At 39.1% G+C, this 129042-nt stretch overlaps 1 protein-coding gene across 1 annotated transcript; it reads right to left on the minus strand.

Moving 5' to 3' along the window:
* Positions 1 to 756: 756 nt before the first annotated feature.
* On the minus strand, positions 757 to 93832 carry CUNH3orf70 (chromosome unknown C3orf70 homolog). Its single transcript, XM_047099713.1, has 2 exons — positions 93418 to 93832; positions 757 to 5729 (listed from the first exon to the last, which is right to left on the minus strand). The coding sequence occupies exons 1-2, from the start codon at positions 93611 to 93613 to the stop codon at positions 5173 to 5175; spliced, it is 753 nt and encodes a 250-aa protein (XP_046955669.1). The 5' UTR covers positions 93614 to 93832; the 3' UTR covers positions 757 to 5172.
* Between the last annotated feature and the right edge of the window lie 35210 nt (positions 93833 to 129042).

Here is a 129042-nt window from a genome sequence, read left to right on the forward strand (position 1 = left end):
TCAATTCTGACTCCTACTACCTACAAGCTGTGCCATTTGGGGCAAAAATATTTCCTCCTTGAGCGCTGTTCCTGATTTGTGAAATGTAGTACTGAAATGTCCCTCAGAGGGCTGCTTTAAGGATTACTTGTGGAAAGCAGTAAGGTTGGGCTATAACTATTAATAATATTAACAATGGCATTATTACTATTACTGATAAATGAATTTACTTAGCGGTCCCTAGTGAAGTTACTTAATGAAATCCAGCCCACAAGCTGCTCTTTTCCAGGTGTGAATTAAAGAACTGAGCTTCTGGATTTGCCACTCTGAGGTCTGGACCCTGAGCCTGGGTGACAAAGTGCACCGCCTGGGACCTGTGGGTAGAAGTGTCTCACACGGCACATATAAACCACATGCAAGCCTGTAGCTGTGTGTGAAATAAAGACCATGGGGGGAATGTAAGTTTTATTTGCATAAACCTCATGTGGCTGATAAAAAAGTTCCTATTACAAAGTGTTCTGGGAGTCGTTGTGAGCAGTTGACCATGAGTGCCTATTATGGATAATAACACTTACCTGCACTTCATAGTTTTTATAAAGTCTAAGTGTGATAATGATGTAAACTGCTTATTTCTTAGCGCAAACTAGGCACTCAGTATACAAGTTTCATGTTTTATAAATGCGGGTTGTTTTCTTTAGTTCACAATGTTATTTGAATCAGACAGAACCTCTCCAAAGGAGAAAGTGAGGGGGAGAGAATATTCCAGACTCCAAAATATCAGATTTGTGCTGGTACAAAAGAAAAAAATTACATTTATTTTACAAGTTAAGTATCTTCCTAAAGTATTATACATAGAGGAAACTTGAGCTGTCTTTAGGAAAACAATATAATTTTAGGAGATTACAGAGGGGTCAACATTGTGCTTAAAACTTTGAAATAGGTGAAAAAATTAGCACAGTAAGTGAATATTGCAAGGTATGAACAGCCTTAAAAAGTGTATGTGGACACAACGATACAGAAGCTCAATATTAAAGCCTCTAGTGATGATCTGCTTTCAGAATTGTTCATACTGTGAAGAGAGCACTGCTTCAATCTTAACAGAAAAAGGAACTCAAAGCACTAACAGAAGCATGGCCCTTTCACGGTAGTCAACTCTCCAGTCCCTAGAGTAATGAAAGGGAGCAGTGACGTAACATTTTTAAAAGGTAATCCCAAAATTAATTTTGAGACGTGCCCTCGTAATTATGTTTGGATGTGAGAAATACCGACATCCCTGGAGTTCACGGCACTGAGACAGTGAGGACTCCCACCTCCTTCCCCTCTCCTCCCCTGTGGGAACAGACACAATCCCAGACTATTCAGACAAACCTAAAATGCAACTGTCCTCCTCAATTCTGGCCCCCACCTCCTGTGGAGAGGGGATAGGAAAGAAAACTGTTAAAATGTTGTTTCCCTCCTGTGAAAGGCCAAAACATGTCAGTACAATTTTGCAAACAAGATGGAATAATCAAGAGCTGACATATAAATATTAGTTTAACTTGTACTTTCCCCCCGACCCCCTGCCCTGGCGGTATTTATACCGCCAAACCTATCTGGGTATTTTGGCAGTTTTCTAAAATAGGTTGTGTCCTATACCCAAATAGAGAAATTTGTATAAAATGAGTTTGTTCTGATTAGTCTCAAAAGAACTGCTTCAAATAGGCCAGGAAGTAGAGGTTAAAAAATAAAAGCACCAGCCCCACAACAGTATCGAATCTGAGATCAAATCCAAAAGGTACTTGAGGACAACAACTTCACTGTTTTGTTTTAGTCTGGGTGGTTTATTTGGTTTTATTTTGTATTGTATTACCTTGAAGTACAAGTCTTCCTTTCCCAGGAAAGCAACCGTTTTTCTTCATGGTTTTCCTCAGATTCTTACTTCAAATCTTAAAAATTACAAGGTAAAAAATACCTAGGTTTGATTGTAAAAGCCTCATTTGTTAATGTACCAAATCGTTATAACCACAAAAGCATTTTAATTGCTTTGTCATTTCTCAGAAGAGTTAGAATATCTGAAACTGGAAAATTCCAAAGTAAGTCTTGGTTAGGTAATAAAGCTGAATTCCATACAGCACTTCTTTTGCATCTTCCACCCTAACAGCTCTTACATCAACTTTCAGGAAGTGGGAATGGTGCCAGGCTTCCATAAAAGCCCCCAAAGCACTTTCTCCATCCACACAGCCCAACCCTTCACTCCAAGTGAACTACCAGGTTCAAATTATTAAGTTTTAGTACCTGTCAACGTACAAGTATTAACCCAAAGACTATTTAACATGACTGTGTTCGATGTCTATAATACACATTGCAGTCTAAACATTTTCTAAAGTGCCTATAAATATGCTTATACAAATGAGCAATATAATATCAGGTTTACAGAGAAATTCTTTTATCTAATATATAACAGATAGGCCTAGAATTTAAGTTGTAAATACCCATTTTCATATCCTTATCAGTTGTTTTTGGAATGCAAGCATTAAGAAACAATTCTGGTTCAATCATGTATGATTTTCAGAGAATTATTAACAGTGCTATGACAAAGAAACCCTTGCTTGTGCTTGTTTAGAAAAGGCTATTTTGAGATCCAGGAGCATCTGATATTTAGAATCCAATGGAACATCTTCAATTCTATAAAAGAGTAGTAAGTGAAGCTTAGTGAATTTTTAATTATAAAGAGATTGTGCAAATATTTAAAGTGATTATCAACCATTATTAAATCCAAAAATTTCATTAAAATCATGGGTAATCTGAATGGCAGTTCAGGAGTTTAAAAAACAGGAACCTAGGCAAAAGTCATAGATATTACAGATGAAGGCCCCAACCCTGACACAGCCAGCTTCAGAAACATGGCCCTGTGACCACGTATTTCCACAGCTTTGGAGACCTGGTGGTTGACTCTGATCAGTTTAATGAACAGGAATGTGAGCCCAGAGTACAGAACTGATAAAACTGTGCGGAGAAAGGAGACCCTCCATATGCCCACCCAGGGGCTTCACTGAGCTCAACCACAGGGTAGGTGCAGACAGGACCCTGGGGTCGCTGCTTCGATCCTGAGTACACAGTGGCTGGCTACACTGCTCGGCTCACGGGATTTGGGCTTCCATGCCTGCCTTCAGCTGGCTAGTAAATCATGGGAGGCAATGAGAACCTCAGACAGGCTCATCAGATGTCTGTCCCTAAGCCATCAGGCCGGGGAAGGCCCTCTCTGCACCCCCTCCTCCACCTGCCCTTTCCTGGAGCCTGCTGTTCCTGGAGCTCCTCTCACCACCTTACTGGTCTGACTTGTTGAGTCTTTACATTTCAGTCAGTGGGAACTTTATGCTGCATTCTCATCTAGCACAGGAAGCTTTAACTGCCACTGCTTTCAAAGGAATACGTGTACTCTGTTTTCTAAACCCTAGCGCTGTTTTGGGCACCTAGACCTAACAAAGTGTTCTAGCCAATCACTTGAACTACATGTACAACCAAGACAGCAGACTCTGCCTAGAGTGATTTGTGAAGGATGCCAAATGGAGGCTTCAGGGTGGAACACAACAGGCCTCGTCTTATTTCTTAAAATACAAACTAAAGTGACACAGAAGAGATGTGCCAAAATGTGGACAGAGCACGAGATAGTGCCACGAGAGCACGCTCACAGAAAGTGAGGGCATAAGAAGTATTTCTCAACCTCCAAACTTTGGCAGGTGTATCAGGCTGTATTTTAAACTTCCTGAACTCTTAACTACGCCTCACAGAGAGGAGACGTGGAGAAATGGCAGATAAGCAACTCACACAATAACACCTTGTATAAATGGAAATTAGGAGAATTCGGAAGAGAGCTAAGTAAGAAAGAATTATTCACTATTTTGTGTGTGTGAGAAAAGAGAACATGTACAACAGACAATGAATATTACTGTAGTAAAGTGAATGAATATTACACAAAATATCTTCTGACTTAGCAGCAAACTATTTCAACTGCTTTTGCATTTGCATAAAAAATCCATGCATCATACTGAATTCTAATCCATTTCTCACCTAAGCCATTCTAATGCTTCATACAACCAAATGAAGCAGAATTAATCAAACCTATTAGATTCATTCCTAATCCCTAAAGGACTGCTGTGTTTAGCATTTCCATGCTAACTAAAACTATTGATTTTTTTCTTAAGACGTCAGATGTGGCCGCCTCCTAAATATAATACCTATATAACTTCCTAAAAGTTTTCCCCAGATTTGAAGAACAATTAAGAAAAATGGGGAAATGTTGAGGAATCCACCCAAGAGGCCAGCTCAAACGTGGCAACACGTTCTCCAGCTGCATGCCTAGTACTCTCCTTCCCCTGGGTTTCCAGAGCATTCTGGGTACCATTACCCGCATGTGTTAGCACAGCCCTCTGCTGGACTGCGGGCCCCTTCCTGTAGGAGTCAGGTGTTACTCAGTCTGCATCCCACTGTGCACCCTGCAGAGCGTAGGCACGCAGCTAAAGGTGGATTGAACATGAAACTGAAGGCGTCATCTCTTCTTAAATGAAGGTCTGGCTCTGCCCCAGATCACGCAGGGTATGCAGACACTGGCCATAACTAAGGGTCGAGCGAACCTCCAGTAACCTCCCAGAAATAAACTGAGGCAACAGGGGCCCAGACCGATGCAGGTGGTGAGAAGAGAAAAGAGACAGAATGGCATCTACAGTGCACACTCTGTTCCCCGCTCCTGAGCTGATTCCCATAGGAGACTAGCAGGGTAGGGGTGCCTGTGGGCACACCAAAAGGAACGCCAAGAGGGGTGTGTGTGTGTGTGTGTGTGTGTGTGTGTGTGTGTCAAGAACTGGCTATGTAGAAAATACTGTCTCCTTCGCTGTGGGTAGCTCCTCAACCTGATCCATGATAATCATCACTTCACTGCTTTCAGAGTTCCCAGTGAAATTAAGGCTGGGTCACAATTCATGACACCAGATGCTACATAGAAAATAAGTCAAGATACAAAAGAAAACCATTTATAAGAAAAAGAAGGTCTTAGTTCTAAGACTAATTTAAGAGTGAAGCTAATCAGCAGACCACTGAACCACTATGGTTGTCAGAGAGGGGTAGAAAATACCAACTGCAGTGGAAAAAGGATCCATCAGACCAAAGTACAAAAGCTCAGCATGGATCAGAGGCCGTGGCTTCCTGCTCGGACTCTCACACGGTGGTTTCTATTGTTTCAATCACTTCCAGATCTGACTGTGAAGGGGAGAGAAGGGTGCACTCATCCGGTTCCCAGCTGCTCTCCGGACTGTAATCTTCCTCTGAACTCAGTTCCGCTCCTTCTTCTGTGTCCTCATCACATGATTCCACATAGTGAGCCCCAATGGCATTGATCCCGGAGTCCTCAGAACTTGAGGGAGAAGAGCAGTGATCTATTTTTGGTGTACTGCTCTCTCTTGAAATTAAGGCATCATGTGCAGAGACCTCCTCAGGGCTCATTTTGTGGGAATGTGGCGCCGGCTGCTTCTGCACGTAACACATCTTCCCATTAATACATTTAACCTGATAGTTGTCGATAAAGAGGTCTGAGATCATACAGTACCTTGGTGAATCAGGGGGGAGGGGTGGTTGGAAGACAGATGCAAATTTCAAAAAGTGTTCAGTGAGTGAGACTGAGATCTGAATGGTGTTCGTGGGTTCCCGAGGCTTTGCAGGAATCTCAGTGCTTGGAAGCTGCTCCACAGGGGTCATAGGCTGATACACATACTTGCCTGTGAGGAACACAAAAAAAAGTGGTTGAAATCTAAGAGTATTACACAAAGTACATTAACACAGCTATAATGGTTTCCTTCTGAGGATTCAGAATGTTTTTAAAAATATTTCACCATCAAAAGAAACCAGTAATAGAATCATTCTACATTGTTATAATCAATGAAAAATACAGCATGATACATAATAACATCATGGTATTTCCATCTAAGAAAACTCACACACTACAAATTTTAATTTATATTGATGTCTTTCTAGTACTTCTGAAGTGGGTATATACTAAAATTCTTATTTTAACAACAGTCTTAAATGATTTATCCCTTACACTAGAATAAAGAAAGCCCACAATATATGTATTGTAAGTATGTAAGTATGGTAAAAACACACTGTAAAATAGCATACTATAAAATTATAATTCCATTTTATTTTTAATAGTTATATGCTAATATTTATGCTAATACATACATTTAAAAACTGGAGAAATATATACCAATTTATTATCAGGATTACAGAAGACTTTCACATTTTAGGTTTCTGTTTTAATCGGAATACATATACACATGCGTATTTAACAGGTAATGGCCTACAGGACTGTCCCAGCCACTGGCAAGGGCTGGGGTAAGGTATAAGGTGGGAAATGATCTCGTTCAAGGCCCAAGTGCATCAATGGCCTAATTAGGAGATGTTCTCCCTGACACCAGCTCCCCTGGTACTAAGCAGCCCAGGCCAAGCAGAAACAAAGGCACAGGTGGTGTAGGGGGTAACCTACCAAGTGTTTCTAGGAAACCAAGAAGCTTATCTCCACACCTTCCCCTCTGCTCTGAGCAGGGCTTCACACAGCACACCTAGAAGTGAAACCTAAACAGATCTTGTCCTAATGTGTGTCTTTCTTTGTTCTTTCACTTCACTCAACATTTGCAAAGCCAGGATCCTGTGTACCAAGTGCTAAGGAAACAGAGATAGAGATGGAAATTATCCAGTCTGTAAATCTAAAATGATTTCAATATAGAAATCTGGAAGTAAAAAAAAAAATCCTGAAAAACTCAGAAACAGTGGCCACAACTGTAGGCACCATCTTGGGTTTCTCCTAATGTAGTTGAGTATCAACCAGTCCATACTGTATCTTCAGCACATAATTATGACAGGGCTTTTTAACCTAATGGCACTATTGCCATTTTGGACCAGATGATTCTTTGTTGTAGGGGGCTGTCCTATGCACCGTACAATGTTTAGCAGCATCCGTGGCCTCTACCCACTAGAAGCCAGGAGCACCTCCTCCACAGGTATGACAAAACTGTTCCCAGACATTATCATAGACCCCTAAGGGTCAGAATCGCCCTGGATGAGAACTACTGATTTATGATCCCGTCATGAGCATCTCTTTGCAAGCAATTCACTCATTGTGCATGCACCTGGCTCCTGTTTATTTCTCGGTCAGACTGGAAATTCTAGGACAGAAATCACATTTGTATGGAAAATTACCTTAGATTTTTTAACAATTTATTTAGGCCATGGAAGAAAAGCAATTTAAGATCAGAAAAGCAAACTAGGCCATAAATAGTACAACATCAGCAATCTATTAAGATCAATCAGCTTGCCTATATTTTTTTATTTCTGGTTCCTGACTCTTGTACAAAAGTGTAGGCTTAGATGCTATAATTTCATTGTAACTAAATTACTCAAAAATATATTCAGTTTCATTCTGGAGTAACACATGGAAAAGGTACATTTAAAACTGTTAGTCCTTTGGGTTCCTAGGTCTGCTTCAAAGCATGGACATGTATCATGTAAACCCTAAATGGTCTGATAAAAACAGAGGTGAGAAGAATCCGTCACACCTGCCTGGGGGAGTAGGTTTCAAATATGCCAGTATCTTTATTTCTCTGTTATCTGTAAGGAAGTACAGTATTATTTCTTTCAAGAAAAGTTCAAATCACTAGAGTTTGGTATAGTAGGACCTCTGCATCCAAGCACCACTGGCATTATCAGCTGAAGGGGCAAAGAAGGCAGAACTTCGAACCTCCCCTCCAATCTTCCAGTCCCTTATATTCACAGTGGTGAATAAATCATCTGGAATGGACATTGGTCTTTTCTATTCTTAGTTAGTGGACTGGTGGTTACTGAGTTCAGGAGGCTATGGATGACAGGCACTCAAGAAATGCCTTTTGCAAAATGCTGATTAAGTTTCTGGCCCAAGTGACCTCTGGTTTAGTTATCCACTTGTCACAACTGTAGAAGTTCCTGAAAATTCTTACTCAGACTCACAGGGATCAGGGCTTTATTTAGTTCAAAGAAGGAGGAACTCCATGAAGACTGACTGTGGAACTTTTGTAACCACCCTGTCCTACTCTCACTTGCCCTCGACCCACCCTCCTTTCTCTTCTCCTCCTTTCTGCTTCTTCATAATGTCTTTGTTCTTTCTCTTCATCTCAGTTCTTCCACCTCTTCCTTTCTCTAACCCTGTCTTCTCGAAAACTCTGTTTTTCTTCCTTGAAGTGTAGTAAAAGAAAGGGAAATGCAGCTGGGAGACAAAGTATGCAGAATACTGTATTCTACACTTCATTTGCTTCTATAAGTTGTACTTGTTAAATATGCTTACTCTGAGTTAGGTGACAGCCCATTTATCTGGTGATATGGGGACACAGATGCAAAGAGGAAGGCAGAGAAGAAAAATAGCAGAGGCAGCCAGATGAGAAACTAAGTTTAGTAAACATCTTTCAAACATCAATTAATTATATAAAACTATATTGTTTAATTTTCTTATAAATACATAATTAACAGGAGAAATCAAGGATTTAGTTTTGTAAAGAGTCCAGAGGGGTTTGTACTTTGCACCATTCCCCGGTAACTTCTGCCCTGTGGCTTACTATACTGTGAATCAATGTTTGCAATGATAGCCCCAAAGCATCACAAGATCCTGAATTATCAGAGAAATCCAATTATGTCTGCTATACTGTACTTACTAAGGGAATAAAATGAACTAACACACTACAATACCATGGACAAAGCGGGGGGGGGGGGGTCCTGGCCAAAATTCCACAACCACTATACTTTATTCTCTGAACAGTCCTTTTAATTAAGAGTTTAGTATGTTATTTATTTATTTATTATTTTTTTTTTTAACGTTTATTTATTTTTGAGACAGAGAAAGACAGAGCATGAACAGGGGAGGGTCAGAGAGAGAGAGGGAGACACAGAATCTGAAACAGGCTCCAGGCTCTGAGCGGTCAGCACAGAGCCCGACACGGGGCTCGAACTCACGGACTGCGAGATCACGACCTGAGCCGAAGTCACACGCTTAACCGACCCAGCCACCCAGGCGCCCCTAGTATGTTATTTAAAGAAATAAGTAGGGGCGCCTGGGTGGCTCAGTCGGTTGAGCCTCCGACTTCGGCTCAGGTGATGATCTCATGGTTCGTGAGTTCGAGCCCTGTGTCGGGCTCTGTGCTGGTAGCTCAGAGCCTGGAGCCTGCTTCCAATTCTGTGTCTCCCTCTCTTTCTCTGATCCTCCCCCGTTAATGCTCTATCTGTCTGTCTCAAAGATAAATAAACATTAAAAAAAATTAAAAAAAAAAAAAAGAAATAAGTAGTGGCACCTTGATGGCTCAGTTGGTTAAATGTCCAACTTTAGCTCAGGTCATGATCTCATGGCTCATAAGTTCGGTCCCCACATCAGGCTCTGTGCTGACAGCTCAGAGCCTGGAACCTGCTTCAGAGTCTGTGTCTCCCTCTCTCTCTCTGCCCCTCCCCTGCTCACACTCTATCTCTCCCTCTCTCTCAAAAATAAATAAACTTTTAAAAACAAAAAAAGAAAGAAGTAGATGAGAACTTTTAAAACTTAAATCTCTAAAAGGAAAAGACACTCAGAGATAGACAGGGCTTGAAGTAGAAAGTAGAAGAATAAAAGAAAAATCTAGATATAATATAATCCAGCAATCCTACTTCTGTGCATATACTCAAATGAAAGCAAGGTCTCAAAGAGACAGCAGTTGCATAACCATGTTCATAGCAGCATTATTCACAGTAGCCAAAAGGAGAAAGCAACCCAACTGTCTATTGACAGATCAATGAACGGAAAAACAAGATGTGGGATATACATACAACGGAATACTATCCAGCCTTAGAGAGTAAGGAAATCCAGGGTACAACATGGATGAACCTTGAAGCTATTACGCTAAGTGAAATAAGCCAGTCACAAAAAGACAAATACTGTATGGTATCACTTATATAAGCCACCTAATTTAATCAAATTCATATAGGCAGAAAATAGAGTAGTGATTGTCACGGGCCAGTAGATAAAAGAAACAGGAAGCTGTTTAATGGGTATAGAGTTTCAGTTTTGCAGGATGAAAAGAGTTCTGGAGATGGATAGTGGTGATGGTTGTACAACAATATGAATGTAGTTGATACCATGGACCTGAGCACTTTAAAACAGTTATGATGGTATATTTTATGTATATTTTAACATAATTTTTAATACTAAAAAAATCAGTATAATTCATTATATGGAGGGGAAACTCTGTATGATCCAGAATATGTAAAGAATTCTTACAACTCAGTAACAAAAAACAAGCAACCCAATTTTAAAAAGCAGTGAAGCTATGCAAGAGCAATACCAGGAATCCTTGTCGTGATGGAAATGCTCTGTAGTTTGACTACATCACTATCGGTATCTTGGTTATGACAATGAACTACTGTTTTGCAACTACAGTTGTCACTAGGGGAAAGTAGGTAAAGGATACATGGAATCTCTGTATTATTTGTAAAACTACATCTGAATCTTAATTTTTTCAAACTAAAAAATGTAATTCAAAACAACAGGGAAAAATCACTATAGAAGTGATGTTGTACCCTTTCTGGTGCATTATTTATCAGGAGGTAACATGCTGTGGCTCCATCTCATATTAACTTTGAACACTTGTTTAATGTGGGATCTGTCCAGGTTTCTCCACTGAAGAGTTAGTATTTTTCCCAACAGTTATTTCCTATTTCCATCATTACTCCTATATTTATTAATAGAATTCCATGTAAGCAATTCCCCTTTGTTTATTTTTTCAATTATTTAAATTAAATATGATTCACAGCTATTTATTTTGTTCTATGGATTGTAATCCATTACTATCATTATTTACTTTGCTTCTCAAATTGTCCCATATTTAACTGCTGGCAGCTCCTTCAAGTTAGCACCTGAGTCCTTTCAACGTGCCCCCATCATCCTTTTTTGAAGACGTCCATGCTTTCTGGCACCATAGATGTTACTAGCTTATCTGGTACTCCCCTGCCCCAGTCCAGGAATCAGTCATTTCTCCAAGGAGCCCTAGTCCTTCACTTACGAACTTAAACACATTCTTAAGTTTGTTCTCAAAATATTCTCAGGAAGCAGAGTCTTTGCTTGCTAATGACTCATTCCATCACTCACTAAACTCATCCAGAGGAAAATGAATACTAAATCTCATTACAGTACTTAATTCCCATTAAAAATAATATAAAAAATTAATGTCACAAACCCATTAATTTATCTGGAATATTTTTCAAGGGAGCTGAAATCACTTTCTTAATAATGAAATAGACTATACAACAGCAAGATTAAAAAAAAAAAAACAGTTGTGATCTGTAAGTGAAAAATAAATTTCATACATCTTGTTTCTTTTTGGGAACCTGGCCCAACACCTTCAGCTATTTCTCAACCAAGGACTGATCAAAACCGCTACATAAGTAACTTCTAGTATTCTTTAGGAGTCTGAGTTCATAACTTTCCTTATCATTCTTCCCCTTTGGTGTTTAGCAATAATATATAGTACATACTTAAAAAATTTTTTTCTAATTTTTACTCATTTTTGAGACAGAGAGAGACAGAGCATGAATGGGGGAAGGTCAGAGAGAGAGGGAGACACAGAATCTGAAACAGGCTCCAGGCTCTAAGCTGTCAGCACAGAGCCCGACGCGGGGCTTGAACTCACAGACAGCGAGATCATGACCTGAGCCAAAGTCGGACGCCCAACCAACTGAGCCACCCAGGCGCCCCAATACATAATTTTTAAACAATGCCTCGATGAGACACTAAAAAAGATTTATGTTCTCATCCTAGTTCTTTGGTTTAAAAAAAAATGTTAGAAGAAACGGAAGACTTACTTTTTCAACATCACGTAACACAACAGAAGTGAGTTCTAAGACCCAAGCCTTGTGACATCTGTGTTCTTTATGAGGGTACTCATTACTTCATTAATAAGGTTTAGATAATGCTCTTATTAGCTTATACTGTTGTTCTCTACCATTAACTACAGCTAATATTCCAATTTGTAACAGCAGATTGGGGCGCCTGGGTGGTTCAGTCGGTTAAGCGTCTGACTTTGGCTCAGGTCATGATCTCAAGTCTGTGAGTTTGAGCCCCGCATCAGGCTCTGTGCTGACAGCTCAGAGCCTGGAGCCTGCTTTGGATTCTGTGTCTCCCTCTCTCTCTGCCACTCCCTTGCTCACGCTCTGTCTCTATCTCAAAAATAAACATTAAAAAAAATTTAAAAAATAAACAGCAGATCTATTTCCTTGAAGGAGTTTCTTTCATTTGGTTCTAGAGCGCAAAGGGAAGAGAAAAATAAAACCCCAGTAAATGTAAAAAATAATTTATATGCCCTGTTAAGCAACTGTATGCACTTTGTTAAACTATTTTTTAAAGAACAGTTGTGCATTTTGATTCTTAAAAAAGATCCTTTGGGAGGGAAATGAGCTTTTTGCTTTTACAGATAGTTTTATGACTATTAAATGTGTGTCCCCTTGACACATGAAGTACACTGCTCTCAGGGAATGCAAAGTAATTTTAAAATTAGCCTAAGCAAAACATAATTAGAAAGGTAAATCTACTGAAAAAAAAATTGAGTGGCCTAAGGGAAATTGCATCCACAGTTCAGTTCTTTGATTTTATATAGTGAATCACAATTATGTTTATTTTATTCCCAAGGGCATTCATTACACTGAAAGTAATGTTAAATATCCTTATTCAGCTATTTCTGCAATATACATTTACGAAGTTGAGCAGCATATCACAAACTAAAAACAAAGGAACATATTTATTATAACCAACATTTTTTGTGGCCTTACCTTGTACCCTGCTCCACTGGCAGTCAATGTATCATATTTTTGTTTTACTTTATTTTTCTTAAGTAGGCATCACGCCCAGCACAGAGCCTACTGCAGGGCTTACACTCATGACCCTGAGATCAAGACCTGAGCTAAGATCGAGAATCAGATGCTTAAGGTGCTGGGTGGCTCAATCTGTTAAGTGTCCGACTCTTGATTTCAGCTCAGGTCATGATCTCACAGTTTGTGAATTTGAGCCCTGTGTCGGACTCTGCACTGACAGTGCAGAGCCTGCTTGGGATTCTCTCTCTTCCTCTCTGACCCTCCCCCACCAAATAAATAAACTTAAAAAAAAAAAAAAAAGGAGTCAAGGGGCACCTGGGTGGCTCCGTCAGTTAAGTGTCTGACTTCAGCTCAGGTCATGATCTTGTGGTTCATGAGTTCAAGCCCCACGTCAGGCTCTGCACTAATAGCTCAGAGCCTGCAGCCTGCTTCCAGTTCTGTGTCTCCCTCTCTCTCTGACCCTGTCCCCTCACGCACTGTCTCTCTCTCAAAAATAAAGAAACATCAAAAAAATTAAAAAAAAAAAGAGTCAGACGTTTAACCAAGTGAGCCACCAGGTGCCCCTACCATGTATTTGTACTTCAATCGAGGAGAACACTGAAGTTCATATACTGCCCAATATGTTAAAGTCCCCAATGAGAACTTTATGCAAGATCGTAGTTTCTTCATTCTTCAAACTACATAACCTTTAGTGCAATGGAACTTATTAATGTGAAACAAAACCCTAGTGAGACAGAATACCAGAGGCATGAATTATTTATTCATTTAACAAACATTTATTGAATATCTACCAAGTTTATACCACTAAATCAGGTGCTACAGGGAAATAAAAAGAAATACAACATGTAGTGATGCTTCAAGAAGTTTCCAAACTAGGGTAGAAGATAAAAAGTAAAATGAAATCAATAACTGAGTAAAACTGTAAGAATATACAAGGGCATTCACCGAGCACCACAATAGGATTGCAGGCTTCACTGAAGGAATTCACACGGCTAGTAAAAGATACGGACCTGTGGAGTAGCACATAGAACTGCTCCAGACCAGTTGCAGAGCTGGAAGGATCAGTTGGCACTGGAGGTTCAGAGAGTCTACCTTTTAAAAGCTTTAACTCAGTGTCTGGCACACTGTAAACATTCTATTACTGGTGTTACTTACAGAAGGCAGGGGCTGCCTACCAGTCTCTAAGCCACTCTACTGGCTTTTCAGATTGCTATGTGGCCAAGCCTTGCAAAGCCCATGACCACCCCTAGTCCTCAGTTTCTACAACTCTCTGAATGCACCCAGTTTCCTGATTCAGTTTAGCCTGTAAACTTCTCTCTGACCACAGCTGTCTGCCACCCTACCTTCATCACCTACCCTACAAACCCTACAATCCACTTTTACATATGCTTTCACTTATCCCTCAAACTAGTATTTATTAAGCCTCACTTGTGTGCCAGGCCTTAAATTAGGGGTCAGGGGGTTAAAATAGCAAGAAGAGGGACCACATCCCTGCCCTTATGGAAGGAATATGTATATTTGAACATACAATTATAAACCATAGAAAGTGATAGACAAAAGCGATAGAAAAAGCAAAATTAGTGATTAGCAATTACATGTGGGATGCATGATTTGGACCAGGGGAGGGAGGAGGGGTGGGTGGTGTCAGGCAAGCCATCCTTGAGATGACCATACATAGCAATGCCCCCTCAGGACTGAGTGGGGGTTACCAGGCAAAGAAGGAGAAGAGCCAGAGTGGCTGAAGCATGATGAATAAGAGGGGGCCAGACCATGTTAGGCCCTAGAGACCATGTTAAAGATTGGGGATTTTATCCTGCACGCTAGAAACACACCGCACAGCTTTAAGGAGAGAGTAATGTGACCAGCTTTGCCTTTCTACTCACTTCCATTTCTATCTGCTCCTCTCACAGTTTGGCACAAAGCTAATCCAAAGCACTCAACAGACTTAACAATTAAGCTACCATCTTCTCTCCCAGTTTCACACTCAGATCTGGACTTCAGTCAAATAAGTGGGAGAAGAACTGGAGGAGGTAGAAGAAATACCACTTAGCAGCTGGTACTGGGCAGGAGCCCTTTACCAACAGACTTCTACAATCCACAGTGCTCTGAGCCACACTTCTGACACCTTGAGGTATGGGCAGGTGTTATAGTGAGACCTTCCCTAAAAATATCATTTCTGAAAGTTCCATAAACCAACAACAGAAAGAGAAGCTGTTTGCCACATTTATCATTTTATAAAGCAGCCAGTCTGAACAGAGGTATAGTGAAGGCTCTATACTTTTTTAAACCATGTTTGGTTCTACCTGAAGCCAATTCTTCTGGTTTAAGGGACAGTTAAGGACAGATAAAAGTAACACACTCTTGTGTATTTTAACAAATACCAAAACAAAAAAAAAAAAAAAAGAAAAATAAATAAAAACTCTACAAATACCTGCCAGTAAACAACAAGGGGGAAAGAGAAGAAGTATAAAATTCATCCCTCTTACAATCTAGTTGGGTCATACAAAACATCCAAAACAGCACAAGAGGAAAGGTAAGTATTAAGCTGTGAAGGCATGTACTATACACAGTGTAGGACCGCAGAGAAAAGTGAGGGCTGGAAGGGCTTACAAAATATGGAATGGGGGCACCTGGGTGGCTCAGCTGGTTAGGCATCCAACTCTGGATTTCAGCTCAGGCCATGATCTCACGGTTCGTGAGATGGAGCCTGGTACTGGGCTCTGTGCTGACAACACAGAGCCTGCTTGGGATCCTTTCTCTCCATCTCTGCCCCTCCCCCACTTGTGTGCGCATGTGCGTGTGCACATGCGTTCTCTCTCTCAAAATAACATTTTAAAAAAAAGAGACAGAAAATATGGAATGTAAACTGAAGAGAAGCTGGGACTCGGACCAAAGAAAGTGGCATTCCAAAAATCCAGGGGTGGAAAAAGTATGGGATATTGGAGGGATGTGGGGTGACCAGCCTAACTGGAACACAAGGCTCTCCTATGACCAAGACCAGTCTCACCACCGAGATAATCCGGAAAGAGAGCAACACCCTTCCCTTGCCTTAAAAGACTATATACAATAGGAGATACTCTGCTAAGTAACCTGGCACAATGAAATTCCCTGGACTTGTAGACACAGATGATTCCAGTTGGGAAAGAGCCTCTTCTAAGGCCAGAGTTCAGAAACATCCTAACAGATAAGTCTGGCTAAAACAATCCACAGTTAAACAAAACAAAACGGGCAGAGAAGGAGAACTCTCGGGCTTCCATTTCCTTTTAGGTGACCAAATAAGGCCACAAACAAGGGACCATTTCCTTTTAGGTGGTCAAACATTATTTCACATGTAGGAGCGTATAAGGTCTACCTCTTTTCATTTAATTTGTAAGTCCTACTTATTCACTAGAGCTGCTCTGTAGAGCTTTTGTAAACATAGTAAATTGTTTAGAAAAAGGGACAGCTGAGGGAGTCTTCTCCCAAGGATGGGTCAGCCACTGACAGTGAGATGATGAAAACAGTATGTTCAAAAAGAAAAAGATGGCAGCTGACAGGGCACACAGAGACTCAACCAGTATGTATTAAGGGTCTGTACATCACAGTGCACGAAAACACTAATGAGCCTGATGGAGGGAAAGAGGAATTAATGAGAAAATGGCTAATTACGGATCATTACAAGGTAAGAAAAGCTTTATGAGTGCTACCCTTTTTTATCTAAAGATGGATGATCATAATAATAGTCATTACCTCTGATTTCTTTATAACAAGCCTTGACCTTATGGGCATTTTATGTGACCATCTCAGCCTCCTACCTTTTTCTGCAAAACCACTAGTATATGGGCTGAGTTACCCAGTCCATAAACTGGGCAACAGATTTCTAAAACTGCAGTTAGAAAAATTTGAGAACAAAGAAATTCCCTAAGGAAGGCAGCAAAACTGGAGAGCTAGAACATGATGACCCTGGTGGGGCTTCTACCATTCTACTAGCATACAGCTATATAGTTCTACAGATCCCAAATAAGTTATTGGCAGCCATTAATTCAACGGACAGATATTCTTGACAGACTAATGCTAAGGGAAATGGAATAAGACATCTGTCACATTTATCTATTGATCTGGGGATGAAAAGTTCAGAAATTCACAAGAAAAGGATGCTAACCAGTTAACCTGATCTAAGAAAAATAAGATCTTGAAACATCTGAAGTATCTGCTTAGCACAGGGGCTCAGCAGGGATTCAGCAGATTTTTACTGAATTTTTGAAAATGTATCTTCGTTGTAGGTTATTTTTGTAGGGAACATGTAGGTACATACTCAAAAACTTAATTTCCAAATTTATACAAACCAATATGGCATTCTAGAACTTTCTTATTAATCACAATGAAATACATTCTAAATTATCAATGAGATGTAATTTCAAATCAAATTATTAATAATTATATACAAGAATTTATATTTCTTGATATATAAAAGAAAGTATGTTTTTTCTTTAATCAGTTGTAATAATTACCTTTCATTTCTCTTGGACCTGTGGTTAGGCCAGCTAATTTTACTATTATTTTCTTTTTAATTTGAGAGAGAGAGAGAGAGAGAGCGAGCATGCACATGAACAGGGAAGAGGGGCAGAGGGAGATAGCAAATCCCAAGTAGGCTCCATGCTCCTGAAGAGTGCTACACGGGATCTGACCCTGGGATCATGACCTGAGCTAAAATTAACAGTCGGACACTCAATCAACTGAGCCACCCAGGTGCCTCTAAGCCAGCCAATTTTAAAATCAGTGCCAATCACGGAATCCAAAGAGTTAAGGAGTAAGAAGTAACAAATTTGGTATTCACAACTAAATAGATCTCTACTTAACTATCCACTTAACTACAGGCATATCGTGGAGATATTGTGAGTTCGGTTCCAGACTACTCCAATAACGTGAATACTGAAATAAAGTGAGACGGGGCACCTGGGTGATTCAGTTGATTAAGCATTTAAGTGTCCGACTCTTGATTTCAGCTCAGGTCATGATCTCACGGTGGTTCACGGGATTGACCCTGTGCTGGGCGCAGACAGCACAGATCCTGCTTGTGATTCTCTCTCTTCTCCTCCCCCGCTTGTGCTATCTCTCTCAAAATAAACTTAAAAAAAAAGAAAGAAAGTGACTCAAAAGAATTTTTTGGTTCCCCAGCATATATAAAAATTATGTTTACACTATTCTGTGGTCTATCAAATGTGTAGTAGCATTAAGTCTATGCACATTATGCTAATGTACACAGCTTAATTAAAAATACTTTATTGTTAAAAAATGCTAACCATCATCTGAACTTTCAGTGAGCTGTAATTACTAATCACAGATCAGCAGAACAAATACAATAATAAAAAAAAGTTTGAAATACTGCTAGAATTACCAAAATGTGACATAGACACACAAAATGAACAAATGCTGTTGGAAAAATGGCACTGATGGACTTGGTGGACACAGGGTTGCCACAAACTTTCAATATGTAAAACAGTACAATAAGGGAAGCAAAATAGGAAGAGATATGCCTGTCCTCCTGAATGGGGACAAGGGGGCTCAGATGATGGCACCAAAACCCAACTTGGAGCTGTGTTGTGGACTACTTCTTCATGACAATGGTTGGGTTGTAAATATATGGAGGGAGTCACTCCCCACTTCACACTAATAGTAAAGAGGGGAAAAAGGGGTCCAGATTACAATGAGATTATAAATATGCTACCATGTCGGGGTATCTGCGTGGCTCAGTTGGTTGAGCGTGTGACTTCAGCTCAGGTCATGATCTCGTGGTTCATGAGTTCAAGCTCCATTTCCAGCTCTGTGCTGATGGCTCAGAGCCTGGAGCCTGCCTCAGATTCTGTGTCTTCCTCTCTCTCTGCCCCTCTCCTGCTCATACTCTGTCTCCCTCTCTCTCAAAAATATTTTAAGAAATGTGCTACATATCAATTAACTGCCTCTCGATTCCAAACATTCCCTTCAATATACACTCTGCTATAATGCACAGAATTGTTTTAAAAGTTTATTCTGAGAGACAGAGAATACCTGCGCACATGAGCAGGAGAAGGGCAGAGACAGAGGAAACCTCAAGAGAGAGAATCCCAAGCAGGCTCTGCACTGTCCACGTAGAACCTGATCTGGGGCTCAATCCCAGGAACCATGACACCATGACTTGAGCCAAGATAAAGAACTGGATGCTTAACCAACTGAGCCACCCAGGCACCCCCACGGCTTTTAATGCATTTTCCACTACAGTCGGCATGATGGTAAATTTCCTCAGGAGAGGGTACTGGAGGGACACTGCAGAAGTAAGGGGCTCTTCTACCATTTGCTGCACATGTGAGGGGTCAGACATGAAGAAATCTGTTGGAGCTCTGCCCCAGCCAGGCACTCAGAACATGCAGTTCCTTAGCAAATTTGCAGTCTTGGCCTGGCCTGGTGATAGGCTTCCCATGGCCCTCTCCACATTGAAACCAGCATTCCAAAGCCCTCCTGCCCACCCAAGCCTCTACTCCCTCTACACACCCACACCCTTAACTGCTGATTGCCTGTGCCTTCCCTGCACTCCAGAGGGTTGCTTCCTGCTTGCCAAGTAACTGCATACCAGTAAAGCCTGGTAAAGCAGCAAGCTTCTCTGCTGTCCTGTTGGAGAATGACACTTTTTCCAACAGAGGGCTGAACCCCAACCTTGGGGAGGGTACTGCCTTCCACCTTTATCCTTCGTGGGTATTTTCCTTCAACCCATGGGAACCACACACACTTTCCTTACATCTTATACTAACTTATTTCTTAGAGTTTAATAATTCTTTATATTAAACTTCCCGAGTAATCTATTGTGTGGTTTCCATTTTCCTGATTGGACTCAAACTGATTCAGTGATCAAGGTTAAGGTGTGGGATTTCTGGTAGGTGGCACTTTCCTGATTTGTCTACTGAGAAAATATAAGCACGATATTAAGAAATTAAGTTGTGTATAGATTTGGAACCTAGACTATTAATAGATACTGTTATGTATTAATATACTAATAATTCTTTAGATGTTGAAAATTAGAAAACTGATAAACAATTAACTTTAATATAACAGAAGGGGATTTTGGAAGAATGCATTCTAAAACCTATTTTTTTAAAGAAGCACTGTTTTTGCTATATTTGCTTAATATTTCTATATCAATAATGTCAAAAAACAATAAAACAAAGAGAGCTTATTGAATATCCTTGAGTATGCTCCTCCATAGGAATGACATATAAAACTTATGAAGTAAAAGTGCTTTCCCTGAAAAAATAACAGGAAAGAATATTCTGAACCAGGCTTCATAACAGACCAACATATGTTAATCTTAATTCCAGACTGAAAAAAATCAATGGGTAGGTTTTCAGTAGTTTTATGAATGAGAACAGATCATCACTGTGGCTGGCAAAGTATAGTAATACATCTCTTTTCCCTACAGCCTGGGATACAACTGCCTAGGAAGAGAACAATGGAGACGGACAAGGAGGAATCACCCATACCTGTAAAGTAAGGCAGAATCAACCACTTAAGAAAAGAAATTCTGATTACAGGTAAAGTAACAGACAAACTGGAGCAGCATATAAAAGAAGCCTAAGACAATCAGCACCATGATGGGCACTGTGGGAGCTGTTTCCCCACATTGTGTGTATGGTAATTTATGACCACAGCACATGTCTGTATGGTTTTAGCCTAGTGATACATCTATGAGATCTGATACTATGATAATGCAGATTTTCAAGGCCAAATAAGATTTCTATGGGTTTGATGAACTTTCTAAATTATCACTTGAAAATATAAGGGAACAAAGATATCACTAATACAAATAGGTCTCCTGCAGAAAAACAAAGCCACAGGCCTTTGACAGACAGGCTGTGGTTAAAAACACTTCCAGGGTCACCGGCCCCACAGCAAGGATGAAGCATGTCCAGATGCAGTGGTTCTGACGTGCCTAGGATAATCTAAGCAGATAAAACCATCCTGGGAATTATCTAACTGTGCATTTGGCTGGCTCAGAGATCCCCAAATGTTCTTGATAGAGGCATACTAATTATGGATTTAAAAAAATATGTTGCTAATGAAGAACCAAATATTATTTCTGTGAATCCTTTGCAGACCATGAACCTAAAATGTTAGGTGGGATCTTCCTGATGGTGTCAAACAGAATAATGAGGCTATTACTGCTTCTGTCTAGAATACAAGCAGGCCACATTCTAACCAAAACAAGTATCCCAAGAGTTCATTAATGATAATTCAGAAGATCTATAGTTTTCCCACAAAATGTCAAATGATTACAAAATGATGTGATAAAAGCAAATAGAATTTTCCTTTACAGTAAACATTTTTATGAACCCGCAAAGAAAAAAAAGATGCATTAATATAATGCCCGAGGAAACTGATTACAAAACTACTCATTTTGCCACTCAGTGGGTGCGATGGATAATTTCATGTGTCAATTTGGAGGGTATTTTTGTATGAGATTAACATTTAAATCAGTGAACTCTGGGTAAAGCTTACTGTCCTTCATAATGTGGGTGTAGGCCTCATCCAATCAGTTGAAGGCCTGATTAAAACAAAAAGACCAGCTTCCCTGAACAAAAGGGATTTCTCTAGTAGACTGTCTTTGGACTTCATCCCCACCATTGGCCCTCCTGAGACTGCAGCCTGCCAACTCACACTACAGATTTTAGACTCACCAGACTCCATAATGGTATGAGCCAATTCCTTATAATAAACCTTTCTATATACACACATATCCTATTTGCTCTGTTCTCTAGAGAAACCTCTAATGTAGTAGGACTCAACTTACCTGCAATGATAATAAGAGATTGTAAGATACTGGCATGGCAATATAATCAAATATGTTCAACGTGAATTTCCACTAATAAGGAAAAATACATACCCAACTCCTTATTCCAGTGCCCTTGTTTCTTGATACCACCCCGAAAGGGGATCTTCTACCTCATCATTGTCTCTCTGCCAGCTGGTGAGAAGTAGCACTGAGAAGTCCCAATTTCCCTCTTTTAAGGGCATACATACATGTGTAACATATTTTTTAATAGATTGAATTATATACCTAGATCTAGTCTCATTCACATATAACAAAATGACAGAATTCATATACGCTGATGGGTTATTTTCAGATTTTTCCATCACGTGTTCTAATATTGCTTGTCAGCATGATTTTTCCCCACTTACTTTGGCTACCAACAGTGTAGATTCTTAAGTATTTTTAAATACCGATTTTTTCCTGACATTATTCTTTATGCATTATCATTCTGGTGTGACAGCAAATAAGGACAAACTGCATTCTGAGTATTATGTTCCAATCCAACGCTGTAAAATCAAATTAAAAGTATGTTAAAAGTACCTAAAATACTTTCAGTTATTTTACTTATTTTCAATTATGTTAAAGAATTTTGAGTTTTGATACTGTTCATAGGATTCTAGTTCAAATTTTGCATACTTTATCCTTTTTCTAGTTACAAAATGCCTATATAACTCAGGATTATTATTAAATGGCTGTCATTTCTATCTTGGATAACAGTCCAGAAATATCAACTGCACTACAATGTGGCAAGTGTTTTAACAGGATGATATATAGAGCACAGAGGAAGAACAAAGAAAGAGGAGAGGAATCAACCACAGGAGGGCAGGTAGTTCAGGAAACACTCGTAAGGGGTGATGTCTGAGCGGAGTATGGTGGTTGGAGGCTTAGTGGGGCTAGGAAAGGTCAGACATTCCAAGCAGACAGTGTGGCGTGTAAAAGCACAAAGATGCACAAAAGCAAACGTTTTCAAAGAATTAAAACACTTTAGTACCACTTTAAAGTCGTAGGTGTTAAGAAGGAAAAGAGTCCACATAGATGAGCAAGGCCCTGATCACAAAAGGCTGTGTTAGAGCATGCTATAGAGACTGGGTATAGAGATTTTATCCAGAAGATCATGTGGAATCACTGAAGGATTCTAAATAAAGAAGAATGGGGCCAGATAATATTTATGTTTTAGACCATTCTGTCAACAGTATGAAGACAGACTAAAGGGTCAGGAAGACAACTTAGGTTGCAGGAGAGAAATAAAGAGATTGAATTAAGGCAATGGCAAAAGAGTAGGTTAGAAAGGGATAAATTCTGTGAGACATGCTAATTTGATGTGTAAAGGAAGGGAAAATGAAGGGACAAAGGTGATTCCCACGTTATTAGTTTTCACAACAAGATAACAAAAAACCCAACAGACAAAATACATGAAACAATGATTTTCAAGACAATGAACATCAGAGAACAAAAGACAATTATGCCAAGAGACCAAAAAAAAAAAAAAAAAAAAAAAAGGTAAGCCTTACAAGTCCCCAAACTTGCTGCCCTGAGATAATTTCCTGGCCACAGCACAGGGAAGGAGAAAATAGTAAAAACCTCAAAAAATTTCTCATTAATGTAAAAAAAACAAAGCTTAAAAGTCTCGGTAAACTAAGAAAGCTAGACTACCATGGAGGAGAGAGCTACATAGAGAGATAAGCCCAGAGACCTGTAGAGGGTCCCCTTGAGTATTCAATAGCATACTGATGAGGAAACTACCACAGCCAAGAAAAGACTGAAAAGGATCAGAGGGAATAGGGTCTACTACTCACTTATAAAGAGCCGGCCCCACCAGGTAGATTAGAAAAATTCATAATTTTCAGGGCATTGAGGACAGTATTAAGGAAGGTCTTGCCTCGTACTAGAGAAAAATTAGCCCTGAGTGAGCACTGCTTATAACCTACTTAACAAATCATAAAAGCAAAACCAGAAAGGATAAAACTATTTTTTTAATTTAAATTTTAGTTAACATACAGTGTAATATTGATTTCAGGAGTAGAATTCAGTGATTCATCACTTACATACAACACCCAATGTTCATCACAGCAAGTGCCCTCCTTAATATCTATCACTCATCTAGTCCATCTCCCATCCACCTCCCTCCATCAACTCTCAGTTTTTTCTTTATAGTTAAGACTCTCTTGTGGTTTGTTTCCCTCTCTTCTCTTCTCCTCCAACATGTTCATCTGTTTTGTTTCTTAAATTCCACATATGAGCAAAATCATTTGGTATTTATCTTTCTCTGATTGACTTATTTCGCTTAGCATAATACATTCTAGCTCCATTCACGTCGTTGCAAATGGCAAAATTTCATTTTTTTTTTAAATTTTTTTTTTCAACGTTTATTTATTTTTGGGACAGAGAGAGACAGAGCATGAACGGGGGAGGGGCAGAGAGAGAGGGAGTCACAGAGTCGGAAACAGGCTCCAGGCTCTGAGCCATCAGCCCAGAGCCCGACGCGGGGCTCGAACTCACGGACCGCGAGATCGTGACCTGGCTGAAGTCGGACGCTTAACCGACTGCGCCACCCAGGCGCCCCAAAATTTCATTCTTTTTGATGGCTAAGTAATATTCCATTGTGTGTGTGTGTGTGTGTGTGTGTCTACACACACACTACATCTTCTTAAGTTTTTTTAAACATTTATTTATTTTTGAGGAAGAGAGAAACAGAGTGTGAGCAGAGGAGGGGCAGAGAGAGAGGGAGGCACAGAATCTGAAGCAGGCTCCAGGCTCCAAGCTGTAAGCAAAGAGGCCGATGTGGGGATCAAACCCACAAACTGTGAGATCATGACCTGAGCCAAAGTTGGATGCTTAACCAACTGAGCCACCCAGGCACCCCAAGTATGTATATATACCACATCTTTATCCATTCATCAGGTGATGGACATTTGGGCTCTCTCCATAGTTTGGCTATTGTTGATAGGATAAAATTATTTCTAACTAACTGACTTAGCTTCCAGAACTAAGCTCAAGAAGATTTACAGAAATGCAAATGGTGCTGGGAAAACTGAACAGCTACATACAAAAGAATGAAACTAGACCACTTTCTTATACCATACACAGAAATAAATTCAAAATGGGCTAAAGACCTAAATGTGAGACCTGAAACCATAAAAATCCTAGAAGAGAACACAGGCAGAAACCTCTCTTACATCGACCATAGCAACTTCTTTCTAGATATGTCTCCTGCGGCAAGGGAAACAAAAGCAAAAATAAACTACTAGGACTATACAAAAATAAAAAAGCTTTGCACAGCAAAGCACAATCAGCAAAGCTAAAAGACAACCTAGTGAATGGGAGAAGATATTTGCAAATGACATATGTGATAAAGGATTAGTATCCAAAATATATAAAGAATGTAGAAAACTCAACATCCCAAAAGATGAATAATCCAATTAAAAAATGGCACAAGACATGAATAGACATTTTTCCAAAGACGACATACAGATGGCCAACACATGAAAAGATGCTCAGTGTTAGTGGAGTCTCGGGATACAAAATCAATATAAAAAAATCAATATAAAAAATCTGTTGCGTTTCTATATAATAGTAATGAAGCAGAATGAGATATTAAGAAAATAATCTCATTTACAATTGCACAAAAAAAATACCTAGGAATAAATTTAGCCATGGAGGTGAAAGACTTGTACTCTGAAAACTATAAAACACTGATGAAAGAAACTAATGATGACACAAATAAATGGAAAGATATTCCGTGCTCATGGATTGGAAGAACTGTTAAAATGTCCATACTATCCAAAATGATCTACAGATTTAATGCAATCCCTATCAAAATACCAATGGCATTTTTCACAGAACTAGAATAAACAACCCTAAAATTTGTATGGAATCTCAGAAGACCCTGCATAGCAAAAGCAATCTTGAAAAAGAGGAACAAAATTGTAAGTATCATAATTCCAGATTTCAAGATATACTTCAAAGCTGTAGTAATCAAAACAGTATGGTACCAGATCAGATAACATACAGATCAATAGAACAGAGTAAGAAACCCAGAAATAAATCTAAGATTATATGGTCAATTAATCCTCAACAAAGGAGGCAAGAATATGCAATGGGAAAAGAGTCTCTTCAACAAATGGTGTTGGCAAAACTGGGCAGCTACATGCAAACGTATGAAACTGGACCACTTTCTTACACCATAGACAAAAATAAACTCAAAATGGATCAGGGACCTAAATGTGAGACCTGAAACCATAAATATCCTAGAAGACAGCACAGGCAGTAATTTCTCTGATATCAGCCACAGCAACATTTTCTTAGATATGTCTCTTGAGGCAAGGGAAGGAAGACCAAAAACAAGCTATTGGGACTACATCAAAATAAAAAGCTTCTGTACAGCAAAAGAAAGAATCAACAGAACTAAAAGGTAGCTTAGTGAGTGGGGGAAGATATCTGCAAATGACATATCCAATTAAGGGTTAATATCTAAAATATATTTTGGATATTTGGATAGAATTTACACAACTCAACACTCAAAAAACAAATAATCTAATTAAAAATGGGCAGAAGACATGGATGGACATTTGTTCAAAGAAGACATACAGATGGCCAATAGTCACATGACAAGATGCTCAACATCACTCATCATCAGGGAAATGCAAACCAAAACCACAATGAGGTGTGTCACCTCACATCTGCTGAAATGGCTAAAATCAGAAACAGAAGAAACAACAAGTGTTGGAGAGGATATGGAGAAAAAGAATCCTTGTGGAATGTTGGTGGGAATGCAAATTCTTATGGCCACTGTGGAAGAGAGTATGTTCCTTAAAAGTTTAAAAATAGAATTACCATATAGTAGAATTACCTCACTCTGCCCTCCCAAATAAATAAACATTTAAATTTTTGTTTTGTTTTCTAGTATGGTGGTTTTAAAACTTTCTTTTGATTTGAAGAGTTTATTTTGTTTTGACAAATACACGAAGAACTGTATTCTTCGCTTACACTGATGAAGAAACAAACATGTAATTTTATTAAAAAACTGCCTCTTCTGGCTAATGCCAGCTTCTCTGGCACTCCCTCTCCCTAATTGGAATTTGTAGCATTTAATTGGTTTGAGACTATTTGTTTCTAAAGCATTCATAGAAATAAAAGGCCTTAGATATAATCTAATTATCTTAATTTACAGATTAAAAAGTCAGGGTCCAGAAAAGTAGATCAATACCCACTTTCCTTGACACCAACAAGAAATCTCATGAAATCTGTATTAGCCTCCTGTAGCTGCCATAACAAATGACCACAAATCTCGTGGCTTAAAACAATGGAAATTTATTCTCTCACAACTCTGGAGGCCAGAAGTCTAAAATCAAGGGGTCAACAGGGCCATCCTCCCTCCAGAGGCTCTAGGGAAGAATCTTTCCTTGCTTCTTACAGTTTCTGATGGCTCCAGGCTTCCCTGCCCATGGCTACATAATTCTAATCTCTGCCTCTGTCTTCACAAGGCCTTCTTTTGATGTCTTCTCCTCTTATGTCTCTTATAAGACATCCGTCATTGGATTTAGGGCCCATCTAGATAATCCAGGACGATCTCACCACCTTAAATGAATTACACCTTCAAAGACTCTTTTTCCAAATAAGGTCATATTCAAGGTTCCACGGGTTAGGATTTGGACAGTATCTTTTGGGAGCTACCATTCAACTTTTTAGAGACTAAAGAATAATCAATCAATTAGCAGTAAGTAATATCAGATTTTTTCTCTGTGACAGAGAAGGAGTGAAAAAAACAAAGTGTAACTGGACAATAAAAGTAGAGACAGCGGTGAACACTGAAAGGAAGAAGGGAAACAAGGAGAGGCTACAGACCGAGAAGACAGCTTAAAAGGGCCTGGGGTACCTGGGTGGCTCAGTTAGATAAGTGTCCAACTTTCCCAGGTCCTCATCTAGTGGTTCATGGGTTCGAGCCCTGCATCGGGCTCTGTGCTGACAGCTTGGAGCCTGGAGCTTGCTTCCGATTCTGTGTCTCCCTCTCTCTCTGCCCCTCCCCTGCTCATGTTCTGTTTCTCTCAAAAATAAACATTAAAAAAGAAGGAAGGAAGGAAGGAAGGAAGGAAGGAAGGAAGGAAGGAAGGAAGGAAGGAAGGAAGAAAAGGCTTCACAACTTTGTCAAAGATCGAACTTGAGATATCTGGAAACCATACAAAAATATTTCATTATGCAATTTGCAAGCATATTTGCTTTCTGTGATTTGTGAAATGGTTAAGTATTTTAAACTCAAATTTCTCAAAAGGGAATTCAGTTCCCAAGAGATGTTTTAATTGGGATATCCCTGGAACCCGGCCAAGAGATAGTCTGGATGACTTCTCAAGAGCCTGGTAGTCTTCATTTGCCAGCACAGACAGCCTGAAATTTACAGCTTGGATTCTGACTCAGTCTTACTCCAAAAAGATGTGGAATTTCACATGTAGTGAAAAGTATTGATTTAAGCCTTTATGGAAAGCAACATGCTCAAGTAGAAGTTAAGCTTTAATATTAACAAAAAATTCAAAGACGTAAGTGAAATTTATGTAGGTCTTCCTTTAGAAAAGTTAGGTCTTTGGTTTCCCTTACTCTCAAATTCCTCCCAGTCCCAAGACTTCAGCAGGTGTCACTGATGACTTTTGTGTCAAGTACACAGTCGTCCCTTATGGCTCATTTTGTGACAATATTCGGACTCACAAAAGAAACTGGTTGAGTCAATGGTCATTTGCCACCTGGCTCTCATTCCCTTACTTCCCAGCAAGCATCCCTTTTCTCTATTCTTGCTTTCTTTCATCCTGCCTGTTAGACTGGAAACACTCTGCTTATACTGCCAACTAATTCCAGTATTTTCAACTTTCACTAGAAAACTTATTTCTGTAAAGTTTTTCAATATATAATTCATATTAGTATCCCCAATAGGCTAAAAAAATTTACACTTATGGTGTCTGCATATTCAACCTATTTTCATCCAGTTTACTTTGAGCATTTTAAAAATAATCATTGGAAAATATTTGTCTTGCACAAAAGTATAAAGAAAAATATAAAGGACTCCCATGTACCCACCATCCAGTTTAAAAGGTAAAACTAGCAATATAGTTGAAATTGTCTCTGTTTATTCATTCTCAATTTCATTCCGCCTTCTCCCAACTCCATCACTGCAAGAGGTACCCCTTGCTTAAATTTTTATCTAATATATTTTTCATTGTATCTCTAGACCCCATATGTCTACAGTAATTAAAATATTTTACCTTTTGTATAGTACATACAACCAACTCTCACTATGTAATAAACCAACTCTCACTATGTAATAAATAATAATAATGATCATGGTACTTTAGAAAAATTCCAGAATCTGCAAATTCAGGAAAAAACTCCTATGACATTGTTTCAAAACCTGAATCACTGAACAGGAGTTAAATTTTTAATATTTTTACTCCAAACTGATAATTGCCATTTGACATGCACACAAGTCCTATAGAGAATTGTAGCAAAAGTAAAGTAGCGTATCTAATATTTGTCTTCCCGTGGAAGCTTTTATCTAGACTAGAAAAAAAGGTACACAATATGTAGAAAGTTAAAATGAAAGACAAATGAGACTCCTAAAGAATGAACTGTGCCATTCTTTTTTTTTGATAGAATTATAGGAATAGGAGTTGAAAGAAATATGATCGCCTAAAGAGAGTATTCCTTTTTCTCAAACATGGCTGAAAATAGTAAGATCTTCATTCCTGCCTCACCTGAGATTTATGTAGAAAGAAGTTAGGAAAACCTTATCAAGTCATAAAATAATGGATAAGCATATAACTGACTATAAATAACACTAGTAGAACCATTTAATGAAATAATTCTATTCATTAGTCATAGTGACCTTCTATTACAATCCATTATCAAATAGTGCCAAAAGGAAATTCCAGTTTGTGATATATATGGAAAAACAAGACACAGTGGACTGTTAATACCAGAGTATAAAACAGTAATTAAGCCAACCACTTCTTAAGTGGCAGGGACAGAGCTATGTAGGGTACAGAAGGGAAAAGTACATAACTTAATCCCTGGAATAGAACAGGCCCTGCCCTTAGAAATACAAGCTGAAACAACTGACAATTTAAATTTCAAACAATACTAAGTTGATTACTATAAAATGATGAAATGAACATAAAAATAACTAAAAGAACATAACTGGATTAAATAATTTTGTTTCAGGTTTTACTTATATATTGAGAAATATTAGGATTACATTAAAGTGACTGAAATAATTATTCAGATATTTGAATACACCCAGAGTTGGAAATAGCCAAGAAAAATTAGAAGCATTTTTCCTGATATTCTTTACCACGTTAACATATCCCTAGAGGCTACTTCTACAGTAAACTAATGAAACAAATTAAAGCAGCTCAGATTTTCAACACATAATTTTAAGTGGTTGTAATATCTAGATTTTAATAATTATTTTGAAGATTCCCCATTAGCCCTATCCTAAAATATTTCAATTACGATGAGTTCATGTATATGAAAGCAGCTAGCATCACACTTGCTAGACACTGGATTCGTTTTTTAAATTTAATCCAAGTTAGCTAAAACAGAGTGTAACAATGGTTTCAGGAGTAGAATTTAGTGATTCATAATTTACATATAACACCCAGGGCTCATCTCAACAAGTGTCCTTCTTAATGCCCCTCACCCATTTAGTCCATTCCCCCACCCACCTTCCTCTAGCAACCCTGTTTGTTCTCTGTATTTAAGAGTCTCTTATGGTTTGTCTTCCTCTCTATTTTATGTTATTTTTCCTTCCCTGAGACAATGGATTCTTAGTAAAAGTTGAAACCACAATAGCAATTAACACCATCTAAGAAGCAATAAGTCTGTGAAACTATAGAAGAAGCACAGAGTTTCACTAACTAAAAAACCTTTGGAAATGATCTTGTCTAACCCCTTAATTTTAAAAGATAAAGAAACTGAGGCCAAATGTTTCAGCCAACTAGTGCCAGAGCCAGGATTAAAGCCCAAGTCTCCCAACATAAGACTAGTGCTTTTGTAAATTCTTTTGCTGAGCTAAAATTTGGGGAGAGGGGAAAAAAAAGGACCCACCAAAAGCTTTGTTTTCAATAACAAGCCATAGACTCTGAGGTAGAAAAAGCCCAGATTCTTACTCCAGCTCTCACTAACCATAGCCTTAGTTAAGTCACCAAAACTCTGGGATTCAGTTTTTATCTATAAAATGAGAAGGTTAGACTGGATTAGTGACACTCAATCTTGCCTATACAGCAGGATCCTCTTGAGTGGCCTTTTAAAAACAGCAACACCCAGGTCCTATCCCACACAGATTCTATTTTAAATGTTCTGGGATTGTCCGCTGGCATCAGTATTTTTTAAAGTTTCCAAGTGATTTTAATGTGCAACCAAGACTAAGGCCCACTGACTAATATTTGAAGGTCCCTTTTATCATATAAAATTTAAATTTCTTTTTCCTTGTTTTGGTTGTAGGTTAACTAATGGGTAGACACCACATATGCACACAAGTCCAGAAAAAGTCCCTTTTAGACTCTGCAGAAATTCATGGTACGTGTAGATTCTATACCACTTGAGTCCTGTTATGAAGAAACCTTCCTCTTCCCTAGTGTACCTTTCTCTATGGAGGGAGCTCAATTAGTATCAAAGTCTTGGCCCTCTCTATCTATGTCTTTCTTCCCTCTATCCAAGGAGACAGAATGGTTTATTAGTTGGCAAATTTGGAGGAATAAACCGTATTTGCTTGGCTCAGCTGCTTCCTTGTGCCTCCTGGGAATGAACCAAGCACAGAGAACAAAAATTCTGACCTCGTTCTCTAAGGACAGTCTCTGTTACTCCTCCCAGTCCAGTGCTGCTATGACTATGTTGATAAGGCTTCTGAGTTTCAGAATTTAGAAGCCCACCTGGCAACAAATATAAGCTGCATCCTCTAATTCACATTTTATTAGAAAGAGGGTAATATTTCGGTTCCCAAATATTTACTCTTGTTCTACTTCGCAACTGTTTTAGAATTCAGTAAATGAAGAGCAATGCTGTTTTATTGGGTCCTCCCAGATATCTCAACAAGGCCTACTCTGTATTTGACAATTCCACAGGAATACAAAGGTAACGTGCTTATCATTTGGCAATGTTCAGAGTGAGTGAATAAATATCGTTTTACAAACTGAATGTGTCCTCCCAAAATTCACATTGAAATCCTAACCCCATTTGTGATGGTAATAGGAGGTGGGGCCTTTGGGAAGTAATTAGGTAATGAGGGTGAAGCCCTAATAAATGGGACTGGTGCCCTTATAAGAAAAGACCCAGAAGAAAAGATCTCTCTACCACCTGAGGTTACATCAGGAAAGTGGCCATCTATAAACCAGGAACACAACTGTGCTGGCATCCTGATCCTGAACTTCTAGCTTCCAGAACTATGAGAAATAAGTATTTATTGTTTAAACCACTATGGTCTATTTGTTACAGCAGCCCAAGGTGACTAAGACAACAGAAGAGATCTATTCAAAGACTATATTTTAACCAAAGGTAGCCTTAACAATCTTGCCTTAATTTAGGGTTTCTCAACCTTGTCATTATGTCATTTTGAGCTGAACAGTTTCTTCTTTTTTTTCCCCCAAAACCACTTTGTTGAAGTATGACTGACATACAAAAAGCTGTTCATGTTTGATGTACACAACTTGATGAGTTCAGAGAGAAGAATATACCCACAGAAACCATCACCATAATGTATTCCATAACTATATCCACCACCTCTGGAAGAATGGGCTAATGCTTGTTGGGGAGGGCTGTTCTCTACATTCTACTACGTTTAGTTGCATCCAGGGCCCTTACTACATCATTAGATATGAGTAGCAATTCCCCTAGTTCTAACAACCAAAAATGTCTCCAGACATGCCAAATGTCCCCTAGGTACCAGAATCACCCACTGTTTGGAATCACTGCCTCAATTTGGTGTGTCAGTACAGGAAAGCAAAAGTGCGACTACCTGTTGAAAAACCAAACACGGAATCATAGATTACAATGGCCAGAAAGGTCTTTACAGCTCAACTAGTCCAGCACTTTATAGAAGAGAAATTACAGTTACGGAAATATTAATAATTATTGTAAGTCATTCATTGAAGCAGAACCTCTTATGTTTAAAATCAGCAACCATGTCAATAAAAATGCAAACAGAAGCATAAGCTAGGTATTCCCTACTTGTTTTTCCTCCTAAAAATATTAGTATTATTTCTAGAGCTGTGCCATATCACTTTTAAATATATGAAATGCATTTTCTCCAAATCTTGCTCTTATAAGACCTGTGAGAAATCTTTAAAAGCCATGCCTACTACTAAAGGTAAAAACCATGGTTCTCACCATATGTGTGTATATCACAAATAAAGACAGAAGAATAGCCACTAATGTGACAGAAATAAAGGAACTAAAATATTAATAAAAAGTATGATGCATTACTTGACAAAGAATGAAGTGGGTATTAATGTAGTTTTGCCTTCTCTAACCTATCCTCCACAGTAAACTTTCTCAAAAAGATCCTTCTAAAACACAAATCTGATTATGTTTCTTTCAGCCTTGCTTTAAGTCCTTCAATGGTTCCTTCAATCCATCATCTTGAAAGATAAAAACTGAACTTCCCAGACTGGTATGCAAGGCTTTCCATGATCTTGCTCCTGTGCACCTCCCCAGCCTCATCTCCTTTCCTTCTCCCATATGTACCCTAAATTCCAACCATTCTGTACTCCTTGAAGATCTTTACAGATACCCAAGAACCTATGTTTAATAACCACAGGAAAAATGAGATCAATACAACCGCGTGTAATGCTCGTTTACAAACCTATCCTTTAGTTGTCTGGTCTAGTGTTACTTTTTCAAGGAACACTGCCCCAACTCCAACTCTATTACATGTTTTCACAACACCTTGGACTTCTCCTTCATTGAATTTATCACAACTATAGTTTCTATAAATTATTTGTGTGATTACTTATCTCTTTTTCCTACAGACTGTACACTCCAACAGGGCAGGAAGTATTTTCTACTCTCCAATATGTCCCCAGTGCAGGTTTCACATAAGCTGGGCATACAGTAGATGCTCAATGAAGATTTGTCAAGTAAGTAAATGAGTGTTCTTTTATATCTACAAGTCTTTTCAGGGTGCTATTTTCTATCTGTAACAACTTTCTCTTCTTTATCTGGCCAGTTCTTGTTTTCCTTTAAAACGCAGCTCGGCATCATTTACTCTGGAAAACTAACCTGATCTCTAAGGCCAAGTTAGATACTCCACATCTGTGTTCTCACAGCATCCCGAATATATTTTTATACAGCATACACACTTAACTGTAGTTTTCTTTGTACTTATCTCTCCCTGTCTCTCCCACTGTGTCAGTCATCTGTATATACTCTTCAGGTAGCACAGTGCCTAACACAGAGGGGGCATTCAGTTAATGTTTGAATGAGTACAGAGGTACATATGCTGCATTTTATTACACAGGTCCACACCTGTCTGCAGAAACCCCTACTAAGTGAAAACACTACAAAGATAAAAATAAGGCCTGAAATAAAACCCCAACATTTAAATTACATTAAAGCTTATCCAGAAAGGGCTGTGACCTTACAAAATTGCTTTTAAAACATTTTTACCGATGTTCTCTCCCTGGTGTGCTTTAAGAATAACAAAACTTAGGGGCGCCTGGGTGGCTCAGCAGGTTGAGTTTCCAACTTCGGCTGAGGTCATGATCTCACAGTTCGTGGATTCAAGCCCTGCATTGGGCTCTGTGCTGACAGCTCAGAGCCTGGAGCCTGCTTCAGATTCTGTGTCTCCTTCTCTCTCTACCCCTTCCCTCCCCCCTCTCTCTCAAAATTAAATATTAAAAAAACTAAAAAATGAAAAAAAAATAAAACTTAAAAGCAGAAACAGAACACTAAATAAAAATTTAAAAATAATTTAAATAATAAATCAGTTCTAGGAAAATAAGAAAGTTGAAGGTTGCACTCAGTACAAGCTGACTCATTTTAAAATACTGATATCTCAAGAAGCACTCTACCATGTTATTCCATTATTGAAAGGATACTTTAAGGATTCCACTCTAAATGATGTTAACCCTTTATGGGCAACATAATGATGTCTGTAAATTTCTCCTACATCCTTACGTTGAGAGAAGAGTTGGTTGCTAATGCAACTTCATTTTTCTGAACACATTGTCTATCCCTCCAGACTTTTGAAACATTAAATGTTTTGCCAGTGATTCTTTTTTTTTTATGTTTATTTATTTTTAAAAGAGAGAGAAACCGAGCACGAGCAGGGGAGAGGCAGAGAGAGATGGAGACACAGAATTGGTAGCAGGTTCCAGGCTCCGAGCTGTCAGCACAGAGCCTAACATGGGGCTCGAACCCATGAGCCATGAGATCATGCCTGAGCCTGAGTCGAAGCTGAACGCTTAACCAACTGAGCCACTCAGGCGTCCCACCAATGATTCTTTAATAGACAATCTTTAAAACAATACAAGGATAGAAGTTTATATTATTTGGCTGCTTCTGTCACAGCTCATAAATGACTACACATTTGCCATGCTTATGAGCTAGTTTCTCCTTAACCAAGAACATGTGACGCTTTCAAGAAATAAATAAAAGGCTAATGGCCAAAACACTACCCTTTTCTGTACCTTACAACTTTAATCAAAATACAATAAAACGAGGGGTGCCTGGGTGGCTCAGTCGGTTAAGCGTCCGACTTCAGCTCAGGTCATGATCTCACGGTCCGTGAGTTCGAGCCCCGCATCGGGCTCTGGGCTGATGATGGCCCAGAGCCTGGAGCCTGCTTCCGATTCTGTGTCTCCCTCTCTCTCTGACCCTCCCCCGTTCATGCTCTGCCTCTCTCTGTCTCAAAAATAAATAAATGTTAAAAAAAATTAAAAAAAAATACAATAAAACGAAAACTCAATGAAGGCAGAGATAAGACCTAAAAGAAGAATAATGGCAAAAAACTGAGTTTCATTCAAATTTGAATAGATAATCCATTGCCCAATCACTCTATTTTACTGAACAAGAGCAACAATTGGATTACACTAATTTAGAATTTTTTGAGTTTCTTTCTTGTATCTGATTTGATTCATGAGGTAAAAATACTCTTTAGGGGCCCCTGGATGGCTCAGTCAGTTGAGAGTCTGACTCTTGATTTCAGCTCAGGTCATGATCCCAGGGTCAGGGGATGGAGCCCTGCATTTGGCTCTATGCTGAGCGTGGAGACTGCTTAAGATTCTCTCTATCTCTGTCTCTGTCTCTCCCCCCCGCCTCTCTCTCACTCTCACTCTCATTCTCTTTCCCTCTGCCCCTCTCCCCAACTCATACATGCACTCTAACATTAAAAAAAATCTTTAATAAGCTGTCTTTTTCTAGTTTCTACTTATATATGCAGCCCATGACCTCCACTCTTATCCCCAGCCTGGGTTAAAACCCCAGAGGCCAATCTCCAGTCCAATTATTGTCTCATAGGCCTCTAGACTTTAACTTCCAATCTCTGAGTTCCCTCTGGCTCAAGGATATTTGCCTCCCCAGCCTTCAAACGTGGCTATACGTGAAAAGATTTTTTTGTTGTTGCTATATTTAATCCAAAATGTATCTGGGTTTGCAGCAGGAAAAGGACATTCCTTTATCTTTAAATTCCATTATCTCACCAGAAAATTCCTTACTACCATCAGTTACTCTTTAATATGTCACCCATAACATTAAAGTCTTCATTAATGTCCCTTAAAAATAGAAGTACTAATTACTTTCTAAGCAGACTTTGTCCCTCTTCCCACCACCAATGTTTGTTGATCCTAATGGACTAACGATAAATTAGCTCTAACATCTTACTACTAGTTTACTACCACTTTATGTTAGTTATCAAATGTCAAATTTAAACACTGCACCACATCTCATTGCATATTCAAATGGGAAAATGAACTGAAAAGCATGTCTGATTATGAAGTTTTGAGTTAGGTTTTCAATTAATCTAATTCTGAATTTGTCATAAAAGTATATCACTTCTCTATTTTTAGTTTTGTGTCTCTTGGTTATGTCTGCAGTTTTTAGAATTTCAGGTACTTTTAGAAAAATGAAGCTAAGTTTTATAAAGTGTCTTACAAAGATCCTATACTTGGTCATATAATAGCACCACTACAGATTACTTGAGATGTGGGACAGCTAATATGCAAAGAGTAATTTAGCAAGTATAAACACAGTTCTGCCTAATGGAGGATATATACAATGAACCACACACACATACATACACACATATATATGAATGTATACACATATAAACATACACCATATATATGCACATGTATCATACACATACAAATATACATATATTATATAACTGCTAGAAAGAGCCAAATTTTAGAAATTTGTTCATTAAGTATATACTATATGCCAGACATTTTATTAGTGAATGGCAACCATTCAATGGAGAACAGATTAAGATCCCTTTACCTTCATAATATTGGCATTCCAATTGGAGATGGTAGACAATACAGGCATACCTTATTTTATTGCACTTGGATTTATTGAAATTCACTGATATTGCATTTTGTGCAAATTGAAGGTCTGTGGCAACAGACCTTTTTCATTTATTATATTTATTATACTGATCTATGATCAGTGATCTTTGATATTATTATTATAATTGTTTTGGGATGCCACAAACCACATACATGTAAGGTAGCAAACTTAATTAATATTGTGTGTGTTCTGACTGCTCCACTGACCAGCCGTTTCCCTGCTCTCTCCCTCTCTTTAGGACTCCTTATTCCCTGAGACACAAAACTATTGAAATTAGGCCAATTAATAACCCTACAATGGCCTCTAAGTGTTCAAGTGAAAGGAAGAGTTGTAGGTCTTTCACTTTAAATAAAAAACTAGAGATGACTGGGGCACCTGGGTGGCTGAGTTGGTTGAACACCTGACTCTTGATTTCAGCTCAAGTCATGATCCCAAGGTCATGGCATCAAGCCCCACATTGGGCTCTGTGCTGAGCGTGGAGCCTGCTTGAGATTCTCTCTCTCCCTCTGCTCCTCTCTCCTAATCAGCTCTCTCTCTAAACAAAACACTAGAGATGATTAAGCTTAGTGAGGAATGCACGTCAAAAGCTGAGACCGGTCAAAAGCTGGGCCTCTTGCACCAAACAGCGATCAAAATGGTGAATGCAAAGAAAAAGTTCCTAAAAGAAATGAAAAGTGCTACTCCAGTGAACACATGAATGATAAGAAAGCAAAAACAGCTTTATTGCTGATATGGAGAAAGTCTGAATGTTCTCGATAGAAGATCAAGCCAGCCACAATATTCCCTTAAGCCAAAGCTTAATCCAGAGCAAGGCTCTAACTCCATTCAATTCTATGAAGACTGAGAGCAGTGAGAAAGCTGCAGAAGGAAAGTCTGAAGCTAGCTCAGGTTGGTTCATGAGGTTTAGGGGAGAATAAGCCATCTCTGTCACATAAAAGTATGAGGTGAAGCAGCAAGTGCTAATATAGAAGCTGCAAGCAAGTTATCCAGAAGATCTAGCTAAGATAATTAATGAAGGTAGCTACACCAAACAACAGATTTTCAGTGCAGATGAAACAGCCTTCTATTGGAAGAAGATTCCATCTAGGACTTTCATAGCTAGAGAGGAAAAATCAATACCTGGCTTCAAAGCTTCAAAGGACAGGCTGACTCTCTTGTAAGGGGCTAATGTAGTTGTGACTTGAAGTTGAAGCCACTGTCCATTTACCATCCCCAAAATCCTAGGACCCAAAACTTATGCTAAACCTATTCTGCCTGTGCTCTAGAAGTGAAACAACAAAGCCTGGATGAGAGCACAACTGTCTACACATGGTTTACTGAGTATTTTAAGCCTGCTATTGAGACCTACTGTTCAGAAAAAAAAGATGATTTTCAAACTGGTGTTGTTCATTGACAATGCACCTGGTTACTCAAGAACTCTGATAGAGGCAAACAATGAAATGAATGTTGTTTTCATTCTTGATAATACAACATTCATTCTGCAGCCCATAGATCAAGGAATAATTTTTTAGTTTTAAGTCTTATCATTTAAGAAATACATTTCATAATACTATGGCTGCCATAGACAGTGATTCCTCTTATGGGTCTGTGCAAAGTAAATTGAAAACCTTCTGGAAAGGATTCACCATTCACCATTCTAGATGCCATTAAGAAAATTTGTAATTTATGGAAAGAAGTCAAAATATCAACATTAACAGGAGTTTGGAAGAAGTGGATTCCAACCCTCACGAATGATTCTGAGGGGCTCAAGACTTCCATGGAGGAAGTAACTGCAGATGTGGTGGAAACAGCAAGAGAAGTAGAAGTTGAGCCCAAATCGCTGTAGTCTCATGATAAAACTTTAATGGATGAGGAGTTGCTTCTCATGGATGAGAAAAGAAAGTGGTGTATTGAAATGAAATCTATTTCTGATTAACAGGCTGTGAAGACTGTTGAAATGACAACAAAGAATTTAGAATATTACATCAACTTGGTTGACAAAACAGCAGCAGAGTTTTAGAAGATGGACTCCAATTTTGAAAAAAGTTCTGTTGGTAAAATGCTTTCAAACAGCCTCACCTGCTACAGAGAAATTGTTTATGAAAGGGAGAGTAAATCAATGCAGCAAACCTCATTATTGTCTTATTTTGCAAAATTGCCACAGCCACCCCAGCCTTCGACCACCACCACTATGAGCAGTCAACAGCCATCAACATCCAGGCAAGACCCTCCACCAGCATAAAGATTATAATTTACTGAAAGCTCAGCTGATGGCTACCATTTGTTTAGCTACAAGTATTTTTAATTAAGGTATGTACTTTTTTTAGACATAATGCTATTACACATTTAACAGAGTGCAGTACAGTGTAAACATAACTTTTTATGTACTAGAAAACCAAAAAAAATCATTTGGCTTGCTTTACTGCAATATTCACTATATTGCGGTGGTCTGGAACTAAACTTACAATATCTCCCATGTATCTCCCGTATGGTAAACAAACCGACATGCACTATTAGGAGTATAGCTAGAAGGAAATAAGCATGACTCTGTTACAGATATAAAGGGCTTGCTCTAGATAGGAAAATCAGGAAAGGTGTCTATGAAGAAGAGACTTGAAGGACAAGAAGGGTATTTACTAGAAGTTTACAGCATGGCATGGGGCGGGGGCTGCAGGGCAAAAGAGTGGTAGGATAAGAATATTCAGGGCAGAGACAACAGCAAGAACAATGGTTTATAGCAAGAAAGCATGGTAGGAGTTCCAGAAACTAAATTAATGATAGTCTGATAGACAGCAGTGAGGAGAGAGAGTGTAATGAGATAGGTGAGACTGGAGAAACGACAAAGCCAGATCATGCAGGACAACCAAAGAAAGTCATGATGCCGAACTGCATAAAAAATGCAAGGCCCAACAATATGCTATTTACAAGAGACCCATTTTAAACATTAAGATATAAACTGGTTAAGGGGCACCTGGGTGGCTCAGCTGGTTAAGCATCTGACTTCAGCTCAGGCCATGATCTAGCAGTTGACAGGTTCAACCCCCATAACAGGCTCTGTGCTGACAGCTCTTTGGAGTCTGCTTTGGATTCTGTGTCTCCCTCTCACTCTGCCCCTCCCCTGCTCACACTCTGTCTCTGTCTCTGTCTCTCTCAAAAATAAATAAACATTAAAAATTTTTTTAAAGATATAAACTTATTAAAAGTAAAAGGATAAAAAAAATGCCATACAAACATTAATCAAAAGAAAGCTGCAATGACTATATTAATATCAAAGCAGACTTCAGAACAAGGGTTAAATTACCAAGGATAAAGAGGGATGCTACATAAAGTCCCTTACATAAAAGGACCAATTGACCAAAAAGACATAACAATCCTAAATATGTACAGACCTGACAACAGAGCTTCAAAATACATGAAGGGAAATCAAATCTCTCCAAATTGATCTGCAAATTCAATGCAAATCCAATTCAAATCCCAGGAGATTTGTTTTAAAATCGCTGATTCCAAAACATATATGGAAAGAAAAAGGAACTACAATAGCCCAAACAATTTTGAAAAAGAACAATAAAGCTGGAGGACTCACACTGCCTGCTTTCAGGCCTATAACAAAACCACAGTAATTAAGACACTTTGATATTGGTGGAACAGAATAGATGGCTCCGGCACATTTATGGCCAATAGATTTTCAGCAAAGAGACTAAGGCAATTCAATGGAGAAAGGAATCTTCAACAAGGGTGCTGAAACAATTGAATATCCATGTGTTTAAAAAAAAACCTCAACCAATATCTAGCACCATACACAAGGTATAAACTAACTTGAAATGGAAGAATCACATTAACTAAATATGAAATTTCTACTATAAAACTTCTAGAAGAACACATGGGAAGAAGTCTTTGTGACTTTAGAGTAGGCAAAGAACTATAAAAGAGAACACAAAAAGCATAAACTATAAAAGAGGGGCACCTGGGTGGCTCAGTCAATTAAGCATCCAACTTTGGCTCAGGTCATGATCTCAGGGTTTGTGATTTTGAACCCTGCATCAGGCTCTCAGCTGTCAGTGCAGAGCCTGCTTCGGATCCTCTGTCTCCCTCTCTCTGCACCTCCCCCGCTCATACTCTCTCACACAAAAATAAACATAAAAAAAAAGCCTATCATAAAAGAAAATATTGTTAAAATGGGTGTCATGAAATTTTAAAACCCCTTTCTAGAGACTGCAAGAAAATGAAAAGACAATCCACAGACTGGGAGAAAATATTTGCAAACACATATCTGACAAAGGACTGATAACTGAAATACATAAAGAACTCTCATAACTCAACAGTAAAAAATAAATTATTCAAACAAATCATTAAGCAAATAATTTAACCATTTCACCAAAGATTATAACAGATGGCAAATAAATGCATGAAAAGATGCTCAATATCATTATTCATTAGAGAAATCATATTAAAACCACCATGAGATAATAGTACTCCCATATTTAAATGGATAATTTTTTTAAATTGACAACACCAAGTGCTGACAAGGATGCAGAGCGAAAGGCACACCCATTCATTACTGGTGGGAAGGCAAAACAGTGCAGCCACTTTGGAAGACACTTAGCAGTTCTGGAGAAAATTAAACATATACAATCCAGCAATCCCATTCCTAGATATGTACTCGACAAAAATGAAGATTTATGTCCCCATAAAAACATGCATGCAAATGTCTATATCTGCTTTGTTATTAATCAGCAAAAACAATAAACAACCTAAATGCCCAACAACTAATTAATGAATGGATAAAGAAACTGTAGTATATTAGTACAATGGAATACTAAACTGCAATATATGGGAACAAACTACTGCATCGGTAAACAGCATGGGAATATCAAGAGCATTATGTCAAGTGGAAGAAGCTACATATTATATAATGCCATTTATATAACAGTCTGGAATATTATAAAAAGTACACTAAAAAGGTTGCATATTGTATGATTCCATTTGTAAAACATTTTGGAAAAGACAAAACTACAGGGAACAAAAACAGATTAAAGGGTTGGGACCAGGAATGGGGGACTGCCCACAAAGGGGCCTGAGGGAATCTTTTGGGGTGACAGAAATAGTCTACACCTTGATGTGGGGGTGGTTTTACAACAGCATATGTCTGTAGAAAATGCACAGAACTGTACACCTTAAAATGTATGAATTTTACTGTATGTGAGATAGGTGTCAACAAGCCTGACTTTCTAAAAAAAAGAAAACAAAGGTCATGAAAGTACAAAAAGGGCACCAATGAAAAAATAAAGGTAAAAATGAGAAGTATCTTACAATTCTATAATGCTCAACTTCACTAAGCAGTTTCTTATATATTTTTATCATTGTAAAACCATCTTTAACTTAATTATTTCTTGATTTTAAAAATACCAAATTACATAATATAGTAGTCTGAGTTCAGGCTGCCAGTGTCTTAACATAGCTAACAAAATCTGGCAGCTGAAAGCTCTGGGTTGTTTTTGTAGGTAAGACAGCTTAGAGAATTTGTTGCAAGATGATAGAAAGGATACGTGAGTCCCAGATTAAAGGAACTGTATTTTCAGATAAGTGAAATTCAGGGATAAGTGACAAAATAGCTATAGAAAAGAGTCATTACTATTAGAGCAAGGAGTCCCAAATAACTTCTCTGGGTGCCTCAAGGTACATGCAGCTGACAAGAGAGACCCAGAAAATAACATAGGAAAGAGAACTCACAGCGCACTGGGGGAGGCTCAGAATGGACTTTCACATGTTTAACTCATCTTCAAACAGTGCTGGGAAACAGGCTACATCATCTACAGTTCCTAATGCAAAATGAAAATCCAGGAGACTTCCTCAAACTTTCAGAATTTCAAGATGACAACAGCAAATAATTAAACTGAGCACAAAGCCCTTCTAAGAGTAGGGCCTGTCCAACTGCCCTGTCACATGGCCACAAAACCAGCTGCAGGGAGAAGGTACAGTGCACAAATTCACAAACATGCAAGAGATCTCTTGTCCATTCCCTTACTGCATTGATAACTATACCATTAAAATATTATTTTAAATCTTCACATTCAAATCTCCAGAGGAGATTCCACAGCTTTTTAAAAATCCATTTTACTGTGTCAGAAAAGTTCTCCAGGTATCTTTTATCTTTTCTATTGAAATTCCCCATCTCTTTTATCTCATACCCAGGAAAAACAGAAAATATCTTTCCATCACTGCCTATATGATGCCCCTTTTCTATGCCTGAGAAGCATTAGGGGCTGTCTATCCAGAACCACAGGATGTGATAATAAAAGTAAAACACCAATGCATTCTGTCCTTAAGCCTAAAACAAGCTAACTCTTCTGGAAAGAAATTAATCAGTTTAAACAGTGGATCTAAAAATGATATAATAAACATGAAAGTACTACTGAAAAGCTAAAAGTATGGTAGAACTATAAGGTTTTTATCATTTTTATCTCAATTTTTAAGAAAAACTCTAATTAACCTCCAACTCCTTGAAAAGATATGTAAGATCAACTTACAGAAAGGATCTAAGAAGATCTACAAATTATTCCTTATAAAAACACTTGTTTTAATGTACAAGTAAACTGAACCCCCTCAGAAAATCCATATAACCGACACGTGGCAAACACGGAGAGCAGATCAACACAAGCAAAAAACGTGAGAGACTGAGATTTTAATGAGTTAAGTCACATGATAATTTGCCCAGAAGATTTTCTGCTCAAGCTTCAATTATTTTATTAGTATGCTAACACCAAAACACAAAATTAAATATAAACCTCTTATGCTTATAGCTCTTATACAACTTCAAAGCAGAAACTAATTTCCAAATGAAATATATAAGCAACAAAACCAATAATCGTATAATTAATTAAATTAATTTAATGTGACAAATAATACTGAGTTTTAGACAGTTAATTACTGCTTAAAACCTGACCATGGTACTCCTGCCACAGGACATGTTCTTTGAGTGTGTCAGCTCTAAAAAGTGAAATTTTTCATCAAACCAGATGTTATACCTTTATGATCAACAAATCTATGAAATACAGTTAAGAATGGAAAATTCATTTTTTGTTTTAATTTATATTTATTTTAGCATTTTATTTTTTTAATATGTAATTTATTGTCAAATTGGTTTCTTTTTTTTTTTTTAATTTTTTTTTTCAACGTTTATTTATTTTTGGGACAGAGAGAGACACAGCATGAACGGGGGAGGGGCAGAGAAAGAGGGAGACACAGCATTGGAAACAGGCTCCAGGCTCTGAGCCATCAGCCCAGAGCCCGACGCGGGGCTCGAACCCACGGACCGCGAGATCGTGACCTGGCTGAAGTCGGACGCTTAACCGACTGCGCCACCCAGGCGCCCCAAATTGGTTTCTTTTTTTATATGAAATTTATTGTCACATTGTTTTCCATACAACACCCAGTGCTCATCCCAACAGGTGCCCTCCTCAATGCCCATCACCCACTTTCTCCTCCCTCCCACCCTCCATCAACCCTCAGTTTGTTCTCAGTATTTAAGAGTCTCTTATGGTTTGCCTCTTTCCCTTTCTGTAACTTTTTTTCCCCCTTCCCCTCCCCCCTGGTCTTCTACTGAGTTTCTCAAGATCCACATATGAGTGAAAATATATGGTGTCTTTCTCTGACTTATTTCACTTAGCATAACACACTCCAGTTCCACCCACGTTGCTACAAATGGCCAGATTTCATTCTTTCTCATTGCCAAGAAGTATTCCATTGTATATATAAACTACATCTTCTTTACCCATTCATCAGTTGATGGACATTTAGACTCTTTCCATAATTTGGCTATTGTTGAAAGTGCTGCTATAAACATTGGGGTACAAGTGCCCCTATACATCAGCACTCCTGTATCCCTTGGGTAAATTCCTAGCAGTGCTATTGCTGGGTCATAGGGTAGATCTATTTTTAATTTTTTGAGGAACCTCCACACTGTTTTCCAGAGTTTGCATTCCCACCAACAGTGCAAGAGGGTTTCTGTTTCTCCACATCCCCTCCAGCATCTATAGTCTCCTGATTTGTTCATTTTAGCCACTCTGACTGGTGTGAGGTGATATCTCAGTGTGGTTTTGATTTGTATTACCCTGATGAGGAGTGATGTTGAGCATCTTTTCATGTGCCTGTTGGCCATCTGGATATCTTCTTTAGAAAAGTGTCTATTCATGTCTTCTGCCCATTTCTTCACTGGATTATTTGTTTTCTGGGTGTGGAGTTTGGTGAGTTCTTTATAGATTTTGGATACTAGCCCTTATCTGATATGTCATTTGCAAATATCTTTTCCCATTCCATAGGTTGCCTTTTAATTTTGTTGATTGTTTCCTTTGCAGTGAAGAAGACTTTTATCTTGATGAGGTCCCAGTAGTTCATTTTTGCTTTTAATTCCCTTGCCTTTGGAGATGTGTCAAGCAAGAAATAGCTGCGGCTGAGGTCAGAAAGGTTTTTGACCTGCTTTCTCCTCTAGGGTTTTGATGGTTTCCTGTCGCACATTCAGGTCCTTCATCCACTTTGATTTTATTTTTGTGCATGGTGTAAGAAAGTGGTCTAGTTTCATCATTCTGCATGTTGCTGTCCAGTTCTCCCAGCACCATTTGTTAAAGAGACTGTCTTTTTTCCATTGGATGTTCTTTCCTGCTTTGTCAAAGATTAGTTGGCCATACGTTTGTGGGTCCAATTCTGGAGTCTCTATTCTATTTCATTGGTCTATGTGTCTGTTTTTGTGCCAATACCATGGTGTCTTAATGATTACAGCTTTGTAGTAGAGGCTAAAGTCTGGGATTGTGATGTCTCCTGCTGTGGTCGTCTTCTTCAATTTTACTTTGGCTATTCGGGGTCTTTTGTGGTTCCATACAAATTTTAGGGTTTCTTGTTCTAGCTTCAAGAAGAATGCTGGTGCAATTTTGATTAGGATTGCACTGAATGTATAGATTGCTTTGGGTAGTATTGACCTTTTAACGATATTTATTCTTCCAATCCATGAGCACGGAATATTTTTCCATTTCTTTGTATCTTCTTCAATTTCCTTCATAAGCTTTCTATAGTTTTCAGCATACAGATCTTTTACATCTTTGGTTAGGTTTATTCCTAGTTATTTTAGGATTCTTGGTGCAATTGTGAATGGGAACAGTTTGTCTTTCTGTTGCTTCATTATTAGTGTATAAAAATGCAACTGATTTCTGTATATTAATTTTGTACCCTGCAACTTTGCTGAATTCATGTATCAGTTCTAGCAGACTTTTGGTGGAGTCTATCGGGTTTTCCATGTATAGTGCCATGTCATCTGCAAAAAGTGAAACCTTGACTTCATATTTGCCAATTTTGATGCTTTTGATTTCATTTTGCTGTCTGACTGCTGATGCTAGAACTTCCAACACTATGCTAAACAACAACAGTGAGAGTGGACATCCCTGTCGTGTTCCTGATCTCAGGGGGGAAGCTCAGTTTTTCCCCATTGAGGATGATATTAGCTGTGGGCTTTTCATAAATGGCTTTTATGATGTTTAAGTTATGTTCCTTCTATCCCAACTTTCTTGAGGGTTTTTATTAAGAAAGGATGCTGAATTTTGTCAAATGCTTTTCCTGCATCGATTGACAGGATCATATGGTTATCTTTTATTAATGTGACATATCACATTGATTGATTTGCGAATATTGAACCAGCCCTGCATCCCAGGAATGAATCCCACTTGGTCATGGTGAATAATTCTTTTTATATGCTGTTGAATTCAACTTGCTAGTATCTTGTTGGGAATTTCTGCATCCATATTCATCAGGGATATTGGACTGTAGTTCTTTTTTTTTTTTTTTTTTTTTTTTTGCTGGGTTTCTGTCTGGTTTGGGAATCAAAGTAATGCTGGCTTCATAGAATGAGTCTGGAAGTTTTCCTTCCCTTTCTATGTTTTGGAACAGCTTGAGAAGGACAGGTATTATCTTTGCTTTAAATGTCTGGTAGAATTCCCCAAGGAAGCCATCTCGTCCTGGACTCTTATTTGTTGGGAGATTTTTGGTAACTGATTCAATTTCTTCACTGGTTATGGGTCTGTTCAAATTTTCTATTTCTTCCTGTTTGAGTTTTGGAAGTGTGTAGGTGCTTAGGGATTTGTCCATTTCTTCCAGGTTGTCCAGTTTGTTGGCATATAATTTTTCATAGTATTCCCTGATAATTGCTTGTATTTCTGAGGGACTAGTTGTAATAATCCCATTTTCATTCACGATTTTATCTGAGTCCTCTCACTTTTCTTTTTGAGAAGCCTCGCTAGAGGTTTTTTTTCAAAAAACCAACTCCTGGTTTCACTGATCAGCTCTACTGTTTTTTTAGATTCTATATTGTTTATTTCTGCTCTGATCTTCATTATTTCTCTTCTTCTGCTGGGTTTGGGGTGTCTTTGCTGCTCTTCTATTTCCTTTAGGTATGCTGTTAGATTTTGTATTTGGGATTCTTCTGGTTTCTTGAGATAGGCCTGGATTGCAATGTATTTTCCTCTCAGGACCGCCTTTGCTGCATCCCAAAGCATTTGGATTGGTGTATTTTCATTTTCATCTGTTTCCATATGTTTTTTAATTTCTTCTCTAATTGCCTGGTTGACCCATTCATTCTTTAGTAGGGTGTTCTTTAACCTCTATGCTTTTGGAGGTTTTTCAGACTTTTTCCTGTGGTTGATTTCAAGCTTCATAGCATTGTGGTCTGAAAGTGTGCATGGTATGATCTCAATTCTTTCATACTTATGAAGGGCTGTTTTGTGACCCAGTATGTGATCTATCTTGGAGAATGTTCCATGTGCACTCGAGAAGAAAGTATATTCTGTTGCTTTGGGATGCAGAGTTCTAAATAGATGTCAAGTCCATCTGATCCAATGTATCATTCAGGGCCCTTGTTTCTTTATTGATTCTGTGTCTAGATGATCTATCCATTGTTGTAAGTGGAGTATTAAAGTCCTCTGAAATTACCACATTCTTATCAATAAGGTTGCTTATGTTTGTGATTGTTTTATATATTTGGGGGCTTCTGTATTTGGTGCATAGACATTTATAATTGTTAGCTCTTCCTGATGGATAGACCCTGTAATTATTATATAATGCCCTTCTTCGTCTCTTGTTACAACCTTTAAAGTCTAGTTTGTCTGATATAAGTATGGCTACTCCAGCTTTCTTATGACTTCCAGTAGCATGATAGATAGTTCTCCATCCCCTCACTTTCAATCCGAAGGTGTCCTCAGGTCTAAAATGAGTCTCTTGCAGACAGCAAATAGATGGGTCTTGTGGTTTTTTTTTTTTTTTAATTCATTCTGATACTCTATGTCTTTTGGTTGGAGCCATTTAGTCCATTTACATTCAGTCTTATTGAAAGATATGTGTTTAGAATCATTGTAATATCTGTAGGTTTCATGCTTGTAGTGTGATCTCTGGTACTTTGTGGTCCCTGCAACATTTCACTCACAGAGTCCCCCTTAGGATCTCTTATAAGGCTGGTTTAGTGGTAATGAATTCCTTCAGTTTTTGTTTGTTTGGGAAAACCTTTATCTCTCCTTCTATTCTGAATGACAGATTTGCTGGGTAAAGGATTCTTGGCTGCATATTTTTTCTGTTCATAACATTGAAGATTTCCTGCCATTCCTTTCTGGCCTGCCAAGTTTCGGTAGATAGGTCTGCTACTACCCTTATGTGTCTACCTTTGTAAGTCAGGGCCTGTTTATCCCTAGCTGCTTTCAGAATTCTCTGTTTATCCTTGTATTTTGCCAGTTTCACCTATGATATGTTGTGCAGAAGATCGATTCAAGTTACATCTAAAGGGAGTTCTCTGTGCCTCTTGGATTTCAATGCCAGTTTCTTTCCCCAGATCAGGGAAGTTCTCAGCTATGATTTGTTCAAGTACACCTTCAGCCCCTTTCTCACTCTCTTCTTCTGGAATTCCTATGATATGGATATTGTTCCATTTGATTACATCACTTAGTTCTCTAATTCTCCCCTCGTACTCCTGGATTTTTCTTTTTCTCAGCTTCCTCTTTTTCCATAATTTTATCTTCTAATTCACCTATTCTCCCCTCCGCCTCTTCAATCCGCACTGTGGCCACCTCCATTTTATTTTGCACCTCACTTATAGCATTTTTTAATTCATCATGACTATTTTTTAGTCCCTTGATCTCTGTAGCAATAGATTCTCTGCTGTCCTCTATGCTTTTTTCAAGCCCAGCAATTAATTTTATGACTATTATTCTAAATTCTTGTTCCATTATATTGCTTAAATCGGTTTTTTTTTTTTTTAATTTTTTTTTTTCAACGTTTATTTATTTTTGGGACAGAGAGAGACAGAGCATGAATGGGGGAGGGGCAGAGAGAGAGGGAGACACAGAACTGGAAACAGGCTCCAGGCTCTGAGCCATCAGCCCAGAGCCCGACGCGGGGCTCGAACTCACGGACCGCGAGATCGTGACCTGGCTGAAGTCGGACGCTTAACCAACTGCGCCACCCAGGCGCCCCTGCTTAAATCGGTTTTGATCAATTCATTAGCTGTCGCTACTTCCTGGTATTTCTTCCTGGAGAAATTCTTCCATTTTGTCATTTTGGCTAGTTTTCTGTCCTTTATGGATTTTAAAAGCTTGTTGTGTGCTCTGCACCTGCGAGCACCACTGTATTAAAGGAGGGTCATACACTGTCCAGGGCCTGGCCCTTCAGGAGGTGTCTTTTCCGAGACTGTTACTTGCTCTCTGTTGTCGTGACTTTGGTTATTTTATTACCCTACTCGTAGTGATATTTCAGACCCTCCACTAGGTGTACTTTGATTTGTTCCTTGGAGTAGCCCTGTAGAGGAAAACAAACAGGAGACAAAAACATGCAAACACACAAACAAATAACACAAACAAAAACGAAAAACTAAAGACTAAAAACAAAAACCCAAAGACACTGACTACAAGTAAAGAAGAGGGTGGAGGCGGTGCTGATGGAAAAGCACATACAAAGAGAGAAATGATAGGAATGGGGGCAGGGGGAATAAACACTGATTAGGCAGAGAGACTAGAAGGCTTAATAGAGAGAGAAAGATAATAAAGGAGGCAGGGAAAATGAAACGAAGATAAAGTTACCCAAACTATGTGGCTTGATTATTTCAGAGAGAGACAAAGGAGTATAAAGAAGGAGGTATAGAACATGTATCAAGACAATGGATTAAATATGCCTGTTTAGACAGACCAATAACCAGAGTAACCAGCCTAGGGGAGGGAAGATATAAGGAGGAGAAATGGCGGGGTAAGGTAGAATATATCTATATATCCAGAATTGACCTAGAGTTAATCCAGGAAATGCTGCATCGCTTGTAGGTAGTAGCTGTCCGCAGGGTCTGTGCCGCTCCAATGGAAACGCAGTTACCCAGTGCAAAGGGGCGTGGCTTGGCGTAATCTGAACCCACCTCTACTATGGGCCCTGGGAGTGATCCTTGAGGCCCCACCTTGGTAGTGGTGATGGGGGCAGGGGGTTAGAAACGGTGGTTCCCCAGGCTCTTCTCCATGGATCCGGACCCAGTGGACTGTTTGAGTCGTCCTCACTGTGCTGTGGGCGCAGACGGGGTGGTCTTTCTCTCTCCACCAGCTCCCCTAACCCTGCGCTTGGCTAGGATTCAAAGTCCCGCTTCATGTGCTCTGGCACCAGGGAAGCGCCTCTTAGTGCGGCAATATGTGGTCCCGGCTGGCTTTGTCTGTGTCGCTGCACTTCAGGGAGGACAGCCTTCTCCTACTGTAGACTGAGCCGCTTCCCTCGCCACGAGCCCCTGGGATGGCGGACGCAGGCAGGCTTTGTCTTTTCCCACAGCACTACAGGGAGATGGCCTCCTTTTCCTCCTACAGACTGCATCCTCAATCCAGCCACTGTGCCGGGGAGTGGTGGATGCAGGCAGGTTCTGTACTATCACGCAGCCTTCCAGGGAGGGAACCACTTTTTCCAGCTGTGGACTGAGCCCCTGACCTACCACTGTACCCAGGCCCTCCTCCCCAGGTGCACAAACAGGTAGCAGCTCCAGTCCGAAGAAGGCCCCCCAGTTAGAGATCGGATCCCTCTCAGTCTCAGTCCCAGGTCTTTCTCCTGTCCAGATACGGTCCTACACTTCCCTAGCCACTCTTTCTCTTCCTTTTGTCTCTCCACAGAAGGGGGTCCCTCCCCTCCATGCCCACGTGGCCTTTTTTATCTCCCGCTTTCTCATTTTCTTCCTAGTAGATTCAGTCTCTTTTCCTCCCAGGCTCTGGTGTTCAAAGTCCTTTGGCTTCTACACTTCTTTGCTTGAGAGACGTGGGAAATATGGATTCCCTCTACTTCTCCACCATGTTGGCCCCTCCCCCTCAAATTCTTATTTTTAAAACCTAATCAGAAGTTAGTTTTAAATTATATTCTGTTGTGAATAAGTTATTCACAACACTTACACCTTTCATTTCTCAGATACTAAGCAACAACTGTAGTTGTAGAAACAATACTTCTAAAAACATTACATTTTACATTTTTAAAATAAGGTCATGAAACAATAGTGTACATCCATGTGGAAAGAAAGGTCTTTAATCTCAGAAATGATTTAATAATTTATCCCTACCCTATCCTAAAAATGCTTTAAAACAAATAAACAACTTGCAAATAAATCCCCATGTTCAATAACTTTAAAACAAGCAAGCAGAAATAACATGTAACCTGTCACATCTTTGAAATTAGGATATAAAATGTCAGAATAGAAAAAATCCTATGCCATGACATCAAAACAATAAAAATGGCTCAAAATATATCTAGACACTAGGTAACTTCCTCCACCCTGCTAGTCTCTCTAAATTAATTTATTCCACTTCCCATTTTCAGGAGTAACAAATTATATCATTTCAGACCCAGATACAAAGTATCCAGCCAGGGAAATCTGCTGATTCACTTCATTGGTGGGCCAGAGTAGTAAATAATGTTTACACATTTTCAAAGAAAGGGAAGCAACTGTTTTTTATCAGATCTTCTCTTCAAGTCTCTGTCAAACCAGAATAACAAAGTACTGTGAAATTTTTCCTACACTGATTTTTACTTACATTGATATAGGATATGGATAATTGAGGTCATTCCTGATTGTGATAAATGAAAACAAAAAGTAAAACTCCAGGACAGAGAAGGAGGTAACCAAGGATCTAGCACCCTCACAGCTTGACCCATTCAGCTATTCTCCTTCAATACATTCTCCATTCTCCACTTATTAAGTTCAATTCAGTTTGATAACTAGCTATTGAGTGCCTACTATCTTCCTACTTGGGGTATGAGAGCTACAAGATTATAAAAACACAGTATCTGCTTTATAGGAATTTGCCTTCTAGAATATCCCTTTCCCAAATGGAATTTCCTTCATCCATCTAGACCCAGATTAAGGACTCCTTCTAATCCCCAGTACAGAACTAAGTACTCTCTCCTCTGAATCGCTATTAACTTTTTTTTATTTCTTCTAACAAAAGAAGTAAATTGTCCCATTGTCTTATATCAATGTCCACTAAAAGGTAAAGGGAAAGAGATAGTTGAATTCCAGTTCCATCAATTGATGAATAGCTATTTAACTTTTAAATAAATAATTACTTAGTGCTTATTACATACCACACAATTTTCTAACCTCTTTGTTCATATTAATTTATTCAATCCTCCCAATAGCTTTATGAGGTTAGTTGTATTATTACATCTTACTAAAGATGAGGAAATTGAAGTCCAGAGAAGATAGTTGGCTGGAAAAAGTAGTGTTGGGAGTCTGAATTTGAACCCAAGGAGTCTGACTGTGGATTCCATATTCTGAACCCCTATACTATCTACCCATTTACAGAGACTCACATAAGACAATGCATATGACAATGCATGTAAACAGCTTTCACTGTAGGTGAAATAGCTTTTCACTGTAGGTGCTCATTAAATGTTAGTTTTCTTCCATCTCTAAGAGACTCTAAATTCCTAAGAGAAGCAGCTGTTTCTTACTCATATTTTTATTTTCTAACAAATCTAGTACTGAGCTTGGTAGATAAAAGGTGCTCAAAAAATAAATCTAGTGTGCATGCACTTGACACATAGGGACAAACCGTCCATATAAATGGATAGCAGAATGGTCTATCTCTTCCAGAGACATAGGAGCCCATGTCCATAGGGCTCATAGAGCCCATCTTCCACATGGGCATGCTCTTTTATTTCTAATTTAAGGTACTACTGGCCTAACAAGGTTCTTTTCCTATGAAGATACAGTAAAAACAGAAGTATAAACCAGAACTGTTGTGGCTGAAGAAATAGCTTTTTAAAATTTTTAGTTAGTTAATATAAGGTGCAATATTGGTTTCAGGAGTAGAATTCAGTGATTCATCACTTATATACAACATCCAGTGCTCATCACAAGTGCCCTCCTTAACACCCATTACCTATATAGACCATCTCCTACCCACCTCCCTCCATAATCCTATTTGTCTCTATCATTAAGAGTTTCTTATGGTTTATTTCCCTCTCTTCTCTTCCCACCTCTCTGCTTCCCACATGTGAAATCATATGGTATTTGTCTTTCTCTGACTTATTTCACTTAACATAGAATGAAATCTTGCCATTTGCAATGACATGGATGGAGCTAGAATGTGTTATACTAAGTAGATAGCTTTTTTTTAAGTTTATTTATTTATTTTGAGAGAGAGAGAGAGAGAGAGAGCGTGCACAAGGTGGGGAAGGGCAGAGAGAGAGGGAGGGAGGGAGGGGAAGAGAGAGAAAGAGAATCCCAAGCAGGCTCTATGTTGTCAGCGCAGAGCTCAAATTCATGAGATCATGAGATCATGACGTGAGTAAAACCCAGAGTCAGAGGCCTAACTAAGCTACCCAGGCACCCCAGCTTTTTAAATGGAAAGTGCTGAGGTCACCTATTTCTGTTACAGTAAAACCTTGGATTGCGAGTAACTTGCTTTGCGAGTGTTCTGCAAGACAAGCAAACATTTCTAATAAATTTTAACTTGATAAACCAGCGATGTCTTGCAATAAGAATAGTAGGGGCGCCTGGGTGGCGCAGTCGGTTAAGCGTCCGACTTCAGCCAGGTCACGATCTCGCGGTCCGTGAGTTCGAGCCCCGCGTCGGGCTCTGGGCTGATGGCTCAGAGCCTGGAGCCTGTTTCCGATTCTGTGTCTCCCTCTCTCTCTGCCCCTCCCCCGTTCATGCTCTGTCTCTCTCTGTCCCAAAAATAAATAAACGTTGAAAAAAAAAATTTTTTAAATAAAAAAAAAAAGAATAGTACGTGACGCCGAATGTCACATGATCACAACTGAGCCAATGGTTCCTCTCTCTCTGTCTCTGTCTCTCTCTCTCTGTGGGATTGTGGGTGATTGTCTCCCATGCTCAGATGCTCAGTGTCAGGCCAGTATCTGGCAGAAACCAGTGATTTTTCAGAACATCGGCAGGTGCCCACAACTGGCACTAGTGTATTTTTTGTCACTTCAAAGCGCCTACAGACAGTCCTTTGCTTTCCATACAAGAGTAAGCTTAGGAATGCTTTGCTTCATTCTGGGTCAGGCTGCCTGCAGATATAGACCCTTTCTTCTGCTGCCTTATTGCCAGTTACATTAAATACAGGATATGACAAGAGTTTATCAATACTACAGTCAACAATCTTGCAAATGTATACAATGACCCTGTGCAGAAAAAGATTCCATTGAGCCAATATACAGCAGTGATTCTGTTAGTGATAGTGAAAGCTGTCTTACACAATAACCATCTCCTCTCTTGTCTCCCTCACACCAGCCATGAAGGTTTTCAAAGGTAAAGTGCAGATTAACTTATTTTTCTTTATATTTTGTATTTTCTTTATTGTTTTGTACTATATTACAGTACTGTAATCATTTTTATATAAATATTTTTGGGTTGTGGAACAAATAATTTGAATTTCCATTATTTCTTATGGAGAAATTTGCTTTGATATACAAGTGCTTTGGATTACAAGCATGTTTCTGGAACGAATTATGCTCACGAACCAAGGTTTTACTGTATTTTCCAACTTGCAGGTGAGAATAAAATGTTATATTCCATTTAGTAATCTACAATAAACTCTACTTATGAACATAAAGATATACAACTTTTTAGTTCTCTTCACTCCCCATAAATAAATGTTGAACAAAATAAACAGTATCAGTTTAGAAAATTGCTGAAGTAAAAGCCTTGTCAAGGCACCCATGTCCTTGGTTCAGGCTTATATAAAGAGATTCTTTCAGGAGCAAATACATAGCTATTGCTCTACAGTGCCTGGTTATCTGTTCTTCTTGCCCAAAGAACCCCAAGTTTAGGTATCCAGTATTAGCACAATAAAATCAACATTTGAAAAATTTTTAAGTGTTCAGTAAAATGTAATAGCTTCTTAGGACCCTAATTGCAAGTTAGAACAATGTTTCTAAGACAATGCTGTTGACATTAACCTGATCAATCTTTCTGAATCTAAAAGGCCTTACTAGCTTCCCCAAATGTCCCTTTATTGTCAGTACCTAGTCCCAATCCCAATGAATTGAATACTTAGATGGATATCCAGAAGCCTTTGAATCTTGGGGCCTAGGCCCTTGCCTTCCTATTGTTGCTGTCATTGTTGGCTATGAACCTGGATTATAAAGAATATAATGACAAGATAATGGTAGCTGCTGATGCTACAAAATATTACATTATTTCTAATTCTCACAATAACTCTACAATATAACTATTATCTCCAGTTGACAAATTAGTAAACTAAAGCTCATATAAGTTATTGATCCAAAACTGCCCAGCCAAATGAATATAAGTGGTAAAGCTAGAATTCAAACTCAGGTGTATCTGACAATAAAGACTATGATTTTCCCAAACTCTGTGCTTTGTATAGTATCTCTGTGATCATGTTATCCAAACATTAATTAAAAAAAGGAAATGTACACACACAAAAATTATCTTCCTAGTACCTAAGATAATACCCAAAGACGAGTATTTTCTAAATGACTATGATCTCATAATCTCATAATCAAAATTATACCTCATTGTTAATGACCACTAACTAGAAAGTCTAGAATAATAGGCATTTTTGTGTTTTGTTCACTGCTAAAGCCTCAGCTTCTAGAACAGTACTTGGCACCATTAGGTATTCAAGAGCAATTTGTTGAATAACAAAAATGTCTTTTTTTTTAATAATAAAAAGCACCATGCCTTCTACAACACACATTCTGTAAGTCTTTTCCAAGTCAGAATGCTACTAAAAGTGGAATATACACAAGAATCAACAAATCAAAGAATAGTTCTTGAAGTAATTAAAGAAAGAACAATTTCACAAAGGTAAGTAATATAAACTTTACAATATCTCCATAGTTCATATTTTAGGAAAACTGAAATAGAAAAAAAATATTTAGCTTTGTATTAAAATTAATAAAATACTGCAAATACATATTGTCTGCCTTGCTGAGAGAAATATGACATTAAAGTTCAAGGAAGATCATAAGGGACACAGCCCATGTGTTCACTGTCATAGAGCAGAGACTCTCCAAAAGAACTCTGAGAAAATCCAGGGTATCAATATTCATATAAGACAAGATTGACTTTGTAAAACAAAGATGGTAACAAGAGACAAAAAAATACTATATAATAATAAAGGGAACAATCCAATAAGAAGATATAAAAATTGTAAATACTTATGCACCCAAGTATAGAAGCACCCAAGTATATAAAACAGTCAATAAAAAATATGAAGGTACTGATAGACAGTAATACAATAATAATAGGGGACTTTAACACCCAGCTTACATCAATGGACAGACCATCTAAACAGAAAATCAACAAGGAAACAGTGGCATTGAATGACACACTGGAACAAATGGATTTAACACATATTCAGAACATTCCATCCTAAAAGAGCAGAATACATATTCTTTTCCAGAACACACGGAACATTCTCTAGAACTGATCACATATTAGGCAAGTCAACAAATTCAAAAAGGTTGAAGCCATGCCACGCATTTTTTCCTGACACTACGAAGCTAGAAATCACAAGAAAAAATCTGGAAAGACCACAAATACATAGAGGTTAAATAACATGCTACTGAGCAATAGATGAGTCAATTAAGAAATGAAAGAAGAAATCAAAAATTACATGAAAACAAATGAAAATAAAATACAATGGTCCAAAACCTTTGGGATGCAGCAAAAGTGGTACTAAGAGGGAAGTTTATAGCAATACATGCCCACCTCAAGAAGGAAGAAAAATCTCGGGGTACCTGGGTGGCTCAGTCAGTTAAGGGTCCAACTCCTGGTTTTGGCTCAGGTCATGATCTCATGGTTTTGTGGGTTTGAGCCCCACATCAGGCTCTGCATGGACAGTGAAGAACCTGCTTGGGATTCTCTCTCTCCCTCTCTCTCTCTCCCCACCCTCTCTGTCCCTCCCCCACTTATGCGAGCTCTCTTTCTCTCTCTCTCAAAAATAAATAAACTTAAAAAAAAAAGCACGAAAAATCTCAAATAAACAACCAAGCTTACACCTACAGGAGCTAGAAAATGAACAACAAACAAAACCCAAAATCAGCAGAAGAAAGGAAATAATAAAAATTAGACCAGAAATGAATGATATAGAAACTTAAAGAATAGAACAGATCAGTGGAACTAGGAGATGGTTCTCTGAAAAAAAAAAAATAAATAAATCAACAAAATTGATAAACCTCTAGCTAGACTAATCAAGAAAAAACGAGAAAGGGGGCACCTGGGCGGTTCAGTCAGATAAGCATCTGACTTTGGCTCAAGTCATGATCTCACGGTTCATGAGTTCAAGCCCTGCATCAGGCTCTACACTTACAGTGAGGAGCCTGCTTGGGATTTTCTCTCTCTCTCTGCCTCTCCCTCCCTCCCTCCCTCCCTCCTTCCCTCCCTCCCTCTCTCTCTCTCTCTCTCAAAAAATAAATTAATTTTAAAAAAGCAAAAGGAGGAGGAGAAAGGGTTCAAATAAAATCACAAATGAGAGAGGGGAAATAACCAATACCACAGAAATACAAACAATTAAAAGAGAATACTATAAAAAATATGCCTATATTATGAAAAATTATATGCTAACAAATTGGACAACTTAGAAGAAATGGAAAAATTCCTAGAAACATATAATCTACCAAAACTGAAGCAGGAAAAAATAGAAAATTTGAACAGATTACTAGCAAAGAAACTGAATCAGTTATCATAAGACTCCCAACAGACAAAGTCCAGGACCAGATGGATTCTCAGGCAAATCCTATCAAATGTTCAAAGAAGAGTTAGTACCTATTCTTCCCAAACTTTTCCCAAAAAATAGAAGAGGACAGAAAACTTCTAAACTCATTTTATGAGGCCAGCATTACCCTGATACCCAAACCAGATAGACACCACCAAAAAAAGAGAACTACAGGCCATTATCTCTGATGAACACAGATACAAAAACCCTCAACAGAATAGTAGCAAACCAAATCCAATAATACATTAAAAGAATCATTCACCATGATCAAGTGGGATTTATTCCTGGGATGCAAGTGTGGCTTAATATTAGCAAATCAAATGTGACACATCAATAAGAGAAAGGCTAAAAAACATATGATTGGGATGCCTGGGTGGCTCAATCAGTTGAGCATCTGACTTTTGATTTCAGCTCAGATGATCCCAGGGTTGTGGGATTGAGCCCTGCTTCTGGCTATGCACTGGACATGGGGCCTGCTTGGGATTCTTTCTCTTCCTCTGCTTCCTACCCCTCTCCCCTGCTTGCACTCTTTGTCTAAAATAATAATAATAAAAAAACCCCAACCATATGATCATTTGAATATATGCAGAAAAAGCATTTGACAAAGTACAACATCCATTCATGATAAAAACCCTCAACAAAGTAAGTTTAGAGGGAAAATACCTCAACATATTAAAGGCCTTATATGAAAAACCCACAGCAAACATACTCAAAGAGGAAAAATTGAGAGCCTTTCCCCTAAGGTCAGGAACAAGACAAGGATGTCCGCTCTCGCCACTTTTATTCAACATAGTACCGGAAGTCCCAGCCACAGCAATCAGACAACAAAAAGAAATAAAAGGCATCCAAATTGGTAAGGAAGAAATAAAACTTTCAGTATTTGCAGATGACATGATGCTACATATAGAAAATCCAAAAGACTCCACCAAAAGCTATTAGGACTGATAAATGAATTCAGTAAAGTCTCAGGATACAAAATAAATGTACAGAAATCTGATTCCATTTCTATATACTAATAAAGCAGCAGAAAAGGAAATAAGTAAAACAATCCCATTTCAATTACATCAAAAATAATAAAGTACCTAGGAAAAAACTTAACCCAAAAGGTGAGAGACCTATACTCTAAAATGAAAACACTGATGAAAGAAATTGAAGATGACACAAATAAATGGAAAGGTATTCCATGCTCATGGATTGGAAGAACAAATATTGTTAAAATGTCCATACTATCCAAAGCAATCTACAGATTTAATACAATCCCTATTAAAATACTAACAACATTTTTCACAGAACTAGAACAAACTATCCTAAAATTTGTATGGGACTACAAAAGACCCCAAACAGCCAAAGCAATTTTGAAAAAGAAAAGCAAAGCTGGAGGCATCACAATTCCAGACTTCAAGTTATATTACAAAGCTGTAATAATCAAAACAGTACAGTACTGATACCAAAATAGACACACATATCAATAAAACAGAATAGAAAGCCCAGAAATAAACCCACATTTAGATGATCAATTAATCTTCAACAAAGTAGGAAAGAATATCCAGTGGGAAAAAAGTCTTTTCAATAAATGCTCTTGAAAAAACTGGACAGCTATAGGCAAAAGAATGAAACTGGACCACTTTCTTACACCATACACAAAAATAAATTCAAAAGGGATTAAAGACCTAAATTTAAGAACCTGAAACTGTAAAAATCCTAGAAGAGAGCACAGGCAGTAATTTCTCTGATATAGGCCATAGCAACAATTTTCTAAATATGTCTCCTGAGGCAAGGGAAATAAAAGCAAGCATAAACTATTAGGACTACACCAAAATAAAAAGCTTCTGCACAGCAAAGGAAACAATCAACAAAACTAAAAGACAACCTACTGAGTGGGAGGAGATATTTGCAAATTATATACCTGATAAAGGGTTAGTACCCACAATATATAAAGAACTTGTAAAACTCAACACTGCAAAAACAAATAATTCAATTTTAAAATGTGCAAAAGACATGAACAGACACTTCTCCTAAGAAGACATTCAGATGGCCAACAGACACATGAAAAGACGTTCAACATCACTCATCATCAGAGAAATGCAAAGCAAAACTTAAATGAGGTATCACCTCACACCTATCACAATGGCTAAACTCAACAATACAAAAAACAACAGGTGTTGGTGAGGACATGGAAAAAGAGGAACACTCTTGCATGTTAGTGGGAATGCAAACTGGTGCAGCCACTGTGGAAAACAGGATGGAGATTCCTCAAAAAGTTAAGAATAGAACCACCCTACAATCAAGTAATCATACTACTGGGTACCCCCAAAATACAAAAACACCAATTCAGAAGAGTACGTGTACCCCTATGTTTATAGCAGCATTATTTACAATACTCAAATTATAGAAGCAGTCCAAGTGTCCACTGATAGATGAATGGATAAAAAAGATGTGGTATATATGTGTATAATATACACATAGGGACACCTGGGTGGCTCAGTCAGTTAAGCATCCGACTTCAGCTCAGGTCATGATCTTGCAGTTTGTGAGTTCGAGCCCCGCATCGGGCTCTGTGCTGACAGCTCAGAGCCTGGAGCCTGCTTTGGATTCTGTGTCTCCTCCTCTCTCTGCCCCTCCCCCACTTGTGTTCTTTCTCTATCAAAAATAAACAAATGTAAAAAAATTAAAAATATATATATACATATATGTGTATAATATATACATATATATTTATAATGGAATATTATTCAGCTATAAAAAAGAATAAAATCTTGCCATTTGCAATGATGTGGATGGAGCTACAGAGTACAATGCTAAGTGAAATAAATCAGAGAAAGACAACCATATGATTTCATTTATATGTGAAATTTAAGAAACAAATGAGGAACACCTGGGTGGCTTAGTCAGTGAAGTGTCTGCCTTGATTTCAGCTCAGGGCATGATCTCATGGATCTGTTCATGGGATTGAAGCCCTCATCACTATGAGTGCAGAGCCTGCTTGGGATTCTCTCTCTCCCTTTCTCTCTCTGCCCCTCCGCATTCACGCTCACTCTCAAAATAAGTAAATAAAAGAAAAAAGAAACAAAACAAATGAGAAAAGGAAAAAAGAAAGAAAGAGAAACCAAGAAACAGACTCTTAACCACAGAGAACAAACTGATGGTTATCAGAGGGGAGAGAGGTGGAGGAATGGGTGAGATTGGTGATGGGGAATGAGGAGGGCATCTGTCATGATAAACACTGGGTGATGTATGGAAGTGTTGAATCACTATATGGTACACCTGAAACTAATAAAACAATGTATGTTGACTACACTGGAATTAAAATAAAAACTTAATAAAAAAAAAGAGCTCTTAGAGCCAAAAGGCATTAAACATGTAAGTTAAAACGTCTTTGAAGAGTTAACTAACAAATGAAGAGACTTTGTAAGAAACAATAATGGTTGTACGTTTTAGAATACTGAGTATTGGGGCGCCTGGGTGGCGCAGTCGGTTAAGCGTCCGACTTCAGCCAGGTCACGATCTCGCGGTCCGTGAGTTCGAGCCCCGCGTCAGGCTCTGGGCTGATGGCTCAGAGCCTGGAGCCTGCTTCCGATTCTGTGTCTCCCTCTCTCTCTGCCCCTCCCCCATTCATGCTGTGTCTCTCTCTGTCCCCAAAATAAATAAACATTAAAAAAAAAAAAAAAAAAAAAGAATACTGAGTATGGTAAGGGAAACAAAAATCCAAGAGGCAGTAAAGTCAATTACTTCAGCAATCACTGTACTCAAATCTGGTAGCAAACTTTTGGTAGAAATTCCTTTCAAAAGAGCCCAGTAGTAAAAAAAAAAAAAAAAAAAAAAAAAAGCCCAAAATAACCAGCTATTTTTAAAAATCAAACAGTATTCCTGGTTACAAGTTAAAAAGAAGAAGAGAGGGGCGCCTGGGTGGCGCAGTCGGTTAAGCGTCCGACTTCAGCCAGGTCACGATCTCGCGGTCCGTGAGTTCGAGCCCCGCGTCAGGCTCTGGGCTGATGGCTCGGAGCCTGGAGCCTGTTTCCGATTCTGCGTCTCCCTCTCTCTCTGCCCCTCCCCCGTTCATGCTCTGTCTCTCTCTGTCCCAAAAATAAATAAAAACGTTGAAAAAAAAAAATTTTTTAAAAAATAAAAAAAAAAAAAAAGAAGAAGAGAGAGGAACAGAAAAAAAAAAGGATGTAAAAGAAATGTTAGTGGTGATACTATTATTATTGTACTTTGTTTATAAAATAAGAAGCCAGTATGCTTAGAACTTGATATAAAAAGTTTACTTTCAGGGCACCTGGGCGGCTCAGTCAGTTAAACATCCAACTTTGGTGCAGGTCATGATCTCGTGGTTCGTGAGTTCGAGCTCCACATCAGGCTCTGCACTAACAGCTCAGAGCCTGAAATGTGCTTCAGATTCTGTGTCTTCTTTCTCTGCTCCACCCCACTTTTGTGCACAAGCACACAAGCTCTCTCAAAAATAAATAAATAAATATTTAAAAAATAAATAAATTGGGGTGCCTGGGTGGCTCAGTCAGTTAAGCGTCCAACTTTGGCTTAGGTCATGACCTCACTGTTCATGGGTTCGAGCCCCACACGGGGCTCTGTGCTGACAGCTCAGAGCCTGGAGCCTGCTTTGGATTCTGTGTCTCCTGTCTCTCTGCCCCTCCCTCACTTGTGCTCCTTCTCTCTTTCTCTCTCAAAAATAAATATTTTTAAAATAAATAAATAGGTTACGTTCACATGTTGGAAGGGTGACCCTACTTTGTAGCATAATTTGAAAAACTCTGAAACATATGATCTCTGGTATTTTCTTTTCTACATTCTACAGAATTTAAGAGATAAGTTCTATCACACTATGAATGCATGGTATTTAATCAAGTAATTTAAAATAATGTTATCTGTGTTAAATCATTCCACAAATATTCACTGAGGGTCTTCCACATTGATTACATTTTTAAATTCAATTACCTGTTTTTCCTAAACAGAAAGTTTCTAAGTATATAAGCTTGATTTTTAAATTATTACATTTTTGAGAAATGCAATGATTGAGATTAGTGATTAAGTTACCATTTTTACACACTTCTCAAAATAAAGGTCTATCAAAATGATAGTGGTACATAAAATAGATAGTTGTACATAAAATAGTTGTACTTTTCATGGAGGTTCCTATGAATCCATAATTCTGTTTAAAGTAAATCCAAATTTAAATACAGAAATTAACAACACTGATCACAGCCTGAATATAAAATATACAGATTAGTATCACCACTTTAGCAAATTTGCACAACTGAAATTCACATGCATGATATGAAATGCATATCAATTCTAAAACAGCTTCTCAAGCTGCTAGAAACTGTTAATAAGTCTTTGTTATTTAAATGAGGCTTGATATTGCTAAATGATAAAATAATAAAAGCACTTTACAGGTAGCATCAGTCAATATCAAATTAAACCAAATTATAATAAAAACCTTATTAGCTCTTTAATCTAAACATAATAATATTATCTCAAAAAGCAACCAACAAAACTAAAACAAAACTTCATTTTTGGTAACAGTGCTAACGTACTCAGTAGTTCTTGAACAAAAAGCCATTATAAATAACATCAGAGACTATCTCCTGTTATTGTGAAAATAAAAGACTAGCACCATTCAGAATCTATAGAAAAATAATCATTCTAACACTGGGACAGAAGAGGAGTCATCTATGGTTTGGTTTGTACAATCATACCTTAGAGATATCACAGATTACATTCCAGAACACTGCAATAAAGTAACTATCACAATAAAGCAAATCAAATTAATTCTGGGGTATCCTGGTGCATATAAAAGAGTTATGTTTATATGATACTATATTAAGTGTGAAATAGCATTATGTCTAAAAAAAAGCAATGTACATATCTTAACTTAAAAATATTTTATTGGAGGGGTGACTGGGTGGCTCAGTCAGTTAAGCATCTGACTTCGGCTCAGGTCATGATCTCACAGCTCGTGAGTTCGAGCCCCTTGTCTGTGCTCACAGCTCAGAGCCTGGAGCCTGCTTCAGATTCTGTGTCTCCCTCTCTCTCTCTGCCCCTCCCCCATTCACGCTCTGTCTCTCTCAAAAGTAAACAAAAAAAATTTTTTTTAATATTTTATTAGGGCACCTGGGTGGCTCAGTTGGTTAAACGTCAGACTTCAGCTCAGATCATGATCTTGTGATTCACGAGTTCGAGCCCCACATCAGGCTCTGTGCTGACAGCTCAGAGCCAGAGGCCTTCTTCGATTTTGTCTCTCCCTCTCTATGCTTCTCCCCCGCTTGCACTCTCTGTCTCTCAAAAATAAACATTAAACAAATTTTTTTAATATGTTATTGCTAAAAATACTACCCATCATCTGAGCTTTCAGCAAGTCATTATCTTTTTGCTGATGGAGGGTCCTGCCTTGATGTTGATGGCTGCTGACCAAGGTGGTGGCTGTGACAATTTCTTTAAAAAATTTTTTTTTGTTAATGTTTATTTATTTTTGAGACAGAGAAAGACAGAGCATGAACGGGGGAGGGTCAGAGACACAGGGAGACACAGAATCCGAAGCAGGCTCCAGGCTCTGAGCTGTTAGCACAGAGCCCGACGTGGGGCTCAAATGCACAGACCGTGATATCATGACCTGAGCCAAAGTCAGATGCCCAACCAACTGAGCCACCCAGGAGTCCCAACAATTTCTTAAAATAAGAAAACAATGAAGTTTGCCACATCAATTGACTATTCCTTTAATTTGACACTTACAGACTACTGGAGGGTTATTAGTTGGCTTAACTTCAATATTGTTGTGTATCAGGGAATAGGGAGGCCTAAGGAGAGGGAAAGAGATAGGGGGAAAGGCCAATGGGTAGAGCAGCCAGAACACACAACATTTATTAAGTCTGCCATCTTATATGGGCAGTCTGTGGCACCCCAAAACAATTACAATAGTAACATCAAAGATCACTGAGCACAGACCACCATTAGAAAGATAAAGTTTGAAACATGTAATGAAATACCAAAATGTGACACAGAAACACGAAGTGAGCAATATTGTTGGAAAATGGCACCAATAAACTTGCTCCACAGTAGCCACCAACCTTCAATTTGTAAAAAATGCAGTATCTGCAAAGTACTACTGTAAAGTGAAGCACAACAGAATGATAAAATGAGGTATGCCTGTATTGCTCTCATATTGAAAACCTAGAGATATAATTCTGTAACAATGTGATTGAAATCTATATAAAATGTTCATTTTTTTAAAAAGCTAGTTTACCAAATTGTATATTCCCTGAAATTAATCATGAGGAAATACAAGACAAACCCAAGTTGAGGGATATCCAATAAAATAACTGTATCAAGGTCATGAAAGTATCAAGGTCATGAAAGACTGAGGAGTTGTTCCATAGTAAAAGAGACATACCAACTAAAGGCAACATGGCATCGTGGATTTGATCCTGGAGCAGAAAAAGGATGTTGGTAGGACAACTGGTGAAATTTGAAGAGTCTATGGATTAGATCAGGCATCAGGAAACCTTTGTGTAAAGGGCCAGATAATAAATATCTTAGGATGTGTAGGCCACATAAGGTCTCCATCACACAGTCCTTTTCTTTTTTAATAACTCTTTAAAAATGTACAATCAATCTTAACTTATAGGTCTTACAAAACATGCGGTAGGCCTGATTTTGATAGTTATACCATAGATATATAAGATTAATATTAATATTTGGGGAAATCTGGGTAAAGAATGTATACTGATTTTATAGTATTTTCCTCAGTCTAAAATTATTCAAAATGAAGAGTTAAATAAAAGTTAAGTAAATAAACTACAAATCTTGATTAGATCACTTCCATGTCCAACAAGCAAATAAATGACAACAATGAAGACTGATATTGGCCTTTTTTTGACTCCTTGAAACCAATCTCTTTCCTCCCAAGGGATCTCCATGCATTTCCCTCCCTACCACCCGTTTATGATGGCTCTATCTTTTCCTTCCACTCCCCCAGAGTCCTTTATATAGTTCCTACCTGTACTTCAGCTCTCAACTCAAGCATCACTTTCTCAAAAAAGCCTTTCCCCTTATCACCCCACCCATTGGTATCACACTCTAAACTCTCTTTCCTTCATAATAAAAATGGCACTTGTAATTAAACACTTAATTGTGTAATAAGTCATTTAATGCCTGCCTCTCCTGCTAGAATGTAAGCACCATGACGTAGTAATCATGGTTATCTTATTCAAGGCAATATTCCCAGCACTTAGCTCAGGGCTTTACACACAGGTGGTGCTAAGTAAATAGTGGATGGATAGTAGGGACAGGTAGGACAAAGAGCAGAAATCAGAGGTAGACTAAGAAGTAGGACTTCTCAATTTAAGAAACAACTTGCTAATAATTATACTGCCAAAGATAGAATCCATAGCATCCTAAGCCTCTTGTAGAGGCTGATGACCATTTTGAAAAAGGATTATAGAAAATATTCAAAGTAACAAGTTAAACTCAGATAGTTTAAGTTTCTCCAATTTTACATTCTTGTCAATATTATTCACAAATAATTAGGGCTCTCATATGTTATATACTAAATGATGAATTAACAGAATTATGACTATAAATCTAAAATTATTTTATAAAAACAGCCAGTATAGGGGAACTTGAGTGGCTCAGTCGGTTAAGCATCCAACTTCAGCTCAGGTCATGATCTTACTTTTTTTGAGTTCAAGCCCTGCACTGGGCTCTGCACTGGAGCCTGCTTGGGATTCTCTTTCTCTTCCTCTCTCTCTGCCCCTCCCCCACTCATATTCCCTCCTGCCCTCCCTCCCTCTCTCTCTCTCTCAAAATAAATAAATAAACTTAAAAAAAATAGCCACTATATAACATAGGCAGAGCAACATGGCTAACAAGACAAACACTGTGCCATCCAACAAAATTAATAACAATAGCAAGGTTAACAATTTACCAGGGCAAAAAGGTGAGGTGGAAATATAATGAATGTATAAACTTATTAAAGGTAAATATAAAAAATGCAGTTATTTTAACAAATATGATAATATTAATCTTCTTATTATTAAGAAGGCAATTTTAGACCTTTCCTATTACCAAAATATATAAATATTCAAACAAAAAATTATAACACACTTGTTCATATTCTGAGTTAAGAGAAGCCTAAAGAGTAATAAAAGATATGACACCCAAAAAGTAAAGTCTATATTAAGAATAAAGAGATTAAAACAAAAGTAATATTTCTACCTTAGTTATACAATGAAAGCTAAATATCCACTGATAATTTGGTTTAGAGACATTCTCAAAGTGAGCAACTAAAATAAGAGCTGGCTTATCCTTCCGTGCACCTCTTAAAATATAACCTTTCAAGTGGGGCAACTGGGTGGCTCAGTCGGTTAAGCGTCTGACTCTTGACTTTGACTCAGGCCATGATCTCATGGTTTGAGTTGGAGCCCCACAGCAGGCTCCATACTGACAGCACGGAGCCTGCTTGGGATTTTCTCTCTCCCTCTCTCTGCTCCTTCCCCATGTGCACTCACTCTCTCTCTCTCTCTCAAAAAAAAAAAAAAATGTATATATATGTACACACACACACACACACACACACACATAATCTTTTAACTAAGGTAAATTGACACTACTTAAAAAAACAACCACAAGAAACAAAACACACCCACATACACAAAACACATTCTTCCTGCTGATTTCTTCTTATGAAGTCATTTCATGTTATATAAATTATACAACAAAATAACCCTGTAAAAATATTTTCCTGAGGCTTGGGCTAAAAATAAATATAATGAAGGAAATCTGTTTCTCAATATAAGACATAAAATTAAAATTTTTTCATACAATTTTTATTCATATAATTCACACACTATAAAATTCATTCTTTTAAAGTGTATCAGCCAGCAGTTTTTAGTATATTCACAAAGTTGTGCAAACATCACCATTATCTAATTCCATAACATGTTCATCAGCCTGAAAAGAAACCCCATACCCCTTAGCAGTCACTCTCTGTGATGAATTTTATGTCAACCTGACTGATCACATTGTGCCTAGGTTAAACAGTATTTCAGGGTGTGTCTGTAGAAGTGTTTCCAGATAAGGTTAGCATTTGACTAGATGGAATTAGTAAAGAAGATCCACCCCCTGCACCCATGTGGGTAATAAGTATCATCCAATTCTTTAGGGCCTAAAAAGAACAAAAGAAAAGGAAAAAAGAACTCTTTCCTTTTTACTTCCTGCCTGCCTGCATGCTTAAGTTGGGACACCTCATCTTCTCCAAACTTCAGACTGGGATTCAAACCATCAGCTACCCTGGTTCTCAAACCTTCAGACTCGAAATGAATTACACTACTAGCTTTCCTGAGTCTCTAGCTTGCAGATGGCAGACTGTAGGACTTAGCCTCCACAATCACATGAGCCAATTCATCATCATAAATCTTTTGTGTGTGTGTGTGTGTTGTGTGTTGTGTGTGTTGTGTGTGTGTGTGTGTGTGTGTGTGTGTGTGTGCATGCACATCTTTTACAGATTGCTTCTCTGGAGAACCCTAAAACATTCTCAACTCTTCCCTCCTCCAGCTAGTGTCAATCACTAATCTATTCTCTGTCTCTATGGATTTCCCTATTCTGGGTATTTCATATAAAAAGACTCATACCATATGTGGATTTTGTGGCTTGCTTATTGTACTTAGCATAATGTTTTCAAGGTTCATCCATATTGTAGTCATGTACCAGTAGTAATGCATTCATTTTTGCTGCCAAATAACAGTCCATGTGTGGATATACCACATATTGTTTATTCATTCATCAACTAACGGACATTTAGGTTGTTGCTACTTTTTGGACGTGATGGATAATGCTTCTATAACATTTTTGGACACGTTTTTGTGTGGACATGTTTCACTTCTCTTGGGTATGTATCTAGGAGTGAAACTGTTAAGTCATATGATAACTCCATATTTAGCATTTTTGGTAATGGCCAAGCTGTTTTCCAAAATGGATACCACTTTACATTCCCAATGTAAAGTGCACGAAGGTTCTAACCTCTCTACATCCTTGCCAACATTTGTTATTATCTTCCCTTTTGTTATTGCCTCATAGTGGGTGTGAAGTGGTATCGCACTGTGGCTTTAAAAAGTAATTCTTAAATGACCTGCTGGCCTAAAATTATAAGAAATCAAATGACTATTGCCTTACCCAAATCAAAATAATTTTACAGAAGTGATAATTTGACCCAAAAATTAACCACAGTTAAGTCTATGATCAGGTGATAATTTCTTCAATGTTTGAATGGAAGCACTTACTACTCCACAAAAGGAACCAAGTGATGATATTTTGTTAAAGTTAGAGCTTGCCTACAGTCTAATGTCTGTTAACCAGATCATTATTATACTTACTGCCTTTTACTATAATGAATTCATATGGGAATGTATTTATATTCTATGCTGTTCCAAAAAAGCTTTGAAGCAACTTTTAAAAAGACATACCATATGTTAGGAATTTTAAAAATAGATTTGTTTCTGACTGTATGGTTTACTAGGCAACCAAACTAATCCTGACAAAAACAATTTTTAAATGCCAAAAAAAATTTTAATATTCCCACTACGCTGATGAACTGAAAAAAGTATGGAATTATCAAGCCAAAATCTAATTAAAAGTAGAAATTCAGAAAAATGAGTGTATGAATGAACATGATTTTTACTTTGCAGACATTTGCAGAAACAGGTGAACTTGAGCTTTGGTTATGACCTTTTGGGAGCTCAGGGTCCAAGAGACAAAGCTTAATTCTTGCCATAAATAGTCTAAGAAGAAACTCCCCATAAAGTTGGTATCAGTGTAGTAACAGTAAATTAGAAATAAAAATATTCCTGCAGGGGTTTTACAAATCTGAAACTTAAGACATATGAGGAGAGAAGGAAGCAAAATAATATCTCATAAGCAAAAGCTGTCCTTCAACAGGTTTAACCAAACTTCATCCTCCTAAGTGGTCCAAATACATCAAGCTATTTGTTTAGTTTAAAGCAATCCTGTACTAATAGTACCCATATGACATCAGGCAAAAATAAACACAAATCCTGTCTGGAGGAATTCCTATGGGTAACATCCCAAGAAGGAGGCACTCACAGTTAAAAAAAAAAAAAATCACAAAATATACAAATGAACAAGACTCTTAGGAAATCCAGTAGAATCAGATCTATAAAGTTTCAACTACTGGACCAATCAGAAACAATATAAAGTAAGTATACTTGTTATATTTATAGAAATAAAAGGAACTGAAAAGATGAGTAAAAACAAGTTAACTATTAAATGAGCAAGTCTTTTCAAAATGATTATTCCATAAACTATCAAATAGAATGTCTATAACATAACACAATAAAGTAAAAAACTCAATGGATTAAACTAATAACAGCTTAAACCCACTTGAAGAGCTAGTCAGAGGCATATCTAAAGAAATCATTGAGAATGCAAGAGAGAGTGACAAATGGATTCACAACATGAAGCCAAAGTTAAAAGACATGGATAAAGTGAAAATATAAAATTCAATTAATTAGAGTTTCAAAAGAAAATAGTGAGAATAGGGAAATCATAAAATTTGAAGAGTGGTCAAGCATTTTCTGAAACTGATGAAAGACATCAATCTACAGACTGAAGACTCTAAACAAATCCCAAACAGAATAAAGAAAAAGAATTCCACATATAGACACACAAAGAAATATAGAACACCAAAGACAAAGAGACTATCTTAAGAGTGAAGAAATAACTTTCAAATGAACAAACTGACAGCTGACTTCTCCACAATACCAATGAGATGAGAAGAAAGTGGAATGATATATTCAATATACTGAAAGTCTCTACTCAATGGAAATATCTTCGAAAAATGGGGGTGAAAACAAATATTCTTAACCTCACTCATAACATAAGAAATGAAAGCTAAAGCTATTAAAATGAAATACCATTTCTAACCAATCACACCAGCCAAAACTCAAAAGCTTGACAATACACTCTACTGGAAAGGCTGTGAGAGAACAGGCAAGCAGGATCTCAAGCAGGATCCATATTCAGCTCAGAGCCCAAGGCAGGGCTCAATCCCACTACCCTGGGATCATGACCTGAGCTGAAATCAAGAGTGGATGCTCAAAAAAACTGAACCACTCAGGTGCCCCCAAAATAAGTATGCTTATATGCTGCTAGCAAGAAGGCAAATGGTACAACCCACATGGAGCAAAATCTGGCAATACCAAAATAAATAAATAAATATATGCATGCGTTTATAATTGGTCCAGCAACATCACTTCTAAAACTTTAAAGAAACACCACCACAAAAATATAACAGTATATGTGCGAGTTATGCACTGCAACATTATTTGTAACAAAATATGACAAAAAAAAAAATCCAGCAATAACAAAGAAGTTAAAAACCTATTGCACATATAGACACAACAGAGCACTATACAGGCATAAAGAAATGAGAAGGATCTGGCTATGAAATGGTTTTTAGGAATAAATAGCAAAATTAAAAAGCACAATGCAGTAAATAATAAGAGTATATATAGGCTTTTAAGAAGGAGAAAAAAATATATATGTGTATATAAATACACAAGTAATACAGTATGATAAGCCTTTGTTTAAGAAGGAGAAATAAGAATATGTATGCATACATAAATACACAAATGTATGTGCGCACTCATATAATATACATACTTCTGCAAAAAGAAACACAGAATACAACAGAAAATTAATAAAAAATGAATAGGAGGAGGTGAATTGGAATAGGGTTGAAGGCACAGAAATACAAATGAGATTTTTCTCAGTATTCTTTTATATAGTTTTGATTTTTGAATATGTATCCAAAAATTAAAATCAAATCAAGAAAATAGAAACAAATACTTCCAGCAAAATTAAGTAAACATACTTTTTCCTATTCTTCCTTACTAATAAGTACAACTAAAAACCCTAGACATTAAATATAAAAGAATGTGACTCCTAACAAGGGAGAAAAGAAGGCTGACCAGTTAGTGACCTCAGGGCCCAAGCGTCCTCAGGGACTAACATGACAGTTAGTTCCCAGTTTCTTTGTGTGGGTTTATATGCCAGGGTTGGAGAAAATGTCAACCACAAAAAGCCAATGGAACCAGACAAAAGATACCCCAACAAATGTCTGCTCTCTCTGGCCAAAGGACAAGGAGCAGAAAACTTGAAGACAATTATCACTCTATTCCAACCAAACATCAGGGGAAAAAACTGTGTACTCCACCCAATCCATGACAGCAAAGACCAAGAGGAGAGAAAGAATCTGGACTTCTAATCTGGAGAGAAAGGTTTCTCAACACTCCAGCCTGGTGGTGTCAGAGACCCAGTGGAAAGTCTGGTAATGAGGTCATCTCTACTGTGGTGCCAGTGGAGACCACATGGAGAGCCAGAACCCACTCCCATCCACCAGAAACAAGGAGACAAGGAACACTCCTCTCCACTAGGTGTCAGTAAAGGCTGAAGATGGTGCCTGGACTTCTACCTCTTCCTATCAGTAATGAGGCAGTGTCCCTTTCCCTTCATAGTGCACTGTCAAAAAAAAAAATATATATATATATATATCCAGTAAAAACTGAGGGTTTAAGATCAAGAGTCTTACAGGGCACTTGGGTGGCTCAGTCAGTTAAGTGACTGACTCTTGACTGGTTCAGGTCATGATCTCATGTTTCATGAGTTCAATTTCCACACTGGGCTCCAATGCTGACAGTGTGGAGCCGCTTGGGTTCCCCTCTCCCTCCCTCCCTCTCTCCCCTCCCTCTCTCTCTTCCCTCCCTCTCTCTCTCTCTGCCCCTCCTGTGAATGTGCTCTCTCTCTCTCTCTCTCTCAAAATAAAAAAACTTTAAAAAAAGAATCAAGAGTCTTATAAAAGTCCAGGTTTCAACTAAAAATCACTTGTTGCACCAAAAACCCAGGGAGAATGCAAACTGAATGAAAAATGACAATAGATGCCAACACTGAGATGGCAGAGATGTCAGAATTATCTGACAAGGAATTTATAGCAGCCATAATTTCAAAAAAACACTTCAGTGAGCAATTATAAATATGCTTGAAGCAGTGGCAAATAAAGCAAGCCCCAGAAAAGAAACAGTCTCAGCAAAGAAATAGAAAAATAAGAACCAAACCAGTATGAAAACTGAAAAACACAACTAAAACAAAAAGCTCAGTGGATGGGCTCAACAGAAGAATGGAAAAGGAAAGTTTCAATGGACTAGAAGATACAATAGAAATTACCCAATTTGAACAACAGTGAGAATATAGACTTAAAAAAGGGATAAAGCCTCAGAAGCCATGAGATTATAACAAGATTATAACAACAACATCTAATGTTTTGCATTAATGAAGCTGCCAGAAGAAAAAAAAAGCAGAGCTGAGAAACTATTTGAAGAAATAATGGCTGAAAACCTTCCAGATTTGGCTAGAGACATATTATACCAACTCAAGAAGCTGAGCAAACCACAAACAGGGTAAGCCCCCACAAATCCAGGCCAGGACACATCATATTCAAACTTCTGAAAACTAAAGAAAAAGAAAACAAATCTTAAAAGCAGCCAGGGGAAAAAAAATTCCTTACCTATAAGGTGAAAAAATACAAATGTCTGTGGATTTCTCATCAGAAATCATAAAGGCCATGGGGTGCCTGGATGGCCAACTTCAGTTCAGGTCACGATCCCATGGTTTGTGAGTTTGAGTCCCATGTTGGGCTCTGTGCTGACAGCTCAGAGCCTAGAGCCTGCTTCAGATTCTGTGTGTGCGTCTCTCTCTGACCCTTCCCTGCTTACACCGTGTCTCTGTCTCTCAAAAATAAACATTAAAAAAAAAAACGAAGAAGAAATCATGGAGGCCAGAAGGAAGTAGCACAATTTTTTCAAGTGCCAAAAAGGAAAGAGCATCAATCCTGAATCCTATACCCAATAATAATAATAATATCCTTCAAAAATGAAGGAGAAATCAAGACATTCTCATGTGAAAAAAAACTAACAGAATTTGTCACCAACAGGCTTATTGTAAAAGAATGGCTAAAGAAAGTTCTATAAACAAAAAGGGAATAATAAAAGAAGAAACTTTTGAAAGGAAAAAATAAAAAACAATAAGCAAAATGTAGAAAAGTACTTACCTGCTCTACCCCGAATTTTCTAAATTATATTTGACAATTAATACAGAAATTATAACCCTGTGTGACATGGTTCTAAGTATATAGAGATATAGTTATATTAAAATAGTTATATTATAAATGAGTGTAGGAAACAATGACAAAAAGGGAAGGTTTTTATACTTCACTCAAAATGGACACTGATACACTACGATAATCTACAGATATATAATGTAGTCACTACAGCAAACCTTAAAAAGCTACGTAAAGAGAATATTCAGAAATATTACAGATAAATCAAGATGAAATTCTAAATAAATGGCCAAGTAACTCACAGCAAAACAGGGAAAATAACGAGAAACAAAAAACAGGAAGACCAAATAAAGCAAAAAATTAAGTGGCAGACCTAATCCCTAACTTACCAATAATTACATTAAATATAAATGGTCTAAACACAGCAATTAAAATAGAAAGACTGGCAGAGTGGCTTAGAAAACATGACTAATATGGGGCATATGGGTGGCTCAGTGGATTGAGCATCCAACTTTGGCTCAGGTCATGATCTCACAGTTCATGGCTTTGAGCTCCAAGTTAGGCTCTGTGCTGACAGCTCAGGGTCTGGACCATGCTTTGGATTCTGTATCTCCCTTTCTCTCTGCCTCTCTCCCTCTTATGTCCTGTCTCTGTCTCTATCTCTCAAAAATAAATAAACATTAAGAAAAAAATTTAATTATTAAAAAAGACATAACTAATATATGCTATATATAAGACAGCCACTTTAAATTTAAATGAGCAGCACCTGGGTGGCTCAGTCAATTAAGTGTCTGACTTCAGCTCAGGTCATGACCTCACAGGTCGTGGGTTTGAGCCCTGCATTGGGCTCTGTGCTGACAGCTCATAGCCTGAAGCCTCTTCAGATTCTGTGTCTATCTCTCTCTCTTCTCTTCCCCCTTTCATGTTCTGTTTCTCTCTCTCTCAAAAATAAATAAATGTTAAAAAAATTTAATTTAAATGAAAACACTATGATCTAAATTCTTTAGGATATGGCAAAAGCAGTTCTAAGAAGGAAATACAGAGTGACACAGGCCTAACTTGAGAACTAATAAAAGCTCAGATAAACAATCTAACCTTACACCTAAACAAACTAGAAAAAGAATAATGCATAAGGTGAGAAGTGAAACAATAAAGACCAAAGCAGAAATAAATGACATAGAAACTAAACAAACAAAAAAAGATTAATTAAACCAAGAGCTGGTTCTTTGAGAAGAAAAAAAAACTGATAAACTTTTAGCCAGATTCATGAAGAAAAAAAGAGAAAGAACCCAAATAAAGAAAATTGAAAACAAAAGAGAACAAGAGACACCACAGAAATACAGTGAATTATAAGAGACTACCACAAAAAAAAAATTTATGCCAGGAAATTAGACAACCTAGAAGAAATAAGTAAATTCCCAGAAACATACAGTCTTCCAAAAGTGAATCAGGAAGAAACAGAAAATCTAAACAGATCAACCACTGGTAATAAAATTGAACTGGTAATCAAAAAACTACCAAAAAAATAAAAGTACAGGACCAGATGGATTCACAGGTGAATTCTACCATTTAAAGAAGAGCTAATACCTATTCTCCTCAAAATATTCCAAGAAGTAGAAAAGGAACAAAGGCTTCCAAACACATTTTACAAGACCAGCATTACATTGATACCAAAACCAGACAAAGACACCCCCCCACACACACACACACACACTCTACAGGCCGATATCACTGATGAACATAGATGCAAAAATCCTCAACAAAATATTAGCAAGTTGCATTCAACAATACACTAAAAGGATAATTCGCCACAATCAAGTGGGATTAAATCCAAGGACACAAAGATGATTTAACATTCACAAATGTGATACACTACATTGACAAAGAATAAAAATCGTATGATCATCTCAATAGATACAAAAAAGCCTTTGACAAAATTAAATATCCACTGATGACAAAAACTCTCAGCAAAATGGGTTTAGAGGAAACGTGCCTCAACATAAAGGCCATATAAGAAAAAACAGCAGTTCACATCATATTTGATGGTGGAAAACTGACAGCTTTTCCTCTAAGACGAGGAACAAGATAAGGATGTCCGCTTCACCACTTTTACTCAGCACAGTACAGAAGTCCTACCCATGGCAGTCAGACAAGAAAAAAAAAAAAGGCATTCATATTAGAAAGAAAGAAGTTAAACCATCACTATCTGCAGATGGCATGATACTATACATAAAACCCTAAAAACTCCACCAAAAAACTACTGGAAGTAATAAATCAATTCAGTAACGCTGCAGGATACAAAATTAATACCAACAAATTGGTTGCATTTCCATACATTAATAATGAAGTAGCAGACGGAGAAATTAAGAAAACAAATCCATTTATAGTTGCACCAAAAAGAATAAAATGCCAAAAAAACTTAACCAAGGGAGGTTAAAGACCTATACTCTGAAAACTATGAAACACTGATGAAAGAAACTGAAGATGACACAAATAAATAAAAAGATATCCCATGCTCATAGACTGGAAAACTATTGTTAAAATGTTCATACTGCCCAAAGCAATCTACAGATTCAGTGCAATCTCTATCAAAATATCAACAGCATTTTTCACAGAACCAGAACAAACAATCCTATTATTTGTATGGAACCACAAAAGACCCACAAAGAGACAAAGCAACCTTGAAAAATAAGAATAAAACTGGAAGTACCACAATCTCAGATTTCAAGATATACTACAATACAAAGCTGTAGTAATCAAAACAGTATGGTACTGGCACAAAAACAGACACAAAGATCAACAGAACAGAATATAAAAAGCCCAGAAATAAACTCACACTCAAATGTGTGAGTGTGACACAAATGATCAACTAATCTATGACTAGGTAGGTAAGAATACACAATGGAGAAAAGACAGTCTCTCCAACAAATGGTGCTGGATTCTATACACAAAAGAATTAAAATGGACCACTTTCTTATAAACGAAAATAAACTGAAAATGGATTAAAGGCCTAAATGTGAGACCTGAAACTATAAAACTCCTAGAGGAAAACACAGGCAGTAATTTCTTTGACATTGGCGGTAGCAATATTTTTCTAAACATGTCTCCTAAGGCAAGGGAAACAAAATCAAAAATAAATTATTGGGACTACATTAAAATAAAAAGATTCTGCAGAGCAAAGGAAACCATCAACAAAATGGCAAGGCAACCTACTGAATGGAAGAAGATATTTGCAAATGACATACCCTATAAGGAGTTAATATCCAGAATATATAAAGAACTTATACAACTCAACACCAAACCATCAGCATCAGCATCTGATTAAAAATGGTCAGAGGACCTAAATAGACATTTTTCCAGAGAAGACATACAGATATCAAACAGTCACATGGAAAGATGCTCTAATCATCAGAGAAATGCAAATCAAAAACACATTGAGATATTACCTCACACCTGGTAGAATGTCTAGAATCAAAAAGACAATAATAAGTGCTGACAAGGATGTGGAAGAAAAGGAACCCTTGTGCACTGCTGGGAATGTAAATTGGTACAGCCACTGTGGAAAACAGTATGGAGGTCTCAAAATATTAAAAACAGAAATACCGTATGACCCAATAATTCTAGCACTCAGTATTTAACCAAAGAAAATAAAACAGTAATTCAAAAAGACATACACATCCCTATGTTTACTGAAGTATTATTTACAGCAGCAAAATTATGGAAGCAGCCCAAATGTCCATCAATAGATGAATGGATAAAGAAAAAGTGGTATATATGTACAATAGCATATTACTCAGCCATAAAAAAGGATGAGATCTTGCCATGTGGGGTGGAACATGAGAGTATTATGCTAAGGTAATAAGTCAGTCACAGAAAGACAAATACTTTATGATTTAACTTACATGTGGAATCTAAAACACAAACCATGTAAATATACAAAAAGCAGAATCACACCTAGAAATTAAAAATTAGACTTAGAAACCTAGAGAATTGATGGCTGCCAGTGGGAGAATAGGCTAGACGGGTGAAGGGGAGTGGCAAGTACAGGCTTCCAGTTACAGAATGAATAAGTCATGAGAATAAGAGGTACAGTGTAAGAAATCTAGTCAGTGGTATTGCAACAGGTAGGGGAAAGATATATTATGGAGGCATACGTCAAAGGAAAGCAGTTATGTTATACCTATATCAGGTAAAGTAGGATTAAGAGCAAAGAACATTACCAGAGCAGAGAGGAACATTTGATAATGACAATTCTAAATGTATATGCACCAAACAACAGAGCTGAAGCAAACACTGACAGAGTTGAAAGAAGAATACACAAATTCATAATTTAGTTGAAGTCATCAACACTCTTCTTTTGACAACTGACATAATACATAGACATAAAATAAGCAACAACATAATAACCAACAGGATCTAATAGACATTTATAGAGAGAGTTTCACCCAACAAAAAAGCAGAATTCCCATTCTTTTCAATTGCCCATGACACCTGGGCCATATACTGGGCCATAAAACAAAATTCAACAAGTTTAAAAGAATTAAAATTGTTCAAAGTATATTCTCTGACCACATAGAATCAAGCTATAAATCAATTGACATAAAAATAACAGAAAAGTCTCCCAACACTTCTAAGGAATCCATGAGTCAGAAAGATGTCTCAAAAGAAATCAAAATATACACTGAACCGAATGAAAATGGAAATAAAACATCTCAAAATCTGTGATACACAGCTAATGCAGTGCTGTGGGAGGGATTTTACAGCAACAAATACATATATTAGGGGCGCCTCGGTGGCTCAAATTGTTGGCTACCAACTTCCGCTCAGGTCATCATCTCGCGGTTTGTGAATTGGAGCCCCATGTCAGGCTCTGTGCTGACAGCTCAGAGCCTGAAGCCTGCTTTGGATTCTATGTCTCCCTCTCTCTCTGCCCCTCCCCTGCTCACACTTTGTCTCTCTCTCTCAATAATAAATAAACATTAAAAAAAATTTAATGCATATATTAGAAAAGAGGAAAAATCTCAAACCAACAATCTTAAATTCTCATCCTCAAGAAGCTAAAACAAGCAGCATAAAACAAACCCAAAGCAAGCAGAAGGACATAATAAACACAACAGCAGAAATCAGACATTGAAAACAAAAACAACAGAGAAAATTAAGGAAACAAAGAACTGTTTCTTTGAAAAGATCAATACAATTGACAGACCTTTAGCAGACTGACAAAGAATAAAAAAGATACAAATTAGCAATGTTAGGAATGAAGTAAGGGGTATCACTACAGACCATGCAAACATCAAAAGTATAATTAGGAAATACTACAAAAACTCTACACATATATATTTGACAACTTAGAATGAAATGAACCAATTCCTTTAAAAAATGAACTACCCCAATTTACTCATTAGTAATAATTTGAAGAACCTCTTAACTATTAAGGAAATTGAATTAGTAATTTAAAACTCCCAAGAAGAAAATCTCTAGACCTAGATGGTTGCACTAGAGAATTCACCAAATGTTAAAAGAAAAATTCACATCATTTCTAAACACTTTATTTCAGAAAAAAGAGAGGAAAACTTTTCAATTCATTGTATGAACCTTTATTACCCTGATACCAAAACCAAAGAGAATACAAAAAAGAAAACTACAGACCAACACCCATCATAAATATAGACATAAAAATCCTTACAAAGCTATTAGCAAATAAAATTCAGTAATACATAATAAAAAGAATTACACATATCTGATAAAGGATTATTATCCAAAATGTACAAAGAACTTTTTTAAATTTTTAAAAAATTTATGTTTATTAATTTTTGAGAGTGAGAGACACAGAGAGCAAGCAGGAGAGGCGCAGAGAAAGAGGGAGACACAGAATCCGAAGCAGGCTCCAGGCTCTGAGCTGTCCGCACAGAGCCCGACGCGGGGCTTGAACTCACAGACTGTGAGATCATGACCTAAGCCGAAGTCAGATGCCCAACTGACTAAGCCACCCAGGTGCCCCCAAAATACACAAAGAACTCTTAAAACTCTGATTTAAAAGTGGGCCAAAGATCTTAACAGACAACTCACCAAAGATGATATGCAGATGGCAAATAAGCATGTCAAAGATACTCCACATAGAGTATCCCACATCATATGTCCACCCACATCATATGTCATCATAGAAACACAAATTAAAACAATGTGAGATGCCACTACACATTCATTAGAATGACCAAAATATGGAACCCTGACAACGTAAAATGCTGGCAAAGATGCAGAGCAATAAGAAATCTCATACACTGCTGGTGGGAAGACAGCTTGTCAGTTTCTTAGGAAACTAAACATACTCTTACCATAGAATCTGGCAATAGTGCTCCCTCCTTGGTATTTACCCAAAGGAGGTCAAAAAACATCCACACAAAAACCCACATATGGGTATTTTCAACAGATTTATTTGTAACTGCCAAAACTTAGAAGGAACCAAGATATCCTTCAGTAGGTGAATAAATAAAATGGAATACATCCATACAATGGAATATTATTCAGCACTAAAAAAAAAAAAACGAGCTATCAAGACATGAAAAGACATGAAGGAACCTTAAAATGCATATGACTAAGTGAAAAAGACCAATCTAAAAAGGCTACTGTAGGATTCCAATTATATGACATTATGGTAAAGGCAAAACTATGGAGATAAAAAGATCAGTGATTGCCAGGGACATGTGGGAAGAAATAAAGAGGCAGAGCAGAAGGGATTTTTAGGGCAGTGATATTATGATGGATATAGGTCTTTATACATTTGTCCAAATAGGATGTACAATACCAAGATTGAGCCATAAGGTAAACTATAGTCAAGGTGATTATGATGTGTCAATGGAGGTTCACTTTTGGTAAAAAATGTACTGCTCTGATGAGTGATATTGATAGTAGAGTAGGGGAGGCTGCACATGTGTGGCAGCAAAATATGTGAGAAATCTCTGTACCTCCAACTCAATTTTTCTGTAAACCTAAAACTGCTCTAAGAAAGTAAAGTCCTGGGGCGCCTGGGTGGCGCAGTCGGTTAAGCGTCCGACTTCAGCCAGGTCACGATCTCGCGGTCCGTGAGTTCGAGCCCCGCGTCGGGCTCTGGGCTGATGGCTCAGAGCCTGGAGCCTGCTTCCGATTCTGTGTCTCCCTCTCTCTCTGTGCCTCCCCCGTTCATGCTCTGTCTCTCTCTGTCCCAAAAATAAATAAACGTTGAAAAAAAAAAAATTAAAAAAAAAAAAAAAAAAAAGAAAGTAAAGTCCTAAAAAAAAAAAAGATAAAATGTATTTCACCAAAGAGGATACACAAAAGGCAAATAAGCACATGAATGTTAATAGGTAAATACAGATTAAAATCAAAATGAACTATCAGTACACACCTATCAGAATGACTGAAATAAAAGTGAAATAAAAAGAGCAACACCACCAAATGCTGACAAGAATGTGGCGAAGAAACTGGATCACTCATACATTGTGGGTGGGAATATAAAATGGGGCAACCTCTATGGAAAATGGTTTAGCAGCTTCTTAAAAAACTAAACATGCAACTACCATACAACCCAGCAGTTGCACTCCTGGGCATTTATCCCAGAGAAATGAAGACTTCTGCTCAAACAGAAAACTGTACACGTTTGTTTATGTCAGCTTTATTTATAACTACAAACTAGCAACACAAAATGCCTTTCAATGTGTGAATGATTAAACTATGGTACATGTATGCCATGGAATACTACTCAGCAGTACAAAGGAACAAATTATTGATACACTCAACAGCGTGGATGAATCTTCAGAGATAATGCTGAGTGAAGAAAAGCCAATCCCAAAAGGTTACATACTGTATGATTTCATTTATAAAACCTTCTGGAAATGACAAAATTATAGAAACGGAGAACAGATTAGTGATTGCCAGAGATTAATGAGGGGCTGGGGCAAGAGGGAAAGTATGTCTATAAAAGGGCAACACCAGGGGCGCCTGGGTGGCTCAGTCAATTAAGCATCCGACTTTGGCGCAGGCCATGATCTCATAGTTTGTGAGTTTGAGCCCTGCATCATCGGGCTCTGTGCTGACAGCTCGAAGCCTGGAGCCTGCTTCAGATTTTGTGTCTCCCCCTCTCTCTAACCCTCCCCTGATCACCCTCTGTCTCTCTCTCTCTCTTGAAAATAAACATTAATTAAAGGGCAGCACGAGGTGTCTTGCAATGATGGAAATATTATTTTGGCTGTATCAATGTCAATTTCCTGGTTGTGACACCATAGTACAGTTTTGCAAGATGCTACCACTGGGAAACTGGATAAGGATATACCAGATCTCTGTATTATTTCTCACAACTGCATGTAAAGCTATAAGTTATTTCTAAATAAAAAGTTCAATTTAAAAAAAATTAAAATGTGAACATGAAATTGATTAGAATCAGAAACCAATGAACTTGATAACACAGAAAAAAAAAATTAACTCAAGAAACTTTTGAACAGAGTGCTCTGACTATACATTGTTCCTAGGATATAGTCTAAAGACCAAAACATGCAAAGATTCTTGAACTTTATTCATCAGTTTGTTGTTGGTAGTGGTACTAACGTACTAATCCCTACACTATCCTGTGTGTAGCTGAGAATAAAGGAAATGAGTAAATATTATGATGTATTGGAAACCAGGATTTTTACTCAGAGAGAAGCAAGGTACAAATATGTATTGGGGAAAGGTGATGGGAATGGGCATGGGCGGACACACACGGACGGATGGACGGACGGACAGACACACACACACACACACACACACACACACACACACACACACACACACACACCCTATCCACTGAACGGGCCTAAATGCAGTAACATCTCAGGAGAAATAAGCACACCAAAAGCCCAGATAATGGTTTCCATGCCATTCATCACTAAAAGGAATCTGGGATCCTTAGAAAAACAATGCATTTCTGGTCTGAGGCACAGAAATTACTAGGTAAGCCTGGAACAATTTGTTCCAGAAAATAGGGAAGTACTCAAAAAACTGACAGGAACATGTCAAAAGGACACAGAAGCCAGCTTGAAGGGGCTCTCACTGACCAAATTTAAGACAGTTTGAGCATCAAGAGTTATGATGTTTACTTATAACAAATAAAAGAGAAGCAAGTAATCTATAGTAATACTTAAAAAAAGATGGTATGCAGGTAGAAAAGAAAACCCTCTTCTTTTTTTTTTTTAAAAAAAGGTGTATTTATGTATTTTGAGAGACAGAACAGCGCATGCGCACAAAGAGGGGAGAGGGGGAGGGAGAGGGAATGAATGAATGAATGAGAATCTCAAGCAGGCTCAGTGCTGTCAGGGCAGAGTACCACATGAGGGCTTGATATCACAAACTGTGAGATCATGACCTGAGCGAAAAATTAAGAGTCGGACACTTAACCAACTGAGACACCCAGGTGCCCCCCCAACCTCTTTTTTATAAAACAATTCCATCAATGGTAGAAAGAATGGCAGAATTAGAAAATCACTGTTATGCAACCACCAATGTAATAAGTGATCCACTTAAGACTCCTCAGTCAATACTAAAATCACTAGGATAAAGTCTGTTAGAGAACAGAATATTCATTGTCAAAGTATCCCACAGATAGTATGCTAAAAACAAAAGGAATAAAAAAGGTTTTTAAAAAGAAAAACAATAAAGGGGAAATGTATCTTTATAAAAGACTTGTCAGTTACCACCTTAGCATTAGCAGTAGTGGAACACCTCAACATTCTATGTCTTCTCACGTGATAGGATACAATATCACCTCTGTAATAACTCAATGAAAATGTTAACCTAAATCTAATCATGATTAAACAATTAGGCAAACTTAAAATATGGGAAATGCTATAGGCAGTTAACTTGGATTGTTCAAAAATTTCAATGTCATCCCCCCAAAAGTGTGATTATTCTAGAATGATTAAAAGAAACTAAAACGATATAATAATGAAATCCGATGTATGAATCTTGATTGGACCCTGAATTTTTTAAAAAGTCAGCTATAAAAGTCATTTTTTGACAATTAAGGAAACTGTATATCAGATAGCACTGCTGAGTTCGTGTTAATTATCTTAGATGTGACTAGTATTGTAATTATATAGGAAAATGTCCTCATTCTTAAGAAAGGCATGCTGAAAATACCAAATCATTACACTCTCAGTGTTTTTATTTCACTAAAGTCTGTTGTAATGAGATACAGAGGAAGAAATACACATCTGTATCACACCAAAATAATCTAGTTTTATAAGCACTAGGCAAGTTTAAAGAATTTGTCCTGAAAGGACTGTTTTAGGGCATTGTGCAGACACAGCTGGAGGGATTTATTATATATTGTTGGCACTCCGGTACTTAACGTTTTTGGCAGTGTGCTTACAGAATATTGTTAACTATCAGAAAATTGAAGAACCAACAATTATAACAGGAGAAACACAGAATGAAAATTCTGTCAACCTAAGTAAAGTAATTTGCAAAGACTACAATTAAGTGTCCTTTGTCCAACATTCTAGCAGCCAGGACTACTGTATCAACTAGTACTTTGGCCATTTTTCCATATAAAATCAGCATTCCAAATGATGGCCAAGTATGACCACAGGATCCTAACAAAGCTTCTAAATCATTAAAATTAAACATGTTCATTTCACTTTAATACAATGTAACTTTTATAATATTCTGATCCTTTGAAACCTTCTGACCCTTATTTGCTATATATGAAAGCTATTAACTGGTATATCTAATAAACCAGAACTATCCATTGCTTAAACAATGGTGGAAAACAGGATGCAGGAGGGGCATGGGAGTTGGAGTACATTGTCAGATTTCATGACAAGAAGTAGATAATCATCACATAGTAACTATTACAAAACAGACCTTCCAATGGAGGGTAACAAAAAACTGATTAATTTCTAAATATATTTTTCACAATGTATATACTACCTTTGCTGTTTTGAGTGTTTGAACAAATGAGTATGGTCACAAAGTGAACTTCAGATTAAACATTAAACATTTGTGGAAGGGAGAAGGAGCTGGAGACTGGCAGTCATTACACCATGAAACTGGTGCTATTATTATCTCTATATTAAAAGTGAGGAAACTGAAAGAGGTTAACTTCCCTCAAACCATATAACTGGTCAAGTGGGCAGATCCAGCATTCAAACACCAAGTCCAAGCCAGAGCCTGCCCTCAGGATGATTATACTAGCTGGTATTTCTATATATTGTTTGTTTGGTTTTCTTGAGGAGGGGCTCAAGCCACTTTTACTAAATACTTGCACTAAGTACTTTGCGTGTGTCACTTAATCCTCACAACCACCCTGTGAAATAGGAACCTCTATTCCTGTTTTCCAGAGGGAACATTAAGACTGACTGAGAGAGGTTGACTAACCTGTCCAAGGTCACACTGCCAATAAATGGAGGAACCATGATTCCAATTAAGGTGTATCAGACTCCATGGCCCTTGTCCCTTCTAGGATTACACTGTGCGTTCCTCATTTTATGTATAAACCATTCTTTATTTTTCAAGAAAGCAAATCTTCTACTAGACAACTTTTGATTGTTAAACATATGTTACTACTATTGTTTGGAATTAATAACATTTCTCTATAATATTCTTTTAATAAATGAAATTCTACAGTATGAGAGAATAAACCTAAACAAAATGGGGGTCTTGGAATGTAGGAAATTACCACAGAAACATCCTCAAAAGCTATCCAGTTCAAATCCCTAAATGCAACAGGCTTGGAAGCCAGCAATAATTAATGGTATGCATGCAAATCTAACAACAACCAAAAGGGTTTGCACCAGTTAGGGATCAGCTGAGGATATGAGGTGACTGAAGATTCATGTTATACAATACACTGTTAAGTAGTTTTTAAAAGCACAGTTTTTATAGTGTTTGCAACCACTCTGAAAATGCTCATATTGCATACAATTGCCCTTCTTTTAAAATCAGAAACCGTTCTTATTTTACTTTATTTACTGAATTCCTGCTTATTCCAGAAAGAATTTAAAACAGCTGAAAGTCATCCTCACTGTACCCTGGGTGGAACCAAATGCCCCAGAGCCCTGGTTGGCACTTGGTTTGTAAGATTCTGATGTACATTTGCCATATACAGCCAAAGTGACTACAGGTAACCTTCAGCAAGTTTCCTAATCTAAAAAATGACGGTAGTAGCAATACCTACCTCACAGGGTTGTTCTAAGGTTTAAGTGAGGTGACACATGCAGAAAGATGATGCCTGCAAATATAAAGATTGCATGCAAAAAGAGATGCCTGCAATAAGCACCGTTATTGTTGTTGTTGAAGTTGATGTGTGTTATGATTGAAGCACCATGTGGATGGAAAAACACCCATCAGTTTTCTCTTTCTTTGAAAGGCTTTGAGGAATCTCACTCAGAACTTCATGTCACATTTGTCTTCTTAACTCCATATCCTCTTCCTTCAGCCACTAGACATGATAAGAAGCCTCATTCTTAGGGGGAAAAAAAAGCTTCCGCTGACTCCTTCATCCAATAAAACTACCACTCCATTTTTTTTTGATAGTTTTCACCATCAAACTTCTTAAATATATTTTTCTGTAGCAACTGCTATTGATATGATTGAGATGCCCCTTAGGAAAACCAGCAGGCATTACCCTGGCTAAGTCAGAACTTGATTTTGTGGGTTTACCCTAAGTTGTGTAGAAGCAGGAAACCAAAACAAATACAATGACACAAAAACCACAATGCTAATACACTACCTAGTGGAGACAAGTATATTTGCTAAAAGGTCCTAAGAGTTAAATTCTCTAATCAGCTCCTCTCTCTACAGAAAATCGATAAATAGGAAACCAACTTATAGCCAAATGTTTGTAGGACAGTCCAATCATACAGACCAGATATTTAAGTTCTAGGCAGTGTTATCACCTTCTCTGAACAGTTCTGAAAAAAACACTTCCAAATTCTGCCTCTCCAATACCCATTTTTCTATATTTCCATGCTGCCCATCCACCTTCTGCTGCGACAGTCTTTCTTTAGATATGTTAATACCATCTATTAGACTACATCAAGTCCCACTCTTCCTGCTTTCAATCTGAAAAAGACAGACATCTTTTAAGATGTCTTCTGCAAAAAACTGAACTAATCTATTATGTGATTTTATTAAGCCAACTCTGAGTTCTGCTGGTGGCACCAACATCATACCACGTACACTACCCACCCACCCCTGTCACCTTCTAATCACTTTTTCTTCCTTAACTCTTAACTTAGATGTCATTCCCCATCACATCTCATGACCTCTTTACAGTTCTCATTCTTCTGTATTTCATTTTTGCAAGTGTTACAATTTTCCACTCATTTCTTAACAATTTTTCCCATCACTGGCTTTGGTGGAGCCAAAAACTGTTGATTTTGTGCATTAATTTTAAATTACTCTGTAGAACCTATGGTGGTTAAGAGTCTCGGTCCTAGAATCAGACAGGCCTGGATCCAAATCCAGGCTCTACTTTTACTAGCTTAACTTCCCTAAGCCTCCTTCCTCAATTGTAGAATGGACATAATAACATAATTGTCTATTTAGTGCTTAGCATAATAAGCTTACTCTGGTACAAAGTAATCACTCAATAAATATTAACTGTAATTTCTGTGTCCTAATTCTCAGCTCCTGTCATTCTATTCTTTTCTTTCTAGTTTGAAGAATTTACTGTCTCAAATAGCTTTGACTAATACTGCAATTAAATATATTCTTTTTTTTTAATGTTTATTTATTTTTGAAGGAGAGAGAGACAGAGTGTGAGCAGGGAAGGGGCAGAGAGAGAGGGAGACACAGAATCCAAAGCAGGCTCCAGGCTCTGAGCTGTCATGTCAGCACAGAAGCCTGACACAGGGCTCGAACCCAGGAGCTGTGAGATCATGACCTGAGCTGAAGTCAGATGCCTAATGAGCCACCCAGGTGCCCCTGCAATTAAATATATTTTTGAAGTTACTGTTGTGAGACTAAACCTTTTACCCTCTTCTTCAGCAATAAAGAAAATCACTATTTGTATATTTTGCCAATTTCTAAGAAATAAGCTGCCGAAAACTGATTTAATCTTCATACTTTCTTTTTTTAAAGATTTTATTTTTAAGTAATCTCTATACCCAACATGGGGCTCAAACTCACCACCCCGAGATCAAGAGCCACACACTCCAACTAAGCCAGCCAGGCACCCCTAATTTTCATACTGTTTCTTAAAACACTCATTTCCCTCTGCTTCTGCAATAAAATATGCAAAAAAATAACTTTCCATATTTTTCTTCCCTCCCGGACTCTGCTGCAAGCTGATCCTCCTGTACCCAGATATTAGTGTTCTAAATATTAGCATTCTAAAGGGAAAGCCTAAAGATTTTCATTTCTCATACCACAGTCCCTCCCTTGGTGATCTTCTGGCTTCACCATGGCCACAACTGTAATCTAAAAATAAGTAAATGACTTCTATTTTATCTCTAGTGAAGACCTCTCCTCTAAGTTCTAGATCCCTGCATCCAATTGCCTACTCACATTATTACTATGTGATGACAAGGCAGCTTAAACTCAACAGATCCAAAACTGAATTCCTGGTCTCCCAGGATTCATGATTCAAAACTGGATTCACAATCCATGCTCAGCCAAACCCTAGCTCTTCTTTAATATTTTCTTTTTGTTAGTGAATGAATGGCACTACCATCCATCCTATATGCATGAGGCGGAAGTCTAGAAGTTATCCTTTATAACTTTTCTCTTCCTCTATCTCCAAATTAATAATCTATTCCAATCCATTTATTGATATTATTGAATGAATTTCTATTTTATAATAATAACAAAATAATCTCCCTTGCTAGTTTCATTCCTCTACTGCCCATATCACTGCTATCATGTTAAGGTCTCTATCAACTGAAACCTCAGACTACCCACCTTCCCTGTTCATTTCAACAATCTAATTTGTTATGCCTTCTACATGTTCTACCTATTCTTGCCACAAAATCTACTTTTTATCTGCATGTGATTTATTCTTTCCCATTCCTCTTCCCTAGCCAAGCTATGTCTTTTTTTTCCTCTCAAAACTCCTCTTGGAATCCTTCACTCAGTAATTCCATCCAATATCGCTCTTTACCGGGGGAAGAAAAAAAGTTACACATTCAGGGCCATAGTTTCTTCAACTAAATAACCTATTTTTAATAGTGACACCTACAGTACGTATCATAGTTTTCCTCCCAGACATGATTCTCAAACTCTGCCATTATCCAAACGCTATTTCCTTTAATAATACATCAAGTACCACATCTATGAATATATACATGTTTTGTATGTCTTTTATGAACATGTATATATTTTTAGTCTTTTCTATTTCCTAAGGTTATGAATTTCACAAGTTTAACACGAACCATATATAACTGAACTTTCTTCATTTGTTCTGAAATTCCTCTCTCAAATATCAAAGTGGTCCTCTCATTTTACCATTTTCTGATTTGGTGAACAAGTTGATAGTTTTCTCACCCTTACCATTTATGATTTTATTTAAAAAATTTTTTTATGTTTATTTATTTTTGAGAGACAGAGTGCAAGCAGGGAAGGGGCAGAGAGAGAGGGAGACACAGAATCCTGAGCTGTCAGCTCAGAGCCTGACGCAGGCCCGAACCCATGAACCATGAGATCATAACCTGAGCTGAAGTCGGACACTTAACCGACTGAGCCACCCAGATGTCCCTCATTTGTGATTTTAAAGGAATACAAAAATAAATATAGTATTAATCACATCCTTATACTCTGCTTAAATGGCACGGTCCAGCTGTATTCATATTTATATCCCTAACTTCCATAATAATGTCTCACAAAGAAAAAAGTGCTCAATATACATTAAACAGAATTTAAAAATTCAGCTTAGGACTGATGCTGTAATGTTTGTGAGTGCCAAAAAGAAAGTAGAACTTCTCAAATGTGTGAGCTCTGCATCTTTTCAAGAAAAATGATATTTGGACTAAAAAAGGGATAGAAAGAATTGATTCCCAGTATAGGACAGAAGACTGTAACAAAGCACCTTGGTGCTGCTCTCAATGAAATGAAGCTTCTTGTGAATGTGATCACTGAATTGCTGCCAGTGGAGGAAGCATGGATACCCGGAGGGTTGCCAAAGACTGGAAACAAGCAAATAAATGTAGATCTGATTTTTAAAGAAAAGAACTGACGACAGTCCAGTAGACTCGACATCAATCCTTTCCTAATTCAGATATTTTATTTAAAAAATAGCTTCTAATCCCTAAGAAAAGAAAATGGTAAGCATTTGTGGAGCCAAACTAAATAACCAGACTAATCAAATTTCCTTTCTTCTTTAGAGAGTGTGTTTATAGATAGATCACGTATTAAAAAGAAGCAATATAAATAGTGTCAGATATCAAAAAGGTAGGATTTCAACAAGGTATATGACCAGGCTCTCATTATACCACATGGATAAGATAAATACAATACTAAGTGGCTAGCTAATTATTTGAATGACCATAACAATGAGTGCTTCTTAATGAACTGCCATCAACTTAAAGGTCAGTCCTACCTGTGAGCTTCAGGATTCTTGTATGTGGCCTTCTCCTATTCAACAATTTTATCGATAATTTGAATGAAGATGCAAAAGGTTACTATACTACTGTTGGCATCCCATATATGACTCACATGAAACTAGGGGGCTCAAATATGGACTAAGAAAGAGCTGGGATCTGAAAAAACGATAAGCCAGATAAATGGATAATTCTAATGAAGATGAAATTTAATGGGGAAAAACATCTAAGGTATCAGAGTCCAAAGAAATCCATATATAACTGTGCAATGGGCAAGCATCATGACTTAACTGCCATGTACGTAAAACAAACAAAAAAGGGGCTTAATGTCTTTAGTCGACAGCAATCTTAGTTCAATCTGACAGCAGCAAGCTCAATATGATGAGGATATGAGAAAAGCTAATGTGCTGCTAGATGCAGCAGTAGCAGTATCTCACACATGGGAGACAGCAGTCCTGCTCGACTCAAACCACAATTGGGATATTACGTACCCTTCTAAGGGTCACAGTCTTCAAAGGATCACAACCATACTGGCACAAATTCAGAAAAGAACAACCAGGATGCTCTGGAGCCTGGATACTATTCCACACAAGGAGAGGCAGAAGGGACTAGAGATTTATAAACAGGACAAAACAATGCCCGAGAGGAAAACGATGGCTACTTTCATTCAGTCACTCAACGAACATGAATTTCAAATCTATTTCAGGCCAGACATTGTGACAATGGCTGGGAATACAGAGAGAAGACAGTCTATGTCCGTGGAATATTCATATGTATATCTGAAGGGCTGGGAAAAAAAAAAAAACATGATCTAAAAAAGGATTAGACTGTTCTACATGATTTCATAAGGTAGAAATAAGACCAGTGGAAAGAAGTTAGAAAGTAACTGATTTTAGCTCCATATGAGACTATTTTTAAGAATCAAGGTTCCTATCAGGAATGTTGGTACTTAGTGGAGAGACTGCTGAAATAAGACAGGCACTGACCTGACCGTCTTTAATGTTCCTCATATTCTGTACTATGATTCTATACCTCCCTAGAAAATGGACTCTCACCAGATTCATCGTACTTGTGCACTTCAGCATCACAGGTTTCTTACAGTTGCTACTTCCAACTTTGTATCCTGTCCCCCACTGAAATGATGCTTTATAATGAGGAATGATCTGAGAGCAATAGGAATAATGAAATATAGGAAGAACCTGACCCTTCAGCAGACAACACCAAAAAATCAATACTGTTCAATGTAAAGAAAAGGCAAGAATTCTCCTATTCTTCAAATCATAAATTCAATTTAAAATATCCCCCTGTGTTCAATTAACGTAAACAAGGACTTGTCAATGTACTGCATCTCTTGTTGGGAGCCATTTTTTCCTAACCAACAAGGAAAAAACAATTTTAACTTAAGATCACTTCCAGAATTTGTGTCCTGAATAAACACTCCAAAAACCTCTATTATAAGGGTATGTTGAAACTTAAGTTTATAACATATTTCTTTAAATGATGATTTATTGGATACAGCAGGCCTAATATCGTGAACTAATCAAATTGTGGAATTCTGATTAAATGGCTACTTAAGTTTAATACGTTTTAAAAATCACAGGCAGGATAAACATAGAGAAAAGGTCTAGACCAGTTAGCTCTGGCTTTTGTAAATTGGTTTGAGATTATTAAAGCTTACTTTCATTTATTTTATTTCGTAATTTTAAAACAGTCTCATATATTGGCTCTATACGCTACAACTAGGTATTGAAGGAGTTCACCCTTCCAAACTGTTAATATTAACTTCTCGGAAGCTTTCTCTTACACTTCAGTGTTTTCTCAATTTGGATACAATAAATGGGCCACAATTCGATTTCCAAGGGCTCTTTTAACGAGCAGCCTGAAAAAACAAAAGTGAGAAAGGGGAGCATTTCCACTAGCCCTGAAAAAAGGCTCCCCTCTGGCTGTCAACTCTGACGGCGCTCTACCATTTCTCAACACAGTGCCTGGTCATTTCAGATAAAAAAGCAAGGGAAAAAAAAAAAAAACCTCCAGTTTTCCTGGGACGGGGAGATCCCCTTTTGCAGAAGTGGCTAAAGCTAAGCTCCCCACGGGATTTCATCTCGTTGCCAAGGCAGCGCCAACCGAGGCGTCCGGCGCCTCGGGCAGCTCCCGCCTGCCCGCCGGGAGCCCAGGGTGGCTCCAGCTAGCAGCTGGATAGTCCCCGCCGAGCCGAGTCCCGCGACCGCAGAGTGGCAACCGCGACCCGGGACACCGAGCGCCCTGGGACGGCGGCGGAAGGAGGGGAGACGCGGCTCGACTTACAGTGACACCATCCTAGGTGACAGCACCAGTGCAGCTTGAAGCACTTGCCATGGCTGTGCGTGGCACAGATGGAGAGCCCGTCGCACGGCTGGAAGTCTGGTCTTCGGGCAGCGCAACTCCGCGCCAGGGCCTGAGCCTCGTCCACTTTCTCGCTCTTCCAACCCCGCTCGGACGCCGACGCCGACGCCGCACTCATTTCCGCTCCCTCCGCGGAGCCGAGGCCGGGAGCCGGGAGAAGCGGCGTCTGGGCGGGCAAAAAGCCGAGCAGTCTGCAGACGTGGGAGGGCGCGGGCCGGGAGTCACGCCAGCGCGTGGCGGTGGCGGCGGCGGTGGTGGTGGTGGCGGGAGCACGGCGGTCCCAGGCTCGCAGAGGAGCCGCCCCGGGCGCTGCGACCGGGGGCTGGGCCTGCCGCCGCCCGCCTCCCTCCGCCGCGGCGCGCGCCGCGTCCCCACGCGCACACGCACGCGCACACACACGCGCGCGCCGACCGGCGCCGGCCGATGCTAGCCTGGCCTCTTCCCACACACTAGCGGCGTCCCCTCCTGTCACAGCGAGTCTCTGACACACACTCATTCATTCCTCCGAGACCAACCCCAACCGACGGACGGCCATTATGAACACACACACGCCTTGGCGGCTTGGTGTTCACACGCACAGCGGCTTGCGCGCGCGCTTCCCACACACACTTCCAGCCGAGCTGGGTCGTCTGGAGAACTCCACCGAGGGCCGGGCGCACCGAGGACACGCCCACCCTAACCGCTCGGGGGGCCGGTCCCTGCGCATCCGCCAGCGAGGTTTTCTCGCACACACAGCGTCTCCCCTCGAGCGGGTCACGTTTCCCCCAGTACACACCTCCCGGAGGGGGCACAGAGGCCCCTCGGAGGCGCGCGCACGTTCACGCTCGCGCGCACTACCCCAGGGCAAGCCACCCGCTCCAGGTGCGGCCGCTCAGCCACGCCTCCGGAGCTCTAGCCGCCGGCCCCCGAGACGCCAGCCACGCCGCTTCGCCGCCCGCGGTAACCAAGGCCCGCCGGCCCTGAGCGCGCCCGCCCGCCCCAGTCCTGCAGGGGACTGCAGCCCCGCCTTGCTGAGCGGGAAAGTAACCGGGGTGGGTGTGTGGGTGTCTCAGACACAGAGATGCATTTGTGGTGCACAGGACTGGGGTGTGGAATGTGTTGCGTGTGTGTGTGTGTGTGTGTGTGTGTGGTATGTAGGTGTGTATGGTTGCTATGCGGAGTATGTGTGGTGGGTATCTGTGTGTAGTTGGATGTGTTCAAGTGTGTACATGGTATGTACGGAATGTATGTGGTGTGCGTGATGCATGTGACATTACATGGTGTGTGATGAGGTGTGTGTATACAGGAGTATGTGGTATGGATGTATATCCATGGGTGGATTGTGGGTGGTGTGTGTGTGTAGTGGAGTATATGTGGTCTGTGTAGTATGTGCAGCTGTGTATGTGTGTGTATTTGTACACGATGTGCGGGTGGATGTGGTTATATACGTGTTGTGTATATGTGTATGGTGTCTGTGTGTCATTGTGGTACATGTGACTGGTATGTCAAGTGTGGGTGCACAGTGCATATATGGGTAGAGCTGGGTATGCGTGATACATGCGGGTGTGGGCACACAAACAGGACTCCTGTTTGCTGTGGACTCTCGTGTGTGCCTCTGTGTGTTGATGCCTGCACTGGCCAGCGAGTGTGGCTGACCCGGATGGTGGCTGCGACTCCTCCGCACAATCAGCTTGCCTTCTTCCCTCCTGGGGACAAGTTGCTCCAAATAGATTTTCCATGCCAGGCTCAGCTGCTGAGAACCCACCCCAGGCTGGATTCAGTGAAGAGAAAACAAACCATTTGCTCCCAGGGAGCATAGCATGGTTAGGAATTAGTGTTTCCCTGCAACAAGGCCAGAACCTAGCCTTGAACACAGAATAGGAGGGAACCTACTCTCGGTATTTGCCAGACGTTTTTCCGAGCAAAGGAAAATGCCTGTAATTGCCAAGGTTCAGGGAACACCAACAAAGCCTTTCAGCACAAATGTTGTGTGGGAACATGTTTATGCCCAGGTCCGCTTTCTCCGTTACTTTATTCCTTTCCTGCTTTGCACTGACTGAGGAGACTCATCATGGTTTTGAAATAACGAAATTCATCTTCAAGCACTGAAAATCCTTGCTGCCATAAGCAATCTTTGATAATTTTCCCTTTTATTTAACCTAAGCTTGAGAAGGGAAATGTAATTTGCATATATCTCATTCTAGTGAAGTCTTCATTTATTAAGGGTTAGGGAGAGACTCAATTTGGTGGCAAAGGAATTTTCAAGAAAGATGTAAATCAAAATCACAAAATACGGTTCCCCCAATAACATTGAAACAGTTATAAATATGAAGCATCATCTCTTCAGCTTCAGCCCCAGGTGCCCCTGTCCTGAAAAACATCCTAATGAAATACATCCCTGACTCATAAAATCTATCTATGCTGGCTATTAATTTCAGTCTGACCCACCTCAGAATAACATGAGTAAAAGGAAAACTTAATCAAATAAATCCTGAATCCAGTATTGCTGTAGCAAGCCAACCCAGAATTTTTTTAACAAAGGGGGATTTCCATCTCTTCTACCCTATTTTTCTCCTTCCCCACCCATAAGCTCTTTAATACTTCCCAGATTATATAAGGCCTTATAACAGAATCTTTTCAGCATTTTACTAATATTTAAACAGCATCCTCCCACTGCCTTTTACTCTAGGGTAAAAACCACGTTATAAGATTCTATTACATATGAAACCATACCATCTTAGCTAGTGACAAATGAGGATGAGAAATAATGCAATGTAGCACCTTATAACCAGGAGGCAAGGTAAATTACCCAAATATCCTTCTTTATGTTAGCCACAAGATTTGAAGCTGAGAAGCCTTTACATTTTCTGTAACACAAAACTCATTCCATCCCCTTGCCCTAAAGATGCTATTAACCTCTACTCTGCAGTGGAGCGGGAGGAAATAAGTGTCCTGTGACCTCTCAAACATATATACATACAGCATTCAGGATGTGTTGTCACGATACAAGTTTTTTTTTTTTAATATTTATTTTGAAAGGGGGAGAGGGACAGGGAGAGACAGAGAGAGAATCCCAAGCAGGCTCCACACTGTCAGCACAGAACCCAAAACGGAGCTCGGTCCCACGAAACATGAGATCATGACCTAGCCAAAATCAAGAGTTGGATGCTCAACCGACTGAGCCACGCAGGCACCCCCAGATACAAGTTTTTAAAGTATTATTATGGAAAACGAAAAATACACAAAAATGTATTAACTCATTCTTGTTTCATTTATAGCTCCACCCACTCCTGACCCCTATCCTGCCACTGGATTGTTTTGAAGCAAATCCCAGACATCAAATAATTTCACCCATAAATATTTTTGCATTTATCTCTAAAACCATAACCCATAACATCATTATTACATAATAAGATACAATTTGATCATAAATAGGAACTTGTCCCATATCTGCTGACCACCTCTCTGCCTCCTCTTTAAGAATGTCACCGTTCTACCTGGAATTTTCCTCTTTCCCTCTCTTTCTCTTCTGCCTGCCTCTTCAGCTTATGTGCCACTTTCTCAAAGAAGCTTTACTCTGACCAACCTAGTCTGTTATACACATTCTCCCTTAATATCACTTTAAACAAATAATTAAAGAAGGAATTATTGAACTAATGTCTTTCCCCATTCTTCCCCTCCCCTGCCACAAACTGTAAGCTCCTTAAGGGCAGGAAATCTGTCTTGTTCACCATCTTGTTCCCAGTTCTTTGCACAGAGAATAAATGTTGAAGTAGTGAAAATCATTCCACCTCAGACTCCCAAAGGCTGGAAAACTGTAGTAAATTGTTTGCAAATATGTGTGAATAGTTTATATAATTATTCTTCCTATAACCACACTGTTGGATACTCACCCTCCCTACTGACTCTGAACTTAGCTGTGTGTATTAGTTATCTATTGCTATATAACCAATCACTACAAGGTTAAAACAACTCAGTTTCTGTGAGTCAGGCATAACTTAGCTAGGTCTTCTGTTTGAAAGTTTCTCACAAGACTGCAATGAAGCTATGGGGCAGGGCTGCGGTGTCATCCAGAGTTCAATGGGGTTAGGTCTGCTTCCAAGTTCACTCACTCACCGGTTGTTGACAGGATTCAGTTCTTCAAGGAACTGTTGGACTGAGGGTCTCAGTTCGTCACTGGTTATTGGCTAGAGGGCTCTCTCTGTTCCTTGCCACGTGGACCACTCTATAAGGCAGTACACACATGGCAGCTTGCTTTACCAGAGCAAGCACATAGAAAGAGTCAAAGAGAGTGTCACTAACCTAATCTTAGAAGGTATACCCCATCACTTTCACGGAAGCCAATCTTGAGGTCCAGTCTATTGACTTGAGGTCTAATGAATCTACTCATTAGAAGCCAATCTTGAGGTCCAGTCCTCACACAGGGAGAGATTACACAAGGACATGAATATCAGGAGGTAGGAATTATTGGGAACCACTCCACAAGCTGCCTGCCACATCATGTGACTGACTTTAGCCAATGAGAGAATACCAAATTTGGCATCACAAAGATTTCCAAAGAGCATGCTCCGTGGGGTTTCTCTCTTTTTGTGCATAGAACCCTGAGAGCACCAGGTATACAAACTTGATCAAGTCTGCTGGAGGATGAAATGCTTTGTGGAGGAAAATGAAGGTGCCCCACTTGATGAACAGCTGATCTCTAGCTAATGGTCTACCAACCCCTATCAGTGAGGCTATACTAGATCATCCAAGACCCACTAGTTAACCACAGAAGCATGAGCAAGTCCAGTAGAAATCGGCTGAGCCAGTCCTGACCTGAACAGCCACCAGGACACATTATAGAATCAGGAGCTACATAAAACAAGTGTTGTAAAACCTGTTGTTTTGGGCTGTTTCTTACCCAGTAAAAGCTAACTGATACACCCACCAACCAACTCTCTCTTGTTGTGGGAAAATTGAGGATTCAAGAGGCTAAGTGACTGGTTCATGTCACAGTGCAGCAGGCATAGTGGGAAAAGTTCTCCAGGACCTGGCATCAGAAAAATACACATGGTCCAAGTCTGTATTTTCAGCTCTGTTGTTTTCTGGCTGGGAGACCTTGGCAAATCCCTTATGCTTTCTGGGCTTCCGTTTCTTTATCAGCAAAATAAAACAGAAGGTTTCCCAGAACATCTTTTTGCACTCAAAGCTATGACTTGTCCAGTTGGTTACAGATCAAGCTAGGGTTAAAATCCTTTTGGTTCAGATGTCATTTGTGAATAATCAGATATTGCCTTCCTATTCCATTGCACATATTTGTCTAATGCTAATGTAAGTTACATCTATTTACACCAACCGTTCTGAACACTTTGATAAATCAAGTCATTACAAATCAGTTACTTTTTGGTTGCTTGATTGAACCAAGCAACTAATTTCACTATGGTTATAAATAACCTGCTAGTAATTGGTCAATTTGTCATATTAAAGCAATTCGAATGATGAAGTAGTTGGAGAAGCTTCCAAATGAGGTACAATTAAATGAGGAGTCTTCTGTGGGGAGGGAGGACACCTCTCTAGCATTGCCGCTGGCATAATTCAGACCCTCACCATCCCCTTCAGCATAAAGGAAAGAAGGGCGGCTTTGGAACCAGGCAGGTGGAATCAATCAAAGCTCAGCTCCACCACCACCTCTAGCTGGGTGATCTTGGGCAAGTTACGTAGCCTCATTTCTTAAATGAGAATTAGAATTCATACCTCATACACTTGCAGTGAACACTAAATATGATAACATATGTGAAGAGCCTAGCACTGGATCTGGCAGATTGCAGATCCTCAATAAGTATTAGTTTCCCACTTCCAAGCATTCCAAATACCTTCCCCGTCAACAGACGCTCCATGCTCCAATCCTTCCTTCAGAATGCTGAGAAGAGAACTCTCTGAAATCTGATATCATATCTGGCCTTAAACACCCTTAACACTTCTCACTGCCTAGTGAAAAAGAATTCATACTTCTTTGTAGGCTATACAAAGCCCTCCTGATGTCTTCTCCAGCTACTCTTCCCCATGCCGCCAAATCTGTACCCTCACGGGATTGTTGTTTTGTTTCTGCACATGTAATATCCCCTCCTGCTCGCCTGTGTCGTCCCTCATTCTTCCCTCATCCTTTCCTTTGTCTTGAAGTGCCTAATCTTTTTTATGCATGCAATTCCTACCCTTCCTTCAAGTTCTAGCTCAAATGCTGCTTGAATCCCTTTCTTAGTTCACTCCTTTTTCCATACTCAACGACATGCTGTGCCTACCACTTGGTACCTCAAATAGTAAAGCAGGTACTGTGTATTTCCAGTGCCTGTCATTGTTTTGGGTACTAGGAGATTCTCAACAAATATTTTTGAATGGATACATTAAAAGATTTATGACTAAAAATTCATAGTGTAGAAAAAAGCAAAACATGTTTTCAAAGCTTAAGCCCCCAGAACTAAGAGATTCCTTTGAAACCTTTGAAATTAAAAAGAAGCCTAACTTAAATAAACTTGCTTACAATCTTATTGAATGGCTCACCTCTATAGGTGACCCAGGCTGTAACAACTGTAGACCCAAAGAGGTATTTTAGACATCGCAATAATGACAGACACATAATTGAGAAATATTCATGGTCCCTCTGTAACATTCTGATATGGAACCATGAAGGGCAGGTTTCCGCCAAAGTATCCCATTGTGCCACCATCAGAGGCAAAATAGAAAAACAGATGGACCCCAAACTGGTCCAAAGTAGCATTTCTCTTGTTTTTATAGTGGTGGGAGTGGTTATTATATGTGGATTGTCTTAATATGATTTTCAAAATTCACCATTTTATTCTTCAACTTTCATTTGAAAGGGACACGCCACTTTTGTGCCACTTTTTTTTTTATCAACTAGAGAAATCTTTTTATAGATAAAAAACATCTTAGTGAAAAAATAAACCTCCAGAGTAGGTTTTGAATATAAAGAGGGAGGGCAAAAGGCCAGTCCTTAACGTGCCAAGCAATCAGCCTCCTGTGGGCATCAGTAAACATCCTCCGTGTTCAAGCCCAATAACCACTGGACTTTTCCTGAGTGATGTGATGTGACACTAATAGAAGTAGGAACTGGGTCAATTTTGTGCTCCACACAACACAACCCATTCCTTACGCTCTGACAGTTCACACTTACTTCTGGATGCAATGGACCTATCATAATTTTGAAACAAGAACACTCCGGCTTGTTTTAATGGTAGGATAACACACACATTCTGCCATTTCCATTAAAAAAAAATCTGATTTCTTGATGATTAGCAATTAAAATAGTTCAGCTTTAATTAGCTCACTTCAGTCAGTAGCTAAAGGCTAAAATGACAGTGAAGAGCAATCTGGAATACAATGACTGACTCATGGTTTATAAATGAGGCAGCTGAGATACCGCATGCATCCCGTGAAGATGCCAGGCTATGGTCAGCACTCCATCCACACCCAGGGCCCCAAGCACTTGGGCAATGCTGGGCTCATTGATCTCCACAGATAGCAATTGAGTGTCTCCTATGTGCCAGGCTCTGGGTTGGATGCTGGAGATAACTTAAAGGGGAGACATAAACTGATCATAAAAGAGTATAAAAGGTAATTGCTTTGATTAAGGGGTTTAAACAAAGCAAACTAGAAGAATAAGAAAGAAACAGCTAAGTCTGCCTGGAACCATCAAAAAGTACTTCATGGAAAGGGTGACTTAGTAACACCGGCAATGCAGACAAGCTGGGAGTGATGTATTATGGGAGAGGGAACAGCATGCATGCTAGCAAGAAAGGCAAAGGGCTGTTCTGGAAGTCTGTCTTGCTTGGAAGTAATGTGCGCTAAAGGAGCGGTCAGATAAGAGGCAGAATTGGTAGACAGGGGTCAAATCATGTGAAGCCCAACAAAGTTTCGATTTAGTCCTCTAAACCAGTAGTTTTTGAACAGCTCTAAGCTAGAGGCACTTTGTTCATTGGAAACACTTATCAGAAAGCATAAAAGAAACCGATTTGGGAAGCCCAGCTGCTCCTGTTGAGGCATGATATATGCTGGTGAGGAAACCTATGTGTTTGTAACCTCCACAACACCAAAGCCAAACCATTGCTTCAGGAAGGGGAGGTTGTGGTAGGCAGCCTCTACCATGGCTCCCAATGGTCACCACCTCCTGGTATTCACACCCTGCATCATTCCTTCCCTCCAGTATGGGCTGGATCTAGCAACTCCAGAAGTAGTCACGAAGTCACTTCTGAGATAAGGTTGCAAAGACTGTGACTTACGCTGCTTTCATCTCTCTCCCCGTCTCTCTCAGAGATCTCATTCTGAGGGAGCCAACTGTCATATTGTGAGTGGTCCTATGGAAAAGCCCACATGGGAAGGAACTGACATCTCTGGCCAATAGCCAATAAGGACACGAAGACTGCCAACTATCACAGGAGTGATCTTGGAAGGAAATCCTCCCAGTTGAATCCTGAGATGAAACCACAGTTCTAGCCAACACCTTGATTGGAGCCTTGTAAGAGACCTCAAGCCAGCTAAGCTACATTCAGATTCCTGACCCAAAGAAATTATGAGATAATAAATGCTTTGCTTGTTTAAGTTTCTAAATTATGGGGCCACTTGTTATGCAGCAAGAGATAACTAATACGGGCACCACTGCAGAATTCTGAGCACAGAGTGATAAGATCAAACGTGAATTTTAAATGTGAACTCAGGAATGAGCCTGCAGGAGAAATTTATTGGCTAGCAAGATGAAGCATTTGCTAGCCCAGGAAGAAGATGAAGAGGGCCTGAGTAATGGCGGTGGAAGGGAGAAGTGGTATAAATACTGAAGAGGTAAAATTAATAAAACTTGACATTATTTGGTTCTGGGGAGTAAAGGAGTTTCAGGGACAATGCCAGTCATTAGCTAAGGAATGAAGGAGGAGGAACATGTTTATAGAGAAAGAAAAAAAGTTTAATTTTGGCACGTGTGGAGATCAAAGTGGCTGAGAGTCATCCTTATGGGGAACACTAATAGTTACTTGGAGGCATGGTACAAAGAAGTCTGAAATCGGGTACTCTATGTAAGAAATTGTACTTACTCACAGAGGCTGCAAACTCCAGTGCCCTTGGGGGTTAAGAAAATAACATAAAGGAGGGAAGAGTTCTGGGTATAAAGTAATAGGGAACAGTGGAGACTGTGTTGAACTGCAAGGTGCCTGCCTTACTTAAAGGTATCAAAGCCAAACACGCTTGAACCACTGCTCTCTGGGAGGCTGAATTCAGCTTCAAGAGAAGCTGGTTTTAACAGAATTCCTGAGGAAGATATCACAACAGAGTGAAAAGGGCACGAGCTTTGGCATGAGTCAGGCAGCACTAAGTTCAAATCTTGCCTCTACCACTCACTAATTGGTGTCACTGGGCAGGTCGCTTATACTCCCCGAGCCAGCGTTTCCTTAGCTATATACAGGGTGAGGAATACCAATTTTAATGGAATTGTTGTGATTAAGTGAGATAATGATTTTTAATGCTAAGGACGGTTCCTGGCACAAAATAGGTACTTCAGAAGTTGTAGCTGCCATTATGATTGTGATATATTAGTAGCCATTCTCTCTCACTGAAGGACACTCCAACATATTGAATGTGCCCACCATTCTGTTCAGAGAGCACAAGAATCACCACAGAGCACCCATGCTAGAACTCTTAGTACTCAGTGTGTCCAGAATGGTGAGTGAGAGAGAGAGAGAGAAAGAAAGAGAGGGAGACGAAGACGGAGATGGAAAGGGAGTGTGAGTGAGTGTGTGTGTGTGTGTGTGTGTGTGTGTGTGTGTTGCAAGTACTTTAAGTAATTGAAAGTTCAAGGTCAGGAGGTACATGGTACAATAATAGAAACCGAAAACAGAAGCCATGGTACATCCAGGCCCCCAGAAACTGGGGTTGCAACCAAAGCAGCCCTGGGACTGACAACAACAGGGGTTGACAGAGCTTCATACTTGTGCTCTGGAAATAGGACTTTGCTATTCTCCATGTGCTGGTGCTCACATTGCCGGCACATTTATTTTTTCTACTTTTTGTTTGTTCCACCCTATAGTTTCTCTTCCCTCATAGTATCTGTTTCCTCCTAACTTTGACCTACATAGTCCCAGCCCCACCTATTCATTTCCATTGTTAATCCTTTCTAATTCAGTTCTTGATAGACCTACCTTTTCCTCTTCCCTTGCAGTTTGAGAACTAGAATCTGTTTCAACCACAGTCATCTACAGCTGAAGAAAGAGAAGGGGAAGTCATGTGATATAAAAGCCACCTAGGGGCGCCTGGGTGGCTCAGTCGGTTAAGCAGCCAACTTGGGCTCAGGTCATGATCTCACAGCTTGTGGTTCAAGCCCCGCTTTGGGCTCTGTGCTGACAGCTCAGAGCCCGGAGTGCTTCAGATCATGTGTCTCCCTCTCTCTCTGTCCCTGCCCTGCTTGTACTCTGTCTCTGTCTCTCAAAAATGAATAAATGGTAAAAAAAAAAAAAAAAAAAAAATTTAAGCCACCTAAGCTTTAGCAAGAGCTGTGAGTGGACAGTTTCCTGTAGAAGGGACTGTGGGCATGGAGGCACCATGACTGACATCCCTACTATAATGCATATGTGAGCATGTGTCTAGCACAGGCCAGGAGGCTGGATGACAGGGCAGATAAAAAATAGGATACTCTAATTTTATTTTATTTATTTATTTTTCAATATATGAAGTTTATTGTCAAATTGGTTTCCATACAACACCCAGTGCTCATCCCAAAAGGTGCCCTCCTCAATATCCATCACCAACCTTCCCCTCCCTCCCACCCCCCATCAACCCTCAGTTTGTTCTCAGTTTTTAAGAGTCTCTTATGCTTTGGCTCTCTTCCACTCTAACCTCTTTTTTTTTTTTTTCCTTCCCCTCCCCCATGGATTTCTGTTAAGTATCTCAGGATCCACATAAGAGTGAAACCATATGGAGGATACTCTAATTTTAGAAGTCAGTATGAAAATATTATTCAGCCATAAAAATAAGGGAAATCCTGCCATTTGCAACAACATGGACGGACCTTGACAGCATTATGCTAAGTGAAATAAACCAAACAGAGAAAGACAAATACTATATGATCTTACTTATACATGGCATCTAAAACAAACAAACAAAAACCCCTGAACTCACAGAGAGAACATAGTGGTGGTTGCCAAAGGCAGGAAGGGGTGGGGGGTAGGGGAAATGGGTGAAGGTGGTCGAAGGTACAAACTTCCAGGTATGGGATAAGTCCCGGAGATGTAAGGTACAACATGGTGACTACAGTAAATAATACGGTATTGTATATTTGAAAGCTGCTAAGATAGAAAATCTTAAAAATTCTCATCGTAAAAAAAAAAAAATGGTAACTACGTGTAGTGGTAGGTCTAAACTAGACTTACTGTGATCATTTCACAATATATACAAATAACAAATCATTCAGTTATACATCTGGAACTAATATAATGTTACATGTCAATTATATCTCAAAAATAGTCAGTAGGAAATTAGTTACAAGAAGGTGACATGCAATATGACAGCACTGTTAGCTTCTTCCAGGAGCCCTGCTTTTTTGCCCTTGGCCAATGCATCAGGTGCAAAGAATTACCAATGCAGTTGGCTCCAAGTGTAATGTCTGTGGTGGCTGCATTTAGGTTCTTTATATAGACATTTGGAAAATGAACCTCTGCTCTGCTCCAACGTCAAGGGCAAGGATAAGACTTGTTTTCTTTCTCTGCTCCTCATTCCTACTTGGCTGGGTGTGGAATCTGGGACATTACTGTTACTCCAGTCCTCAGCAGAGCTCATCTAGGGTGAAATAAGGGTAGGAGCAAGTCTGTGTCCTCACTGGCAGCCGGCTTTCCCCAGGCAGCTGTTGTCCCCCAGGATTTTCATCCTCTACTTCCCACAGAGAGGGCCAAGCCCCGGTGGCAGGTGTTGTGATTTCCAGAAAGCACAGAACTGGGGCTTCCCTGCCCTCCCTGCATCTCCCATGGGTGTCCATCCGAACGCACACGTTCCTGTTTGGAAGCTGAAGGTGTGAGTAGCTTTGAAAGTGACTGAAAGGAGAAACGTGTAGATTCATAGATTGACAGAATTAGTTCAGTAAAACACCCCTTTTATTACTCAGGAAGTGGAGGCACAGAAAAGTGATGAGGTGACTTGTCCAAGGTCATAAAACTCCTCATTCTGCAATTTATTCCTGGTGGAGAAGAAATAAAAACCATATTTCATGTTTCCAAGGCTACTGCTCTTCCTTCTACCTTAGAGGTTTGAAGAGGAACTGGCTTCTGCTTTCACACATTTTAAATTTTGATTACTCCTGGGGTGCCTGGGTGGTTCAGTCGGTTAAGTGTCCGACTTCAGCTCAGTTCATGATCTTGCGGTTTGTGGGTTCGAGCCCCGTGTCGGGCTGTGTGCTGACAGCTCAGAGTCTGAAGCCTTCTTCAGATTCTGTGTCTCCCTCTCTATCTGCCTCTCCCCTACTCTCACTCTGTCTGTTCTGTCTCTCTCAAAAAGAAAATAAAAACACAAAAAAATTTAAATTTTGATGACTCCTGTTTGTTCTCCACCCACTATTCGTTATTAGAGTGATGTTTTGATTCTGTGTTATTATAGGCAAGGACCCAGCAATGCCCCAACCCTGCCTTGCCTCCTACTTCCCTCTCCTCTTCCCACCAGGCTCCAAGGAAGCTAAGCACAATAAATAATCATAGATTGTGAAGCAAAATACCTCTTTATTAACATGGCCCAGGCACACATACTCCAATGTATAGGTCTCTGGTAAAATATTAAGTGCGGCTTTCTTCTTTTTGGGATATCGCTGCCCTCTGACCATACGCAAAGAGGAGGAAGCCTAAGAAATAGGGGAATTGTATGGCCAGGTTTGCACAACAGGCTTTGGCTTATTTGCTCACCCAAATGCACATTAGGAGAAAAGTAGGAGATGAGAAGAAACTGGCTAAGCCTGATCCACCTAGAAGTGATACAGGAAACACAAGAGAGGAACACAGGAGTTCACACCGTTGAGTGAATACAGCCCATATTAGTAACCTGACGCTGTGTAACAAATCAAAACTTGGTGACTTACAGTAATGATCATTATTATCTCCGACAACTTCTGTGGGCTGGGAATTCAGACAAGGCATTGCAAGGATGGCTTTTCTCTGCTGCACAATTTCTGGAGTCTCCACTGGAAGACTCAAAGACTGAGGACTGGACCTATCTGAGAAACATTTGCCTACTCACGTGTCTGGTAGTTAGCTGTCTATCAGGACACTCACATGTGGCCTCTCTACGTGTCTTCCCCCAAACATGCTAAGTGTCCTGAGAGAGAGCTCCCAGGAAGTCATATTAACTGTTACGATCCAGCTTCAAAAGTCGTGCAACATCATTTCTGTGACATTGGTGTAGTTGTGGCAGTTACAGAGGTCTGCCTACATCCAGAGGGCTCCCCCTGTTCTCCACAGACCCTGCCTCATGATGAAGCATGTCAATGTTACATTGTATGAAGACCATGAGAGACGAGACATTTTAGGAAAATACAATCTGCCACACGGTCCAATCAATGTCTTGGACTCTGACCATTCAGATTAGAAACTTCCTTACTGGAGCACCTGGCTGGCTCAGTCAGTGGAGCATGCAGCTCGATCTTGGGGTTGTAAGTTTGAGCCCCACGTTGGATGTAGAGATTACTTAAAAATAAAACCTTAAAAACAAAAACAAAACTTCCTCCTTACTGAGTGGGGAGTTGGAAGAAGGGTGATCTGAGATAAGCCCAGATGGGAAGAGGGCCTAAAATTTTATTTCTCACAGAAACACCACCGTATTCCTACAGATATTAATTTAGAGACTCCTATTTCAATCTCTTCATAACTCCCTTACCTTGGCCAGAAAACAAATTCAAACAAACTGTCCAGTTTTGACTTATGCATAGCACTGGGTTGATAGGTAAGAGGATATGTGGATATTCAAGAAGGACCCTTGCCCAGTCAACCCTCCTCCAAACAAAACAAAATAAAACCTAACACTATATCATACTGTCTGAGAAATCCATGGGAAAGTTAATTTGTCTTGATATTGTACCAAGTGTTAAATTCAAATACAATAGAAGTTCTATCTTATTAATCATGTATACCTTAATGGAAGTTCATTTGGGTTTGAACTGTGGGAAAAGGGAAAAAGCAATGGATTGAGAAGCTGGTAAGGATAAGGCAGAGGAGAAAGGAAAAGCAGAAGGAGTGGAAGCTATAGTTACCTGGAAATTGCTGTGTTACATTTCACCACGGCCCAGTTCTGGAAAACATTTTACATGGTTTTCCAGCTGTAAACCCATAGTATTGGCTTGGGGACCATAGATCCTCCTCTACCTCTCACCCAGAGACCAACCCTGGAGGCCAGTCTTCCCCTTCATCCTACCCCTCACAAGAAATGCCTCTTTCCTCTGAGTACTCCTACAGAAGGGACTAGGTAACTCATATTTTTAAATTAAAAACAATAACTATCATACTAACATTGATCAAGAGCTTACTATGTGCCACATACTATGTTAAATGACCACAGTATCTTCAAATAATCTTTACAAAAATAATCTCTGAGCTAGGTGCTGGGAACCACCCCACCTTTACAGATGAGAATGCTGGAAGCACAGAGATGTTCAGTAACTTGCCCAAAGCAGCCCAGCTGATAAGGCCTAAAGCTGAGGTTTGAACACAGGCAGCCTAACTCCGGAGTCCACGCTCTTAACTATTGCATTATGATATAGGGAAACTTCATACAACCCAGTTATCAGGAGGAAAGATCATTAATAAAGAAGACCTTTATTAATAGTAAAGATGAACACAATAAACTAAAACCCTACATAAAGTATTTAGTGAGGGGAAAAAGTAGCAAGTCAGGAGTAGGAAAAAAATGAAACAAGGGGTCCCTGGGTGGCTCAGTCGGTTAAGCATCTGACTTCGGCTCAGGCCATGATCTCATAGTTCACAAGTTCTAGCCCCACGTAGGACTCTGTGCTGACAGCTCAGGGCCTGGAGCCTGCTTCTGATTCTGTGTCTCCCTCTCTCTCTGCCCCTCCCCTGCATGTGCTCAGTCTCTCTCTCTCTCAAAAACAAAGTAAAACATTCAAAAAAATTTTTTTAATTAAACAAGAATATATATAAATAAAATAAAAAAACAAAAACAAATTAGTATATTACCACCTCACACCAGTCAGAATGGCTAAAATTAACAACTTAGGCAACAACAGATGTTGGCAAGAATGCAGAGAAAGAGGATCTCTTTTGCACTATTGGTGGGAATGCAAACTGGTACAGCCACTCTGCAAAACAGTATGGAGGTTCCTCAAAAAGTGAAAAATAGAACTACCCTACGACCCAGCAATTGCACTACTAGGTATTTATCCAAGGGATACAGGTGTGCTGTTTCAATGGGGCATGTGCTCCCAAATGTTTATAGCAGCACTATCGACAATAGCCAAAGTATGGAAAGAGCCCAAATGTCCATTGACGGATGAATGGATAAAGAAGATGTAGTATACATACACAATGGAGTATTACTCGGCAATCAAAAAGAATGAAATCTTTCCATTTGCAACAACATGGATAGAACTAGAGAGTGTTATGCTAAGCAAAATAAGTCAGTCAGAAAAAGACAAGTATCATATGACTTCACTCATATGTGGAATTTAAGATACAAAACAGATGAACATAAGGGAAGGGAAGCAAAAATAATATAAAAACAGGGAGGAGGACAAAACATAAGAGACTCTTAAATACAGAGAACAAACTGAGGGTTGCTGGAGGGGCTGTGGGTACAGGGATGGGCTAAGTGGGTAGCGGCATTAAGGAAGACACTTGTTGGGATGAGCCCTGGGTGTTATATGTAGAGGATGAATCACTAGAATCTACTCCTGAAATCATTATTGCACTATCTGCTAACTAACTTGGATATAAATTTAAAATAAATAAATAAATAAATAAATAAATAAATAAATAAATAAATAAAATTTAAATAGCAAACAAAAAAATAATAAAAAGTGGTTTGTGTGTGTGTGTGTGTGTAAATGATTATTATTATCTCAATCAAAACAAGGGGATAAATATGAATTAATAAGATTAGAAATAAGAACAAACTATATTTCTGATTGTGTGCTTGCTTACAAAAATATAAAGCACCAAAAAGAAACATAAGCAGTTAGCCCACAAAGATGCCTGATCCTGGTGGACATGAAAATTTTCCAAACTTTCAAAGAACAAAAAAATTCCTATGTCACATAAACTTTAAATGTGTGAGTGTTTGCATGTGTATGTTGTAGGTTAACCAACTTATTTTATAAAGTGAAAATGATTGATTTCAAAATTTGAATAGGAAACTGAAATCAAATTATAGGTAAATCTCATTAATAAACAAAAACATTAAGATCGTATGTTAACAAAAGGAGAGAAAAATATTTTACATGTGCTAGTCACTATGCTTAATTCCAGAAATGCAAAACTTGTACAAAGAAGTAAAAACAATATAGCACATCATGTTGGATATATGTTTTATCCAAAGAGATTTTAATAAGTTGTTGGCTATAATTCTCATCTCTTCCTAATGAAAAATTTTAAAATCAAGTGTTAATAATTTAGAGATTGCTTTTTTGTCATATGGAATTTAGTAATTCATCAGAAAGGTGGATTTCTGGTCAGCATTGTTTAAAACCATTTCTCTTATATGAGAATATATCCTTTACTTGGAGAAAGCATGTGCAGGAAGGAGGACTGGTAACAAGAAAAATATTAGCACCTCAGGGCAGGGACTCTCATATTTACAGATTGTGGCACTAGGGATCCAGGATCCAAGGAGAGATGAATTCAAGAGGCTCACATGTAGGAAATAACTTAGCAATGCCCAGGAAAAGGGAATAGGAACAATTGCTTCCAAATGCCCTAATGATATACTTTTTTTCCTTTTTGCTTATTTTTCTTTCAGCTGCCTCCAAACTATTTTTATCTTCAGCCATTCCAAACAGGAAATGAAGGCAATGTTAGCAATGTTGGATTGCCAGTCTAAACATGATGGAGTATGCACGGAAAAGAAAGAGTCTATTTTATTCTTAAAGAAACACACATTGGTTTTCTCAATCAGGATTTGTTGTTCTACAAATGTTGTCAGTAACTATCAAGAAGAAAATATTATGTATAAATGTTGGAAAGGAAGAAACAAGAGTGTCTATTTTACAGATGGCATGATTGCAGACCTAGAAATCTAAGGAAATCAACCAAAAATTACTGAAAGTAATGAGTTTAGCTACAGAACTGACACTAAAAATTTTGTATATATGTATATATAATATTTATGTATAGATTGCACTGAATTATATGTTCACGTCAATATATATGCTGATATAAAACCAGGGAATACAATAAAAATGGATTTCTATTGTTGCTATTACAACAAAAACAGATTAAATGCATGGGGATTGACTTAATTTGTGGCAAGCGTTATTCAGAGAAATTATAGACAGCGTAACATATTGAGTGCTATGCCTGCTCCTAATTAGGAAAGTAAATATAATAGTATTTTCAAGGTTAGTCTGTAGATTTATCAAAGCCTCAGCAGGTTAACGTACCTAACAAAGAGTACAATTCCTCTGGTATAATAACAAGAAAAAATCCAAAGAAGGGTTATTTTAAGAAATATAATGATTACAGACTTATCCTACTTTATATTTTGTGTTAGTACATTTTAAAACATAAAGTGATAATCATGAAGGCAATAGGGCACGACATTGAAAACATAATTAAATCAGAAAAAACAGATGTAATAGATTCATTCAAAGAGTTTGAGTATGACAAATCAAAACTAATACAGTGAGGAAAGGAATCAGTAATAAATGCTACTGAGACAACCAGAAATTGGTATAAAAATCATTGACTTATGCAGTACTTAAGAACCAAATTGGAATCAGTTCATTTGCCAGACTATGGCAAGTCTTTAAAATTCCTAAGACTCCTTTTACTCTTGGTATGGTAGGACTTATAACACCTATGTTTGAAGATAGTTTTGAGGAGTAACTTAATAATGTATGTAAAGCATTTAGCACAGTGCCAGGAACATAGTGAGTAATATTATCCTGAATCAGAGCGTTAAATACAAACTAGAACAAACTGGCTAAATGATCCAGAAATGTAAACAGGAAAACATTTATCCCAGTGGTGGAGAAGAAACAAATTTCTGATCATAGAAGCATGAAGAACTTTATCAGAGACAAGACGGACAAACAAAAACTTAAAAAAAAAAAACTTTACAAACAGAATGTATTATTGAGAATAAATACATATTATTGAGCTCCTAAGTGAGGTGGCTTTGGAAAGAGTGTTGCCAGCCACGGTAATGGGGGGAGGGTAGTGGGGGTAGGTGGGAGTGTGGGGGTTGGTGCTGGACTAAATTTGAGGATGGTCTGAAGTCTCTGTTTGTCAAAAAGCCCTATCCTAGGGGAGGGGTGTGCCCAGGGCTTTCTTTACATGAACCCAAAGGAACTCAAACCCAGCAAAGGTGGCCCCCTCCCTGTTCTAACACCTCCTTCGGCTAGGTTTATCCAGAGCCCTGTGGTCCCTTCTCCTCCAGCTTGCGGTCCAGAGGGGCTTCGTGTGGGCAGGACAGGTTCCTGGTTCTCCCAGTTCACACTGCCAGCTGAGCCCCTCTCTCTCTCCACAGAGGCTGCTCATCCGGCCCAGCTCCAGACAGTCCAGCTGCTTCTGCCAGCCTCCTCCAGCCTGCTCAATGGTCCCATCCGTGTCCTGTTTACCCCTCCACCCACCTAATTAATGTCATTGCCTCACCTTTTTTTTTTTTTTTTTTTGCTCTAGTAATCCCAAATTGTATGTCATTCCCACTTCCCCACCCCGACCAATACACCTTCTGTATTACTCAGGGTTCTTCAATACATGAAGAGATTTTTCTTAAAATGTTTATTTATTTTGAGAGAGGGAGTGAGCGAGCGGCAGAGGGCAGAGAGAGAGGGAGACAGAGAATCCCAAGCAGGCCCCAGGCTATCAGCCCAGAGCCCAACACGAACCCATGAACCATGAGGTCATGGCCTGAGCCAAAAGCAAGAGTCAGACATTCAAATGACTGAGCCACACAGGTGCCCTGAGATTTTTTGTAAGGAATTGGCTCACACAATTATGCAGGCTGAGAAGCCCAGACCCAAGAGAACCGATGGTGCAGTTCCAATGCAAGGAAAGCCTGAATGCAGAAGACTGATAGCCCAGTTCTGAGACATAAGGCAGAGAGAGAATTCTCTGTGCACTTGCTTTTTTCTTCTATTTGGGCCTTCATGGCGGAAGACCACCCACAGTGGGAAGGGCATTCTGCTTTACTAAGTGTATCAATTCAAATGCTAATCTTATCCAAAAAACACCCTCCCAGGCATACCCAGAAATAATACTCAACCAAATCTCTGGGCACCCCAGGTGGTCCAGTCAAGTTCACACAAAAAATTAGCCGTCACAGACTCGCTGCGCAGTTCATACCTCAAAGCCTTTGCCCAGGACTATTGCCTTTCTCTTCTTCATCTGGATACTTTATCCTTTATGACTCAGGTAACTCCTCCAGGCAGGCTTCCTTGACACATCCTAGCTGAACCAAAAGCCCTCTTCCAAGCATCATAGCAACCCACCTGTGCATTTCTCCCCGACTAGGTTGCAAATTTCTTGTGGGCCAGAGACAGTCATAGCTCTTGGCCGTCCTTGTTCCTAGCACGGTGCAGGCCCACGCTCGTCCTGGGGAAGGTTTTGTGCCATCTGCTGCTGTCTATTTCACTGCTGGCCACTAGTCTGACATCACTGTTTGTCCTACTGAAGCTGCTCATACGATTTAGACAGTGGTTCTTAGCCCTGATGCACATGGGAATCTCCTGGAGAGCTTATAAAAATACCAGGGCCAGGTCCCCACCCAAAGCCAATTAAATCAGAATCTCTGGGGGTGGGCCAAAGTATCCATACTTTTTCAAAGTTCCCCAGATGGATTTGCCCATGCTGCCAGGATTGAGAATCATCAATTTAGGACATAATTCAGAGCTTCAGGGCCAAACTAAGAGATGATCGCAATTCTGAGTCTGACTGGGCAGATGGGGAAGGGCACCCTGCTGATAGGGTTGCTATGCAGGGATTAGGGAAGTCAGGAAGCATCTCAGCTCCCTGTCAGGGCCTCCCCCTCTTAACTCCGCCCCCCCCCATGAGGCTGAATGCTTATAGTTATCACTTTCACATGTTCTTGAAGGCTAGCTGTTTAAGCCCTGTCTCCTGGAGCTGGCTTTGAATGCTGCCTCACTCATTCACAGGCTTGCCTTTACTCCTAATGAGGGGGATGGGGCCCTTCATTTGGCATTACGGTACTTCATCCCTTGGGGCTTTCCCTCTAGAGCAGAAGGGTTGTATGGTGGTAATGAGGAGGGTCCAATGTGAGCCTGAAATATATATAATTTTAGGGACCTTTTTAAGAAAAAGAATACAAATTTACAAGTCACAAAATTGCTAGGGCCTTCCCAAAGTTTGGGGAAGGGCCAGCGCAAGTGCCGCAACCTGAATTTTAAGCTTCAGCAGGTTCAGAGCAGACCTGCTTCTGAGACTAGTAGCTATGATTTACTGTGTCAGTTTGCACCAGAGACTTTTCATCTATGGCTCTCTTTACAACAAACAAGCAAGGATGGGTTATCCCAATCTTACAAAGGAGGAACCCCTGGTTCAAAAGTGTTTGTTACTTATGCGGAAGTCACGTATGTGGAAGTCACATATGTGGAACTAGAATTTGATCTAGTTCTGACTGGTTTCTGGACCCAGACTCTTTCCATCACACCAGCAGATCTCAATATCTACAGAGGTTGTGTATGCCCTGGGGCCTGGGATCATCATAAGAGGTAGGCAAATCTATAAGTATACCAAGTATTGTATGCAGGTTGAAAAATTAAGGTGGCTTGCATATATATATGGAATGTTTTCTACATTATATAGATGCTGTTGTAGTTAGAAATCATTTAAAAGCACAAGTGTTACTTAATAGCCTAAATCGCAGTCTCCTTTCTCAATCAAGAGATATGGGAAGTACAACTCTTATGTGAGCACTTGCAGAACTTTTTGATTTTAAAAGGGATCCTGGTGCTGGAAAGGTTTGGAGGGACTCTTCTCAAATAGTGGTCTCTAAAATGAGAGATCACAAAACAGTCTGTTAGGGTAAAGGAAGACTATATCAGAAATTCTATCTACGTTTATTCTTACCCTTACCTTTGAAAATATCCATGTATGTTTATGTTTCATAAGGTATATACACATTTGTAATTATAAATAAGTACATATTGCATGACATAAAAGTTAAGAGCACAGACTCTGGGGTCAAACTGTCTGGGTTAAAATGTTGGGTTTGTGTTTGTATGTCCTTGGAAAAGAATATTTTCTGTGCTTCAGTTTCCTCACCTATAAAATGGAGATAATAATACCTACTGCATAGAGTTGTGAAAATTGAGTTAACGCATGCAGAATATTAAGAATAGTGTCCTGCAATATAGTAAGTGCTGTGGAAGTGTTTTTTTCTGTAATTAAAACAATGATTATTATGCATATATTAAGGGTACATTCTCTCTCTCTCTCAACCAAAAAAGGTGTGATCCTAAAAGTTTGGCAATTACAGCTCTAACAATTCAACTAACTATTGTAGAAGCAGAGAAACAAATGAATCTGGGGCAGCAGATCAAGACCCCCCCCCCAAGCTGCCTCCTCCTGCTTAAGCCAGATTCTAGCTTTGGGATCTGGGCTAGCACTGCCAAACTGCCTAACTACACAAGAGTTAAAAGAGGCACTGATACGCTGGAATTATTTCTCTTTGTGTTGTTCTCCTGCCCAGGAATGGGAAACAGACTGCTACAGAGAGCTTCCCTCTGAAAACTGGGGGTGGAGAGACCAAATAACAAGGCTCCACTTACAGCAGCTTCCCACTCCCTCCTGGAAGAAGAAAGGGGTCTGTGTGCCGGGGGCCCCTCCCCTGCCAGCAGCCTGGCAGAACAGCTGCTGATCCCCTGCCCTGAGGTCCCTCTTGCCTCATCTCCAGGCTGAGGCACCGGGAAGTGGCAACATCAGCTTTAGAGAAAAAGAGAAAGAAGTACATTGAGTTTTGCTTATGCTGTTGACTTTTCTTTCCTCTTTTGCTCTTTCCAGGGACAATTTCACAGTCTGTATCCTCCTGAAGCCTCAACGCCCTCAAGCCAAGAGGTCAGCTGGTCTGGCTTTCCTGACTTCCCAGATGCTATCATCCAGATTCCCTTCCTCCTGAAGGAAAATCCCTGAAGACCCTTGCTAAATCCCAACCCCCACTCCAGGCTCCTCTCTCTCATTGGGTCTGCCTCTCATTTACTCCAGATAGATTTATAACTTATGCAAATACATGTAGATGATTAGGCAAATGATTATGCAAATGACGCCTTTCCTTTTCTCCATCCCAATTCTGGTAACACTGGGAGAAAGGAACAATAGCGATTAAGTCCTGACATTCGAGACAAACATGGATAAACCCTGAGGGCATTATGCTAAATGAAATAAGTCAGACACAGAAAGACAAATACTGCATGATTTCACTTATACATGTGGAATTTTTTTAAAAAACCAAACGCACAGAAACAGAGAGTAGATTGATTGGTGGTTGTCAGGGGCTGGAGGGCAAAGGTGATCAAGGTTACAAACTTCCAGTTATAAGCTGAATAGCTTCTGGGGATCTAATGTACAGCAAGGTGACTATAGTTAACAATACTGTACTGTATATTTGTTTTTTTTTAAATTTTTTTTTTCAACGTTTATTTATTTTTGGGACAGAGAGAGACAGAGCATGAACGGGGGAGGGGCAGAGAGAGGGAGACACAGAATCAGAAACAGGCTCCAGGCTCCGAGCCATCAGCCCAGAGCCCGACGCGGGGCTCGAACTCACGGACCGTGAGATCGTGACCTGGCTGAAGTCGGACGCTTAACCGACTGCGCCACCCAGGCGCCCCTGTACTGTATATTTGAAAGTTGCTAAGAGAGTGGATCTTAGATGTTCTCACCACACATGAACCAAAGGTAATTAGGTGAAGCGATGGATGTTAACTAACATTATTGTGGCAATAATTTGTAATATATGCATATATCAGATTATCATGTTGTAAGCTTATATGATGTTATATGTCAGTTATTATCTCAATAAAGCTGGGAAAAAAAGGATTGAAAGATGGGAACTAGAATCAATGTGTAAACAGCAAAGAAGCTCTAATTTTAATCTAGAAAATAAAACATAATGGCTATTTCACAGCAAAAATTTATTTCCACAGAGGATAAAATAAAGGAGGTCTTTGATCCTTAAGTTTCCATGAAAGCCTCACATCTGTAGCAAATTATAGAATCTGGCTCCCTATACCCATTGCATTTTCCCACTGAAATTAGTGATCCTTAGGAAATGGTCAAGGGGACTAATTTCTGTATTTTATCAGGACCTCATACTATTACATTGGTGTACTATACACTGAAAAAAATCCTGAATCTTCTGCCTAATAGACAAAATATCTTCATATAAAAAAACATAGGTCCAACTGTTCAATTTCTATTTTAAAAACTCTTGCCCTATTTTAAAAAGTTAATAAAGCTGGCTTTTCATGAACCATATAAGAATAAGTAACCGTGTTTTTAAATTGACATGATATTATAATGCTCACTCTTATAGACTTAACAAAATCTATGATTCAGGAGTCCTGCTAAAACTTCTGGGAAAGGTTATTGGAAGCCAAGCACATGCTGACCGCTGAGAATTTAATAATTTCAAATGCTGTTGCAGCTGAAATTCTATCTCCAATTTCCACCTACTCAGATTGTCTATTATTTATGAAACTGACCCTCATCACGTCCACACACAAGCCCTAGGAGCCCACAGAATACTTTGTCTAAAGTTATAAAAACAAATGTTATTAGAGAACCATCCTCAAACATATGAATTATATTCTATTGCTTAGTTAAAAGAGAACCCCTAAATTGGAATTTCTTAGAAAACTTCTTAGCAGCGCCATCTAGTGGGGAGTGCAGAAAAAAACCCAGTCTGAATACACCTACTTCTTGGAATGATTTAAATTTTACTTAATGAAGCTTGTTCCATTTTCTGACATAGAGCCTAAATTATGAGATAGTCTTAAGGACTACTTGGGTAATAGAAAAAATAGTAGTATAGCAAAACTTAGATTTTCTCCAACACTTCAGATTTCAAATTTCCATATCTTCTAATAAATATTCTTGAATTTTGTATTTCTTTTTATGTAATGTTATGGTCTTAAATAAAGAGAATTTGTTAGTTACACCACAAAATGTAATTTGGTTTTTAGTTCTTTGTAAGCATTCTTAAAATTTTTTTAACATTTATTCATTTTTGAGAGACACAGGGTGTGAATAGGGGAAGGGCAGAGAGAGAGGGACACACAGAATCTGTGGCAGGATCCAGGCTCTGAGCTGTCAGCACAAAGCCCAACGTGGGGCTTGAACTCACCAACCGTGAGATCATGACCTGAGTCGATGTCGGACGCTTAACCGACTGAGCCACCCAGGTGCCCCTCTTTGTGAGCATTCTTAAATTTAAGTCACAAATTAGGAAACATTTTATTGGATCATGTGCTCTAAAGTCAGGGGTGGGTAAACAAGGCAAAAGTTAGGTTACCGATGTAAATTTAGTTTTTACACGACATTATGTTAAGCTGTGCTAGACACTTTTTAAACAGACAATTGATCATCAATGTTTCCATCCAAAATGCCTGCCTTCTAGGAGCTTACATTTGGGGAGGGAGCAGAGAAAATAAGCAAAGAAATATATAATATTTCAGATGGTAATTGTGCTATGGAAAAAAATGCAATATTGAAGAAATAGGAAGAATAGGGGAAGGGAATTGTTGTTATTGTATGCGGTATAGGCAGAGAAAGATCTCACAAGGTGACACTGAAACAGCAAAAGAAGAGAGAGAGAGCAACCTATGCAGATAGCTGAGGGGAGTGAGTTTCCGGTAGACAGAATAGGAAGTGCAAAGGCCCTGGGGTGGGAGTTTGCTTGACATATTCTGAGAACACCAAGGAGACCAGGAAGTTATGGGGCCTTGAGGCATTGCAGATAATCTCATTTTTATTCTAAATGAGATGGGAAACCACGGGAGGATTTTGAATAGAAGAGTTGCTCTGACTGTTGTGTCAGTAAGGGCATAGTAAAACAAAGGCTGAAGAAAGGAGTCCAGTTAGGATGTGCTTACCCTAGGTGAGGAATTATAGCTTGGATCCAGGTGACTACAGAAGAACCAGTAGTAAGTACTTATATTCTGAATATATTTGCAGGTACAGCCACTAAGATTTGCTGGTGGATTTGATATGGAGAGTGAGATAGAGAGAAGAGTCAAAGATGACACTAAGGTTTACAATCTGAGTAAACGGCCGGATGGGACTGCTACTTACTGAGAATGAGACAAGCTTTAGGTAAAGCCTGTATGGGGGAGTGGGGGCTGACAGATATCAAAGAGCTCAGTTTTGAACATTCTAAGTTTTAGATATCTGTTAAACATCCAAATGTATATTTCAAGTAGACAAGACAAATGGGAGTTGTCCAGGCTAAAGGTGTGAAATTAGGAGTTTTCAGTGTGTTGATGATATTTAAAGTCATGCAGCTGAATCATCAAGAGAGTAGATGTACATAAACAAAAGAAGAGCTTTAAAGATTGGGCCCCAAGGCCTTCCAACATTTGGAGGTGAGAGAAATAAAGAAACAGCAGTGGAAACCAAGAAGGAGGCTAGTGAGGTGGCGGAAATTAAGAGAGGGGTAGGATCCTGGAACGGGGGTGAAGCAAGCTTTGTAAGGAAGAGAGAATGATTGATGAGTCAAGTAGGATAAAAACTATGACTGACCATTGGACTCAGCAATAGAAGAGCATTGGTGACCTTGACCAGGCAGTATTGGTAGAGTGGTGGGGATATAAGGCTGATTAGAATAGGTTCAAGAGAGAATAAGAGGAAGGCAATGGGAAGCAAGGAGAATAATCAATATGGAAGTTTTACTATGAATGAAAGAAAAGTGTTGGGAGCTAGAAGGGGAGACAGGATCAAGATTTTTTAAGACAGGAAGAAGGTTTTTTAAAATATTTTTTAATGGAAAATATTACAGCTTGTTTGTAGACTGATTGGTAAGAAGCCACAGAGAAAGGGAAGTTGGGGCAGAAGAAAGAGGGAAGGGTTGCTGGGAGAACGGATCTGAGTAGGTGAAAGGGGATGGGATCCAGAGCCGAGTGGAGGAGTTGGGTTTTGACAAATAGTTCGTTCACACAGAAATAGGAGGGAAGACAGGATACATGAGCACAAATGCAGGGAGGTGGGTATATGTGTTGATGGCTGCCTGTGGAAGTTCTCTTCTGATTGCTTCTATTTTCTCTGGGAAGGAAACAAAGACATCAACTGAGAAGGAGGATGGAGAAGGCAGTGATGGAATTCAGAATAGGAGGTAGGAACAGTCAGCCAGAGGACTGGGGAAATGAATGGATGAGAAAATGTAATAGGATAGCTTCCTTGAGGTTAGTGGCATTAATTTTTTAGTGACCACCTCCTTCTCTGAATTCCAATACTAATGTTCTACATTATTCATTTCCCCATGACACATTTCATTCTATTACTGTTTATCTGATTTTGAGAGTCCTATCTCTTTTTTTTTCCCCAATTATTCCTCACCTGTTTGCAAAAGGGTCTGAGACAACTCACATGCCATAGAGAATTATTTAAAACTATGTAACTGAGGGCTTCAGAAAAAAAAAAAAAAAAAAAAAAAAAAAAAGCTATACGTGTGGTCCAGTACTGCAGCCACTGTTTGGGGAGATCTAATTCTCAAGTACAGTGCTATCCAATCTGCAGAGTTAACATACCGAAACCCACATCCTTCCACCTGAACTGTACCACTAATAAAGGTGATATTAGGCCCCCATAGTTACTTTCTGATTTATTCCTTAATTTATTCAGAAGCTTGCTGGTGAAGCCATTCATTGGAGACCCCCTTGAAGACCCTAAGAATTTAGGCCAAGGAGATGTCGGGATAGTCAGAGAATATTTTGAGACTAGAGAAGATTCTGCTGATTGGGAATTGAGTTCCTTGAGGATTCAAGGGAAGGATTTGGAAAGTTGAGGAAGACAAGGCATCAGATAGAGAGATACACAGAGCTGCGTAGGGCTGAGAGTTCAGGGATGAAGTGAGAGGTGGCTGGGGGTTTGGGCTTTCTGCAGTAAATGACCAAAACAGGGATAAGGTACAATGAGAGTAATATGCATACACGGCAAAGCTGTGTATTGAATGCTGTGGTACACTGCCCACATACCTCCTTTTAGTACCAAGGTACTTACTCCCTTAGCCCCCGGGGGTGTTGGCTGCTGGGAGAGGCCGAGGACCTGAAGGTAGATAGATACCTTGTTCAAGGCCATGCCTCACTGGGGACAACCCACATTGGAAAGCAAGTAAAGGCATGCAAATTCAGGAGGCCCACTGAAGCTTTGCTGTACCTGCCTTGCAGTTCAACTCCTCCTTCAGCTGAGTCTTGCTTTCTTCATTCCTTTACAGATGTTGTTACCCAGAGCACTCAGCAGCACACCTTCTGCATGGAAATCTCATCACCAGAGTCTCTTTCCTGGGGATCATGGCCTATGACAGATGCTAACAGAACTGGTCCCAGGAAGCAAACTCTAAAATGGGATTTTGGAGCTGCGTTACAAACCAGGCAACTGACAATGAAAACGTCATCACTGGTGGTAAGTGGAATATCAAAAGCTTCTAGCATGCTGTAGCCATGCAAAAGTTAAAATTTTCATCAGTGGAGAAGTTGAGGTGGGATATCCACAGAAGGTAATGAGAGCAATATCTCAGGCATTTGAGAGGTTTATAGGAAGTTGTAATTACATGGAGTCAGATGGCTGTTGCTGGGGGCTACTGCTGCTCTAGAGAAATACAATAAAAGGTGTGAAGGTCATTAATTACCAATGTAAGATGAACAGTGAGTGTCAGAGGCCTCCCCTGGCAGCATGTAAGAGACTCACCTCCTGTAGTCACAGTGCAGGAAAAACAGGATCTAGCCGAGGAGTACATTACAATGGAAATGGAGTTCCAGAGAGGGCTGGATTCTCATGGCAATTCTGCTTTGCCAAAGTTAGGGCCTTCATTGGGAAGAAAAGGGACCCTGTGACTTGGAATGGGGACATCTGGATCAATGAATTTGAAAACATAAAATTCTGTGGAAGAGAGCTGCCATCCTTTCTAAAGACTTGTGATTCCGCAACCCCCACCCTTTGCTCCAAGACAATTCAGAGGCTTCTGTTCTGCCAGACACATGCCCAACTCAGGAAATATCTTCCTTCCTGGCCACCAGAAAAATAATTAGAGTTAAGTCACAAAATAACCCATTCAGGGCAGTGCTGAGACTAAGGGAAGGTTTTATAACTCCAAGGATCTATAGGACTAGCCAACATGTATCAGCAGAAACCAGGAGAGTATGTTTGGGAGTGGGCCCTGAGTGTGCTGGATCAAGGTGAAGGCAGACATAAGCATTGGTAAAGAGAGCTTATCAATATGGAAGCATTCTCCGTGATAGAGAATTTAATGCCTAGGCAAAGACTCTGGGACACATTACTAATAGACTGCTAAGTAGGCTCTTAGAGGCTTGGAGAACGTGATGGCACATACTCAGTGAAGTAGAAATCCCAGAACCATCATGGCAGATGGTGAAAGAAGAAGGAATCAAAAGACTCAAGAGAAGTGGCTTCAGGTAAGAATATATATGGGCAATGGCAAATTGCCAAATGGTCAGATGGTTGGTCAGGGCCTAGAAGGAAAAATATTGGAATATAAGAGACAGCAAAAACTGGGGAACTGAGGGATGGACCTCTGGGAATGGGTACAAAGCGTGAAGAGCTGTGTGTTAATATCATTCAGAAAACTTCTACCACAAAAGAGTAATCAAACAAACAAGTAGGTAGAGTGGCCAGGCCTGCTGTCATTAATGATCCAGTCCTTGCCCACCTTATTTCGGGCAGAACTAGCCTGTAAACAGAGTGGGCTTGGCGGTCAGGATGGAAGGTATTCATGAGCCCATCAGAATGGGCTCCCACTCACCAACGCTAATCTAGCTGCTGAACGTACAACTAGCACCAGACATTGTACTGTCCTTTGAGACCAACCAACCACTTGGTGCTAACCCGATTACATTGGAACTCTTCAGTCAGCAGATCAGTGATTTATCTTGACTGAAACTGACACACCCACGTGTGTGTTTTCCTTTCCTGATTACAGGGCTTCATTTTCCGAGGACTTAGAGAGGGTCTGAACCAGTGACACAAGAGCCCACATAATATTGCATCAAAGGACACACTTTAAAACAAAGGTGATATGGAAGTGGCCATTTGACCATGGGTTCCCTACTTTGGTTACATACCACAACACCCAGAAGCTATTAGCCTTCCTAATAGAATAACATCTCTTTGAAGTTACTGTTGAGGTAGCAGCTCGGAGATGATAATCTGTGAGGATGGGGTATGGTCCTCCGGATGCAGTTCACACCCTAAATCAATAACCATTAATGTGGTGCTATGTTCCTAATAGGTAGAATACAAGGTTATAGGAAACAAAGAGTGGAAACCGATATGGCCCCATCTACCGTCACCGCCAGTGACCCACTTGGAGAATTTTGCTTACTGTATCAGCAACTAACACTGAGATCTAGAAGTCCTGGTTCCTAGAGAGGAAATGCTTCCACCAGGGACACAGTAAGAGCCTTTTTACACTGTATGTGCACTCAGTCACTGTTGGTTCTTTGTGCCAAGGAAAGGAGTCACCACTGTGGCATGGGTAATTGACCCTGATCACAGGAGGGGGCACACTGCAGATAAAACATCATCAAGGTTAAATAGAAAATCTGACAAACATAATGTAATTAACAACCTTGAGCTTACAATAGAATCCCGTATTTATCAAAGAATGCACATTCTTTTCTAGCACACCCAGAATATTTATAAAAAATGATGACATGTGAGATCAAAAGAAACCTATTAAATGAATACCAAGTAGCATGTGGATCAATGGTTTCCAAACATTTTGGATCACACCCCTTCATTGTCGTAGTTTAGATTCCCTGGGAAGCTGACTCTGTCATGGAGATTAGTGTGCAGAATGTTTAGGGAGTGTTCTTGGGATTCATACCGGTAAAGGAGAGAGGAGGAAGCAGGAATGAGGAGAGGGAGAACTTGAGCTTCAATGCCATATGGATGATGGCCTCAGACCAATGCCACTGGGAGCTCTAGAGCTGTCAGACCTTCAGAATTAGGACAAGAGGACCCGGCACTTATACTCCTGCACTGAGCACTCATTGGATGCAAGACCCCTTTGGAAGAAGATGTGACTTTGAGCAAGGCAATCCCCAAAGAAGGCCATTTTCTGGCTGCACTGCTGGCAGCTAGGAAAATAAATCTCTCATTCTTTTTTTTAATTTTTTTTTTAATTTAACGTTTATTTATTTTTGAGACAGAGAGAGACAAAGCATGAACGGGGGAGGGGCAGAGAGAGAGGGAGACACAGAATCGGAAACAGGCTCCAGGCTCTGAGCTGTCAGCATAGAGCCCGACGCGGGGCTCGAACTCACAGACCGCGAGATCATGACCTGAGCCGAAGTCGGCCGCTTAACTGACTGAGCCACCCAGGCACCCCAATAAATCTCTCATTCTAAAGGAGGATCTGAGTAAAGGATCACTTACATCTTAGCATACATCTCTAACATGTAGGATGTTTGTAAATTGGATATTTTTGTTACTATATTGATGTGTACACACATTATAAAACATGGTAAGATAGAAATTTATAAGTGATGAGATAATGATGAGATAATGTTAAAACCTGTTTTAATAGGTGACAGTTTCATACTATTATTAACTAATACCATAGGACACAACACACACTTAGGCCAAGCTTCATCATGAATAGTAGGTTATAAATCAACATTCCTAATAATTTTTTTGATCGTTTCAAAGCTCTTTGATCAACATCTTGCCAGATCTGACTAAATAATTCTACCTTGTAATGTAACTGACAAAAAGCTGGTATCAGACCTAACAGCTCTGGAGTTTTCTTGTTTACCTTTGTTTGCATTATTTGCATTATCTTTAATTGTGCTTTCTTTCAAGGAATCTTTTGTGAGGCTTCGTGTAGTTAGATTAAATAATTAAGTCTAAATATCCACTTACCCCAGCATACATATTCTGCAGTATTTCTTAATATGCTGGCAGCAAATGAAAGAGGAGGAAGCCACTGTGAACCTTTTATATGTGTTAGAACTCGCCCTCTCCCTGCAGGATACTTCACTCCTGACATTGGGCTGTCTGAGATGCAACCTGGGCAGGCTGACGGTGTCTACATGTGCATGAAATATTAATAACGATTAATTTGTTTTTAGACAATCCTATTTCTAGTACTTTCTGCCTGTACCTCTACGAGTCATCTGTTACACTTCCTTGGGTAGGGGCACTCCATTTGGAGGTCTCTGACCTACTGAGCAGAAGGTTTGTGTACTCCAGTTTTAGCACCTCCCTTGTGGTCAGTGCACAGAGATACTGCTTCTTAACTTACTCTTCTTTTCCTTTGTGCCATTGTCGATTCCCTTTCCTTCTGATAATGCAAACTTTCTTTGAGTGTTTTTGTCTCTAAGTAGAGTCCATTTGAGGCTCAAGTAGGCTTGTGAGGCTGTTTCCTACTAAATGTTGATTTAAAACCCTATTCTCAGTTTCTTATTGGGCATCTCCATGAACTGCCTACAACAATTCTAAGTGAAACATAACATAAAAATTTATGAACAATTCAATATCAGGTTGAAAATCATATCACACTGGGAAATTTTTTTTTTTCCTTAAAACAAGACATCCTGGGGGCGCCTGGGTGGCGCAGTCGGTTAAGCGTCCGACATCAGCCAGGTCACGATCTCGCGGTCCATGAGTTCGAGCCCCGCGTCGGGCTCTGGGCTGATGGCTCGGAGCCTGGAGCCTGTTTCCGAGTCTGTGTCTCCCTCTCTCTCTGCCCCTCCCCCGTTCATGCTCTGTCTCTCTCTGTCCCAAAAATAAATAAAAAAAATTGAAAAAAAAAATTAAAAAAAAAAAACAAGACATCCTGTTTAATGAGACTGGATTCTCAATCCTGCCTGTGCATCCGAATTACCTATGGCACTGCGAAAAACAAAAACAAACAAACAAACAAAAACAAAGACCCACTGATTCTTGGCCCTACCAGTGATAACGAAAGACCTGCAATAACACTGGCTTATTCACACATGATAGGAATTGATTTCTCTCTTACATAAATGACTGTTGGAAGGCGAAGTAGCAGCTCTGCTCCATGAGGTCTTTGGGGACCAACCTCTTCACAGCCCTCCATTCTGCTCTCCCTAAGGCATGACCTTTGTCCTCCTGGACTAGCATAGTGGTTGGACTCCAGCTGTCAAACCTGTGTTGCAGGCAGCAAAATGGAAGAGGGGACAAAAAAGAAATGAGCAAAGGAAGCACATCATGTGAATTTTAAGGGAGGTCCCCCAAAGCTGCCATGTGATGCTTCCATTTGCATCCCATTGTCTAGATCACAGTCACATGTTCACAACTGGTACAAGAGAAGCTGACAAATATACTGTGTATTTTGAGCTATCAAATGCTCAACTAAAAAGTGAGAAGTTCGTTACTACAGAAGAAGAAAAACATTGGGGGACAGCCAACAGTCTGCCAAAACGTACAAACAAACAACTCTCTAGGCCTTGGCAGGCTTCGGGAATCCAAATGCATCTATGGTCGGGTTGGAGAAGGTTTTGCCCTACCCATCCGAAGGATTTCACATTATGGCTAGAATTAGCAACTGCTGCCTCTTAGAGAAGGTGGAATAACCCTAACTACAGTGAAAGATGTGCACGAGAGAGATTGCATCAGCTCTGCTCACGTCATCTTATTAGATGCTTTCAGGCACTCATTCTGCTAGGCTATTTTAAGTTTGGTGAAAGACAATAAGTAAATATTACAATTGAAATGCCCTGGAATACCCTGGACAAGAATTAAAAGCTCTGCTCATCTCTCTCATGTTCCTCTTTGTCAGAATGCTAGAAGAAAAAAGACTAAGATGAACAGACAAGACGAAACCTTTGTAAAACTTTGGTTCCATTGGAGACACCAACCTAAAGAGAGACATTGCCTTTACTTTTGTCAACTAACTTTTGTTTAGAAAGATACTTAGAGCAGGGTGCCTGGGTGGCTCAGTCAGTAGAGCATCAGACTTCAGCTCAGGTCATGATCTTGCAGTTCGTGCGTTCAAACCCCATGTCGGGCTCTGTGCTGACAGCTCAGAGCCTGGAGCCTGCTTTGGATTCTGCGTCTCCCTCTCTCTCTGCCCCTCCCCACTCATATTTTGCTTGTCTCTCTCTCTCAAAAATAAATAAACATTAAAAAAATTAAAAAGAAAGATATTTAGAGCAATAAACTGAAGAGTTTTTGACTTGAAATCTCTACAGAGTACCCTGGAAACAATACAGGGTGTTGCCCAACTCCAGGGGATGCTATTCACAGTATTTCTAGGTGAATGGCAACCCCTTGGAACACAGTATGAATGGTGTCCTCACAGTTGTATAATGTTGCTGTCCTGCTAGGAAGCAGCGTAACTTGTCTATTAATCTCAAAATTATAAGGTGGCAAGATAAGCAGATGGCATTGATAGTCCCAATAATCAAAGTCTATTTTGTTCTTGCAGAAAGCTATTATTAAACATAGTCCAGAGAACTTAGTTTCTATTCATCTCATCAGTGGCTACCAAGAAGATCCAGCCAATCTAAGTAAGCCTACAGTATTTCTGATTTCTAGGTGCCTATTTTATTTTATTTTTATTTTTAAATATTAATGTTTATTTATTTTTGAGAGAGAGGGAGAGAGAGCATGAGTGGGGGAGGGGCAGAGAGAGAAGGAGACACAGAATCCGAAGCAGGCTCCAAGCTCTGAGCTGTCAGCACAGAGCCCAACCGTGAGATCACGACCTGAGCCAAAGTCAGATGCTTAACCGACTGAGCCACCCAGGTGCCCCAACTAGGTGTCTATTTGAAAGACAAATGTTAGACCCTAGGAATTTCAGGTTCCTACCGTGCTGTGGAGTATGATTTGCATACACACTTCCGAAACATCATTAATCAAGGGAGTTTAGGATTCCACACCTTATCTCTCATACACACCTGTTCTTGCTAGAAATGAATAAGTAGATGGCAACTGCAGCTGCACAGTGGCTTTACTGATTTAAGGAACATCATTAGTCTCATCTTTAAAGCTGGAGTATTATGGCAAAGCTTCAAGGGTGCTTCTAATATATAGTTCTTTTCAGAGTCAATTGCCATTAGGACACATTTTTAAAATGTCATTCAGAAGCTGTTTTGTTTATTTTTTTTAAGATAGGCAGTTTTAAAGTTATCAACAACAACAAAATAAGCCTTTTAAGCAAGCGCATTTTCAAGGATGAAATAGAATATCCTGGACAGGTTTCATCATATTAACCACTGTTGTATGTAGGACCCAACAAATTTAAATGAGGTTTGCCTCCTTTGATATAAAATAAGAAAAAATGAACTCCCATTTCTTCTTTCCACATTATATAGAGAATATTAGTCCTTAACTTTTACTGGGTCACAGACACTTTGAGAATATGATGTAAGATAGGGTATGTCTTCTAAGAAAGACACTCAGATACATATACACAAACATTAGTGTAAATTTTTAGGGATTATTGACTCATAAAATCTACTCATAGACACTTTAGTTTCAAAGCCCCAATCTAGAGGGTAGTGTAGTTTTAAGAACTCAGAATAAAATCCACTCAGGGACGCCTGGGTGGCTCAGTTGGTTAAGCGGCTGACTTCGGCTCAGGTCATGATCTCGCAGTCCATGAGTTCGAGCCCCACGTCGGGCTCTGTGCTGACAGCTCAGAGCCTGGAGCCTCTTTCAGATTCTGTGTCTCCCTCTCTCTCTGCCCCTCTCCTCGCGCTCTGTCTCTCTCTCAAAAATAAATCTTAAAAGAAAAAAAAAAGAATAAAATCCACTCAGTGTCTAAAGAAGAAAAAGTGTGTGTGTATGTGTGTGCATGCATTAATTTGAAAATAAGTCACCTTGCAGACCAAGTTGCAAGAAATTACAGAAATATTTTCTTTTTTTTAACGTTTATTTATTTTTGAGAGACAGAGAGAGAGCGGGAGTGGGAAAGGGGTGCAGAGAGACAGAGAGAGAGAGAGAGACAGAATCTGAAGCAGTCTCCAGTCTCTGAACTGTCAGCACAGAGCCCAACGTGAGACCCCAATCCACAAACCATGAGATCATGACCTGAGCCGAAGTCGGACGTTTAACCGACTGAGCCCCCCACCAAGGGTCCCCAGAAATCTTTTCCATTGTTGTCTTTTTTTAAGATTTTATTTTTTATTTTATTTTAATTTTTTTAATGTTTATTTATTTTTGAGAGAGAGAG

This window comes from Lynx rufus, unplaced genomic scaffold (assembly GCF_022079265.1).
Source record: "Lynx rufus isolate CCGP_SWC_20201006 ecotype Redwood Valley unplaced genomic scaffold, mLynRuf1.p SCAF_5, whole genome shotgun sequence".
Lineage (NCBI taxonomy): Eukaryota > Metazoa > Chordata > Mammalia > Carnivora > Felidae > Lynx > Lynx rufus.

Coding starts and splice junctions, on each gene's coding strand:
- CUNH3orf70 (XM_047099713.1), bottom strand. CDS start 93,613: ATGAGTGCGGCGTCGGCGTCGGCGTCCGAGCGGGGTTGGAAGAGCGAG. Junction 5,730..93,417: donor TCACCTAGGATGGTGTCACT/GTAAGTCGAGCC, acceptor TGTTCCTCACAG/GCAAGTATGTGTATCAGCCT.